At 49.8% G+C, this 142078-nt stretch overlaps 2 protein-coding genes and 1 long non-coding RNA gene across 3 annotated transcripts in view; 2 read left to right on the top strand and 1 right to left on the bottom strand.

Moving 5' to 3' along the window:
* The window catches only part of LOC132573414 (uncharacterized), a 4510-nt gene extending 262 nt beyond the window's left edge, over nucleotides 1-4248 (top strand). The window contains exon 2 of the long non-coding RNA XR_009555544.1: nucleotides 1278-4248. This is a non-coding gene — a long non-coding RNA (uncharacterized LOC132573414). The remainder of the gene's footprint in view (nucleotides 1-1277) is intronic.
* A 1223-nt stretch (nucleotides 4249-5471) lies between these two features.
* On the bottom strand, nucleotides 5472-16265 carry POLR2H (RNA polymerase II, I and III subunit H). Its single transcript, XM_060240914.1, has 5 exons — nucleotides 15915-16265; nucleotides 11998-12081; nucleotides 10651-10744; nucleotides 8625-8708; nucleotides 5472-6427 (listed from the first exon to the last, which is right to left on the bottom strand). Exons 1-5 carry the CDS (start codon nucleotides 15985-15987, stop codon nucleotides 6310-6312), a joined length of 453 nt encoding a protein of 150 aa, XP_060096897.1. The 5' UTR covers nucleotides 15988-16265; the 3' UTR covers nucleotides 5472-6309.
* Nucleotides 16266-21305: 5040 nt separating this feature from the next.
* Nucleotides 21306-65245, top strand: LOC132573412 (major facilitator superfamily domain-containing protein 8-like). Its single transcript, XM_060240913.1, has 13 exons — nucleotides 21306-21488; nucleotides 31576-31761; nucleotides 32763-32825; nucleotides 32945-33064; nucleotides 35382-35461; nucleotides 37305-37632; nucleotides 40094-40167; nucleotides 43359-43442; nucleotides 45714-45843; nucleotides 48008-48130; nucleotides 55211-55341; nucleotides 59559-59713; nucleotides 64781-65245. Exons 1-12 carry the CDS (start codon nucleotides 21413-21415, stop codon nucleotides 59655-59657), a joined length of 1494 nt encoding a protein of 497 aa, XP_060096896.1. The 5' UTR covers nucleotides 21306-21412; the 3' UTR covers nucleotides 59658-59713; nucleotides 64781-65245.
* Nucleotides 65246-142078: the final 76833 nt, after the last annotated feature.

Here is a 142078-nt window from a genome sequence, read left to right as displayed (position 1 = left end):
GGGAACCTCCACATTCTGAGGCAGTCAGCCTCTGAATCCCAGAGCTTGGAGGCAACATCAGGGTCTCTGTGCCCTGGGTCCGGAGGAACTGGTTGGCCACTTTGTGAGTAAGACAGGATGCTGGACTGGATGGAGCACTGGTCTGATTCAGCAGGGCTTGTCTTATTTTCTCATGATGGCCTCAGCCACTATGTCCTGTTGTTGACCCTCCAGTGGAACTGGTTGGCCCCTGTGTGAGACAGGATTCTGTACCAGATAAACTACTGGTCTGATCCAGCAGGGCTCTTCTGATGTTCTTACGAAGGCCTTGACCTCTCTGCCTGTTGTTGGCCCTCCAGAGGAACTGGTTGCCCACTGTGTAAGACAGGATGCTGGACTAGATGGACCACTGGTCTGATCCAGCAGTGCTCTTCTGATGTTCTTATGAAGCCCTCAGCCTTTCTGCCCAGTTTTTGGCCCTCCAGAGGAACTGGTTGGCCACTGTGTGAGACGGGAGGTTGAACCAGAGACCACTGGTCTGATCCAGCAGGGCTCTTCTGATGTTCTTATGAAGGTCACAGCCTCTATCCCCCATCGTTGGCCATCCAGAGGAACTGTTTGGTCACTGTGTGAGACAGGATACTGGACTAGAGAGACCACTGGTCTGATCCAGCAGGGCTCTTCTGATGTTCTTATGAAGGCCTTGGCCTCTCTGCCCTGTTGTTGGCCCTCCAGAGGAACTGGTTGACCACTGTGTGAGACAGGATGCTGGACTAGATGGACCCCTGGTCTGATCCGGCAGGGCTCTTCTGATGTTCTTATGAAGCCCTCAGCCTTTCTGCCCAGTTTTTGGCCCTCCAGAGGAACTGGTTGGCCACTGTGTGAGACGGGAGGTTGAACCAGAGACCACTGGTCTGATCCAGCAGGGCTCTTCTGATGTTCTTATGAAGGTCGCAGCCTCTATCCCCCATCGTTGGCCATCCAAAGGAACTGTTTGGTCACTGTGTGAGACAGGATACTGGACTAGAGAGACCACTGGTCTAATCCAGCAGGGCTTCTCTTTTGCTGTCTTCTTACAAGTTCGGAAATCCCTAGAGGTTAGGGGGCAGGGCCTGGAGAGAGTAGAGTCTGGGGAGGGGAGGGGAGAGAGCTCTGCAGGGCTATGATGCTACAGAGTCCACCCTCCAAAGCATCCAGGTAAATGACCTCTGTAGTCTGGAGATGAAATTCCAGGGGATCTCCAGGTCCCACCTGGAGGCTGGCATCCCAAACAGGTTGTCCCCTTTTCTCCCCTCCAGGAACAAGATGGCAGCCAGCAGCCCAATGGAGCCTCCCAGGACACTCCCGAAAGAAACCCGAGGAGGATCTTCCAGACCTATGCCCAGCTCGTGAGAGGAAAGCTGCGCTTCCTTTTCCAGGACTTGTGGAGAGACCTGTGTGCCGGAGAAGCTGCTGGGGCCGCCTAGCAGCCCACCTATTGGGGCCACAGAAAGCCTCCTCCGACTGCTGGGCTGAGCCACTGAGGGAGACGCAAGCGCTCCTTCTGCTGGCCAGGAGTGGAAGTGCAGGGCAGTCTGAGCCCTGGAAGCAGAACGCGGGGATGAAACCCCAAGAGAGAAGCAGAAGGGAAAAAGAGGACTGGGGTGGTTTGAGAAATAGCAGAAGCTACCCGTTTGTTTTTGGCCACCTGCAAGTGCTTCCGGATGAAGCTGAGCAAATCCGGCTGTGCCCTCGGAAAGACCTTGGGCTTGTAAGGATGCCAACCTCCAGGTGGGACCCGGGAGATCTCATGCTATTACAGTTGATCTCCAGACTACAGAGGTCTGTTCCCCTGGAGAAAATAGCCGTTTTGGAGGGCGGACTCCGTGGCACTTCTGATCAACCCCCCTCCCCGAGCCCTCCCCTCTCCGGGCGGTACCCCCAAAGCTCCAAGAATTTCTCAACTCCGTTGGCAACCCCTATTCACTTGCCAGTTTGGAGTCTTCTCTGGCTGGGGGGCATGGGAGTTTATTATTTAGCTTCAATGCACTCTATGGAGCAGGACGTGGCTGGCTTTTTTGCGGGCAGCTCCCGGGGCAGAGAGGAGAGCTTTCCTTACCAATGGGCCCTGCCAGATCTCGGCGACTCTTCAGACATCAACCTGGGTCAGGAAGGAGGGTCTTGACTTGCTACAGGCTGCCAAAAGGATTTGCAAGGCTGGGCCCCAAACTTTTATTTGGCCCTCTTCCCTTTACCACCAAAGACCCTGCAAGTTGAACATATTTCCCTGGACATTTCTACGGGATCCTCCTCTCTCCCCGAGTCCCATTTTCCTCCTCCTATCCAGGAGCCTGGGCGCATGGGTCGGAACCGTCCAGCCAGAGCTGGATATCAAGATCTAAAAGCCAACATGCTTTAGAGCCTTTTGCTCATTTGCTCTCCTGCAAGATTCTGTTCCCACCAAAGAAGGCACATTAGTCCTGGAATTAAACCGGTGACCGCAAACAAGAGCCAGCTTTTCTCAGCAGGGAATTTTGCAGGGTGCGTCCAGCTGCAGCGGAAACCCCTCTTGTATGCATGTAGTCCCATTATCTCCCACGGTTGGCAGCATGGCTGCCTCGTGGGTTTCTCCACCCTCCAACGCCACAAGATCCCTCCTTGAAAGTAGCTGCAGCTGGCCTAAGAACATAGAATCAGAGAATCACAGAGGGAAGGGGCCATCTAGTCTAACCCCCTGTGTGGGATCAGCCTAGAGCATCCCTGACCAGAGCTTAAAGACTGGCAGTGAGGGGTGGTGGGAGACCCTAAGTAGCTGTTTTCCATTGTTGGACAACTTGGACTGTAAAAAAAAATAATAATAATTATCCAATATAAGAAGAGCAATGCTGGATCAGACCAGTGGTCCATCTAATCCAGCATCCTGTCTCACACAGTGGCCAACCAGTTCCTCTGGAGGGCCAACAACAGGGCAGAGAGGCTGTGGCCTTCATTAGAACATCAGAAGAGCCCTGCTGGATCAGACCAGTGGTCCATCTAGTCCAGCATCCTGTCTCACACAGGGGCCAACCAGTTCCTCTGGAGGGCCAACAACAGGGCATAGAGGCTGAGGCCTTCATTAGAGCATCAGAAGAGCCCTGCTGGATCAGACCAGTGGTCCATCTAGTCCAGCATCCTGTCTCACACAGGGGCCAACCAGTTCCTCTGGAGGGCCAACAACAGGGCATAGAGGCTGAGGCCTTCATAAGAACATCAGAAGAGCCCTGCTGGATCAGACCAGTGGTCCATCTAGTCCAGCCTCCTGTCTCACAGTGGCCAGCCATTTCCTCTAGACGGCCAACAACAGGGCATAGAGACTGAGGCCTTCATAAGAGCATAAGAGGAACCCTATTGAATCGGACGAATACCTTGTCTAACACAAAGGCCAACAGGTTCCTCTGGAGGGCCAACAACAGGGAATAGAGGCCAAGGCCTTCATAAGAACAGAATGGCCCTGCTGGATCAGACCAACAGTCCCTCTAGTCTTTGTTGTTACCCGCTCAGCGCTCACTTGGGAAAGGGCAGGCTATAAATCAAACATAATAAAATAAATAGTCCAGCAGTGGCCAACTTTGGATGGTCAATAAGAGGGCATGGAGGCCAAGGCCTTCCCCTGATGATGTCTCCTGGCTCTGGGATTCAGAGGTTTAGGGCCTCTGAATGTGGAGGTTCCCCTCAGCCACCATGGGTAGTGGCCACTGATAGACATCCTCCACAAATCTAAGCCCAAAGCTGTTTATTCCTACGGCTATCACTTCAGTCTTCTTAGACTGATGGTTTCAGGGCACAGTTCGGAGACACACAGTCCAGCAACACTGCTGAAGAGCAGAGACCAGTCAGGGCTTGGAGGGAAGACCCTCCCCAATGACACAGATTTGAATTCTGTAATGGATGTAAGGCAGGCCTGCAGTGAATAAAAGCCAAAGTGGATTAGAATCCAGGAGACCGGTTTGAATCCCTGCTCAGCCATGACATTTCCTTTGGTGACTCTGGACCAGTCTCTCTCCAGCTACACTGCCTCACAGGATCGTCATGAAAATACAGCGGAGGCATGGAAATCCATGTACACAACCCTGAACTCCTTAGGAAGAGAAGAAAAACGGACAAGACAGAATTCTGGGAGTTCACCGTCTTGACCAGCAGGGGGCAGGAGAGAAACATTATCACACATCAGACGGCACGGAAGCGATTAAAGATAACTTACAATAGGATCCTTTAAAAAATGCAGGCAAAATACACATCAAATTCACACTTACACACACGTGTGTCGCCTTCTTTCGGAATCTGCCCATGCAGCTAGGATTGCCAGCTCGAAATACCTGGAGATTTGAGGGCGGAGCCTGGGAGGGCGTGGTTTAGGAAGGGGAAGGACCTCGGTCGGGTATAATGCCCTACAGCCCGTCTTCCAAAGCAACCACTTTCTCCAGGAGAAGCGGAAGGCCCGATATGAAACAAACGATAAATAAGCTATGTAGCCCGGAGACCAGTTGCCATTCCAGATCTCCAGCCCCACCTGGAGATTGGCAACCCTAGGAGCCCCCTGCCCACCCATTCATTGGCGCTGTAAACCACCAGTTTTTTTGGGTACGGTGGCCAAAAGTCCAAATTTACTTGGTACGATGACCAATGTTCCCTCTAAGCTGTGGAGTCTCGCAGGCGAAAATTCTACTTTGTGAGCTCCTGGCATTAAAGTTATGAGCTCCTGGATCAATTAGTGTGCTCTGGGGTCCTCCTTCCTGAGTTAAGTCAAAAATGTGTGAGCTGCAGGCTAAAAGTCTGTGAGCTAGTTCACGCTTGCTCAGCTCAGAGGGAACGCTGACTGACGATGACCCACTTAAAAAGGAGTACAAATCAATACAAGTGCAGCAACCTGTTTCCTCGTTGCTCAGCCTTCGCGACCCACTTTAGGGTCAGGGCTCCCGAGACAGGAAATGCTGTTGCAAGCGGTGTTCCCTTTAAGCTGAGTGTGTGCCATTGCCGGCCTCTGCGTAGCCATCCTTGGTGGTCTCCCATTCAAGTACCAACCAGGGCTGGCACGACTTAGCTTTTGAGATCTGTAGGGTTTTCAAGGCAAGAGATGAGCAGAGGTGGTTTGCAATCGCTTGCCTCTGCACAGCAACCCCCGGGATTCCTTGGTGGTCTCCCATCCAAGTTCTAACCCGACTGCTCAGCGATTGCATTGAGTGTCCACTAGTTCTCGTGTCGTGAGAAAGGGAGAAAAGGACTTCTTTCTCTACCTTCTCTATCTTCCAGGCATAATCTTGTAAACCTCCATCATGTCACCCCTCAGTCGATGTTTCTCCAAGCCAAAGAGCCTCAAGCGCTTTCTTTAACCTTCCTTCATTGGGAAAGCGTTCCAACCCTTTCATCATTCCAGTTGCCCTTTTCAGGACTTTCCCCAATGCTGTAATATAAGGAACGCGCGAGCGAGGAACGTGCGGAGGCGGGAAAGCCCAAGAACGCAACGGAAGGCCAAATACGAAATGAACGCACACCCCTTTGTTTAATGGCAGTAACGAAGCTACAATTCAGTCTCTAGAAAAGATGCCCCTTCGGCAGCCAACACAAAGCACGGCTCCCTCCTCGTCTTCCTCGATGTGTCGGCAGGGACTGGTGGTTCCTTTGCGGGAATGGATGACGCTTCCGGAGGCCACTTCCGCATTTTCTCCTGCTGCGGAACACCCCTTTGTCCCCCGCTCTGCTCCGACAAACCACCGATGGCTCCTCAAATTTGTTTTTTTTTGGGGGGGGGGGGGGCTGAAGCAGGAGAAGAATTTGGAAAAGTCCTACTCTGTAAAGTCTGTGGATGGATGGATGGATGGATGGATGAAGGCCGGTGGTTTTTTGAGGGGGCTGGGCTTATAGAACAGGGAAATTCTTCATTACCGCTGCTGAGCGGAGGCCACTGAAGGCAGGTTGGCCAGCAAGTCTCCTTCCCGCTTAAATGTTCCAAGGATTGTTTCAGAAAGGCAATTTAAAAAAAAAAAAAAAAGAGGAAGAGCTCTGAAGACCTTGCTGGGGTGCAGGCAAGACTGGGAACGGGGGAGGGGGGTGAAGCTCCTCCCGTTGGAAGAGATTGCTCATTTGCATAGCCCCGCCCATGGAGAAAGTGGGAGGAGCAACCCTTCCCAGAAAGTCCTTTTTTTGTAGCTTGCCCATGCAAGGTTTCTACGGCAAAGAGGGCAGACGGACGGCCCCTGGAGGGTGGGGGAGGCTTTGCACGCGCCTCCTGCCTGCTAGCGACGTTCCGTTTACACGAGAAGTTGCCTTGCCTCCATGAAGGCCGAACGGTCCCCCTCCCTGCCCCGCAGCTGGTTAGAAGGCTAGCTTCTTCATCAGAAGGTACACCCGGGAATCCACTTCGAAGCCGTGCAGGTTGTTGGCGTCTCCCTGGAGTCTCATCAGCAGGCCGCCGTACGACACGTAGGCAGAGCTGGAGGAGAAAGGAGGGCAGAGGTGAGAATGGCCCCAGCCTAGAGAACCTGCCTCGTCCTGAGAAGCCACCAGCAGCAGCTCTCCCTGACGCCTTGGGCGGGGGCTTTCCTCAAGGCCTTCAAGCGGAGAGGCCAAGGGATGGGCCCGGGAGCCTTCTGAAGGTGTAGCTCAGCTCAAAGGTTGTTTTTTTTTTGTACTGGGAACCTTCAGCTTGCAGAAGAACGATCCTGCTTCCCTGAGCTAAGGCAGGCGCCTTGTTTGGAGGTCCTAGCAGGGGAGAGCAGCTATTGTATACCCTCGACCGAAGAACGGTACACTCCTCCTATCTGGGATGGTCGTCCTCTTCCACCGAGGGCGCAGCTTCGGGAGGGACGCACATGGAGTGGGGAGGGAGGGGACACCTGCCTAGCCAGCCAGATCAGCCGAATCAACCCCGGCGATCAATGGGGTAACAGACGTCGCAGCCAGATCGCCCTCAGGACAGGAGCCAAGCACGTGAACGGAACGTCAGTGCTCTCTTTCATCCCCAGGACGCTGACCGCCCCTCGCCCGTCTCTCCCTCCCCATTTCATGGCCCTGCAGCTCACTGCCAGGGTCCCTGCTTTCCTCCCCCCCAATCATCCTTTAAGCTACACTGCCAGAAAAGACACAACAAGCTGCCTTCTACTCAGTCACTCCATCGTGGTCAGTATTGTCCACTCAGACCGGCAGCAGTTCTCCAGGGTCTCAGGCTGAGGTCCTTCACATCACCTCCCAACTGGTCTTTTCAACTGGAGATGCTGAGGATCGAACCTGGGACCTCCTGCAGGTCAAGCAGAGGCTCTTCTACGGAGGACCTTTCCCCCCAGTCTTCTATCCCTTCTGGAATTTTTCAAATATCTCACAGGACACAGAATCTGCCTGTCTTTACCCCTCCTGCCCTCCAACGAGCTCAGGCTGCATCTGCTGTTCTCTTTCCCTAATTTTATCCTTCCCAACGGCCCTGCAAGGGTGGCTGGCTTAAGGTTATCCAGTGAGCTTCCTGGCAGAGGGGAAGTTTTGAATCCAGGACTCCTAAGAAGAAGAAGAAGATATTGGATTTATATCCCGCCCTCCACTCCAAAGAGTCTCAGAGCGGCTCACAATCTCCTTTACCTTCCTCCCCCACAACAAGACACCCTGTGAGGTGGGTGGGGCTGGAGAGGGCTCTCACAGCAGCTGCCCTTTCAAGGACAACTCCTACCAGAGCTATGGCTGACCCAAGGCCATGCTAGCAGGTGCAAGTGGAGGAGTGGGGAATCAAACCCGGCTCTCCCAGATAAGAGTCCGCACACTTAACCACTACACCAAACTGGCTCCTAGACGATCATTCCCCAACTCCGTAACTGCTATGCAGTCTAGTGGCAATTTAAAGGCCAACTAAACTTTCCGGAGTTTCAGCTTCTATGTGCTAAAGTCTGCACTGCCAGGAATTTTTTTATTTTTGCTTGGCTTGGGTTGAAGTTAGCTTCCCTGCCCCCCCCCCCAGAAAAAAAATGATAGTTCTGTAATAGAGTGCACACTTGTTTTCTGTGTGGAATGTTCCAAGTAAGAGCACAAAGAAGCCATGTTGGGTCAGGCCAGTGGCCCATCCAGTCCAACACTCTGTCCAACAGTGGCTAAAACCCAGGGGTCATCTGTAGGTCCACCAGGTGGGCTAGAACTCCAGAAGCCCACCCACTCTTGCCCCCCACCTCCGAAGCACCAAGAATACAGAGCAACACTGCCCCAGACAGAGTGTCCCATCTATAAGAACTTAAGAGAAACCATGTTGGGTCAGGCCAATGGCCCATCCAGTCCAACACTCTGTGTCCCACAATGGCCAAAACCTAGGTGCCATCAGGAGGTCTACCAGCGGAGCCAGAACTCCAGAAGCCCTCCCACTCTTGCCCCCCAAGCACCAAGAATACAGAGCATCACTGCCCCAGAAATTCCTGGCATTATCAATGAAGAGGAGAAACCACTGCTTTTGACCTTGGAGGGGCATTGCCAATTGGTGCAATCTGAACGGCCCAATGGTTTGGCTTGGTATAAGGCAGGTCGGAATGGTAAGCTCAGAGAAAGGACCAACACACCACAGGTAGGACCTGCAAGCGTTGAGAGCTCAATCCAATTCCTGGGATCCCCAGCATACCAGAATGCTACATCTGTGTGAGATACGTAAGCCGAACACTCACAGTCGCGTGGCTGCCTCCGTGGATGTCTCGTCCCCTTCAATCCTGTACACCTTCCCGTACATCACGTACTCAAACTGGTCGGCTCTGTGAGCAAGGAGGAGATTGCAAGAGACGATCGGTGACGGTGGATATGCTGTCGACTCATGTAGAACCCGTGGGGCTTTCACAGAAAGAGACATTCCGACGAGGTTTGCCGTTGCCTACCTCTGCATAGCTAGATTTGCAGCCAGAACTCTCAAAAGCCTTGTCACGCAGCGGGGCCTTCTACTGGCTGCCACCGCTCTGGTAAGGGTCAGTATGGAGGGCCCAGAGCACCCAGCCACCTTTATCTTCTTTATTAAGAAATACCTCCTAATTGTGACCAAGGAGACGTGAGAACCCAGGCAGTAAAGCAACAAAAAGTTTATTAGTGCTAGGGTTGCCAAGTCCAATTCAAGAAATATCTGGGGACTTTGGGGGTGGAGCCAGGAGACATTGGGGCGGAGCCAGGAACAAGGGTGTGACAAGCATAACTGAACTCCAAAGGGAGTTCTGGCCATCACATTTAAAGGGACAGCACACCTTTTAAATGTCTTCCTTCCGTAGAAAATAATGAAGGATAGGGGCACCTTCTTTTGGGGCTCATAGAATTGGACCCCCTGGTCCAATCGTTTTGAAACTTGGGGGGTACTTTGGGGAGAGGCACTAGATACTATACTGGAAATTTGGTGCCTCTACCTCAAAAAACAGCTCCCCCAGAGCCCCCGAAACCTCCAGATCAATTCCCCATTATACCCTATGAGAATCGATCTCCACATAGGGAATAATGAAGTGCTCAGCAGATGTTTCTGGCAACTCTGAAGCAAGGGATTGGCCTCTCTACTCATGAGTTGCTGCCAACTTCTTCAAAGTAACACAAACACCCCATCCCAAGAGAAAGCCTTTCAATCGGAGGCTGAAGCCTCTGGAGGTACAAAGGCACATGGTCCTCCGGGGGCGGGGCTTCCTTCCTGCCAGCCAGCTGACTGGGGGCGGGAAGGAGCCTGGGAAAGCAGAAGAACCCCTGCTGGGACCTGGGGATTGGCAAGCCTAATTAGTGTTCTCAAACAGTAAGTGGGTGACAAAGATTTAGTGCTAAAGTGAATATAAAAACAGTAAAGGTTGGTGCAAAAAAACAGAAGCCCTGACGCGTTTAACTATACTCTAATAACCAATACTCACCCCCTTGGGTAAGGGATCTTTTCCTGCTGCCTTTTCCAGAGAGCCCTCCTTCACTGTCTTCAACCGCTCTAGACAGAGAACCTCCCTGCCTGCAGCTTCTCCAGAAAAGAACACTCCCTGTCTGGGCTTGGCCCTTTTATGCTCTCCTCCCAGGTCCCACCCCCCTCTGGGCTTGTTTCCCTCCAAAACCTTGCCCTTCCAATCAGAGGGACAGAAGGGATCCTGGGAAATGTAGGCTTTAGGAATACTCCGAGGCAGGCTTCTGTGGAGCCTGTAGACCTCACTAGGCCCAGGATCATGACAAGCCTCTAGGCCAGAAATCTGTATCTGAAGAAGTGAGCAGTGACTCATGAAAGCTCAAGCCCCACTATAACTTTCTTTGGTCTCTTGAAGTGCTCCTGGATTCAAATTTAGCTGTTCTGCTGGAGATTGACATGACCGCCCTCTGCAACTACCACTGCGTAGCAACCTTGGACTTCCTGGGTGGTTTCCAATCCAAGTACTAACCAGGGCTGGGTCTGCGCTTCAAGATCTGATGAGATCGGCCTAGCCTGGGCCATCCAAGAGAGGATTGGGGTGGATTGGTTTTTTAAGTATTATTCTTTCTGAAATTGTACATTTGCCCTACGTTACACCTTACGGGGTGTCAAACATGCGTCCCGAGGGCCGGATTAAGCCCCCAGAGGGCACCGTCAGCTTTGCCCGGACCGAGCTTTGAAAATTCGACCCATGTTCCGGATGCGGCAAGGGTCAGGCCACAACTTTGATTTGCGACGCAGCTCCAGCAATGGTTCCTCCCCTCTTGCGGAATCATCCCCGTTATTACCTGGAGGGTCGGTCGTCAGTTGGGTTGTACTCCCCGTCGTCCAAGGTCCCGTCTTCATACAAGGTGCTGGCGATCACGAGGCGGAATTTGTCACCTGCAATGGAGAAGAGAACGAGGAGTCAAAGGTGAGGACTTCAGTTTAGACTGGCTGGCCTCCCGGGGGCTACTGAAGACACAAGCCAGACCAAAGGAGATGGGCTGAGACGGAAAACTAGTGGCTTATGTACTGTAGACTGATAGATTTGGCATGCCTGCCTTATTTATTGATCTACGAGATTTCCATCTAGCTTTTCTACACAATCAGGGCCACTGAGGCAGCTTCCTTTAGGGCTCGAGCCACATTTTGTACCAGAAGTCCCCAATGTGGTGCCTGTTGGTGCCATGGCACCAAAAAACACCCTTCCTTGTGCCTATCAAGTGTTTTTGGAAAATGGGTGTGGCCACGTGGGGCTCCTGCCGAGTCCATGGAAGGTTAGACTGGCTATGCCAGGGATGTGAAACATGCGGCCTGAGGGCCAGATCAGGTTAGGTATTTAGCTTTATTATTTTATCCTCAGCGCTCTTATTGGCATATCACGAACATAAGAAGAGCCCTTCTGGATCAGACCAGTGGTCTAATCCAGAGGCAGTCAGCTTCTGAATCCCAGAGCCAGGGGGCAACATCGGGAGAAGGCCTTGGCCTCTGTGCCCTGTTGTTGGCTATCCAGAGGAACTTGTTGGCCACTGTGTGAGACAAAATGCTGGACTAGATGGACCACTGGTCTGATCCAGCAGGGCTCTCCTTATGAAGGCCTCAGCCTCTCTGTCCTATTGTTGAACCCTCCAGAGGAACTGGCTGGCCACTGTGTGAGACAGGATGCTGGACTAGATGGACCACTGGTCTGATCCAGCAGGGCTCTCCTTATGAAGGCCTCAGCCTCTCTGCCCTATTGTTGGCTGTCCAGAGGAACTGGCTGGCCACTGTGTGAGACAGGATGCTGGACTAGATGGTCCACTGGTCTGATCCAGCAGGGCTCTTCTTATGAAGGCCTCGGCCTCTATGCCCTGTTGTTGACCCCCCCCCAGAGGAATTCGTTGGCCACTGTGGGAGACAGGATGCTGGACTAGATAGTCCACTGGTCTGATCCAGCAGGCCTCTTCTTATGAAGGCCTCAGCTTCTCTGCCCTGTTGTTGGCCCTCCAGAGAAACTGACTGGCCACTGTGTGAGACAGGATGCTAGACTAGAGGGACCACTAGTCTGATCCAGCAGGGCTCTTCTGATGTTCACTGGAAATGTCAGGTGCTGCAGTACCAGGGCCGTTCTTCCAGCTTCAGGTGACATCCCCACCCACACCTCACCCACTTACCCAAGTCGACGGGATAGATCTGTACATTCACATCCAGGATCAGGTCCATCTTAAAGGACTCACTCTCGCAGTGGAGCCGGGAAACTGTGAAAGGATCAAACAGAGTGTCAGTTAGCGGAGGGCAGCGGCCCGGAGAGGCAGGTTATTGGCTGCTGGAACACTTTGCTGGTTCTGACTCAGAGAAAATGGAGAGGAGGAGTTCAGGGCTTTCAAAAACACAAAATGCAAACTGAATCCCTAACACAGAAAGCAGGGGAAGGAGACCTGAAGTTATATGAAGAAAGGTTAAAACGCTTGGGGCTCTTTAGCTTGGAGAAACATCGACTGCGGGGTGACATGATAGAGGTTTACAAGATTATGCATGGGATGGAGAAGGTAGAGAAATAAGTACTTTTCTCCCTTTCTCACAATACAAGAACTCGTGGGCATTCAATGAAATTGCTGAGCAGTCGGGTTAGAACGGATAAAAGGAAGTACTTCTTCACCCAAAGGGTGATTAACATGTGGAATTCACTGCCACAGGAGGTGGTGGCGGCTACAGGCATAGCCAGCTTCAAGAGGGGGTTAGATAAAAATATGGAGCAGAGGTCCATCAGTGGCTATTAGCCACAATGTGTGTGTGTGTATATAAATTATTGGCCACTGTGTGATACAGAGTGTTGGACTGGATGGGCCGTTGGCCTGATCCAACATGGCTTCTCTTATGTTCTTAAGACGGTCCTCTAAAATGAAGAACTGAAGAATTAACAAGAGATGAAGATAAAATGTGCTGCGTCCAACAATGAGCCGAACAAACAAAAAAAGGGTGGGGGGAAATATCAGGTGATAATAAACTGGTTTATTGTTGTAGAAAATCCCTAAATGTTTTGCTTTGCAGGCTTCATTGGGAAGAATCAGCGCATTCCCCAAGTGATGGAACTGCCCACAAGGTGAAATAATTTAATTCCTATGGGACTTTGTACACTAACAATCGTGTAGGGACTATGCATGAGAATAAACCAGTCAACTATCGCCTGGAATTAACAAATGAGTAACAGAGGTGTTTGGGCTTGTGACAGGGTTTTCCCTGAAAAAAAACATGGGGGAAGGGGAGGAGAAAACTTAACCCAAAAGAATGAACTGAGAACCAAGAAGGTTCAATGAAACCAAATTAACAGGCTCAGTATTAAAATAACAATATAGGAATTAGTTATTTATCAAATATACAACCTCCCTTGTACAACCCACTGAGGTCCATCAGCAGCTATTAGCCACAATGTATTGTTGGAACTCTTTATCTGGGGCAGTGATGCTCTGTATTCTTGGTGCTTGGCAGGGGGCCACCGTGGGAGGGCTTCTAGTGTCCTGGCCCCACTGGTGGACCTCCTCATGGCACCTAGGGGGGCTTTGGCCATTGTGTGACACAGTGTTGGCTTGGATGGGCCATTGGCCTTCTTCTTATGGCTTCTCTTATGTTCTTAATTACAAAACGATTTACAAACAATTATAGGTCCCAATATAGCCTCGATCCAGATTAAAATCTTACCTTTATCACAGACAAAGACCATACGCAACTTAGACCAGACGTGTTTCAGCCTTGCGGCCTTCTTCAGTGGTCAAGCATAATTATTATCCATAATCCTTACCCATTACCTCCAGATGTTCCAATAGGATTACAATAATTACTAGGACCAAGTTGGGATTGGTTTCTAGTCAAGATCTGTGACTCAAGGCAGAGATACAATTAAGAGGCCTCAACTGAAATCACCTTTTGTCCTGGACAGGTACATGCATCTGGAGTGGTAATTCTATTGCGTACCGGTCCTCGGAAATTAATTTCAAGTGCAATATGAACATATGAAGCTGCCTTCTACTGAATCAGACCCCCCTCGGTCCATCAAAGTCAGTATTGTCTTCTCAGACTGGCAGCGGCTCTCCAGGGTCTCAAGCTGAGGTTTTTCACACCTATTTGCCTGGACCCTTTTAGTTGGAGATGCCGGGGATCGATCCTGGGACCTTCTGCTTACCAAGCAGATGCTCTGCCACTGAGCCACCGCCCCTCCCTAGCCACCGCCCCTCCCTAGCCACCGCCCCTCCCTAGCCACCGCCCCTCCCTAGCCACCGCCCCTCCCGATGGAGCCAATGTGACTGTGAAGAAAACTGATTCCTTAACATTCCTTGTTGTTACAAAGGCCTGCTTGTGGGTTAATAGTTCCGAAACAGCTTGGCTGAAGCTAGAGCACCCTGACCTTGTGAAGCTGCACATTAAGCTGGACTCAAACTTTGTTCTGCTGCTTCGGCCCAACAAACCTGAATCCTCCTTTGACAGAGTGGGAATTGACTCACAAAAATCTTCTACCCTGGAACAGGGCTGGCCAAACTGTGGCTCAGGAGCCACATGTGGCTGTTTCACACGTATCGAAACCCCCACCACTCCATCAGCCATCTTGAAGAAGACATTCCTTTCTTTAAAGAGAGCCAGTTTGGTGTAGTGGTTGCGTGCAGACTCTTATCTGGGAGAACCGGGTTTGATTCCCCACTCCTCCACTTGCAGCTGCTGTAATGGCCTTGGGTCAGCCGTAGCTCTGGCAGTGTTGTCCTTGAAAGGGCAGCTGTTGTGAGACTCCTCTCAGCCCCACCCACCTCACAAAGTGTCTGTTGTGGGGAAGGAAGGTAAAGGAGATTGTGAGCCGCTCTGAGACTCTGCGATTCGGAGTAGAGGGCGGGATATAAATCCAATATCATCATCATCTTTAAATCAGTTCTCCAAGCCATGTCAGCCAGTGGGTTTGAGACTGGATTTAAAGTTAAAGTTGCTTTCTTTCCACCTCTTACTTCCTCCTCCCATCTATTGGTTTTCCTCCATCCCTCCTGGCTCTCAAACATCTGATGTTCGTTTCTTGTGGCTCCCAAACATCTGATGTTTATTCTTTGTGGCTCTTATGTTAAGCAAGTTTGGCCACCCCTGTGCAATGTTGATGGAACTTCTTAGGATGTGAGTGAACGCAAATCTCGTTCTGGAATCTGCACCTTACAGAACATGCCTACCCACCTGGCATTGACCTACTGCAATCATTTACATGTTTTTTCCTCACAGGAAAAAGTTCAGCTTTGAATGCTATAGAGCAACGATCATGCCATGCCCAACGATGCGTGGACACAACTCGCTCCTTCTACTCTACTTGGCGGGGGAGTTGTGAATACAAAACAAGAGAAAGCTAAGAAACCAAACTAGGGTTGCCAATCTCCAGGTGGGGGCAGGGGATCCCCTGGTTTGGAGACCCTCCCCCCGCTTCAGCACAAAGCGGGGAGGGGGGGAGGGAAATGTCTGCTGGGCACTCTATTATTCCCTATGGAGACTGATTCCCATAGAACATAATGGAGAATTGATCCACGGGTATCTGGAGCTCTGGGAGGGCTGTTTTTTTGATGCAGAGGCACCAAATATTCAGCGCCTCTCTGCAAAACACCCTCCAAGTTTCAAAAGGATTGTACGGGGGGGGGGGAGGTCCCAATTCTATGAGCCCCAAAAGAAAGCACCCTACCCTTCATTACTTCTAGGGGAGGGAAGGCATTTAAAAAATGTGGGGTCCCTTGAAATGTGATGTCCAGAACTCCCTTTGGAGTTCAATCCTGCTTGTCACACCCTTGCTCCTGGCTCCACCCCCAATGTCCCCTGGCTCCACCCCCAAGTCTTCTGGCTCCACCCCCAAAGTCTCCTGGCTCCAGCTCCAATGTCTCCTGGCTCCACCCCCAATGTCTCCTGGCTCCACCCCCAAAGTCCCCAGCTATTTCTTGAATTGGACTTGGGAACCGTAAACTCAATAACGTTTTCAACTTCCGGGAGGGAAGAAGGGAGAAAGTCAGAAGTCAGAACAACGAAATGCAGCGGGGAATAAGAAAGCGCAGGAGAGAGACCTCCTTCCTTCCTCTCTTACCCCTATCGAACTTCTTGCCCTCCGGATCGATGTCCTTCACGTCGAAGATATCCTCGAAGAGAATGCCGGCCATGCTGAAACACGCAAAGAAACTCTGTAGAGCTGGAGCAATAACGCAAAAAAGCCCTCCAGCCCCCCTGCTCGGCTCGCAGCCTCAGCGGAGGATTCCCATGTGCAGCACACACCGGAGTCGAGTCTTCGGCGCGGGCGCTTAAAAATGACGTAACAACTGTGTCGCCAAAACAGCCACGTTGGTATCGGGCACAGACGTTGACTGGGCGGAGGGAGTCGAGCCGGGAAAGGCGCGCTGGGGGAAATGGGTCTTCTCTCGCACATGCGCAGACGGGCGCTGGGAAGTTGGCCCGTAATAGTTGCCGTTAAACGGCCGCTTGAATAGGCAGTTGGGAAGGAGGGATCAGAAGTTAGGGTTGCCAAGTCCAATTCAAGAAATATCCGGGGAGTTTGGGGGTGGAGCCAGGAGACTTTGGGGGTGGAGCCAGGAGCCTGACAAGCACCGTTGAACTCCAAAGGGCGTTCTTCTGGCCATCACGTTTAAAGGGACTGCAACACCTTTTCAGTGCCTTCCCTCCATTGGAAATATTGAAGGATAGGGGCACCTTCTTTGGGGGCTCATAGACCTGGACCCCCAGGTCCAATCTTTTTGAAAATTGGGAGGTGTTTTGAGAAGAGGCACCGGATGCTATGCTGAAAAACTGGTGCCTCTACGTCAAAAAACAGCCAACCCCCAAGAGCCCCAGATACCCGCAGATCAATTCAACATTATACCCTATGGGAATAGGTTTCCCTAGGGAAAAATGGAGTGCCCAGCAGATATTTTCCTCCCCCCTGCTTTCTGATGACTTTGAAACCGGCGGGGGGTGGGGGGGAGGGCCTTCATACCAGGGGATCCCCTGCCCCCACCTGGAGATTGGCAAACTTAAAATGTGGTCAATAGGATGAGACGTCTAATAAGCATTGTACTCGGACCAGGATTGCAAGAAAAACCTCTGAAGTTTAGCATAAGTATTAGCAGGCCTCGGATTCACCGGGAGCTCACAGGAGCAGTGTGAGCTTTCTGAGAGTTCCACCTCCTCCTTCCCACCTTATCCATTGAATAGTAGGTGCAGCTGCATAACAATCCCTGGATGAGCTCCCACCACCTATTTTCTACCAAACGACCCCTGAGTATTAGACATGGTTTGTTAAACAATGCTGCAGGGTTGTGTGTGTGTCCGCACCTGGAAGTCATGGTGACCTCTGGTGTCTGACCCCTACTGGGGGCCTGGAGAATATTCAGGGAAGCGACTGAATAAAGCCTGCCTCCACCTCCAGCCTGGGTATTTCAAGGACAGCTTCCCATTCAAGTACTAACCACAGTCGACCCTGCTTAGCTTCCAAGACTGGGTTTGCCCGGACTATTAAGGTCAGGGCAAAAATGCTGCAGGGTCCCCTCCATGGGACCAGTGCGTCTGCTTGCAAATTTCTACACACAACCTAGGGTTGTCTGCTTCCAGTTGGGAAATATCCAAAGTACTCAGCTGTGGGTGGGCACCAGTTCAGTCCTGACGCTTCCATTCAAGTTAAGGAAGAGTGAGGGTGTGTTGCTCGTTCAGCAAGAAAGGCGAAGCTTTCCCCATCCTTCTACTGGCCTGCCTGGACGAGACTTTTGTGATGCAGATAAGGAAGAAAGCAAAAGCCCAGCCCAAAACATGATGCTTGGGTGTTCCTTGGTATAACTTGGAGAGGGAGGAATTCGTGGGCTGCGTTGGCAGGCAGAAATTCAGCAGGTGAAGCTTGCCTCGTTGTACATACGTGCCTTGAAAAGCTTTGCTCCTCCACAATTGGTCTGCACACTCGCTGCTGAACTAGTCCTGCTGAACTAGCCAGATGTGGTGGGTAAGATCTGCAGTCTCCCGTTCAAATCTTGCCTCTCCTGTGAACTCATTAAACAGGACTAAGAAGAAGACAGCATCGGATTTGTATCGCACCCTCCACTCTGAGTCTCAGAGTGGCTCACAATCTCCTTTACCTTCCTCCCCCACAACAGACCCCCTGTGAGTTAGGTGGGGCTGAGAGAGCTCTCCCAGAAGCTGCCCTTTCAAGGACAGCTCTGCGAGAGCAATGGCTGACCCAAGGCCATTCCAGCAGCTGCAAGTGGAGGAGTGGGGAATCAAACCCGGTTCTCCCAGATAAGAGTCTGTGCACTTAACCACTACACCAAGCTGGCTGTCTTTGAGTTTCCCCTCTCTGCAACATGGGGTTAATTATACTGGTCTACCTTATAGGGCCGCTGTACAGATGACAACGAAATTAGGTCTTTCGAAAAGCCATGAAGACTGCAAGATCTATATAAATGCAAAGTATGCTTTTTTCAGTAGGATCTCAACCTATGTAAATGGGTGTTGGACCGAGCATGGAAAGGCACAAGAGCAGTAACTGTAACAGCCTTATATTGGCTCGTTTGAATGCATACATCTCAAAAAACAAGACATGGGAGAGGGATTGTGGATCAGTGGTATAGAGCACCTGCTTTATATACAGAAGGTCCCAGGTTAGATCCCCTGGCATCTCCAGTTAAAAGGATCAGATAGGAGGTGATGTGAAAGTCCTCTGTCTGAGACACTGGAGGGCCAGTGGTCTGTGTCGGGAGCCCCTTCAATAAATGTTATAAGTGAATGCACATAACTCTTGCATGTACACCTGTTTGAAAGGAAGAACTGTGAACATTCATCTCAGTAGAACTAATCTTGAAGGGCCTAGAATCTAAATAAGTGTGGGGTTTACATCGTGCATTATTTCCTGCACATTTGCAGCATAATGTAAGAATTACTGGATGGGTGTACCAAAGAAAGTTGAGTGTATGCTGTAGAGATGGAATGTGTATTCACTATATCAGTGGGCCTCAACCTTTTTGGCACCAGGGACCGGTTTTGTGAACGACAATTTTTCCAGGGACCGGGGGTGGGGTGGGGATGGAGTGGGATGGTTTCAGGATGATACAATTGTGCAGTTTATTTCTATTAGTTTAGTGTGGTGGTTAAGTGTGTAGACTCTTATCTGGGAGAACCGGGTTTGATTCCCCACTCCTCCAATTGCAGCTGCTGGAATGGCCTTGGGTTAGCCATAGCTCTTGCAGAGTTGTCTTTGAAAGGGCAGCTTCTGGGAGAGCTCTCTCAGCCCCAGCCACCTCACAGGGTGTCTGTTGTGGGGGAGGAAGTTAAAGGAGATTGTGAACCGCTCTGAGACTCTGAAATTCAGAGTGGAGGGCAGGATATAAATCCAAAGTCATCATCGTCTTATTATTATTACTACATTGTAATATACAGGCCTCAGAGTCAGTGGGAGCTCACAGGAGCAGAGCTCCTGCACCTTCCTGAGAGTTCCACCTCCTCCTTCTGAGAGTTCTACCTCCTTGTCCATTGAATAGTACAGGGGTGGCCAAAGGTAGCTCTCCAGATGTTTTTTTGCCTACAACTCCCATCAGCCCCAGCCATTTGCCATGCTGGCAGAGACTGATGGGAGTTGTAGGCAAAAAAAAATCTGGAGAGCTACCGTTGGCCACCCCTGGAATAGTATGTGCAGTTGCATAACAATCCCTGGATGAGCTCCACCACCTATTTTTCTACAAAACGATCCCTGGTAATATATAATGAAATAATTATACAACTCACAACCTGGTTGCTAACAAGTCACGGACCGGTACCGGAATGGCCTTGGGCCAGCCATAGCTCTTGCAGAGTTGTCTTTGAAAGGGCAGCTTCTGGGAGAGCTCTCTCAGCCCCAGCCACCTCACAGGGTGTCTGTTGTGGGGGAGGAAGTTAAAGGAATGCACTATATCATATGAACAGGGCTAAAGTTATTTCATGTCACCCCCTTTATCGAGCCTAGGCTAACCCAGACCAGGCTAACTCTGTCTCACCAGATCTCAGAAACTAAGCAAGCTCAGCCCTGGCTAGTGTTTTGATGGGAGACCTTCAAGGAATACCAGAGTCACTACACAGATGTCAACCACCACTGTCTCTTGCCTTGAAAACTCCAGGAGGTTGTTGTAAGTCAACCGTGACTTGATAGCAAAACAACAAACAAAAGATCCCTTTCCTCTCCCCCCCCCAACCCCCTCCCCCAGACGGCAGGCATTTGAATGGGATCTGATGAAAAGTTGCAGTTGCCAACTCCAACCCATGTAATTCCTGGCAATTTGGAGGCAGAGCCTATGGAAGAGGGAAATTTGGGGAGGGGTTTTTTTCACCTTGAACCCATGGAAGACTTTTAAGCTCTGAAGCTGCCATTTCCTCCCGGCGAACCAATCTCCTGTAGTCTGGAAATCAGTTGTGTGATTCCAGAAGATCTCCAGGCCTCACCTGGAGGTCGGCAAGCCGGGAGGAACTGAAAGCTTGCACACAAATTTGGTTGTCTTTTGTAAAAAGAAAAAAAGGGGTGGGTGGGAAGCCTACCCATGGGCCATGACAATAATAATAATAATAATAATAATAATAATAATAATAATAATAATAATAATAATAATAATAATAATAATAATAATAATAATCAGAGAATTTTTTGGAGCAAGAACGCAAAGGAATACAGGGGGTGTGGCTTTATATGCAAATCATTTCCACTTGTGAAAATAGTGGTGATGTCATTGGGTGTGATCTAATATGCAAATGAGTTTCTGCTGGGCCTTTTCTATAAAAAGTAATAATACTAATATTATTACTACTACTAATGCTTTTTTGAGTGGGAACACAGTTCTGGCTAGCTTGGTGCTGGGGTGTGGCCTAATATGCAAATGAGTTCCTGCTGAGCTTTTTACGTGATGATGATGCTTTTTTGAGCAGGAATGCAGTTCTGGCTAGCTGGGTGCTGGGGTGTGGCCTAATACGCAAATGAGTTCCTGCTGAGCTTTACATAATACTAACCCTAATAATAATAATAATTTGTGAAATTCCTGCATTATGCAGGTAGTTGGACTAGATGACCCAGGAGGTCCCTTCCAACTCTACGATTTTCTTCTAGCGTTGGAAGGGATATGATAATTATATTCTATTCCCTTGTTACATGTTGCACCCTTTGGATTGAGCCTGCCGTGCTTCCGGGGCTCAGGTGCGGCGGCGGCGGCGGCTTGCCCGTCTTCCCGCAGCGCCTGACCGCCGGGGCGGAGATTCTCCTTGTGAAAATAGTGGTGCCTTTTCCCGAGGGGGCGGGGCGCTCTCGGTGTGCGTCGCGCTCTGATTGGCCGCCCGCTTCCCTGCCGCTCCCGGCGCCAGGTTAGCAGCAGCAGGCCAAGGGGCTGGGCGCCTGGAGGGCCGGGATGCGCTCGCCATTGGCCGCCGGCCAGCGCGGCCCCGCCCCCCGGAGAGCCCTTAAAGTCCCCCTGGCTGGCTGGGGCGCAAAGCAGAGCGGGGTCCCCGCCGGGCCTTTGATGTCTCCGGAGCTTTGATCTTCTTCAGCCCCGCCCTCCTCTAGCGGGGGTGGGGGGGGGGCTGAGAAACCGACGCATGGATCACCAGCGGGAGAAGAAACTGACCAACATCACCATCGGGCTCCTGTTCCTAGCTGGGGGCATCGAGTATGGTAGGTTCCCAGCCTCAAGCCGCCATTTTTTGGGTTAACCTGCCCTGCCTCCGGGGCTCAGGTGCGGCGGCTGCTGGGAGAAGCAGAAAGGTGCAGGTGTGAATTTGGGCACGCCTGTATTTCAGGCCTGTTTGCCCCACCTGTGAGCGGTTCACCTGGTTCTCTCCTCTGTTCATCCTTGCTGGCAACAACAACCCTGTGAGGTAGGTTAGCCGCACAGGGGTCATTTTGTAGGGAAAAGAGGTGCAGGAGCTCATATGAACATATGAAGCTGCCTTATACTGAATCAGACCCTCAGGCCATCAAAGTCAGTTAGCGAGAAAGTGTGTTTGTGGCTGGCCCAAGCTGGTGAGCTTCGGTGGCAGGGTGGGGAGATTTGAACTTGCGTCCTCCATATCCTATGATTTGGATGAAGGAATCGAGGGAATGCTTATTAAATTTGCAGATGACACTAAATTGGGAGGGGTTGCAAACACAGAAAGAAGACAAACAGGATACAGGATGACCTTGGCAGGCTGGGAAATTGGGCTAAAACCAATAAAATGAATTTTAACAGGGATAAATGTAAAGCTCTGCATTAAGGTAGGAAAAATCCAATGGATGGTTATAGAATGGGGGAGACTTGTCTTAGCAGTAGTATGTGCGAAAAGGATATAGGGGTCTTAGTGGATCATTCGCTGAACATGAGTCAACAGTGTGATGCGGTGGCTAAAAAGGCAGATGCAATTTTGGGCTGCATCAACGGAAGTACAGTGTCTAGATCATGTGATGTGATGGTATCACTTTACTCTGCTCTGGTAAGACCTCCCCTGGAGTATTGTGTTCAGTTTTGGGCACCATATTTTAAGGATATAGACAAGCTGGAACGAGTCCAGAGGAGGGCGACGAAGATGGTGAGGGGTCTGGAGACCAAGTCCTATGAGGAAAGGTTGAAGGAGCTGTGGATGGTTCAGCCTGGAGAAGCGGCGGCTGAGAGGTGATAGGATCACCATGTTCAAGTACTTGAAGGGCTGTCATCTAGAGGATGGTGTGGAATTGTTTTCTGTGGCCCCGGAAGAGAGGACCAGAACCAATGGGTTGAAATTAAATCAAAACGGTTTCCAGCTCAACATTAGGAAGAACTTCCTGACTGTTAGAGCGGTTCCTCAGTGGGACAGTGCTTCCTCAGGAGGTGGTGGGCTCTCCTTCCTTGGAGGTTTTTCAACAGAGACTAGATGGCCATCTGACAGCAATGAAGATCCTGTGAATTTAGGGGGAGGTGTTTGTGAGTTTTCTGCATTGTGCAGGGGTTGGACTAGATGACCCTAGAGGTCCTTTCCAACTCTATGATTCTAAGAAGGTGCCTGCAGGCTGTAGTGTGGGCCATGGGTGGCGGGGTGGGCACTCAGACGCTGAGATAATTTGCAAGGAGGCCCACAAGTTTTCAAATGCCTAGGGGCCTCCATAGGGTTTAATCTGGCACTGTGCATAGGGCTGTTGCTGAGTTGTTGTGGCTGTGGAAGAGGTCATAGAATCATAGAGTTGGAAGGGACCTCCAGGGTCATCTAGTCCAACCCCCTGCACAATGCAGGAAGCTCACAGATACCTCCCCCTAAATTCACAGGATCTTCATTGCTGTCAGAGGGCCATCCAGCCTCTGTTTAAAAACCTCCAAGGAAGGAGAGCCCAGCACCTCCCGAGGAAGCCTGTTCCACTGAGGAATCGCTCTAACGGTCAGGAAGTTCTTCCTAATGTTGAGCCGGAAACTCTTCTGATTTAATTTCAACCCATTGGTTCTGGTCCTACCTTCCGGGGCCACAGACAACAATTCCACACCATCCTCTATATGACAGGTCCTAGCTAGCTTTGAAGTTTCTCAGTCAAATGGTGGTGGGAAGTGCTCTTGAGTGAAAGCTGCTAGGGTTGCCAGCCTCCAGGTGGGGCTTGGAGACCTTCCACTGTTACAACTGATCTCCAGCTGGCAGAGATCAGCTCCCCTGGAGGGTGGGCTTTATGGCGCTATACCATGCTGAGGCCCCTCCCCAATACCTAACTCCAACACAGACCCTATTATGGTGACCCTGTAGGGCTTTTCTTTTAAGATTTTCATATGTGAGAATAAAACTGGTGGGGGGAATATGGGGGAGAGGGAAAAAAAGCAAAAGGAAAAAAAAAGAATCAGAGGAACATAAACTTAAAGAAGCTACAATTTTTTCTCCACAATAAAGCCAGATACAACCACTTAATGCCAAATTTAAAAGTTAAGCAATACCAAATAGTCTAATAAGCAATGTACCTAATGATATTAAAAACTCTCCTTAATGTTATTTAATCCTTCTGAAATGTTAATTAAATGCTATTTAAAATTCTCCTTACTCATCAAAACCACCTTACTCATCAAAACCACCTTACTCATCAAAACCACCTTACTCCTCAAAACCACCTTGCTCATCAAAACACAGGTTCAATCCCCGGCATCTCCAACTAAAAAGGGTCCAGGCAAATAGGCGTGAAAAACCTCAGCTTGAGACCCTGGAGAGCTACTGCCAGTCTGAGTAGACAATACTGACTTTGATGGACAGTATAAGGCAGCTTCATATGTTCATATGCATTTGTAGCTGGAATTTCTTAGCTTCGTTACAAGTCCACCACATATGATAAAAAATCCTTTAATTTCCAACATTTGTTTGAAGTATTTTTATACATTTTAGCCAATTTATCTGGGGATATGTACCATCGAGACATCATTTTATAAAAAGTGTCTTTAAGCTTAGCGCTGCTTGTAAATTTTGGACCCTTCCGCCAGATTCTTTCCCATTGTTCCATTTGTATATCAAGTCCAATGTTCTTAGCCCATCTTACCATACAATCCTTTTACCTGTTCAGCTTGTTTTGTAGCTGCAGCAAAAATTTACACATTTTAGTAATAACATGGACGTCATTTGTACAGAACTCTCTTTCAAATACAGTCTGACTTTCTTTGAAACCTTAAAGTTGTCTATCTAATTTAAATCTTTCTAATAATTGCGCAAAAAAAAAATTGGCAGTTGTATCCTTCTTTTATCAGATCCAGATGGGAAGCCGTGTTGGTCTGAAGCAGTAGAACAAAGTAGGAGTCAAATATCACCTTTAAGACAAATGAACATTTATTCGGAATGTAAGCTTTCTCGTACATGCACACGAAAGCTTACATTCTGAACAAAAGAGAACAAATTTGAAGTCCAGCAGCCAACTGGACTACTGGTTAAGACCAATCAAGTTTTATTCAGAATGTAAGCTTTCATAAGCTTTTGTATGCTTGCCTACTTCATCAGACGAAGGAACACTTCTGGGAAAATAGTTCTGTTTAACCCCGACTTTAAGAAACCAGAGAGCAATTAACAGTCTGCTTTTATTGCCCTGTAACACTTTCTTCAATTCTGACATGCAGATTGCTATCCAGACCAAATGTTCTTTCAATTTGACCAAATGTCTTTTCTATTTGTTAATTTCACTGTTTTGCTTTTGGATTATAACTCTGTACCATTTTGCATGCTTAACCACTGCCCACCAGCTATATGTAACTCTGCTCACTGTACACCATTCCTTCGTCTGATGAAGTATGCATGCCTACGAAAGCTTGCATTCTGAAAAAAAACCTTGGTTCGTCTTAAAGGTGCTACTGGACTCCTGCCTTGTTCTATTCTGAATAAACGTCTGTTGGTCTTAAAGGTGATACTTGACTCCTGCTTCTTTTATCAGCTTGTCCCTTGATTTCATCTTGCATTCACCTTGAGTAAAAACTGACAAATCACAATAGGTCAGAGCTTTTTTTGAGTAGGAATGCCCAGGAACGCTGTTCCAGCTGACTTGGTGTCAGGGGGTGTGGCCTAATATGCAAATGAGTCCCTGCTGGGTTTTTTCTACCAAAAAAGCCCTATGTGAAACAATGGTAATGTTGGGATGTGGCCTAATACGCAAATGAGTTCCTGCTGGGCTTTTTCTATCCAAAAAGCCCTGCAATAGGTTAACCATTCATGTTTACTCATCACTTCTTGCTTGTAAAATGCTTCTTCGGTTGGGAGGCACAATGGTGTTTTTGGACATAACCTAGATTTATATTTATTCTGTTGCCTCAACAGCGCATGTCTAACTAATGGTTTTTAAAGTATACATTAACCTTTGTTTATTTATACTAGCGGTAGCCATGCCACTCATATCTCAGGTGATCCCTTCCAACTCTAATAACCTTCTGTTTCTCATTGATAACCATTCTTTCAACTAGGGTTGCCAGGTACAATTCAAGAAATATCTGGGGACTTTGGGGGTGGAGCCAGGAGACACGGGGGGTGGAGCCAGGAGCAAGGTTGTGACAAGCATAATTGAACTCCAAAAGGAGTTCTGGCCATCAAATTTAAGGCACCGCTCACCTTTCAAATGCCTTTCCTCCACTGGAAATAGTGAAGGAAAGGGGCACCTTCTTTTGGGACTCATAGAATTAGACCCCCTGATCCAATCTTTTTGAAACTTGGTGGGTGTTTTGAGGAGAGGCACCGGATGCTATGCTGCAAATTTGGTGCCTCTACCTCAAAAAACAGCCCCCCCCACAGAGCCCCAGATATCTGTGGATCAATCCATTATACCCTATGGGAATTGGGCTCCATAGGGAATAACAGTGCCGAGCAGACATTGCCCTCCCCCCACCACTTTCTGATGACCCTGAAGTGGGAGGGAGGGCCTCCAAACCGGGGGATCCCCTGCCCGCCCCCCCCCCGAGGATTAGCAACCCTACTTTCAACCAAACCGGACAACAGGCAACAAAATATAATTTCAAATCAGGTAAACCCAGTCCTACTCTTTCCTTAGCATCCTGCAAAATCTTATATTTAATATGTGGGGTTTTTTTCCTTTGCCAAACAGACTTGGATATATCTTTTTGCCATTGTTGAAATGGTAATCAGATGTCTGGAACAGAGATATCGCCCTTAGTTAAACATTTATTTTGATCACAGATATTCTTGCTGCAAGTGGCCACTCGGCAGGGGAAGCTGGGGAGTTTTAACATCATTATTTTGAATATTTTATTTTGAAATAACATACCATTCATATTTGTCCACGTAATATCCAAATATTTTACTTTTTTTCAACTTTAAAACCAGTTTTGTTCATCAAATCTGTTTGCTTTTTGACTTTTCACATCCTTAGTCAACATCGTTGTTTTCTTTTTGTTTTAATATTTTTTCCCCTGGTGGTACATCATGATCTCTACACAAATTGGAATAATAATTAAAATAATTTTTTGTATAGCAACGTGCTCCATGTATAGGGTTGCCAAGTTAATTTCAAGAAATATCTGGGGACTTTGGCGGTGGAGCCAGGAGATATTGGGGGGTGGAGCCAGCAACAAGGTTGGGACAAGCATAATTGCACTCCAAAGGGAGTTCTGGCCATCGCATTTAAATGCACACATTTTAAATGCCTACCCTCCATTGGAAATAATGACGGATAGGGGCACCTTCTTTGGGGGCTCATAGAATTGGGACCCCCTGGTCCAATCCTTTCAAAACTTGGAGGGTGCTTTGAGGAGAGTCACCAGATGCTATGCTGACGATTTGGTGCCTCTACCTCAAAAAACAGCCCCTCCCCAAGCCCCAGGTACCCGTGGATCAATTCTGCATTATTTCCTATGGGAATGTCTCCATAGGGAATAATGGAATGCCCAGCACCAGCAGACACTTCTCTCCCTCCTCCCCTGCTTTCTGATGACCCTGAAGCGGGGGGAGGGCCTCCAAACCGGGGGATCTCCTGCCCCCGCCTGGGGATTGGCATCCCTAGCCATGTATAATTTATCATCATCTTGTAGTTTTCATATCATTTCCCCCCCTCAACGTATAAGCCAACCATTTACCTGACTTTTTTGTACATTCTAAATTTATCTGTTTTACAAAATTCAGTTTTACTTCCATTGGCCTTATCAGCATAGAAAGCTGTTGTTGTAAATGGCCATCTCAAGCAGGGAAGGATTCAGTTTCATTTCCCCCATATTTGCCTCATTCTACGTATTTGCAGCATTTATAAGAACATAAGAGAAGCCATGTTGGATCAGGCCAATGGCCCATCCAGTCCAACACTCTGTGTAAGGTTGCCAAGTCCAATTCAAGAAATATCTGGGGACTTTGGGGGTGGAGCCAGGAGACTTTGGGGGCAGAGCCAGGAGCAAGGGTGTGACGAGCATAATTGAACTCCAAGGGAGTTCTGGCCATCACATTTAAAGGGACAGCACACCTTTTTAAATGCCTTCCTTCCAAAGGAAATAATGAAGGATAGGGGCACCTTCTTTTGGGGCTCATAGAATTGGACCCCCTGGTCCAATCATTTTGAATCTTGGGGGGTATTTTGGAGAGAGGCATTAGATGCGATACTGAAAATGTGCTGCCTCTACCTCAAAGAATAGCCCCCCCGAGCCCCTAATACCTCCAGATCAATTCCCCATTATACCCTATGAGAATCGATCTCCACATAGGGAATAATGAAGTGCCCAGCAGACATTTCCCTCCCCCCCTGCCCCGTTTTTGGCGACTCTGAAGTGAGGGATTGGCCTCTCTACTCACAAGTAGCTGCCAGTTTCTTCCAAGTAACATAGACACACCATCCCAAGAGGAAGCCTTTCCAATAGGTGTCTGAAGCTTCCGGAGATGGAAAGTCACATGGTGGCTGTGGGGGCGGAGCCTCCCCCCGCTGGTCAGCTGACAGGGCGGGAAGGAGCCTGGGAAAGCGGGAGAACCCCCGCTGGGACCTGGGGATTGGCAAGCTTAACTCTGTGTCACACAGTGGCCAAATCCCTGGTGCCCTCAGGAGGTCCACCAGCGGGGCCAGAACTCCAGAAGCCCTCCCACCATGCTCCCCCCCACCCCACAGCACCAATGGGCGATAGGCAGTGCAAGACTCTGTACAGCTCCAGATTGTGTTTAATGGGGCTTCCTGTGTTAATGAGGCCTCCTGCGGGAACCAGGGCTGGGGGAAGGGGTGAGGGGCTGAACATGCCTTCACAAAACTGGCCAAACGTTGCTAAAGCGCTTCTGGCGCTGCATCGGTTCACATGCTGAGCACGTGAAAGGCAAGTGAAAAAGATGTCGTGATGGAAGATGGAAATACAGCCACAAATATTGGGGTGTTTGTGTGTGTCTGTGCTCGTTCTGGTTTGGAATCTTAGGAAGCGCTTCAGGGCCAGGAAGGGAAGTGGGCAAAGGACAGGATGGCGGATAGGGTTGCCAACTCAGGGCCGGAAGATTCCTGGAGATTTGGTGGTGGAGGCTGCTTGCCCTATTGCAGTGTCTGCCATTCTTGGTAATAACTCCAGGAAGTCAGGCGTGGCTCGGGTTGCAATAAGTGAAGATTTAGGCTAGCCTTAGGTTGCATCAGTGCCAGCTTTGGTGTCCCGATGCCAATGTCAACATTGAGGAAGAAGCAGGGCCTTTTTTTTTTTTTTAATAAAACAAGCCCAGCAGGAGCTCATTTGCACATTAGGCCATGCCCCCTGAAGCCAAGCCAGCCGGAACTGCATCCCTGTTTGGAGGGAGGAGCGGGGGGGAGGAGAGGGAAATGCCTGCTGGGAACTCCATTATTCCCTATGGAGATTTATTCCCATAGAAAATAATGGAGGATTGATCTGCAGGTATCTGGGGCTCTGGGAGGGGGCTGTTTTTTGAGGTAGAGGCACCATATTTTCAGTATAGCATCCAGTGCCTCTTCTCAAAATACCTCCCAATTTTCAAAACGATTGGACCAGGGGGTCCAATGGTATGAGCCCCCAAAGAAGGTGCCGCTATCCATTATTTCCTACAGAAGAAAGGCATTGAAAAGGTGTGCGGTCCCTTTAAATGTGATGGCCAGAACTCCCTTTGGAGTTCACTGATGCTTGTCACACCCTTGCTCCTGGCTCCACCCCCATTGTCTCCTGGCTCCACCCCCAAACTCCCCAGATATTTCTTGAATTGGACTTGGCCACCCTACAGCAGCTTCATATGTTTGGCGAGGGTGGCTTTTGGAGGGGGATTCTGTGCACCTGTGAGCACTGCGGGGAGGGGGCATCCAATTTGCACCCCAAAGATTGATGTTGCCTCTTATTGGGGGCCCTCATTGCAGCTTGGAGTGCCCCATGCCCTTGAACTCCTGGCAAACTCAAGTCTTATCTGGAGCGTTGCTCGCTTGGCACTCTCCCTCCCGGGTTTCATAGATCGCCCGCTTTAATATTTTACACGCTGCGAGCGGCATCTGTAACCAATCCTTCCGGGGAAGGGTCAGGAGAGAAGACTTTGCTTGTTGAGCTCCGGGCTAAGGAGCGAAGGAGGAGTTGTATAGCGAGCCAAAGGGCACAGGCTGGGTTGCTTCATGCCAGCACACAACATGCTGCCTGCGAAGGAGCTCCTGAATGTTGTAGCAGGGTTACCAGCCCTCCAGGTGGGGCCTGGAGATCTCCCGCTTTGACAACTGATCTCCAGCTGGCAGAGATCAGCTCCCCTGGAGGAAAATGGCTGCTTTGGAGGGTGGACTCTAGGGCAGGGGTGTCAAGCTCAGGGGGGCCGAATCTGACATAAATAAGACCTTGTCGGGCTGAGCCATGTCGGGTTGGGCTGGGCCACATGTGTACCTATTTATGATTGGGTAGTAGAGATACAAACTTTATAAAGGACACAGACAAAGATAATTTAAAAGAAACCCCCTTAAAACATCCTTAAAGACATTAGCTCGCGTTGGTCTTAAGGGTGCTTTCTTTGTATTTCTCTCATGGGGCCCAAGGAACTGGGCAAAGGAAGCTCTGGCTCTTTCCTTCGTTTCCTAGGGAACCAGGAGGGAGAGGAGCCTCAGCCAGCAGAAGGGAGAGAGGCTTGGCTCAGTAGCTCTGCCGTGCCTTCCCGAGGGAGGAGCCTCAGCCAGTGGAGAAAATACAGGTTTTGATCTTTAACTGCTGTGCTGTTGAGCAAGCCTGGCAAAGCAAGCTGTGATGCAGAAGGAAGCAGATGGCAGCCAGTTGCTCAGGGGTCTGATAGGAGCTTGGGGATTGGCGACTCTAGGAATAGTAGACTACCTAGGAGGACTTTTAGCTTTAAAAGAAAAGCTCACGGCCAGACATTACAAGCCAGGTGCTTTCCCTCCACTAACTCCTTTGCATCCTGCCTGGACTTTTTAATTACTTTATTTATTTAATTTATACCCCCCCACCCTTTGCCCACAGGAGACTCGGGGCTGTTTACAATTTTAAAAAATGCAGTGTAACTCAGGGATGTCGAACTCATTTGTTATGAGGGCCGGATCTGACATAAATGAGACCTCGTTAGGCCGAGCCATGTTAGGCCGGCCATGTGTGTACCTATTTAAAATTAGGTAGCTGAGATATAAACTTTATAAAGGACACAGACAAACATGACTAAAGATTTAAGTTTAAGTTTTTTAATAAATATTTATTAATAAGTGTTTATTAAAAAAAACCTAAACCGTGCTTAAAATGTTCGCACTTGTTGGTCTTAGAGGTGCTTTCTTTGTATTTCTCGTACGGGATCCAGGGAATGGGGCAAAGGAAGCTGTGACTCTTTCCTTCCTTCCCCAGAGGTCTGGAGGGGGGGGGAGGAGCCTCAGCCAATAGAACGAAGAGAGACTTGGCTCAGTAGCTGTGCTGTGCGATTGAGAAAGCCTGGCAAAGCAAGCTCTGCCTTCCCCCCTTCCTCCTCAAGGGAGGGCCCTCAGCCAATGGAGAAAATAGAGACTTTGCTCTGTTGCTCCTGTGCGATTGAGCGAGCCTTGCAGAGCAAGCTGTTATGCAGAAGGAAGCGAGAGAGAGGGAGAAGGAAGCAGATGGCAGCCAGTTGCTCGGGGGCCTGGTAGGAGCTCTCCAGAGGCCCGATTTGGCCCCCAAACTGCATGTTTGACACCCCTGGCTTAGAGGAAATGTTGATCAGGACCTCTGTGGATGGGGGGGGGGTCATGGGGAAGGGACTTTTTTTGGGGGGGGGAGCGTGCATCAGTCTCTGACAAAAGCAGGCGGCTATGCTATCATAAGGGTATTGTTCTTGACTATCACCTTTCTTTGGGTGACCTTTTTTCCTTTCCCCCCTCCCTTCCTCCCCTCCAGCCGTGATCCTACCCACCATTTGGGCCTACCTGCAGATGCTTGACGCCGAGCCCTACTTCCTGGGGCTGGCCATCTCCGCCTTCAGCTTCTCCGGGCTGCTCACGGGGCCGCTCTTCGGTTACTGGTCGGACCGCACCCGCCAGACAAAGGCCATCATCCTCTTTGCCAACTTATTTCAGATCGCTGGTAAGCCCGACAGCACTCGTAGGGGACAGGGGCTGGGCATGGGGCAGGAGAGGGCAGGGAGTAGTGTTAAGTCCAATTCAAGAAATAATTGGGGCCTTTGGGGGTGGAGCCTATATATGTAATTTCTGTACTGATGTGGATACTTATTCCTGCTTCAGTTCTTCCTGGCGATTCTGGACTTCTGAAACCCTAAAGTACACACAAAGCTGCCTTAGACTTAGACCCAGGACTTTTGTTTTTTGTTAGAAAAAGCCCAGCAGGAACTCATTTGCATATTAGTCCACACCCGTACACCATTGTTTTGTGCAGAGCCTTGCAGAACAAGCCCAGCAAGGATTCATTTGCATATTAGGCCGCACCCCTTGTCACCAAGGCAGTCGGAACTGCGTTCCTGTGCATTCCTGCTCATAAAAAACCCTTCTTAGGCCATTGGTCCATCAAGGTCAGTACCGTCTACTTAACACTGGCAGCAACTCCCCAGGGCCTCAGGCACAGAAGAAGAAGAATTGGAGATTTATACCCTGCCCTTCTCTCTGAATCAGAGCGGCTTACAATCTCCTTTATCATCTTCCCCCACAACAGACACCCTGTGAGGTGGGTGGGGCTGGAGAGGGCTCTCACAGCAGCTGCCCTTTCAAGGACAACCTCTGTCAGAGCTATGGCTGACCCAAGGCCATGCTAGCAGGTGCAAGTGGAGGAGTGGGGAATCCAACCCGGTTCTCCCAGGTAAGAGTCCGCACGCTTCACCACTACACCAAAGTGGCTCTCTTTCCCATCACCTCCTTTTAACTGGAGATGCCAGGGATTGAACCTGGGACCTTCTGTGTGTTAAGCAAATTCTCCACCACTGAGCCACAGCCCTTCCCTACGCTTTGGGTATCGGATGTCCCCTTTTTGGTGGTTGTGCAGTCTCCCTTTGCGGAATCTGCCTTCAACCCCTGTGAGAAAGGTGAACTATAAATAACGTAAATAAATGAGCATCTCTGTGCCTTCTCGTGCAGGGAACTTCATGTACTTTGTCGACGGCTCCAAATGGATGATACTCAGCAGCCGGCTCGTAGCAGGTAAGAGCCGGTCTCGGCTTCTTAGGCGTATTTTGCAGGTGTGGGATGGGGCAGGAAGGGGCAGTCGCTGGGGATGTGGGCGCCATCTGTTCCCGTCTTCTCTGTGCTTGGATGGACAGGTGTGGGGACAGGAGCGGGGGCGTCCATTTTCGGCTACCTGACGCGATCCACCACGTCGCAGGAGCGCGCCACGGTGTTTGCGGCGGTCATGGCTTGCCGGCAGGTCGGACTGCTTATCGGTAAGCTGGTTTCTTTCCTCTCTTCCCCATAATAGTAATAATAATGAGCTGCCAAATGGCAACCGATTTCCAGCAACTCCTTAGGGAGGTTTTCAAGGCCAGAGATGAACAGAGGTGGTTTGGCGTTGGCTGCCTCCGTGTAGCAATGCTGGGTGTTCTCAGGGAGTCTCCCCTCCAAGGACGAACAATGGCTGACCCTGCTAACTTCCCGAATTAAGATTAATTAATTATCATATGGAACCGTGTCTGTAGGATAGCCAGGAGATCCTAAGACTGGCTGGCAGCCAGAAGCAAGTGATTGCATGCAGGCTGTTAACATAACAACATCAGAGAAGCCCTCCCACTGTCTCCCCCCCCAGCACCAAGAATACAGAGCATCACTTGCCCCAGACATAAGAATATAGAAGCCGTGTTGGATAAGGCCAATGGCCCATCCAGTCCAACACTGTGTGTCACATAAGAACTTAAGGGCAGCCATGTTGGATCAGGCCAATGGCCCATCCAGTCCAACACTCTGTGTCACATAAGAACAAGAGAAGCCATGTTGGATCAGCCCAATGGCCCATCCAGTCCAACACTCTGTGTCACACAGTGGCCAGGAAACCAAGTGCCATCAAGAGATTCACCAGTGGGGCTAGAAGCCCTTCCACTTCTCCCCCCCCTCCAAGCACTAGAATACAGAGCATCACTGTCTCAGACAGAGTTCCAACAGTACGCTGTGGCTAATAGTCACTGATGGACCTCTGCTCCATATGCTTATCCATTCCCCTCTTGAAGCTGTCTATGGCATTAAACAGGATCCTTCAGTGCCCTTCCGGGCACACTTATTGCAATAAAAAAGGCCAACGCCGTGCTGGGAATTATTAGGAAGGGAATTGAAAACAAATCAGCCAGTATCATAATGCCCCTGTATAAATCGATGGTGCGGTCTCATTTGGAGTACTGTGTGCAGTTCTGGTCGCTGCACCTCAAAAAGGACATTATAGCATTGGAAAAAGTGCAGAAAAGGGCAACTAGAATGATTAAAGGGTTGGAACATTTTCCCTATGAAGAAAGGTTAAAACGCTTGGGGCTCTTTAGCTTGGAGAAACGTCGACTGCGGGGTGACATGATAGAGGTTTACAAGATTATGCATGGGATGGAGAAGGTAGAGAAAGAAGTACTTTTCTCCCTTTCTCACAATACAAGACCTTGTGGGCATTAATTAAAATCCTGAGCAGTCGGGTTAGAACGGATAAAAGGAAGTACTTCTTCACCCATAGGGTGATTAACGTGTGGAATTCACTGCCACAGGAGGTGGTGGCGGCTACAAGCGTAGCCAGCTTCAAGAGGGGTTTGGATAAAAATATGGAGCAGAGGTCCATCAGTGGCTATTAGCCACAGGATATTATTGGAACTGTCTGGGGTAGTGATGCTCTGTATTCTTGGTGCTGGGGGGGCGGGGGGCAAAGTGGAAGGGCTTCTAGCACCAATTGTGAACCTCCTTTTTTTTGGCCACTGTGTGACACAGAGGTTTGGACTGGATGGGCCATTGGCCTGATCCACCATGGCTTCTCTTACGTTCTTATGTTCTTATTGGGCAATAGATATGCATGTCGTGGGCTTCAAGCAGTTGCCAATTGTGAACCTCTTTGTTGGAGAGGGGGAACTGGGAAGACCTCTGTCCATGATGGAGCTTCCTATCGGTTGCTTGAACTTGGGATTCTTTGTGCTGTCTGTTGGCGCTTTCACTCACAGTAAATAGTGCACTTTCAACTCACTCTCAATGCACTTTGCAACTGGATTTTATTGTGTGGGATGGCAAGATCCGCTTGCAAACAATCACTGAAGAAGATGATGATGATTTTGGCTTTATATCCCACCCTCCACTCCGAATCTTAAAGTCTCAGAGCGGCTCACAATCCCCTTTACCTTCCTTTCAAGGACAACCTCTGCCACAGCTATGGCTGACGCAAGGCCATTCCAGCAGAGCAGGTGCAGGTGGAGGAGTGGGGAATCAAACCCGGCTCTCCCAGCTAAGAGTCTGCACGCTTCACCACCACACCAAACTGGCTCTCTGAAGTGGATTGAAACTGAAGTGGATGGAAACTGCATTATTTAGCATGTGTGAAAATTAGTCATGTCAGTTGGGCTGTCAGGGAAACTTTCCTTGATGTACGTCCAGGATTTGGGCCATTACTTACTTGGGGCATTACTTACTTACTTACTTGGGCCATTACTTACTTCAGTTTTAAAAATTAGAACTATTTATTCCTCCCCTTTCCCTGGGGGCCTTGCTTTCTGTCCGTGGGCGTCTGACTTGACATGTTTGTTCCAGGGCCGGCCTGCAACCTCTTCCTGTGTCTCTTTGACTTCCAGCTGGGACCCTTCATGGTCAACAAGTACACCTCGCCTGGGGTGAGTAGTGGCACTTGAGGATTGTCTAACTCAAGGGTGGCCGAACTGTGGTTCGGGAGCCACGTGTGGCTGTTTCACGCATGTTGTGTGGCTCTCATCACCCCATCAGCAAGCCTGTAGAAGGCATTTGTCTCTTTCAATCACTTCTCCAAGCCAAGCCAGCCAGAGTCTTGGTAAATGCATTTAAAGTTAAAAGTTGCTTTCTTTCAACCCCTCCCTCCCCCGTTTGCTTTTTTCCCCTTCCTCCCCTCTCTCCCCTTCCCTCCCCTTTCTTCCTGTCTTGTGGCTCTCAAACATCTGATGTTCATGTCTTGTGGCTCTCAAGCATCTGACGTTTATTCTGCGTGGCTCTAACATTAAGCAACTTTGGCCAACCCTGGTCTAACTGAACACAACCCAGCATGTTTGCCCGGCAGGTCTTGTTGCGTTTTATACATTACAGCAAAGCTTTCAGCTGTGTGGATCGTGAAAAGCTGTGGCTGGTTATCAAGGCAGTGGGAGTTGCACAGCATCTGATTGTTTTGATGTGCAACCTGAACTCCAGACAAAAGGCCACTGTTAGGGCAGAATCTGGAGGAACAGAATGGAACAGCACTTAACACACACAGCTATGCAAGGGTGGAGAACGTAAGAGAAGCCATGTTGGATCAGTCCAGTGGCCCATCCAGTCCAACACTCTGGGTCACATAAGAACCTAAGAGAAGCCATGTTGGATCAGTCCAGTGGCCCATCCAGTCCAACACTCTGGGTCACATAAGAACCTAAAAGAAGCCATGTTGGATCAGTCCAGTGGCCCATCCAGTCCAACACTCAGTGTCACATAAGAACATAAGAGAAGCCCTGTTGGATCAGGCCAGTGGCCCATTCAGTCCAACACTGTGTCACACAGGGGCCAAAACCCAGGGGCCATCAGGAGGTCCACCAGAACTCCAGAAGCCCTCCCTCTGCAGCCCCCCAAGCAAAAAATACTGAGCATCACTGCCCAGACAGTAGCAGTGTTCGCACTAAGCTGAGTTAGCATGAGCTAGCTCAGTTTCTTAGCCTCTGGCTTACCCATTTTGTCTCAGCTCAGGAAAAATGGCCCCAGAGCAAACCAAATTAATGCAGTAGCTCACAACTTTAATGCCAGTAGCTCACAAACTAGAATTTTTGTTCACAAGACTCCACAAGTTAGAGGGAGTATTCCGCCTATACCTTGTGGCTCGTAGCCACCTGTGGACCTTTGCTTCATATGTTTATCCGAACCCATCTTGAAGCGGTCTGTGTTTGTAGCCGCCACCACTTCTTCCTCTTTCCCCTTTGTTCCCCCCCCCCATCTTGTTGTCTTTGAACTACTGAAGGATACCAAAGAGCACTGAACGCCATCAGAAAGTATACGATTCTAGCACCAAAATTGTTCTAATTGTTTTAACTGTTTAAATTGTTGAATTGATGATTTGTTTTAAATGCTTATATGAACCTATGAAGCTGCCTTCTACTGAATCAGACCCTCGGTCCATCAAAGTCAGTCTTGTCTACTCAGACTGGCAGCGGCTCTCCAGTTTCTCAAGCTGAGGTTTTTCACATCTATTTGCTTGGACCCTTTTGAGTTGGAGATGCCGGGGATTGAACCTGGGACCTTCTGCTTACCAAGCAGATGCTCTACCACTGAGCCACCGTCCCTCCCAGCTTAATTAATGTTTGATTGAACTGGATTCTTCATTACGATGTATTGTATTGTTGTTGTGAGTCGCCCTGAGCCTCCTTCGGCGGGAAGGGCGGGATATAAATCTAATAAATCAAATCAAACGATACGGAAGTGCTCAGATCTCTCCCTCTCTGTTCTCTTCTCGTATGTCCCCAGCTCTTCATGTGTCTGGTGTGGCTCATTCTTCAGTTCATTGTGATGGCCCTGTATCACGACCTCCCGCTTTTGCCGCCCCCTCGCTCGGAGCGGGTCGTGCCCGCGTCGTCAGACGTGTTAGCGGAGGAGGAGGAAGAGCCCCTGATGCAGCATGAGGGGGGCCAGGAGGAGGCAGCGGAGACGAGTAGCTACGGGAGCACCTGCGCAGAGCCCCGGGGGCCTGTCGTGGGGGATGACTGCCGTTACGTGCCGAATGGCCACTTGGCGGATGAGGAGGCGGCTGGTGTGAGAGAGAAGAACCCCTTTGGTGACTTCAGCGCCTGGAGAGGTGAGTAGCGTGCTGTGCAGCCAAAGGGCAGAGTTAGGCAAGTCTTGGGTCTTGCCTGGCAAGAAGAAGACGAAGATGATGATATTGGATTTATATCCCGCCCGCCACTCCAAAGAGTCTCAGAGTGGCTCACAATCTCCTTTACCTCCCTCCCCCACAACAGGCACCCTGTGAGGTAGTTGATATTGGATGTATATCCCGCCCTCCACTCCAAAGAGTCTCAGAGTGGCTCACAATCTCCTTTACCTCCCTCCCTCACAACAGACACCCTGTGAGGTAGATGAAGATATTGGATTTATATCCCGCCCTCCACTCCGAAGAGTCTCAGAGCGGCTCACAATCTCCTTTATCTTCCTCCCCCACAACAGACACCCTGTGAGGTGGGTGAGGCTGAGAGGGCTCTCACAGCAGCTGCCCTTTCAAGGACAAGTCTGCCAGAGCTATGGCTGACCCAAGGCCATTCCAGCAGGTGCAAGTGGAGGAGTGGGGAATCAAACCTGGTTCTCCCAGATTAGAATCCGCACACTTAACCACTACACCAAACTGGCAAACTTGAGGGGAGGGGCTCAATGGAAGAGCATCTCCTTAGCAAGCGGAAGGTCCCAAGTTCGATCCCCGTCATCTCCAGCTCCAGAAGTAGCCTTGACTGAGATAGCCCAGGCAAGCCCGGTCTCGTCAGGTCGTGGATGCTAAGCATGGTCGATTCTAGCAAGTTCTTGGATGGGAGATGTCCTTGGAATACCAGAGCTGGGAGGCAGCGGCAGGCTTCATTCATCCTCCTCCCAGGATGCCCTCCAGGCTCCCAGTAGGGGTCAGTCAGAGGGCGCCATGACTTCCAGGTGCGCGCGCACACACACACACATGCCCATAAAAATACAAAAATAATCCCCCTGAAAAAGGAAGTGGTAGGTTATGTGGAAGACCTCTGCCTGAGGTATGGTTGCCAGCCTCCAGGTGGTACTGATAAACACAACCCCTGACATAATGGGAGCTCAATGAGTCCCCGAATATCACACAAACATTTTACACACTTTTTAATCTATACCACGTATTAACAATGTCTATTTGGCCATTATTCACATCCATGCAATAACAGAACACAGTCCCATGAGAAATTCTCTTTTCGAAAAAAGTGAAAAGAGGGACGGTCCCTTCTCTCTTATTCTCCGCGTTGGAGCTTTTAGCACCCGCTCTTTCTTGCTCCCACGGTGAACTTTTTCGAGCAATCAAACGGCTCCATAGGAACTGATAATATTCAACAGGTAAGTCACTCCCACCGGCACAGATGAAGACTGAAATCGACAGCAAACAAACGGACATGCCTTCTCAGCGTTTTACAATGACTGGAATCCTTATTCGGAGCCACAGAAATAAGTTTTACGGAGATCTACGCTTTGTCTTGCTATCTGTTTCTTCTTTCCCGTCCGAAAGGCCCTTCAGTCTTCATCTGTTCCTGCGGAAGTGGCTTTTTGCCTGGCCACAGGATCCACAAAATTCTCCTCCAGCACTGCATTTCGAAGGAATCTGCTTTCTTCCTGCCAGCCTTTTTTACTGTCTTGAGTTTCACACCTGTACATGGGAACAGGCAAGGCTTTTTGTGTCGCAGGAACTCCTTTGCATATTAGGCCACACCCCCTATTGTAGCCAATCCTCCTGGAGCTTACAGGAGGCCCTGTACGAAGAGCCCTGTAAGCTCCAGGAGGATTAGCTACATCAAGGGGTGTGGCCTAATATGCAAAGGAGTTCCTGCTACAAAAAAAATCCCCTGGTAACAGGGAATCATCTGGCCTGAATTATCTTGACCTTGGTTTTAAGAATCTTTTTCTCCCTCTTTCATGGCTGTCCTTCCCCGTCTCAATCTCTTTCTGGCTTCTTGGTTCCCGTCTCCCTTTTGGTTGAGTGGGGCAGGTGGGGTCAGCCATTTTGTCCTCTGCTTCAGTGTCCCAGGAGGGCTGAGGAGTAGGGTTACCAATCCCCAGGTGGGATCCCCTGGTTTGGAGGCCCTCCCCCCGCTTCAGGGTAATCAGAAAGCGGGGGGAGGGGAGGGAAATGTCTGCTGGGTACTCATGATTTCCTATGGAGACTTATTCCCATAGAAAATAATGAAGAATTGATATGTGGGTATCTGGGGCTCTGAGGGCCGCTTTTTGAAGTAGAGGCACCAAATTTTCAGTATAGCATCCAGTGGCTCTCCCCAAAATACTCCCTAAGTTTCAAAAAGATTGGACCTGGGGATCCAATTCTGTGAGCCCCCAAAGAAGGTGCCCCTATTCTTCATCGTATCCTATGGAAGGAAGGCATTTAAAAGGTGCGTGGTCCCTTGAAATGTGACGGCCAGAACTCCTTTTGGAGTTCAGTTATGTTTGTCACACCCTTGCTCCTGGCTCCACCCCAAAGTCCCCAGATATTTCTTGAATTGGACTTGGCAACCCTACTGAGGAGCCGTCTTCTGTCATTCCAGAGTATTTGAGGGAGGAAGTGGTGGTTCTGCTCACGGCCCAGTTCATCACCCTCTTCAACCAAACAGCTCTGGAGGTAAGTGTCTGTCTGCATGTGGAACTCCAGCTCATCCCAAGCAAGAATGCCTTTTTAACATGTTCTTAATCTGGTTCATTGGATCTGACTTTGTCCTTGTTAGCCTCCTTGGCGAAGGAAATGCAGGATATAAATATTTCAAGTGCCCAATGCTGGTATACATTACTTCGAGCAATGCCACACTATGACGTACAGTTTGACATAACTTCCTGTCTGTACCTGGAAGTGACATCCCAGCACTCTAGGAATAAACTCATCTGTTTGTATTTGCTAGCTTAGTTATGGCAGCCAGTGGGAGCTTTTTTGGGGGGGGGGGATGGGTTGCTTGGAGCAATGTTATGCCGTGATGTACAACTTGATATGACTTCCTGTCTGTACCTGGAAGTGACATCGCAGCACTCTAGGACTTCACTCATCTGTTTTTGTCATAGAGATGTATACATTCCTGGAGTGTCATGACAGTACTTCCAGGCACAAACCAGAAACAACTTTATGACATCACTTCTCTTCCATGCATCTACTGGAGTGAAAAGGCCCAGGGCAGTGGGAGCTTGCCCACTGGGACAGCTAGCAACCCTATTGCCATACCTGAATGTGTCATAATGCTGAGGATGTAGCTGGAATTTCAAACATCTGTCTCTCTCCCCCCGCCCTTCCCCCAAGGGTCCATACACCGTAGGCTTGCCAATCCCCAGGTCCCATTGGGGGTTCTTCCACTTTCCCAGACTCCTTCCCACCCCCAGTCAGCTGGCTGGCGGGGAGAAGCCCTACCCCCAGAGGACCATGTGCCTTTGGAGGCTTCAGTCTCCGATTGAAAGGCTTCCTCTTGGGATGGGGTGTCTGTGTTACTTTGAAGAAGTTGGCAGCAACTTGTGAGTAGAGACGCCAATCCCTCACTTCAGAGTTGCCAGAAACGGGGTGGCGGGGGAGAGAAATGTCTGCTGAGCACTTCATTATTCCCTATGTGGAGATCCATTCTCATAGAGTATAATGGGGAATTGATCTGGAAGTTTCGGGGGCTCTGAGGGAGCTGTTTTTTGAGGTAGAGGCACCAAATTTTCAGTATAGTATCTAGTGCCTCGCCCCAAAGTACCCCCCAAGTTTCAAAACGATTGGACCAGGGGGTCCAATTCTATGAGCCCCAAAAGAAGGTGCCCCTATCCATTATTTCCTATGGAAGGAAGGCGTTTAAAAAGGTGTGCTGTCCCTTTAAATGTGATGGCCAGAACTCCCTTGGAATTCGATTATGCTCGTCACACCCTTGCTCCTGGCTCCACCCCCAATGTCTCCTGGCTCCACCCCCAAAGTCCCCAGATATTTCTTGAATTGGACTATGCAACCTTACTGAGGATTTAGCTGGAATTTCAAACATCTGTCTGTCTCTCCCCCCCCCCTTCCCCCAAGGGTCCATACACAGAGCTGCTTTTCCCTATTTTATCCTCACAACAGTCCTGTGAGGTGGAATAGACTAATTACAAGTTATGTCTTCCTCTGGGATACCTCTGGGTTGGGTTAAGAAACTTTACACAATTATGTATGGGATACAGAAGGCAGAGTAAGAAGTACTTTTCATCCTTTCTTACAATGCAAGAACTTAGGGGCACTCCATGACATTGATGAACAGTAGGCTTAGAACAGAAAAAGGAAGTCCTTTTTCACCAAAGAAAAGAAGGAAGTCCTCCTTTCCAGACAGAATTCACCGGCACAGGAAGTGGTGGTGGTTACAAGCATAGGCAGCTTCAAGATGGGATTAGGTAAACATCTGGAGCAGAGTTCCCACAGTGGCTTTTAGCCGCAAGGTATAGAGGAAACACACTGTCTGGGGCAGTGTTGCCCTGTATTCTTGGTGCTCGGGAGGCAAGAGTGGGAGGGCTTCTGGAGTTCTGGCCCTGCTGGTGGACCTCCTGAGGGCGCTTGGATTTTGGCCACTGTGGGACACAGCATGTTGGGCTGGATGGGCCACTGGCACGATCCAAGGTGGCTTCTCTTTTGGTCTTAAGAGAAATTTCCCCTGGAGTCCCATGCTTCTCATTCATCCAGCGGTCCAGTTCAGACTGGGACTGTGGGGAGAGGGGCTTAGGATCCGCCCCCACCATGCTGCTCTTTTGATCTGAAGTAATCCAAGAAACCACTTCTTGCTCTATTGGGGCTCCACAGGAATGGAAGGGTCCTTGTGGGGCAAACAGGACCATTTCAGATTGGGAAAACAGCACAGGGGGGCAGGTCTGAGTCCCTTCTCCCCATGTTCTATGGCCCTATTCTGATCTGGGCTCACACTCCCTCACACCTCTCAACCTGTGGATGTCCTGGGGGAGGGGGAGGAGGAGGAATGGTAACTTTCAGATCTTTTTTTGTAGCAGGAACTTCTTTGCATATTAGGCCACACCCCTTGATGTAGCCAATCCTCCAAGAGCTTACAGGGCTCTTCTTACAGGGCCTACTCCAGGAGGATTGGCTACATCAGGGGTGTCAAGATCGCTATTTCTATGCTGCAGATCAATACAGCTATTGAAATCCTGTTTCTCTGCTAGCCCCAATAAAACTCCTCTCTACTGTCCTTGCATTTCAAAAGCTTGCTTCTCCCTCCCGTTTTGTCACCTTCCTCCACTTTCCCACATTGGCTTAGTAATGTAGAAAATGTAGTAACTTTGATGACAGAAACTAAGAAACGCCTCCCACGGCCACTTCCCATTCAAATCACTTATCAACCAGAGTTGGAATGTATGGGAAACAGGGACGATGTAACCACTGTAGCAATTCACATGTGTATGTTATGTCTTGAAGCTATCTTTCCCTGTGCCTTTGAAGTAATCCGTAAAACACTATGCTGTGTGAAACCTTGCATCACTCTCAAGGTATCGTACCTTGAAGCAATACCGGATTATCAATAAAATGAGTATTTGTATCAAAGCTTAGCTCGTTCGTTTGAAATACCGATGCTTGACAAGGGGTGTGTGGCCTCATATGCAAAGGAGTTCCTGCTACAAAAAAAGCCCTGGCAGAAATCAGGGGGAGAGGAGCGTGGTAGCATTGGCTCCCTCTGTGCCCCCTTCCCTCGTGCAGAATGGATCTTGTGCTCTTGTTTTTGAGTGGGCATGTGCCACACAGTAGTTCAACTGCCTTTTGTGTTCTCATCGCCCTGGGGTTTCCTCGCATTGTGGCAAACCCTCTTGTGTTGTTTTTCTCTTTAGACCATGGTGACGCCCATCACTCAGCGGTACCTGAACTTTGGGGAGTTGGAGAACAGCCTCATGTACTTCCTGTGCGGTGTGGAGGTAAGGACCTGGTCGCATACACGACCCTCTGGCTTGCCCTTGAGGACCAGAGCAATGAGTCTAGGCAGTAGATTTCAAGTCACCTTCAAGGCATTGATTTCACAGAATCCTAAGAGCTGGAAGGGACCTCCAGGGTCATCTAGTCCCAACCCCCTGCAGAATGCAGGAAGCTCACAAATAGCTGTCCCCACTCTCCCAGTGACCCCTGCTCCATGCCTAGAAGATGGCCAAAAAACCCTCCAGGATCCAAACTGGCCTGGACAAAAGTTGCAGCCTGATTTCAAAGCACCGATCAGCATTTCCCTGGGTGTGTAAGAAAGGGCCAAGAGAACTAAGCACTGTTCCAGCGTTCTCTCTAAGCTGAGTTAGTGTGAGCTAGCTCAGTTTTCTAGCCTTCAGCTCACACATTTTTTGTCTTAGCTCAGGAAAAATGGCCCCAGAGCAAACTAATTTGTGCAGCAACTCACGACTTTAATGCCAGGAGCTCACAAAGTAGAAGTTTTGCTTGCAAAGCTCCACGGCTTAGAGGAGGGAACACTGGACGCAACCCTTCCTGCCCTCCTTCTCACGATCTGCCCAAGTTCACAGAATCAGCATTGCTGTCAGATGGCCATCTAGCCTCCAAAAACTCCGAAGAAGGAAGAAGATGATGATATTGGATTTATATCCCACCCTGTACTCTGAATCTCAGAGTCTCAGAGGAGAAGAGGATATTGGATTTATATCCCACCTTACACTCTGTGAGCCGCTCTGAGGTGCTGAGATTCAATCTTCTTTACCTTCCTCCCCCACAACAGACACCCTGTGAGGTGGGTGGGGCTGAGAGAGCTCTCCCAGAAGCTGCCCTTTCAAGGACAGAGTCTCAGAGTTGCCTACAATCTCCCCTCCCTCCCTCCCCCGCAACAGATACCCTGTGAGGTAGGTGGGGCTGAGAGAGCTCTGACAGAAGCTGCCCTTTTGAGGACAACTCCTGCGAGAGCTATGGCTGACCCAAGGCCATTCCAGCAGCTGCAAGTGCCAGGGATTATATTTAGATTTGCCTTTAAAAACCACAGGAAAGGAGGGATTAAGCAGGGAAGTAACATTAGAGACAAGGTTGTCATAGGAGGAAATAACTTCCGTGGGGTTCATACAAGACATAAGGGGGAGGCGTAAATTCTCAAGTGCTTGCTCGTTGATTATTAGCTGGGTTCTCACAGCATGGTTGTGTGACCAAATAAGTCTGGGGAGAGACCCAGCTGCAAGTGGAGGAGTGGGGAATCAAACCCGGTTCTCCCAGATAAGAATCCACGCACTTAACCACTACACCAAACTGGCAGCTAACAACCCAATCTAATATAATTTCTGGTAAATTATATTTATAATTTCTAACAGGGAAGCAAACTCGGAAGCCACTTGATAACACTTGACACACACACACACACCTGACGAATAGAGCTCTGACCCTCAACTTGCTTGATTTGTAGCCGCTAAGTTTAAACTGTCTTTGCGCCCTAAATTGAGGTGCGCTTGTAGTTGCCATCGCAAGGGTATATGATCAGTGCACAGCGGCTGTATGCCAGTTTCAACGCTGACTACATGTTAGTGTCCCTGTATCCTGTCTTACAATAAATGCTTATCCAAACACACGGAGAGTCATAATGATTGAAGGAAAACCGGGACTTGACAGTTTGCCCTTGGCTGCCTCTGTGTAGCATCCCTGGACTTCCTTGGTTGGCTTCCATCCAAGAACTGACCTGGGGCAGCCAAACGTGCTTAATGTCAGAGCCACATAGAATAAATGTCAGATGTTTCAGAGCGGCAAAAAAGGCAAATAGAGGTGGGAGACGGAGGGAGAGGTAGAAAGAAAGCAACTTTAACTTTAAATGCATTCTCCAAGCTGCTGACTGTCTTGGCTTGGAGAAGTGACTTAAGGAGACAGATTCCTTCTCCAAGCCAGCCAGTAGGGTGGTGGGGGTTTCGAGAGCCACACGGTACGTGTAAAAGAGCCACATGTGGCTCCCGAGCCACAGTTTGGCCTCCCCTGAGCTAACCAGAAGCTTAGCTTCTGAGATCTGCTGAGCTAGCCTGGGCCATCCAAGTCAGGGCAAGTAGTCTGTATCCTTTATTTACAAATTCTGCTTTCCCAAATTCTTCCACCTGTGTAAATTTTGCAGAGCGAACTTTGCAAAGCGAACTTTGCAAAACGGGCAACTCCATGTATTCTGAGTCTGTCTCTCGCGGGTTTGCACGGCGTGGCTGAACCCTCGTCTTTCTCCGGTTTTCCTTCAGGTCATTTGTGGCTTCTTCCTGGTCCGCTGCCTCAGCTCCCGCTTGAAGGATCGTGTCCTCCTGGTGGTTGGCCTGGTCATCTGCAACGTGGCCTGCGTCTGGTGCTTGCTTTTTCTGGCCCGGCCCCGAGGTAACCAGGCAGCGTGGGGGGCCGTCTCTCGCCCTGCTGCTCGGTTCCCCCTCTCTGAGCAGACTGACTCTCGATGCTGCACTTGCTATGCAGTTGCTGGGTCCCAAGACCCAGCCTGCCCTCAGGAAATCTTGCTGGGCGGAATTAATGCTGAGAATGTAAAAACTGCCCTTGCTGGTAAGAAGCTTGCCAGCCTCCAGCTGGTGGCTGGAGATCTCCTGTAATTACGGCTCTCCAGGGGACAGATCAGGGGACAGGGCTGCTTTGGAAGGTGGACTCTAGGGCAGGGGTGTCAGACTCATTTGTTATGAGGGCCAGATCTGACATAAATGAGACCTTGAAGGGCCGGGCCATGTTGGGCCAGGCCATGTGTGTACCTATTTAAGATTAGGTAGCAGAGAGATAAACTTTATAAAGAGTACAGACAAACACAAATAGATGTATTTTTTAAAAAATTAAAACATGCTTAAAATGTTAGCTCTCATTGGTCTTAAAGATGCTTTCTTTGCATCTCTGCCCTGGGATCCAGGGAACTGGGCAAAGGAAGCTTGGGCTCTTTCCTTCCCCAGGGGCCCAGGAGGGGGGAGGAACCTCAGCCAATGGAGAAAATAGAGGCTTTGGCCTGTAGCTCCTGTGCAATTGAGCAAGCCTGGCAAAGCAAGCTGTGATGCAGAAGGAAGCAAGAGAGAGGGAGAAGGAAGCAGATGACAGCCAGTTGCTCGGGGGCCTGAGAAGTGCTTTCCGGGGGCCTGATTTGGCCTCCGAACTGCATGTTTGACACCCCTGGTCTAGCCTGTTTGGCTTGAGCTCCTGCTGAATGTCAAACGCCACAAGCTTGCCACGTTGCACGTATTGTTGGTCACTTTTTCCTGCGGGCTGGTTAATAATTTGGGTGCTGAACTGAAAGTGCAGTCAGAGGTCGCCCATCCGCACAGATCTTTTCCACTGCTGCTGTGAGCACTGAGCGTTCCTCTGCCAGGTGGCCTCCAGGAATGTCTTCTCCATCCCTCCTCTCTTCCTGGTTCTCTACCTGAGACCCTAGGGCAGGGGTGTCAAACATGTGGCCAGGGGCTGAATCAAGCCCTTGGAGGGCTCTATCGGTGCGTGCGTGTGCAGAGTGAGGAATAGGGAACTGTACAAGGGTAAACTCCGGAAAGAAGGTGAGCCAAACACCAGTACCTAGTATCAAAGCAGTGTATTTACAAGATATATACAAAGTAACTAGTGCGGTGATAATCATAGATCTGAGCAACAAAGTGCTCCGCCAGCATCCACCTCTCGAGTGAGAGAACTACAGATTGGTCCTGCAATCCTTATATACATAAGTCAGCCAATCAAGGCAGTCCATATACTTGCTGATCTCAGCAGGTGCTTTCCTTAGTCATAGTCCAGCCAGAACCGGCTTGCTGACAAGGTTACTCTGACCTGACCTGTCAGATAGATCCACCTGCTTCCTTGTTGCTCCTGTCATGCTATGGAAGGAGGACTCAATACACTGAAAGGCTCCTCTCAGGCCCCCGAGCAACTGGCTCTTCATTTGCTTCCTTCTCCCTCTCTCTTGCTTCCTTCTGCATCACAGCTTGCTTTGCCAGGCTTGCTCAATTGCACAGGAACTACAGAGCAGAGCCTCTATTTTCTCTGTTGGCTGAGGTTCCTCCCCCTCCTGGACCCCTGGGGAAGGAAGGAAAGAGCCAGAGCTTCCTTCGCCCAGTTCCCTGGATCCCATGGGAGAGATACAAAGAAAGCAGCTTTAAGACCAACGAGTGCTAACATTTTAAGCATGCTTGCTTTGCCAGCTTGCTCCAATCCAATCTGCTTTATTGGCAATTGAAAGAGCCTGGCTTGCACAGGAGAGATGCAAAGAAAGCACCTCCAAGACCAACAAGATCTAATGTTTTAAGCATGTTTTATTTTTAAGGGTTTTTTTTTTTTAAAGAAATCATTGCGTTTGTCGGTGTCCTTTATAGTGTTTAAAATCTCCGCTACCCGGCATTACGTTTTATGACGCACACGGCCCGGCTTGACAAGGTCTCATGTCAGATTTAGCCCTCATAACAAACGAGTTTGACACCGCTGCCCTAGAGAGCTGATGCCAGTCTGAGCGGACAAGACTGACCTCAATGCACCAGGGCTTGAGTGTTCGTGTGCTCCTCGTCCCCCGCAGGCAGCTTTGCTTTCCTCCTCACGGAGCTGGTGGTGGGCATCTTCCTGCAAGTCCTGGGCCTGCCCTTCGTCGCCGTCTCCCAGGTGTCGCTCTTCTCCAAGGTCACGGCAGAGAGGACACAAGGTAAAGCCCGCGGGCAGTGCCTCCCCGTCCCGTCAGCTCTTAGCTCGACTTCTTCATTCCCCTTTGTTGAGCGCTTCCTCCGGCTTTGGGTACCTCCTACCGTGCGGGTCTTGACTGAGGGGCGACGTGAGAGAGGTTGACAAGGTGATGCGTGGGATGGAGAAGGTAGAGAAAGAAGGCCTTTTCTCCCTTTCTCACGATACGAGAACTCGCGGGCGCTCAATGAAATTGCTGAGCAGTCGGGTTAGAGCGGAGAAAAGGAAGTACTCCTTCACCCAAAGGGTGATTAACACGTGGAAGTCACTGCCACAGGAGGTGGCGGCGGCTACAAGCATAGCCAGTTTCAAGAGGGGATTGGTAAGCATATGGAGCAGAGGTCCATCAGTGGTTATTAGCCACAGCATATTGATGGAACTCTGTCTGGGGCAGTGATGCTCTTTATTCTTGGTGCTTGGGGGAGGGCAACTGTGGGAGGGCTTCTGGTGTCCTGGCCCCACTGACAGACCTCCTGATGGCGTCTGGTTTTTTTGGCCACTTTGTGACACAGAGTGTTGGACTGGATGGGCCATTGGCCTGATCCAACATGGCTTCTCTTATGTTCTTATGTGACACAGAGTGTTGGACTGGATGGGCCATTGGCCTGATCCAACAGGGCTTCTCTTATGTTCTTATGTGACTCATAGTGTTGGACTGGATGGGCCACTGGCCTGATCCAACATGGCTTCTCTTATGTTCTTATGTGACACAGAGTGTTGGACTGGATGGGCCATTGGCCTGATCCAACATGGCTTCTCTTATGTTCTTCTGTGACACAGAGTGTTGGACTGGATGGGCCACTGGCCTGATCCAACAGGGCTTCTCTTATGTTCTTATGTGACACAGAGTGTTGGACTGGAGGGGCCACTGGCCTGATCCAACATGGCTTCTCTTATGTTCTTATGTGACAGAGTGTTGGACTGGATGGGCCACTGGCCTGATCCAACATGGCTTCTCTTATGTTCTTCTGTGACGCAGAGTGTTGGAGTGGATGGGCCATTGGCCTGATCCAACAGGGCTTCTTTTATGTTCTTATGTTCCCTTGGTAAACTTGCCAGCACCATGCTTGAATTCCTGAGATGGATGCCTTCTTCCTTTCAGTCTTAGGGTTGCCAGGTTTCCTCCAGCCGCTGGCAGGGATGGAGGGGTAGGGTTGCCAGATCCAGATTGGGAAACTCATGGAGATTTGGGGGGTGGGTGGAGCCTGGGAGGACAGGGATCTCAATGGACAGGGATCTCTGGAATCAACTTCCAGAGATGATGCGAGCCCTGCGGGACCTGAATCAGTTCCGCAGGGCTTGCAAAACCTTTCTCTTTCAGCTTGCCTTTAAGACAGAACCTGGCTAAATTGAAATTGACCTGTAGCCATCTAGCCATCTCAGGTATGATTGTGACCAATAGCACCTTATAGCACCTGTTTATCTATTTTAATTAATTTATATAATTGAATTGTATTTTAAACTCTTGTTTTCATTGTATTTTATTCTAATCATGGTGTTCCATGTCTGTGAGCCGCCCTGAGCCCGCCTTTGGCGGGGGAGGGGCGGGATATAAAAATAAATTTACTTTACTTTACAATGGGCTCTAGTGGCATTGAGTCCCACCCTCCAAAACATCCATTTTCTCCAGGGGAACTGATCTCTGTGGTCTGGAGGTCACCTATAATTCCTGGCGGGGGTGGAGGATGCCCAGGTCCCACCTTGAGGTTGGCATCCCTATCTACATAGGCAGCAGGCAAAGAAGCTATAGGGTAAAATGGATTAGACCCAGGGCTTTTTTTAAGCTGGAACTCCTTTGCATATTAGGCCACACCCCTGATGTAATCCTTCTGGAGCTTACAGGGCTCTTTGTACAGGGCCTGCTGTAAGCTCCAGGAGGATTGGCTACATAAGAGGGGTGTGGCCTAATACGGAAAGGAGATGGTCGAGCACCATCCAGGAAGTGCCAAGGAGGGAGGAGCCATGCGCCTTTTTCAGCCATGGTCTGTTTGACCTGCAGCGGTTTGGCCCAGCGTGGAATGAGCTCAGCGTGGATTTCCCACTGATCAGGTGATGGTGGGGGGGAAAGGGCTTTGCACAGGATGAAACTGACCTGCCTGCGGTGGGGAAGGGTGGGAGAAGGAGGTGCAGAGGCGCGAAACCTGGGGAAGAGAGGCGCCATGCGGGGGAAGACGGGGGGAGAGGCGGCCAGGGGACTGGAGGCCATGTGGCCCGGCGTCGAGGGCTCCGCGGCCCAGTGCCAGGTCACGACCCTGCCTTTGGGGAACGCCGCTCTAAGCTGTGGAGTCTTGTGAGCAAAAATTCTACTTTGTGGGCTACTGGCGTTAAAATTGTGAGCTGCTGCATCAGTTACTTTGCTCCGGGGCCATTTTTTCTGGAGCTGAGACAAAAACATGTGAGCCAGAGGCTAAATACCATGAGCCATCTCACACTAACTCAGTTTAGAGGGAACGCTGCTTCCGGTTCTATGATTTATTATTTATTTCTTCGTCTTTATATCCCGCCCTCCCCGACAAGAAGGCTCAGGCGGCTAACAGCAATCAAACACCAACAATAAAAACAGTAAGCAAAACAGTTCAGTTAAACATCGATTACCGGTTAAACAATTAAAAACCGTTTAAACCAGTTTAAAATAATTAAAAACAATTTTTGGCGCTAGAGTTGGTACAATACATTCAGCGATGCTGGGCATCTGCTTATACTGTAGTTTGGCTAAAGGCCAGTCGAAATAGAGTCGTCTTGCAGGCCTTGCAGAACCGGGCAAGGTCCCGCAAGGCCCTTACATCTTCTGGGAGTTGGTTCCACCAGTGGGGGGGCAGCAATCGAGAAGGCTCGTTCTCTGGTAGCCTTCAGTCCCGCCTCCCTCAGCCTGGGGATTGACAGTAAATTCTGCGATCCAGATCTCAGTACCCTCTGAGGAACATGTGGAGAGAGATGGTCCCTATGTAGACACGTCCTCGGCCATATAGGGCTTTAAAGGTGATAACCAGCACCTTGTAGCGAATCCGGAATACTATTGGCAGCCAGTGCAGTTGCCGCAGCCCTGGCTGTATGTGCTCCCGTATAGGGAGAGATTCTAAGATCGGAGGTCCTTTCCACTGGAGGAAGTGGACCTTCTGCATTTCAAGCTGCTCTAACACTGACCCACAGCTGTTCCCTGATAGGACAAAAGTCTGTTGCTGCAGAGAATCTGCTGTTTGGGGCAAGGCCTAGGTCACGTTTGGTAAACACAATTTTTTTATTTAGTAATATGTGGTAACAAATTATATTTCTTGCATCATTAATAACTTCTTTTATCTAACCCATATATTACTTTTCACCCACCCCTCCCCCCGTTACTTGTTATTTACTTAAAATACTTATATTTAAAGGTACCCTTAACTAACAAAAACAAAAATTAATATTCTTCTTTTTTCTAAAACTTAAATCATTATCAAAAATTGTCCAATGTCCTTTTATTTTCCACTCTTTTTCTACATATCTTCTGAACTTTTTTCCACCCATCTTAAAAACTTTTAAATCATAGTCTCTTAAAGTTCTTGTTAATTTGTCCATTTCACTCCATGTCATAACTTTACAATCCAATCCCATTTCTCTGGTATTTTTTCTTGCTTCCACAACTGCGCATATAATGTCCTAGCAGCTGAAAGCAAGTACCAAATTATAGTTCTATCTTCTTTTGGAAATTTTTCCATTTGTAATCTCAACAGAAAAGTCTCTGCAATTTTCTTAAATTCATATCCCAAGATCTTAGAAATTTCTTGTTGAATCATCTGCCAATACTTTTTTGCTCTTTCACAAGTCCACCACATATGGTAGAAAGAACCTTCACGTTTTTTACATTTCCAACATCTATCTGGCATCTTGTTGTTCATCTTTGCCAATTTTTTAGGAGTCATATACCATCTATACATCATTTTAAAACAGTTTTCTTTAATACTATGACATGTCGAAAGCTTCATAGAGTTCTTCCACAAGTATTCCCAAGTTTCCATCTGTATTTCTTTATTTACATTAATTGCCCATTTAATCATTTGGGATTTCACTACTTCATCCTCCGTAGACCATTTTAAAAGTAATTTATACATTTTTGAAATTAATTTTTCATTGTCTCCAAGCAGAACTTTTTCCATTTCTGTTTATTCTTTTCTTATTCCTTCAGTTTTGATATCGTTATCACGTTTGGATCCACCCGAGACGAGTTCTGCCTTGCTGCATGTCAAAACAAAACCAACCTAGCAGCACTTGGGTTCCTTCCTTTCCCCTGGTAGCGGTTACTGCAGGGAACAGTGTCTTATTTCCATCCAGATTTCTGTGTCTCGGGTCAGCGTGTTCTCTTCTCGACCTGGCTGTACTCCCCTGGGTCCGGTTACTGCCGGGCGTCACTGAATGCGCAGCTTGGCTTTCCAGCAGTGTTGGATTGCTCAGTGGCCTGATCTCCCGCGTCTGCGTTTTACGGCTTCGGAGAGGCAAAAGACTGCGGCGTGGTCCCTTCTTGGGAGGCCAGAATGACGGCACGAATCAGACTGTATTAGCAGAAGGTGGCAGGACGATAGGATTGTTGAGAGGGACAGCGGCTTGGGCTGCCCTAGAGCAGGGCTTTCCAAGATGGTGCCCATGCTTATGGATGTGGCAAATAGCTACTGATGGATCTCTGCTTCATAGGGCTATCCAATCCCCTTTTGAAGCTATCTGTGCTTGCAGCCACCCCACTTTCTGTGGCAGTGAATTCCACATGTTAACAAGAGCCAGTTTGGTGTAGTGGTTAGGTGCGCGGACTCCTCTCTGGGAGAACTGGGTTTGATTCCTGACTCCTCCACACGCAGCTGCTGGAATGGGCTTGGGTCAGCCGTAGTTCTCACAGAGCTGCCCTTTCAAGGCAGCTCCCTCTTCTGGGAGAGCTCCCTCTTCTGGGAGAGCTCCCTCTTCTGGGAGAGCTCGCTCAGCCCCACCCACCTCACAGGGTGTCTGTTGTTGGGGAGGAAGGTAAAGGAGATTGTAGGCAGCTCTGAGGCTCTGTCCTTGAAAGGGCAGCTTCTGGGAGAGCTCTCTCAGCCACACCCACCTCACAGGGTGTCTGTTGTTGGGGAGGAAGGTAAAGGAGATTGTAGGCAGCTCTGAGACTCTGTCCTTGAAAGGGCAGCTTCTGGGAGAGCTCTCTCAGCCACACCCACCTCACAGGGTGTCTGTTGTTGGGGAGGAAGGTAAAGGAGATTGTAGGCAGCTCTGAGACTCTGTCCTTGAAAGGGCAGCTTCTGGGAGAGCTCTCTCAGCCACACCCACCTCACAGGGTGTCTTTTGTGGGGGAGGAAGGTAAAGGAGATTGTAGGCAGCTCTGAGACTCTGTCCTTGAAAGGGCAGCTTCTGGGAGAGCTCTCTCAGCCACACCCACCTCACAGGGTGTCTTTTGTGGGGGAGGAAGGTAAAGGAGATTGTAGGCAGCTCTGAGACTCTGTCCTTGAAAGGGCAGCTTCTGGGAGAGCTCTCTCAGCCACACCCACCTCAGAGGGTGTCTGTTGTGGGGGAGGAAGGTAAAGGGGATTGTAGGCAGATCTGAGACTCTGTCCTTGAAAGGGCAGCTTCTGGGAGAGCTCTCTCAGCCCCACCCACCTCACAGGGTGTCTGTTGTGGGGGAGGAAAGTAAAGGAGATTGTAGGCAGCTCTGAGACTCTGTCCTTGAAAGGGCAGCTTCTGGGAGTGCTCTCTCAGCCCCACCCACCTCACAGGGTGTCTGTTGTGGGGGAGGAAGGTAAAGGAGATTGTAGGCAGCTCTGAGACTCTGTCCTTGAAAGGGCAGCTTCTGGGAGAGCTCTCTCAGCCACACCCACCTCACAGGGTGTCTTTTGTGGGGGAGGAAGATAAAGGAAATTGTAGGCAGCTCTGAGACGCTGTCCTTGAAAGGGCAGCTTCTGGGAGAGCTCTCTCAGCCCCACCCACTTCACAGGGTGTCTGTTGTGGGGGAGGAAGGGAAAGGAGATTGAATCTCAGCACCTCAGAGCGGCTCACAGAGTGTAAGGCAGGATATAAATCCAATATCCTCTTCTCTTCTAAAGGAGATTGTGAGCCGCTCGGAGACTCTGAGATTCAGATTTGAGGGCAGGATATAAATCCAATATCAACATCTTCTCTTTGGGTCCCTTGAGCTGTTCTAAACCTACTGCTCATCATAGAATTGGAAGGTACCTCCAAGGTCATCTTGTCCAAACCCCTGCACAATGCAGGGAATTCACAAATACCTCCCCCTCCACACACAGACACATATCCCCAATGACCCCTGCTTCATGCCCAGAAGATGTCAAAAAACCTCCAAGATCCTATGCGTAACTGGATGGGAGAAAAATTGCTGCCTGACCCCAAAGCGGTATTCAGCATTTCCCTGGGCCGGATAAGAAAGGGCCACGAGAACGAAGCACTGATGCGACCCTTCCTGCCCTCCTTCTCAGGATCTGCCGAATTCCACAGAATCAGCATTGCTGTCAGGTGGCCATCTGAAAGGAAAGGTCCCCTGCGCCAGCACCAGTCGTTTCCGACTCTGGGGTGACGTCGCTTTCACAATGTTTTCATGGCAGACTTTTTACGGGGTGGTTTGCCATTGCTTTCCCCAGTCGTCTACGCTTCCCCCCCCCAGCAAGCTGGGGACTCATTTGACCGACCTCGGAAGGATGGAAGGCTGAGTCAACCTTGGGCCGGTTACCTGAACCAGCTTCCGCTGGGATCGAACTCCGGTCGTGAGCAGAGAGTTGAGATCACAGTACTGCAGTACCGCTGCTTTACCACTCTGCGCCACGGGGCCACTGATGGCCCTTCTAGCCGAGGAAGGAGGTTTCATTCATCAGTTTCTTTGCGTGCCCTCGAGTTCTTGTATTGCAAGAAAGGGAGCAAAGGACTTCTTTCTCGGCCTTCTCTACCTCATGCGTGGTTTTGTAAGCCTACTGTCACCGCAGAGAATTGTTCCATGGGATTGAGAGACCAGCCCCGTGGGAGAAACCTGACTGCCCCATGGGGAAAGATCCTTGTAACGCTTTCGCACTCCTTTCCCCTGCAGGGTTCAGCCAAGGCCTCCGCCGCTCTGTGGGGGGCGTCGCAACAATCCTGGGGCCGCTGTGGGCCGGCAGCTTGACGGATAACTTGTACATCATGCTAGGAGCCATGATGGTGCTGCTGACTTTATTGACGGTGAGTTGCCGGTGGCGGGAGGAGTCTTTTTGCCAAAGATGAGTGACAAAGCAGAAGGGAAGAGGCCTCGAAGAGTGAGAATATAAGAGAATCCATGTTGGATCAGGCCAGTGGCCCATCCAGTCCAACACTCTGTGTCACACAGTGGCCAAAAATTTATTTATATATATACACACACACACACTGTGGCTAATAGCCACTGATGGACCTCTGCTCCATATTTTTATCTAACTCCCTCTTGAAGGTGGCCACGCTTGTAGCCACCACCACCTCCTGTGGCAGTGAATTCCGCATGTTAATCACCCTTTGGGTGAAGAAGGACTTCCTTTTATCCGTTCTAACCCGACTGCTCAGCAATTTCATTGAATGCCCACGAGTTCTTGTATTGTGAGAAAGGGAGAAAAGTGCTTCTTTCTCTACTTTCTCCATCCCATGCATCATCTTGTAAACCTCTCTCATGTCACCCCGCAGTCGACGTTTCTCCAAGCTAAAGAGCCCCAAGCGTTTCAACCTTTCTTCATCGGGAAAGTGTTCCAGCCCTTGAATCATTCTAGTTGCCCTTTTCTGCACATTTTCCAATGCTATAATATCCTTTTTGAGGTGCGGTGACCAGAATTGTACACAGTATTCCAAATGAGACCGCACCATCGGTTTATACAGGGGCATCATGATACTAGCAGGACATGTGTGGCTTATAGCTCCTGGTCACGTCCAGACTCCAGAGTGGCTTCATCTTCCCACTCTTAACTTGTGTCTGCACCGTTCTCAGAAAGGAGACTCGTGTCATAGGCATGTCGCTGGCTCTACTCCTGGCTTCAGGGATCTTTTTAAAGCTGGGATTTTGCAGATTCGAATGAGATGGGGAGGTGAAGAGACAGGCACTGAACCGGTTCTGTCTTCCTTGATCCTATCAGAATTGCAGAATAGAAGTGGAGAAATACGGGGGAGAAAAAGGCAGGTTCAGAAATGTTGCACAAGGTATGGCAGTTCTTGCAAGCGACGCTTCCTCTAAGCCAGGGGCGGCCAACGGCCGTTCTACAGATGTTTTTTTGCCTACAACTCCCATCAGCCCCGGCCAGCAAGGCCAAAGGCTGGGGCTGATGGGAGTTGTAGGCAAAAAACATCTGGAGAGCTGCCGTTGGCCACCTCTGCTCTAAGCTGTGGAGTCTTGTGAGCAAAAATTCTACTTTGCTGAGCTACTGGCGTTGAAGTTGTGAGCGACTGCGTAAATTAGTGTGCTTTGGGGACATCCTTCCTGAGCGAAGGCCAAAAAAGGTATGAGCCGGAGACTGAAAATCTGTGAGCTAGCCAGGCCTTGAATTCAGCCGGAGCTCACGGGAGCGCAGCTCCTGAACCTTTCTGATGGTTTCCCCTCCTCCTACCTACCTTGTCCTTTGAATAGCAGGTGCAGCTGCATATCAATCCCTGCGTGAGCTCCACCAACTGTTTTTCTACAAAACGACCCCCGGATCAGACCAGTAGTCCCATCTAGTCGAGCATGATGCAGTGGCTGTCCAGTTCCTCTGCACAACCAACGACAGGACATTAGAGGCTGAGGCAGAGGTGGCTCGCACTAACTCGGCTTAGAGGGAGCATTGCTTGCGAGGATGGTGCTCACCAATGCGACAGCAAGCCGGTTATTCAAGTACAACGAGGCATTTATTCAAAAACAGTAGCAGTTGTCAGTCATTAGTTCCTAGTGTTCTGTTACGTGAGAGTTCACCCAAAGATGTCAACATGTATGCTCAGCGGTCCTTTTGTAGAAAAAGAGGTGGTGGAGCTCATCCAGGGATTGTTATGCAGCTGCACCTACTATTCAATGGACAAGGGGGTGGAACTCTCAGGAGGAGGAGGAGGAACTCTGCAGAGAAGGAGGTGGAACTCTCAGAAAGGTTCAGAAGCTGCGCTCCTGTGAGCTCCCACTGAATCCGAGGCCTGCGTATGCTAGAGATAAGTCCAGGAGCATTTTAGAGGACCACCACAATTCTGGGGGTATAAGCTTTCAAACATCCCTTTATCAGATACCACTGAGCTTTGGCTCTTGAAAGCTGATACCTGCCCAAAATCTTGTTGGTCTCTAAGATGCTGCTGGACTTCAGATCTTAGGGATGCCACATAAGAGCCCTGCTGGATCAGACCAGTAGTCCCATCTAGTCCAGCATGATGCAGTGGCCGTCCAGTTCCTCTGCACAACCAACAACAGGACATTAGAGGCTGGTGCAGGGGGGGCCGAACTGTGGCTTGGGAGTCGCATGTGCCTCTTCGCACATATTGCGTGGCTCTTGAAGGCCCAGTGAGCCAGTTTGGAGAAGGCATTTAAAGTTAAAGTTGCTTTCTTTCCACCTCTCCCTCCCTTTCCTCCATCTATTTCCTTTCCCCCTCCTTTCCCCCCTCCTTTCCCCCCTCCTTTCCCCCCTCCTTTCCCCCCTCCTTTCCCCCCTCCTTTCCCCCCTCCTTTCCCCCCCTCCTTTCCCCCCCTCCCTTTCCCCCCCTCCCTTTCCCCCCCTCCCTTTCCCCCCCTCCCTTTCCCCCCTCCCTTTCCGGTTTGGTGTAGTGGTTAAGCGTGCGGACTCTTATCTGGGAGAACTGGGTTTGATTCCCCACTCCTCCACTTGCACCTGCTGGAATGGCCTTGGGTCAGCCATAGCTCTGGCAGAGGTTGTCCTTGAAAGGGCAGCTGCTGTGAGAGCCCTCTCCAGCCCCACCCACCTCACAGGGTGACTGTTGTGGGGGAGGAAGGTAAAGGAGATTGTGAGCCGCTCTGAGACTCTTCGGAGTGGAGGGTGGGATATAAATCCAATATCTTCCTCTTCTTCCCCCTCCTTTCCTCTCTCCTCTTCCCTTCCTCTGATGTGGCTCACAAATATATGGCTCTTACGTGAAGGAAGTTTGGCAACCTTGTAGTGCCAGGGGTAAGTTTTAAATTAAGTTAAGTTTCCCAGGATATCTCCCTTTCTGCTGTAACTTCAGGGTGGAGCCACCAGCTGCAGGCTATTAGGTCCTGCTGGTGGGTTAGAAAAAGAGTTTACCTCTTCCTTTTGGCCTTTGTCTGCTTGCTGAGGCAAGGAGTGGCGGTGACTTAAGGGTCAGCAAGGATACTTTGGAACCCTGGTGGACTGGGCCAGACCATCCCAGAAGAGAGTACCTGAGGGACTCTGGATTGTTTTGGCTTCCTACAATCGACCTGAGGGTTGAGGTATTAACTAGCTTTGAAGCTTTTGTTATTTTTCAATGGCATCGTGTTGGGAGATTATAAAACTTTGTTTAAACCTTTTGTTGTGTCAGTGGCTTGCGAGGCACCAGTGCCAATCGGCCCTACTTAAGAGAAGGCGAACGTGCTAACCAGCTTTGGGTTAGCTGGAGACTGTCAACCCCTTAAGGGAAGCTAGGGCGAATCGGGCCCTCTAGAACAAGCCAGTCTGGTGGCAGCAACCTGGGGCGGGGGGGAAGGCGGAAGAGCGTGGCCTCCAACGTTCCCTCTAAGCTGCAGAGTTTTGTGAGCAAAAATGCGACGTTGTGAGCTACTGGCTTTCAAGTTGTGAGCGACTGCATCGATTAGTGCGCTCTGGGGGTCGTCTTTCCTGAGCGAAGACAAAAACGTGCGAGCTGGAGGCTAACAATCTGAGTTGGCTCACCCTACCTCAGCTTGGAGGGAATGCTGGTGGCCTCCCCCCCCTGTTATTAGACATAGGTGCCCTGGCAGGAAGTCCTTAGGGAGCTGGGAGGTGGCTAGAAGGGACCCTTGGGCATCACACATCCCTCAACGGAGGCAGGATCTTAGGCAGGAGGCATAAGGAGAAAGGAGGGGGGGGGGGGGAGAAAGTGTGTTCCATTCAGTTAAATGTGCTTTGGATTTGTTTCAATAGGGTGGAAGGGTGGAGGGTTCCTACAAAGGGCTTCCTGGAAGAGGTAGAATTTGGAGACTCCTGACTGACAGGACCCCATGTGGGTCTTCTGGAATGAGGCTTCATCATCACTCTAGTTCAGGGGTGGCCAACGGCAGCTCTCCGGGTGTTCTTTTTTTTTTGCCTACAACTCCCATCAGCCCCAGCCATTGGCCATGCTGGCTGGGGCTGATGGGAGTTGTAGGCAAAAAAAAAACACATCTGGAGAGCTACCGTTGGCCACCCCTGCTGTAGTTTGCTGGCTTTGCCTCAGTGAGAAAAATAGGTTCTGGGACTGAATTCTGGCCTCTGTTCTTCTTCCTGCTCCTACAGATCATGGTGGGGCTCTCCTACGGTTATCTGGTCGAGCCGGCAGGAGGCTACATGCCTGTGGATGCAGCAGCAGCAGCCCAAGACGAATGCAGCTCGTGAGAGTACCGTCGATTGGAGGTGCATTGGAAGGGATGGAATAGCTCGCACTTGCCCAGGTAAGAGCAGTCCTGAGGCCACGTCACGTGGCTTTGGAGCCCTAGAAGCCCTGTAGTAACCAGTTGCTGGTCAGAGGATCCGGGATTGCGCCAGGCTCCGGAGAGCTGGACTGCGCTTTGTGGTCATTTTTGATTCTTGAACGATTTCACGTGCTGCTGCAGTGTCTTGTTCTTGGTATCTTGTAGACCAGGGTGTCAAAACATGTGGCCTGAGGACCGGACCAGGCCCCTGGAGGGCTTCTATGAGGCCTGCAAGCAACTCACGGTCCTCTGCTTCTTTCTCTCTCTCTTGCTTCTTTTGGAATCACAGCTTGCTTTGCCAGGCTTGCTCAATCACACGGGAACTACAGAGCAAAACTTCTGTTTTCTCCATTGGTAGAGGCTCCTCCCTCTCCTGGTCCCCTGGGGAGGGAGGGAGGGAGGAAAAGAGCCAGAGCTTCCTTTGCCCAGTTCCCTGGATCCCAGGGAAGAAATACAAAGAAAGCACCTTTCAGACCAACGAGTGCTAAGGTTTTAAGTGTGTTTTATTTTAAGTTTAAAAAAAAAAAAAAAATCTTTAGTTGTTTTTGTGTCCTTTAAAAAGTTTCTATCTCTGCTACTTAATCTTAAATGGGTACACACGCGGCCTGGCCTGACCCAAGAAAGTCTCCTTTAAGCTCACATCTGGCCCTCGCAATGAATGAGTTTTGACACCCTTGAACAGATCAAGTCACGTTAGTCTGTCCGCAGCAGTGGAAAAGAGCCGCGAGTCCAGGAGCAGCTGAAAGACTCCCAAAAGCAGTGGCAGGGGAAGTGTTTTCGTGAAGGAGTGGGCGGTGGCTCGCGAAAGCTCCTCTCCTGCCTCAAATTCGGTTGTCTTTAAGGTGCCGCTGGACCCTTGCTGTTTCCTGTTGGCACCTTGTAGGACAACAGAGGACAGGGGTGCCTTTGTGGTGTATAACTCTTCAGTCTGGATCAGGTGTCTACATAATCTTAGCCAAGAAGATCTTATCAGAATAACTTTCCTGGCTCTCTTTCCTCCCCCCTCACATCTGGATTTGTAAGCTTCTCCTATTTCCAGAGAGCCAGTTTGGTGCAGCGGTTAAGTGCGCAGACTCTTATCTGGGAGAACCGGGTTTGATTCCCCGCTCCTCCACTTGCAGCTGCTGGAAAGGCCTTGGGTCAGCCATAGCTCTTGCAGAGCCGTCTTTGAAAGGGCAGCTTCTGGGAGAGCTCTCTCAGCCACACTCACCTCACAGGGTGTCTGTTGTGGGGGAGGAAGGTAAAGGAGATTGTAGACAGCTCTGAGACTCTGTCCTTGAAAGGGCAGCTTCTGGGAGAGCTCTCTCAGCCCCACCCACCTCACAGGGTGTCTGTTGTGGGGGAGGAAGGTAAAGGAGATTGTAGGCAGCTCTGAGACTCTGTCCTTGAAAGGGCAGCTTCTGGAAGAGCTCTCTCAGCCCCACCCACCTCACAGGGTGTCTGTTGCGGGGGAGGAAGGGAAAGGAGATTGTGAGCCGCTCTGAGGTGCTGAGATTCAGAGAGTAAGGCAGGATATAAATCCAATATCCTCTTCTCCTTCTGGTTGGCCTCATGGGAGGTTGGAAAACTGCCACGGCCATCCCAAAGTCCCTTCTTAGCATCACTGCCCCTTCCGCTTGCTCCCCCGGAGGGCTGCAGACACGAAGCCACTTTTTGCTGAATCAGACTCTTGGTACACTGAGGTCGGTATTGAGTGAGTATTGTCTACTCAGACTGGCAGCTGCTCTCCAAGATCTCAGGCTGAGGTCTTTCATATCCCCTACCGCTTGGCTGTTTTTAATTGGAGGTGCCGGGGATCGAACCTGGGACCTTCTGCATTCAAGGCAGATGCTCTTCCATGGAGCCACAGCCCCTCCCAGAAACACACTGGTATCCACCTATTGCTACCAGTGACCCTCCGAGTATCTCCTGCTGAACAGAGTTGTACTCTAGGATGTTCTAGGCCAGGGGTGGCCAAACTTGCTTAATGTAAGAGCCGCATAAAATAAACGTCAGGTGACTGAGAGCTGCAAGACGGGTCAGATGTTTGAGAGCAGGAAGGAGGGAAAGAGGAGGGAGAGGTGGAAAGAAAGCAACTTTAAAAGCATTCTCCAAGCCACCGGCTGGCTTAGCTTGGACCAATGATTTAAAGGGATAAATGCCTTTTTCCAAACCAGCCAACATGGCGATGGGAGCTTTGAGAGCCACACAATTTGTGTGAAAGAGCCAAACGTGGCTGCAGTTTGGCCACCCCTGCTCGAGGCTGATCCTGCCTTGAGCAGGGGGTTGGGCTAGATGGCCTCTATGGCCCTTTCCGTCTCTTGTGTGACTCTCTGATTCTGCTCTGAACCTGCACTTTTGCTTAAAGCTTCCCTGTAGTTCCTACCCGTGTCTGCTTTGCTCTGGGGTGCCTGTGGGTACTCGGGTTTCGGTCTGGTTTTTATAGCTGAGGAAAGGGATTCTTGATCCTGGATAAAGATTTTTCCCTAACCGGAAGAGGCAGTTCCACCTCATCTAGCTTTTCTGGGGAGCATCAAGGCAAGCTTGTATAGTGAGGCGAAAATCTCTGTTCTGTGTACGAGCAAGCAGAACCAAGCCCCAACGTCATTATCCTTCTTAAAGCATCAGTCAAAACTATAGCAAGAATCATTCAGTCTTTCCACCATAAAGCAGCCCCAATGTCAATGGCTAAAAGCCGCTTTGAGCCCTGATACGAGAGGTTACCGGGGAAGAATTCTGATGAACTGCTGCAGGCACGTCTTATTTCGGCTGAGAAATTTGGCCTGTTCGCTCCCTACTCTTTAAAGAAGACTAACCGGTGTCATTCCCGGGTGTGGAGTGATGGCCCCGGAAATCAGTTTCTTTTGTTCTGGTGCCCGGGGCGCAGGGTGATTTCATCCGTCTTGACCTTTATGGAGTCCACTTCTCGCGTTGCGAGGCTCTGAACAGCAGCTGTGGACTTGTGAAGATCCGACCTGTGGTCTCGTGGTTGGCAAGACCTATTTCAGGAATGGCCAAACTTACTTAACATAACAGCCACATACAATAAATGTTGGATGTTTGAGGGCCACAAGACATAAACAAATATTACATGCTCATCTTTATTAAAACTCTTAATACTTTCTTTGCACTGAAAGTTCAAATACATGTGTATGCGCTTTACAACATGGTCATTCTAAAAGGATGACTTTAAAAAAAAAAAGCCGGGAATAACAGTCCTCATAAGGCCAGCAAAGGGAAAGGTTAGGGAATTATTTTTTAAGCACCAGTGGGAGAAGGAAACACACATTTATCATATCACTGACCACAATTTGCATCATTATGCATCTCTCTTTGCCTTGGTGGGTAATATTTGTTCATGTCTTGTGGCTCTCAAACATATTCTGTTTGGCTCTTACGTGTGCAGAGCTCCCTTCGCTAGGTCCTGAGAACAGAGCCAGACGGCCACCGGATACAGCAGCCTGATTCAGATTGGCTGCTCTTCCATCGCATTTTCATCCTGCCTTTCTCTCAAATAGCTCTCGGCAGGGGTGATGATGTTCTCTTCTTCCATATTATCCATACCCCACACCCTTGTGGGAGAGGCTGGGGGACTGGCCCAAGTTCACCCCGTGAGCTTCATGCCTGCGTGGAGATTTGAACCTGGCTTTCCTTTGCTGTAATAGGATCCCCTCAGCACTACTGCACACTTGGCTGTCATGTGCCGAGGGTGGTGGTGGAGAGTGCTGTAAGTTGCAGCTGACCTACGGTGATCCCACTGGGTTTTCAGGCCAAGAGATGGAATTTCATAAGAACATAAGAGAAGCCATGTTGGATCAGGCCAATGGCCCATCCAGTCCAACACTCCATGTCACATAAGAACATAAGAGAAGCCATGTTGGACCAGGCCAGTGGCCCCTCCAGTCCAACTCTCTGTGTCACATAAGAACATAAGAGAAGCCATGTTGGATCAGGCCAATGGCCCCTCCAGTCCAACACTCTGTGTCACATAAGAGAAGCCATGTTGGATCAGGTCAATGGCCCATCCAGTTCCAACACTCTGTGTCACACAGTGGCAAAAACACACACACACTCTCTCTCTGTCTGTCTATCTGTCTCTGTCTGTCTCTGTCTCTCTGTATCTCTGTCTCTGGCTCATAGCCACTGATGGACCTCTGCTCCATATTTTTATCCAATCCCTTCTTGAAGCCGACTATGCTTATAGCCTCCACCACCTCCTGTGGCAGTGAATTCCACATGTTAATCACCCTTTGGGTGAAGAAGTACTTCCTTTTATCCGTTCTAACCTGACTGCTCAGCAATTTCATCGAATGCCCACGAGTTCTTGTATTGTGAGAAAGGGAGAAAAGTACTTCTTTCTCTACTTTCTCCATCCCGTGCATCATCTTGTAAACCTCTCTCATGTCACCCCGCAGTCGACGTTTCTCCAAGCTAAAGAGCCCCAGGCGTTTCAACCTTTCTTTGTAGGGAAAGTGTTCCTCTCTCTGCATAGCAACCCTGGACTTCCTGGGTGGTCCTCCACCCAAATGCTGACCAGGGCCAACTCTTGCTTAGATTTGTGATCTGATGATGATGATGATGATGTTGGATTTATATCCCGCCGTATACTCTGAATCTCAGAGCGGCTCACCATCTCCTTTCCCTTCCTCCCCCACAACAGCCACCCTGTGAGGTGGGCGGGGCTGAGAGGGCTCTCACGACAGCTGCCCTTTCAAGGACAGCTCCTGCCAGAGCTATGGCTGACCCAAGGCCACTCCAGCAGCTGAAGGTGGAGGAGGGGGGAATCAAACCCAGTTCTTCCAGATAAGAGTCAGTGGACTTCACCACCACCCCAAACTGGCTCTCAGGGTTAGCCTGGGCTGCCCAGGTCAGGGCAAGAGATCAACAGGGGGTGGTTTGCCCTTGCCTGCCTCTGCGTAGCAACCCTGGACTGCCTGGGTGGTCTCCCATCCCGAGATCTGTAGGGTTTTTCCAAGGCAAAGGGACGTTTGGAGCAGCAAGACAAGAGCCTTCCATCTCCGAGAAGCCTGATCTGATTCTTCTCCCGCTTCCGTCCTCTTCCCATAGGTGTCCTCCTGGCTGGATCCTGGTTCCACGCTGTCGCTCTTCTTGCGGGACGAGAAGCGGGAGAGAGCTTGCGTCCTTCCGGAGAGTGGCGCCCAATGCAGCTGATGGCTGGACTTCTTTTCCTCTCCCTTTTTTCACATCCGGATGCCGCCTCCTCTGGCCGCACCTGCCTCGGTGGCCCAGGCCTGGGTTTAATGCTGCTGTACGTGGAACGGCATACCCTTCTGCGTTCACGCCGGCACCCTCTTTCTGGGCTGCCCTGGGTACTGGCGAGCTGTTGGCTCTGGTCGCAGCAGCCTCAGGATGGGGAGCGCCCTTGTTTCTCTCTGAGTGGAGCACCCGTGCCCCCCCCCACCTCCCGTAGTCCCTCTCTGTGATTCGGTCGCAGCAGCAGTTGCCGCTATGCTGTCACATGGCGGTAGGAGCACGGCGGGGCCTCGAGGTAATAAAGGGCTGCGAATGAAAGGAGTTGGCCTGCTTAAGATCTTTCCCTCACGGGCTCCTCTTGGAAGCAGGCAAGCGGGAGCGGTACGGACGCAAGGACAGCCACGTTGAGCTGTCTCTGAAAAATGCGCACAGGGGTGGAGAGCCGCACTTGCGCCCAACTCCCCCCCCCCCCCCCCCTTGCATGTCGTATGTCACGAGCGCTGTGTCGGAACATGGAAACTGTGTGGTCCTGTGTTCCGAAACATCCTTTCCTTGCTGAAAGCTGAGTTAGTAGCCTAGGGCAAATCTGTTGGCTCAGGGGAGATGCCTCGTCGTGCCCAGAGTCCGGCCTGGCATACGGAAGGGAATGCTAATTTCCTTTTAATTGAAGAAGAAGAAGATATTTGATTTATACCCCGCCCTCCACTCCAAAGAGTCTCAGAGCGGCTCACAATCTCCTTTACCTTCCTCCCCCACAACAAACACCCTGTGAGGTGGGTGGGGCTGAGAGGGCTCTCACAGCAGCTGCCCTTTCAAGGACAACCTCTGCCAGAGCTATGGCTGACCCAAGGCCATTCCAGCAGCTGCAAGTGGAGGAGTGGGGAATCAAACCCGGTTCTTCCAGATAAGAGTCCACGCACTTAACTATTACACCAAACTGGCTCTCCTGGTTGTTTCGAGCTTTCCCCTGCCCTCATTCCCAGCGGACTTGAGGTGGGTAAAAACAGCTCCAGAAGAGGAAATGCAGACTGTCCCCCCTCCCTTCCCTCCCAGTATTTATATCCTGCATCCCGAATCGAGCCTGGTGCTCGTGCTTGGGTGTGGACGGGGCTGACCCTAGACTGTCCGGCACCCTAGGCGAGGCTAACCTCCGGGGCTCCCCCCTGCACTGATAACGTCACATGAGGGGTGCCCCCAGAAGGCCAGCAACCTAGGCAGTCACCTAGTTCGCCAACCGGCAGGGCTGGCCCTGGGTGTGAATGTCTGCTGTTGCTAGAACCGCAACCTCTTTCCTGGTGGGTAGAAGCCAGCCGTGCAGCGAGCTCTGGAGGCACTTCTGAGACCTGCTTTTGGGACCTGGTGTCTCTCCACTACACCAGCTAAGAGCATTAAGCGGGGGGGGGGGGGAGGCGTCCTTGGTCAGCCGTTTTTGGTAGCTCCCCCCCTTTCTCAAAGAAGCAGAATTCTCCCGCAGGTTCTGACCTTATTCCACCCTCAAAGCGGGTCATGTTTTGAAGTCGGTGGACCTCCTGCCAACCTAGAAGCTTCGCCAATGCCAGCTTTTGCCTTCATCAGGAGAGCAAGTTTGGTGTAGTGGTTAAGTGTGTGGACTCTTATCTGGGAGAACCGGGTTTGATTCCCCACTCCTCCACTTGCACCTGCTGGAATGGCCTTGGGTCAGCCATAGCTCTGGCAGAGGTTGTCCTTGAAAGGGCAGCTGCTGTGAGAGCCCTCTCCAGCCCCACCCACCTCACAGGGTGTCTGTTGTGGGGGAGGAAGATAAAGGAGATTGTGAGCCACTCTGAGACTCTTCGGAGTGGAGGGCGGGATATAAATCCAATATCTTCATCTACCTCACAGGGTGTCTGTTGTGGGGGAGGAAGATAAAGGAGATTGTGAGCCACTCTGAGATTCTTCGGAGTGGAGGGCGGGATATAAATCCAATATCTTCTTCTTCTTCTTCTTGGTCTTGGGGGTGTACCAAGGCCAGGAGTTCCGATGACGTGGGATGGGTTCTGAGGAGCTCTCTCTACGGCCTCCTGCTCCGACGCATGCCTAGGAATCGGGGCTTTTTTTTTTTTTGGTAGCAGGAACTCCTTTGCATATTAGGCCGCACCCGGGGGTCTTTTTGTAGAAAAATAGGTGCTGGGGCTCATCCAGGGATTGTGACGCAGCTGCGCCTACTATTCAATGGACAAGGTAGGCAGAGAGGAGGAAAGGTTCAGGAGCTGTGCTCCTATGAGCGCCTGTTGAATTCGAGGCCTGGCCGCACACCCCTGATGTAGCCAATCCTCCTAGAGCTTCCAGGGCTCTTCTTACAGGGCCTACGGTAAGCTCCAGGAGGATTGGCTACATCAGGGGGGCATGGCCTAATATGCAAAGGAGTTCCTGCTACAAAAAAAAGCCTTGCTGAGGATACTCGCCTCCAGCCTGTTTAAGCTTAAAGTCTGGCAATGGAAATGGTGGCACGGGGCCTCTGGAAACTTGCGGGGTGTGGCTTTACAGTAAGGGAGCGATGCCCCACGTTGCCCCACGTTGCCCCAGTGTAGATATGGGCCCATTGGGGGTGGCTTGGAACACATGGCTGCAGAGGCAATGGCTCAAGGGAAGCTGGGAAATTAGCACCAGTGTTATGGGCTCAAGGCCATGTGACCCATGCAGGGGCGAGGTTTGTGTCAAGAGGATGTGGCTTCTACGGAAAAGCAAAATACCGGCCAGCGGTTTACGCGTGCCGAAAAGCATCAGGGAGCCTCGAACCCTTCTCTTGCTGGCGGCTTCCGCTCAGGGCCAGCCCCTAGACTGTCTGGCACCCGTGGGGGCCACCCAGTTTGGTGCCCCAGAAGGCCGGCGCCCTAGGCAGTTGTCTAGCGGCAGGGCGGGTCCTGCTTCCAGCCTGCTTTCTACCTCGCAGCCTCTTTTTGCGTCCTGCCCCGGGGGGAGGAGCCAAGGGAGGGGGATTGCCGCTTCTCCAGTCGAAATCACGAATTATCGGGATCGCAGAATTAGCTGAAAGACGCGACCCAGCTCTCTGTGTATGAAGTTACTGAAGTGTATATATTATAGAAGAAGGAAGAAGGCATTTCCATCCACCAATCTTGATATCCAGCTCTGCAAAACACCCTACAGACTATAAATTGCAGAAATTCACAGAACAGCCAGTACATTCTACAGAACAATCAGCACAGTCAACAACCATCTTCCTTATCTTCACACCCCTTCCAACCCTCCCAGCAATTAACACAAAACAATGGTCACATTCAACAGCCAGTTTCCTTATCACTACCCTTCCAGGAAGCCCCACCAAACAATGGGCAAATCCGCAAACCTATTGCCCTTTCACCACACCCCCTCCAGCCTAGAAATAGCAGCTCTCCAGCAGCCCTGGCCTCACTCAATGCACAGCAGCCAAGAAGGTCAGAGCGCTTGCTCTGGCTGCAATGCCACTGAGGATGTTCTCCGCAGCCGAGAACGAAACGTCTGGAAGGAAAACTTTCTCCAGTAGAACACGGCACTTGAGCCCGAAAGATTCTACAAACCCTAATAATATAAGCACGTCTAAACAATTGCCACATGAAACGAGAAGTCCAAATCAAATACGATCTTCTTGTAAGTGTTAGATGGTATTCGATTTGGACGTTTCGTTGCAGGCGGACCGTAGCTGCGTTGTGTATAGCAGATGGGCTTATTCACGGTCGGGCCTCGAATTCAGCAGGAGCTCACAGGAGCACAGCTCCTGAACCTTTCTGAGGTTTCCCCCTTCTCCTTGTCCATTGAATAGGAGGTGCAGCTGCATAACAATCCCTGGATTAGGAGAGCGGGCAGCCAGGAGCAAGGTTGTGATGACAAGAAGAATTGAACTCCGAAGGGAGTTCTGGCCATCACATTGAAAGGGTCCGCACACCTTTTAAATGCCTTCCCTCCATTGGAAAGAATGAAGGGTAGGGGTACCTTCTTCTGGGACTCATAGAGTTGGACCCCCTGGACCAATCTTTTTAAAACTTGGAGGGTCTTTTGAGGAGAGGCCGTGGCTGCTATGCTGCAAATTTGGTGCTGCTACCTCAAAAAACAGCCCCTCCCACCCCGAGCCCCAGATACCAGTGGATCGATTCTCCGTTATACCCTGTGGGAATTGGTCTCCATAGGGAATAATGGAGTGCCCAGCAGACATTTCCCTTCCCCCCACCGCTTTCTGATGACCTCCAAACCAGGGGGACCCCTGTTCCCACCTGGGGATTGGCAGCCTTACTGATGTAGCCAATCCTCCAAGAGCTTACTGGGCTCTTCTTACAGGGACTACTGTAAGCTCTTGGAGGATTGGCTACATCAGGGGGGCGTGGCCTCATGTGCAAAGGAGCTCCTTCCGTTACAAAACCAAAAGCTCTGGTTTTAGCCCTTTCACCGCAGACACTTCCCTGTTCAGAACTGGCTTTCCCAAAGTTCCTCACTCCCCGTAAAACAGCAGTGCCGCCATCTCGAAAGAGGTAAGTTTTCATGGAAGGCTCAAGTCCAGGGGCTGCTGGCCCTTGACCTAAAATAGGCTGCATCGTTTTGGCAGCTCTGACTATTCCAACACAAGTAGCCGAACTGCCTTCAGATCGCACGATGGGGCAGCTGCTTTCCCACAGATCGGTGGGGCTGGACGAAGATTGCTCCCTGCAGATAGAGGTGTACGAATACGATCTTCTGGGATGTTTGCTCTGGATTCCATTCAAGCAGACGCTCCATCCCGCTGCCCCCTGCGCCAATTTTATTTCCTTTTATCTGTCAGGAGAAGATGGGTCATTTCTCCGGTAGGGTTTGGTGTCTGTCAGTACAACTGCAATAAATTCATGTGTCCTACTGAAGTTGGTGTGAGCCTTATTGGGTGTATATGTGCGGCTGAGCGTAAGCAAAATCGCAAAGCCCTGATAAATGCTGGGCATCTGCCGCCTGTATTGGTTTGTCAGTCGTTTTTGGAAGGTGCCAAGAGAATAGCGATACCGAGCACAGTCCAGCAGGGGGTGCTGTGGCACTGTAGATGCCAATATTGGGAAGAGCAAATCTTACCTGGGAAGAGGAAAGTTGGAGTCCTTTAAGACTAACACAGTTTAATTCTGGGTATAAGCTTTTTGAGTGCATGCACACGTCTTCAGAAAGCTTATGTTCTTCGTTGTAGATAACGCACTGAAAATGTCAAGACAGTGTGCGATTGCAATAAAAAAGGCCAACACCATGCTGGGAATTATTAGGAAGGGAATTGAAAACAAATCAGCCGGTATCATAATGCCCCTGTATAAATCGATGGTGCGGTCTCATTTGGAATACTGTGTGCAATTCTGGTCACCGCACCTCAAAAAGGATATTATAGCATTGGAAAAAGTCCAGAAAAGGGCAACTAGAATGATTAGGTAGAGAAAGAAGTACTTTTCTCCCTTTCTCACAATACAAGAACTTGTGGGCATTCAATGAAATTGCTGAGCAGTCGGGTTAGAACGGATAAAAGAAAGTACTACTTCACCCAAAGGGTGATTAACATGTGGAATTCACTGCCACAGGATGTGGTGGCAGCTATAAGCATAGCCAGCTTCAAGAGGGGATTGGATAAAAATATGGAGCAGAGGTCCATCAGTGGCTATTAGCCACAGTGTGTGTGTGTGTGTATGTGTGTGTGTGTGTGTGTGTATATATATATATATATATATATATATACGCCATTCTGTGATACAGAGTGTTGGACTGGATGGGCCATTGGCCTGATCCAACATGGCTTCTCTTATGTTATGCTACCTACCTGAATTTATCTGGAAAGATTTGGGTGGGCAGCTGGGGTCTGAACTGGCAGAGACTGACCAAGAGAGAGATCTTGGAGTCATGGCAGATAACTCACTGAAAGTGTTGAGACAAGTGTGGGATTGCAATAAAAAAAAGGCCAAGGCTCTGCTGGGAATTATTAGGAAAGGAACTGAAAACAAATCTGCCAGTATCATAATGCCCCTGTATAAATCGAAGGTGCGGCCTCATCTGGTCTGGTCCAATTCTGGTCACCGCACTTCAAAAAGCATAGCATTGGAAAAAGTGCAGAAAAGGGCAACTAGAATGATTAAAAGGTTGGAACACTTTCCCTATGAAGAATGGTTGAAACGCTTGGGGCTCTTTAGCTTGGAGAAACATCAACTCAGGGGTGACATGATAGAGGTTTACAAGATTATGCATGGGATACAGAAGGTAGAGAAAGCAGTCCTTTTCTCCCTTTCTCACAATACAAGAACTTGTGGGCACTCGATGAAATTGCTGAGCAGTCGGGTTAGAATGAGCCTGGTAGGGGAGGGCGGGATATAAATGCAATGAGTAAATTAAAAGGAAGTACTCCTTCATCCAAAGGGTGATTAACAGCTGGAATTCACTACCACAGGTGGTGGTGGCAGCTACATGCCTAGGTGGCTTCAGGAGGGGATAAGATCGACATCTGGAACAGAGGTCTATCAGTGGCTATTAGCCACAAGGGTATAGATGGAACTCTGTCTGGGGCAGTGAAGCTCTGTGTTCTTGGTGCTTGGAGGGGGGGGCAACAGTAGGAGGGCTTCTAGAGTTCTGGCCCCGCCGATGGACCTCCTGATGGCACTTTTTTTTTTTAACCAATGTGTGACAGAGTTTTGGACAGGACGGACCATTGGCCTGATCCAACGTGGCTTCTCTTCTGTTCTTATGTCTGAAGCAGCAGAGCTAGGTTTGAGCCCAGTGACATCTTTAAGACCAACAAAGGTTTTTTCCCCCCAAGGTATAAAGCTTCTATATGAAAGTATATGCCTGGGGGGAAAAAAAGCTGTCGGTCTTAAAGGTGCCGCAGGTCTCCAGCTTTTATCTGGAAAGGATGAGTGGTTCCTGGGATGGTCACTTGGAATTTCTGGGGGCCAATGAAGCCAAAGTGTGGGGATGGGTGGAGGAACAGGGAACCTACCGGGGTGCCAATGTGTAGCAGCCGGGGGGAGATGGTTGGGATCATGCTCGCAAAGGATTGTAGGGCTGCCAACCCCCCCGGTCCAGGCGGGGAATCCCCCACCCAGCAGGTTCACAACCCGCTGGCCCACATTGGACCGGTGGAGGGAATCTCCCCCTGCATCGCTGGCACGATGACGTCACCTGGAAGTGACGTCATTAAAATGGTGGCGTGCACGCGGGCTGCTCTAGGCGTTTCTGGGGAAACTCCATGGTTTTCCCCGGACGCTCTAGCCATTTGGGAGGTAAAAACTCGATGGTGCAATAGGTACCATAGAGCAGGGGTGGCCAACGATAGCTCTCCAGATGTTTTTTGCCTGCAGCTCCCATCAACCCCTGCCAGTATAGCCAATGGCTGGGGCTGATGGGAGTTGTAGGCAAAAAACATCTGGAGAGCTACCGTTGGTCACCCCTGCCATAGAGTTTTAACCTCCCAAATAGCTAGAGCGTCTGGGAAAACCATAGTTTCCCCAGGAATGCCTAGAGCGGCCCACATGTGCGCTGCCATTTTGATGACGTCACTTCCGGGTGATGGCATTTTGTTGCGCGCGCTCAAAGCGCACACGCAAAAGTCCCCTACCGGGACTTGAAGAGGACTTGGGAACCTTAAATGATAAACATGCTGTGCCAAAACAAATCTGCACAAATCAAATTGAGCTCACAGTTGTGGTTGTGACAGGAAAGTACCCAAGCCTTTTTTTTTGTAGCAGGAACTCCTTTGCATATTAGGCCACATCCGCTTCCGATGTAGCCAATCCTCCAAGAGCTTGCCAGGTCTCTCAGTACAGGGCCTACTGTAAGCTTCAGCAGGATTGGCTACATCTGGAGTGTGTGGCCTAATATGCAAAGGAGTTGGGAGGCCCTACTTACGATGCCAATTCCAGACTGGCCAATTCCCTTAGATGCCACCCAGGTCAGCTGGGCCTCAATTAACAGAACAAGTCAAAGCATTGACATAGATTCCCCTCTCCTGGGCTGCTCCGTTGCCGGCCCAGTCTCTTGAATTCTCAGACATCACAAACTGTTGCAACCAGAAACAGAATGCTATTAGGTGGTGCAGTGATGTTATGAGGGGCCAAATGTAGAATAAAGCAAGGGTCCCGTCTGCTAAATAATGTCACAGAGGCAGACTATAATAGGGTTGCCAGGTCTGCCTCAAGAAATATCTGGGGACTTTAGGGGTGGAGCCAGGAGACTTTGGGGATGGAGCCAGGAGGAAGGGTGTGACAAGCATGACTGGGCTCCAAAGAGAGTTCTGGTCATCATATTTAAAGGGACTGCACCCCTTTTAAATGCTTTCCCTCCATTTGGAAATAATGAACGATAGGGGCACCTTCTTTTGGGGCTCACAGAATTGGACTGCTCAGTCCAATCTTTTTGAAACTTGGGAAGTATTTTGAGGAGAGGCACTGGATGCAATGCTGAAAATTTAGGGCCTCTACCTCAAAAAATAGCCCCCCCTAGAGTCCCAGATACCCATAGATCAATTCTCCATTATACCCTTTGGGAATCAGGCTCTATAGGGGAGTGCCCAGCAGACATTTCCCCCCCCCCTTCCCCTGCTTTCTGATGACCCTGAAGTGGGGGGATGACCTCCAAACCAGGGGATCCCCTGCCCCCACCTGGGGATTAGCAAACAGTGATTCTCCTGTTTTAGGTTTTATTCCCACCTGGGTATTGGCAACACTAGAATATAATGTGTTGGGTAATAGGGAAAGAACAAGAAGAAGATATTGGATTTATATCCTGCCCTCTACTCCAAATTTCAGAGTCTCTGAGCGGCTCACAATCTCCTTTATCTTCTTCCCCCACAACAGACACCATGTGAGGAGGGTGGGGCTGAGAGGGCTTTCCCAGCAGCTGCCCTTTCAAGGACAACCTCTGCGAGAGCTACGGCTAACCCAAGGCTATTCCAGCAGTTGCGAGTGGAGGAGTGGGGAATCAAACCCGGTTCTCTCAGATAAGAGTGTGCACACTTAACCACTCACCAAACTGGCTTTTCGGTTAGACAAGAGGCAACTAAGGACTGAAGGGACATGGTAGAACTTTATAAAATTATGCTCTGGGTGAAGAGTGTTGACAAAGAGAACTCCCCCCCCCTTCTCCCCAAATACTAGAACTCGAGGGCATCCAAGGAAGAAGATGGGCAGTAAATTCAAAACAGACAAAAGGAAATACTTATTTTCACAAGTGATTCGAATGTGGAATTCGCTGGCAGAAGATCTAGTAATGGCTGCAGACACAGACAGCTTTAAAAGGGGGCTAGATTCATGGAAGAAAAGGTCTATTGATGGCTGCCAGTCATGGCGACTAAAGGGAATCTCCATGTTCTAATTTGTGATCTAATTTGTATAAATCCTTCTATTGCTGGAAGAAGCGAAGAACCACACGGGGCACCGAAGCCCCACCTCGGACCTCTCAACATCCAATGAGCTTTAATAATTGCAAGACTTCCATCCATGTGTTTCCCAGCTGATCCACAAGCATAAAGGCTAGAAACTTGCGAAGGGAATGAAAAGAAGTCTTTTTCACTCGTCATGGGGGGCTTTTCTCATGCTCCTACGAGATTGCAGCGTGCCTACAGCCCTAGGAGGAGGAGGGGAAAGGCGCACCCCCCAATCCCTCCCTCCAGCCCTCTTGATTAATCTCCCTCTCTGTTTCCTTGCTTATTTGTTCAATTAGACAGGGGAGTTTGCTTTTCATATTTATATAATTGCCCAAACAGACTAGCATGCCATTAGAATGCGTATGAAGAACGCATAGGCTGCCAAGCTGCTCAGCTCTGTTCCCAGGGAAAGAAACGCTTACCTGTCTCTTTCGTCCACAGCGCTTGAATAAAATCCTCTTCTCAGAAGAGACGGGAAACGCAGCCTCATTGTTCCCCCGGGCAGTGCCCCCAAAGAGACTCCCCATGAGACTAGCTCTGCGGTTTCCCAGGTCAGGAGGATTATGGACAGTGGAGGCAATGCTTAGAGCAGAGGTGTCAAATCTGACATAAAGAAGAAGAAGAAGAAGAAGATATTGGATTTCTATCCTGCCCTCCACTCCGAAGAGTCTCAGAGCGGCTCACAATCTCCTTTACCTTCCTCCCCCACAACAGACGCCCTGTGAGGTAGATGAAGATATTGGATTTCTATCCCGCCCTCCACTCCGAAGAGTCTCAGAGCGGCTCACAATCTCCTTTACCTTCCTCCCCCACAACAGACACCCTGTGAGGTGGGTCGGGCTGGAGAGGGCTCTCACAGCAGCTGCCCTTTCAAGGACAACCTCTGCCAGAGCTATGGCGGACTCAAGGCCATGCTAGCAGGTGCAAGTGGAGGAGTGGGGAATCAAACCCGGTTCTCCCAGATAAGAGTCCGCACACTTAACCATTACACCAAACTGGTGTAAATGAAACCTCGTCGGGCCAGGCCGTGTGTGTCATACGATATAACGCCAGGTAGCAGAGATATAAACTTTATAACTGACACAGACAAACATAATTAATTTTTTTTTAAAAAAAAAAAACCTTAAAACATCCCCAAAACATTAGCATTTGTTGGTCTTAAAGGTGCTTTCTTTGTATCTCTCCCGTGGGATCCAGAGAACTGGGAAAAGGAAGCTCTGGCTCTTTCCTTCCTTCCCCCGGCGGACCAGGAGGGGGAGGAGCCTCAGCCAACAGAAGGAAGAGAGGTTTCGCTCAATAGCTCTGCTGTGCGATTGAGAGAGCCTGGCAAAGCAAGCTCTCCTTCCCCCGCTTCCTCCCCGTGGAAGGAATCTCAGCCAATGGAGAAAACAGAGGCTTTGCTCTGTTGCTCCTGTGCAATTGAGCAAGCCTGGAAAAGCAAGCTGCAGAAGGAAGCAAGAGAGAGGGAGCTGGAAGGAGACAACAGCCAGTTGCTTGGGGGCCTGATAGGAGCCTTTCACGGGCATGATTTGGCCCCCGGGCTGCATGTTTGACACCCCTAACTTACAGCTAAATGCTTGTCTCTTTTGCCAAAATGTCCAGGACGGTGGTGCAGGACGGTTCAGCAGGGTCTGTTCAGTGGGCTTGTAGGTAGGGATGCCAGTCTCCCAGTGGGATCCTCCAGAATAACAGCTCCTCTCCCTGTTACAGAGATCAGTTCCCCTGGAGAAAATGGCTGCTTTGGAGGTGGGACTCTCTGGCACTGTGCTTGACCGAGGCTCCTGTTCTCCCAGGCGTCCTCCGCAAACCTCCAAGAGTTTCTCAGCCAGGATTGGGCAACCCTACTCCCCCATCCCCTGCTGGTGGTGGGGAGGGGGAACCTGGCAGCCCTGCCCAATGGAGGATAGTGGAAGTCCATTGCAAAGCAAGTATTCGCTGAAAGGTAAAGGTAAATGCGCAAGCACCAGTTGTTTCCGACCCATGGGGTGACGTCGCATCGCAACGTTTTCACGGCAGACTTTTTACGGGGTGGTTTGCCATTGCCTTCCCCGGTCCTCTACACTTTCCCCCCAGCAAGCTGGGAACTCATTTTACCAACCTGGGAAGGATGGAAGCCAACTACCTGAGCCCAGCTTCCGCCAGGATCGAACTCAGGTCATGAGCAGAGCTTGGACTGCAGTACTGCAGCTTTACCACTCTGCACCACCTAGAAAGCTCGCATTTCAGAGTCCGTACTTCTTGTTAGATATGCTGTACAAACTGAGCTCTGACATTTTCCCTCCGCGATCCCTCAAAATCTATGCATTTGCTAGCAGCGTTCTCAAATCCCACCCCAAGTTAATAAAGCTGATTATAGCGTGTACAGATACAAATTCTTCATACAATTCCTGCCTTACCGATGCCTACTGGGAGGTTCTGCCGTTTGCCCAGGAGAACTTTTCCAGTTAATAGTTAATTATTTGATGTATCAAAGTAAGTTTTTATATTTATCGTTGATAGGATTTCAAGCGCTGTTACGTTACGGCAAAGCCCTCTGGGTGAGCAGCGGCTTTAAAAAAAAATCTAATTTTTCTTAAAAGGTATACAGAAGCCATTGCTATGGCTCATGACAGTATGTGCGTGAGTGAGAGTCACAGAAAGGGGCTTTATGGGGTTTCCTGTGGATGGGCCCACCTTTAAGGATCTCCCACCCCACTGTAGGGTTGCCAGTCTTCAAGTGGTAGCATAATACAAAAAGGGAGATTCAAGTAAAAGGCTGCAACACTTAGGGCTGCCAAGTTCAACTCAAGAAAGATCTAGCGATTTTGGGGGTGGAGCCAAGAGACTTTGGTGGTGGAGCCAAAAGGAATTCTGGCTATCACATTTAAAGGGACCGTGCTCCTTTTAAGTGCCTTCCTTCCATAGGAAATAATAGAGGACAGGGACACCTTCTTTGGGGGCTCATAGACTTGGACCCCCTGGTCCAATCTTTTTGGAACCTGGGAAGTATTTTGAGGAGAGGCACTGGATGGTATCTGAAGCTTTGGCGCTTCTACCTCAAGTTACGGCAAAGCCCTCTGTGTGAACGGTGACTTAAAAAAAATATCGAATGTTTCTTAAAAGGTATACAGAAGCCATTGATATGGTTCAGCCCCTCTGGAGCCCTAGATATCCACAGATCATTTCTCCATTATACCCTATGGGAATCGGTCTCCATGGAGTGCCCAGGAGACATTATCCCTCCCCCCCCCCATTTTCTGCAAGCCAGGGGATCCCCTCCCCCAACTGGGGATCGGCAACCCTAGCAACACTACCAAAAAAATGTCGTGAATGTATAACGAACCCAAAATTCTGTCACAATGTGAATCTGTTCTCAAAAACGTATATAAATCTGTTTTCAAATCATAATAGTGTCCTATAGAATAACATCATACATAATACACCACACTGATGTACGTAATCAAATCTCCAAACATGCTCCGCATATTCATTCCTATGTAATTTTTTTATGTCCACACCCCGCAGTCAATGCCGAAGTTAAAGGTACATACGGTCCAGAGATGAATCTGACCCCACTGGTGGACCTTCTGATGGCACCTGGGTTTTTTGGCCACCGTGTGACACAGAGTGTTGGACTGGATGGGCCATTGGCCTGATCTAACATGGCTTCTCTTATATTCTTATGTGACACAGAGTGTTGGACTGGATGGGCCACTGGCCTGATCCAACAGGGCTTCTCTTATGTTCTTATGTGACACAGAGTGTTGGACTGGAGGGGCCACTGGCCTGATCCAACATGGCTTCTTATGTTCTTATGTGACACAAAGTGTTGGACTGGATGGGCCACTGGCCTGATCCAACATGGCTCCTCTTATGTTCTTTTGTGACACAGAGTGTTGGACTGGATGGGCCATTGGCCTGATCCAACATGGCTTCTCTTATGTTCTTATGAATTTTCAAAATCCTAAAGTGCTAGTGCACTTTAATACAACTACCAATAAAACATGTACCCCCAGGCTCCCTATGTGTGTACAGGTAGATGCAGGGTTTTTTTTTTCTTTCAGGAACTCCTTTGCATATTAGGCCACACTCTCTGATATAGCTTACAGGGCTCATAGTACAGGGCTTACTGTAAGCTTTGGAGGATTGGCTACATCAGAGATGTGTGGCCTAATATGCAAAGGAGCTCCTGCTACAAAAAAAAAAAAGCCCTGAGAGGAGGCGGGCAGACGAGATTAGTGCCAGATGAAGACACAGAAAGGCTCCTGATTGGCCACAGGAGATTTGATTGGCTGTGCAGATTTTTCAAGACAAGGATCTTCACTGTGTGGCTGCAGCAGCCATGTTATGGCTGGCTCTGCCTTTTGTGGAAGCCATTTTGGGCCTGCTCCCTCCACGCTGTGTCATAATTCCAAAGGTGCCTGCAAGCTCAAAAAGTTTGGGGACCCCTGGCCTACAGGTAGAGCCTGACCAGCAAGTGGCATTCGGTCCTGGTTCATTTATTGCCCCAGAGAAAAGCCTCTTCATGCAAATACCTGAGCTAGGCAGCCTGGAGGCCCCAACTGTGGATTTCACAGCTGCTCCCTGGAGAAGGAATCAGGGAAGGGAAAGGAGGCAATTGAGGATGACGGGCATTATCCTGGCCAGCTGCGAGGGATGAGAGGGTTAGAGGTTAGGGGGCCTCTTGGTCTCCCATCCGGAACCTTCCAGTAACATGAGTCTTCCACAGTGATAGGCAGTGTGCTGGCTTCCAGTTTGCGCATATGCTAAACATAACTCCCATTTGTGGCGGGGGGCGCATTGGGGGAAGGCAGAATTGCCCAGGCGACTCACCCACTGCCCTGCCAATGAACCGGAATGTTCTCTCATCCCTGCCAGGCAAGGGCGGGAATGGGGTGTGCTTGTGGAGGCGACGGGGCTGACAAAGTGGGTTATGGAAACACTGCGGGAAACTGGGGCAATGCCACAAGGCGCCACGGCACTTGGCATCTGCTCTGGGACCTAGAAACATGGGGTCAAAAGTTCAACCTGGGCGCTTTGCTCCTCCCCCGGAATGGAGCGGTGGCGGCAGCAAATCTCGTTCTCCTTGCCGATTTGTGAGGGAACTTTGCCAGATTCCAAAGGTCTCCATTGTGATTCTGACCGTTATATCCGTGATGAAAGAAAAGACAATGGGAATAAAGGTCTCCCAAACCTGTGAAGAGTATAGTGGGGTCTAGGACCAACTCAAGGGCTAAGGATGGCCATCAAGGATTAAGGAGACCCAGTTTGGTGTAGTGGTTAAGTGTGTGGACTCTTATCTGGGAGAACCGGGTTTGATTCCACCACTCCTCACTTGCAGCTGCTGGAATGGCCTTGGGTCAGCCATAGCTCTCGCAGAGTTGTTCTTGAAAGAGCAGCTTCTGGGAGAGCTCTCTCAGCCCCACCTACCTCACAGGGTGGCTGTTGTGGGGGAAGGAGATAAAGGAGATTGTGAGCCCCTCTGAGACTCTGAGATTCTGGTATAAATCCAATATCCTCATCCGCATCAATCCTCCTCCTTCTTCTTCCAGGCCCAATGGCTGGACGTCCTAAGGGCACCTGCTTTTTGAGCACTGTGGGACACAGAGTGTTGGACTGGATAGGCTGTTGGCCTGATCCAACATGGCTTCTCTTATGTTCTAAGAACTGCTCTGGGTGACCCTAGCCTTGTGGCTTATCCTAAGATAATTCTGCCCAACTAAGCTGAACGCAACCTCTATTTGGAGGCCCACCAGACACTTTGACAATTGTGCTTCCTTCCTCTATCCGTTGTGGCAGTCCTGGGATGGCAAGAAATATGGGATCCTCATTTAGCCCTGGATGGGTCTTCAAGGGATGCCAGCCTCCAGGTGGAACCAGGGGATCCCCCAGAATTACACCTCGCCTCTGTACTACAGAGATTATTTCTCCCAGAGAAAATGGATGCTTTGGAGAGTGGGTTCCATGGCACTGTACTCCACTGAGGTCCCTCTCCTTCACAGGCTCCATCCTCAAATCTCCAGGAGTTTCCCAACCTGGATCTGGCAACTCTCCCCCTTGCATCCCCCGCCAGTGGCTAGGGGGGACCTGACAACCCTACTCAGCCATATTTTGCAGCTTTTGTTTGTCTTGTGCTTGGTCACAATTGTTGTGCTGCAGGGGGACACAACAGCTGGCCAAATGGAACCCTGAAAGCAGTGGTGATGTCCTTCCTTCCTTCCTTCCTTCCTTCCTTCCTTCCTTCCTTCCTTCCTTCCTTCCTTCCTTCCTTCCCTCCCCTCCCCTCCCCTCCCCTCCCCTCCCCTCCCCTCCCCTCCCCTTCATATCCCACCTTTCCCGCCAAAGCAGGCTCAGGGCAGCGAACAAGGCCAAAGATGCCTGACAGAATGGCAGTGTTGGTGCATGATGGGAGAATCTGCCCAACTTTATTCTGATAAAACAGCCCCAGTCCCTGCGGCTGTTGCTGAGTAGCCTGTAGTGGTGGGACGGGTGTTGCTGAGTAGCCTGTAGTGGTGGGACGGGTGTTGCTGAGTAGCCTGTAGTGGTGGGACGGGTTGTGGCTCCGTGGCAGAGTGCCACTGAGTGCCAGGTTCAGTCTCCTGCACCTTACTTCACAGATAATGTGGAAGAGTTCTGGCAGAATTCCTCAATAGTCACTGCCAGCCAGAGCAGAGCTTGATAGGACAGTGTTCTGGGCTCGGTATAAAAGCAGCTTCATGGATTGCCCCATAGGAGCTCTTCTTCAACAGGCATCCTGTTGGTCATGTTATGTCTGCTGCCCTATTGCTGTCTGCCTTTCTCTATGCCAGGGGTGGCCAAACTCGATTTATATAAGAGTCACATAGAATAAATGTCAGATGTTCGAGAGCTGCAAGACATGAACGTCAGATGTTTCGAGAGCTGCAAGATGGATGGGAGGCAGGCAGGCAGGCAAATTGATGGGGAGGGAGAAGGGAGGGAGAGTTGGAAAGAAAGCAATTTTAACTTTAAATGCATCTCCAAGCCTCTGACTGGCTTGACTTGGAGAAGTGATTTAAAGAAGAAGAAGATGAAGATATTGGATTTATATCCCGCCCTCCACTCCGAAGAGTCTCAGAGCGGCTCACAATCTCCTTTACCTTCCTCCCCCACAACAGACACCCTGTGAGGTGGGTGGGGCTGGAGAGGGCTCTCACAGCAGCTGCCCTTTCAAGGACAACCCCTGCCAGAGCTATGGCTGACCCAAGGCCATGCCAGCAGGTGCAAGTTGAGGAGTGGGGAATCAAACCTGGTTCTCCCAGATAAGAGTCCGCACACTTAACCACTACACCAAACTGGCTTTCCAGAGCCAGATGCCTTCTCCAAGCTGGCCAATAGGTTGGTGGGGGCTTCAAAAGTCACTCAATAATAAGAGCCACATGTGGCTCTCAAGTCGCACTTTGGCCACCCCGCCAATAGTGGGAATAGCCTGTCTCATCTGCTTGTTTTCCTTACCACATTGTGGATGTGTAGCATCACAAGACGACGGAAGCCATCTTTCACAAGTCACCGTTCATGTACAAACAATCATTGTATAGCATACCCTTGGTTATTTTCCCTATATAGACGTATGGAGTATTTCTCATGTTACATTCTGTGCATCAACAGCTGAATGTGTGATTCAACCCCCCAACATTTATCCAGGTACTGGTCCCCAGTTTCATTTGTAAAGCAAACACATGTTGGCTCTTCCATACAAACAAAAGCATGTACAGGAGGTGTGCACACAGGGTTGGCTCGCCCACTAGGCAAACTAGGCAGTTGCCTAGGGTGCCAGGAGGGTGGGGGTGCCAAATTGGGCTCCCCCCCCTCCCAGTGCCCCTGGCAAGTGCCTAGTTATAGATGCACGCCATGTCGCGGCTCGTAGGCCCCAGGCGCAGTGCACTCTGATCATGGGGGGGTGGTGAAGGGGAGGAAGGGGCCAGTGGGTGCAGCACGTCAGTGCCGTGCCCTGGGGGGGGGGTGATGGAGCATGGCGCTGCGGGGGGCGATGATGGGGACAGCTGCCTGGGGTGCCACACGTGGTTGGGCTGGGGCTATGTGCACGTACAATGGAACATGTGCATGGGGCTTCTGTTGTCCCACCTTGGAAATGCGGGTGACGATGAGAGATAAGAACAGTCCGCTTGTAGATAGATGGCGGTAGGAAGACATCTGTGCATGAAAGATGCCCAGGAAATGGAGCTTTAGGATTATGGGGTGGGGGATTTGGGTTCATGGAACATAAAAGGGTTTCGAGTTCAAGGCAAGGGCAGGGGGGACATCTGGTCTCACAGCTAATGTGAGTTTGGGTTCATTGCAAGGTCACAATCATGCGGCTTTGCCTTGCCAATGGTGGGATTGGTCGGCCTGGCTTAAAGCCCCTCTGTGCTTAATCCATTTGGACATGAACACTCATCTCTGCTCATTTAAATCACCTTTTTACAGCAATCTCACCCTCTTGATTCCCTCCTACACCCTCCTAGCCAGATAGAAGCCTATCGAGATTCGGTGTACTCCAGGGGTTCTGGGGCACCTCCATCTGGGGTCTTATCATTTGGAAAGGTTTTGAACTCCCTTGTGGGGGGTGGGGAACTGGATATTGACAGAACAGTCTAACTTGGCTGCTGATTTCTTCCCTCGCCCTTGCTTCTCAGTCCTGCAAATCCATGCAGGTTTGGTCCATCGAGATGTGCAACACAAGGCCATTTGGGAAGAAGAGTCTTCTTGGAAAGAAAAGTGAGGACCAGTTTCCACCACCATGCCAACCTGGTGAAGCCACCTCATGGGGTTGACTTGATCTGGCATGGCAAACGGTCTTATGAACCACTCTAGAACATTTCCACGCTGTAGCTCACCACCTCTTGGAGAACCTTTGAAGTAGGAACGCCAGCCCCCCAGGATCCCCTGGAATTACAACTCACCTCCAGATTACAGAGATGAAATCCCCTGGAGAAAATGGGTGTTTTGGACAGCCAGTTTGGTGTAGTGGTTAAGTGCGCAGACTCTTATCAGGGAGAACTGGGTTTGATTCCGAACTCTTCACATGCACCTGCTGATGTGACCTTAGATCAGCCACCAAGTTCTCGCAAGGCTGTTCTGCTCAAGAGCAGTTCTGGAAGAGCTCTCTCAGACCCACCAACCTCACAGGGTATCTGTTGTAGGGAGGGGAAGGGAAAAGAGATTTGTATTTCTATGGTATTGTACCCCACCGAAGTCCCTGTGCTCCTCAGGAGGAGAAGAGCTTTTCATTGTCAACATGTGGCCTAAATACCGCTTCTGTTGAATTCTCCCTAAACCTGCATTTGGATAGAAATTTGGGAGTCTATTAATTGGGAACCCCAAATGAGTAGAACAGTAGATAGAAGTCTGAATGAAATTTGCTTTTGTGTGTGTGTGGATATGACATATTTGTGTGTGTGTGTAAAAGCACTAGGCAATTAGTGTTTTTGAGCATTATCCTATGTGGAAATTATTAATTGGTAATGACAGGTGGTCATTTCTCCAGCAAATACTTTCCTGAGATCACCTTCTTTAGGGGGCTGTAACTTGGACTCTGTAAATCCAGTATTCCCCAAACTTGGAGGCAGGTAAAAGAGAGTCAGCTGGAGACCACCACCACCTCTCGTGACTTTGGCATCTCTAACTTAGACAGGATTCATTCTATTCACTCCCAAACCTCCTGAAACTGCACCTGTCAAAATCACCACCAACAGTCATTTTGGCAGGCACAGGAGTGTACAGAACGGATCCTGTGTAAGTCAGTGACATCAAAGTCTAAGTGGACCTCCCCTGAATATGCTTCTACATGGCCCCCAAGTTGTTGCTTTGAAGTAATATAAACATTTTGATTGAGTGGAGACAGTCTGTCTGGAAAAGTCTCCATTCAGGAGCCTACGTGAACCTCCATGAATAGCTCAAAAGCTTGTGGAAAGTTTGTGCTGGTGGACCTGCCATGAATTTGACATCATGAACCACAAATTGACCAACATTTGTCACAAACTTTAATTTGTGAGCTGGTTTATGCCTTTCCCTAGTGGGTGCAGAAGAGAGCAACAAGGATGATCAGTGGCCTGCAAAACAAAGCCCTAAGATGAAAGGCTGGGAATGTTCAGTCTGGAGAAGAGGAGGGTTTTTTTTTTGTGTGTGTGGGGTCATGATTGCTCTCTTGAAGTATATGAAAGGCTGTTGCTTAGAGGAGGACAGGAGGCTGTTCCTGTTGGCAGCAGAGTATAGGATACACAAGAATGAGTTTAAATCACGAGTGGAAAGATACTGATGGATATTAGGAAACATTTTTTTACAGTAAGAGTAGTTCAGCAGTGGAATTGGCTGCCGAGGGAGGCAGTGGGTTCCTCCTTCCTGACAGTCTTTAAACAGTGGCTGGATGAACTCTTGTCAGGGATGTTTTAGTCTGATTCTTCACTAAGCAGGGGGTTGGACTAGATGGCCTCTATGACCCCTTCCACCTCTAGAATTCTATGATTCAATCAAGACTTGAGAAACTCCTTTAAAAAAGAGAGAAAGGTGAGTGGACCCATGCTGTTTCCTAAGGCCTATGATGGCTGAGGGTTGAGACCTTCACTCGTGGAACTGAAGGTCTCTCGCTGCGACTTTGAAGAGTTTACTGACACCCAATGCACTGAGAAGGATGAAGACAGAGCTGAGAAACGCTCATCTCTTCCTCTCACCCCCAACCCTGTGGCGCCCTCTAATTCACCCAGAAAACATCTCTTTCTTGGCAAGAACAGGAAGGCCGTGACCCGCCTCGGGCTTTGTGTTACACTGTGTTCAGCCATCACCCTGTTGATAGCTTTGGAGAAGCCCGTCTGGAATGATCAACATCCATAGCCCCTCCTGGGCAGACATGATTGTGCCTCAGCTGGGTCAGTGGGAGGATGGGGCAGCGGGGGGTGGGGTGAGGTGGGGTTCAGGCTGCCACTTAGTAGGCACTGAGCCAGGATAGCCTCTTCCCCCAGTTCTAGCACTGCTGAAGATAACAAGGACTTTGCTAATTAGGACAGGGTCACACCATGCAAAGGGAATAGGGCTGCCGGTCCCTCCTGGCTACCACTGGAGGATGGGGATTAGGGTTGCCAGACCCAAGTTGGGGAAATCCTGTAGATTTGGGGATGGAGACTGTGGTGGACATGTACTTCATTGGGTTACAATGCCATAGAGTCCACCCTCCAAAGCATCCATTCTCTTCAGGGGGACTAATCTTGTAGTATGGAGATGAGCTGTAATGCTGGGGGATCCCCAGGCCCCACTTGGAGGCTGGCGTCCCTAGAAGGGAGTACTCAATGCTATTTGCGATTCCATTCCCATATGTTGTGCTGCAATCAGTCCCTCCAGATCCAGCCTTGCAGATAGGAAAAAAGAAATGTGGAAAGGGCTCTTGGAGTCCGATGGCCATGTTGATGAAAAGGGGGAGGGGGAGGGCGTGGAGACAAAGAGAGGAAGAGAAGATAAAACGGAGGCGAGGAGAATGATGTAATGGGTCTCTATTGGGGGAGAAAGGTGGAGTATAAATGAAATAAAGATGAAAGGAAATAGATGAATTTCTGGTTCTCAGCCTGTTCAGACCCCTCACATTTGTTGAGATTATGTTAACTTTGGCCTCAGGTTGTTGGGATTCTCTTCCTCACCTTCATTGTAGTGAGGGCCACCATATGTCAGGGTACAGCCCAGTTTAGGGTTGCCAGCCTCCAGGTGTGATCTGGAGATATCCAGGAATTACTACTGAGGAAAAAGGTGATATCCCCTGGAGAAAATAACTGCTTTGGAGGGTGGACTCTTTGAGATTGTACCTTGGTCCTCCTCTCTTAAAATCCCATCCTATTTCTGGATCTATACTTACTTCCTACACCAGGGGTTTGGGAATTTGGTGGGGGGAGGGGCTGTGGAGGGTTAAATGAAAGAAGGGGCTGCTCTGAGTGGTTGTGGTAGATGGTCTTCATTCTAGGGTTGCCAGTTCTGTGTTGGTTCTTCGACAGATCATAATGTCACAGACTCCACCTTCTAAAGCTGCCGTTTCCTCCAGAGAAACCGATCTCTTCAGTCTGGCAATCAACTGTAGTTCCAAGAGAGCTCCAGGCCCCTCTTGGAGGTTGGCAACTTCTTCATTTCACATCTAATCCATGTGGGGTGGAGGAAGCCTGGGGTTGTCCCAGCAGAGCTGGCCTTCGCTCTTAAGGACAGGGGTTCTAAAAGAAGTAGGGTTGCTAGGTTCTTCTGCTATAGGGTTCCCAACTTCAGGTTCGGAAATTCCTGGATATTTGGGGATGGAGCCAGGGAGGGAAGGGACCTCAGTGGAGTACTATGCCATAGAGCAGGGGTGTCGAACTCATTTGTTATGGGGGCAGGATCTGACATAAATGAGACCTTGTTGGGCCAGGCCATGTCAGGTTGGGCCAGGACCACGTCAGGCCAGGCCATGTGTGTACCTATTTAACATTAGGTAGTAGAGATAAGCTTAATAAAGTATACAGACAAACATATATGCAAATATATTAAAAATGTAAAACATGCTTAAAACTTTAGCACTCAGTCTTAAAGGTGCTTTCTTTGTATTTCTCCCATGGGATCCAAAGAATGGGGCAAAGGAAGCTCTGGCCCTTTCCTTCCTTCCCCAAGGCACTCAGCCAACAGAAGGAAAAGAGACTTGGCTCAGTAGCTCTGCAGTGCGATTGAGAAAGCCCGGCAAAGCAAGCTCTGCCTCCTCCTCCTTCCTCCCCAAAGGAGGAGCCTCAGCCAATGGAGAAAATTAGAGGCTTTGCTCTGTAGCTCCTGCGCAATTGAGCAAGCCTGGCAAAGCAAGCTGTGACTCGGAAGGAAGCAAGAGACGGAGAAGGAAGCAGGACGACAGCCAGTTGCTCAGGGGCCTGCTAAAGCAACCCTCCAAGGCAACAGTTTTTCTCCAGGTGAACTGATCTCTGTCAACTGAAAATGATCTGTAATACTGGGGGATCTCCAGGTCCAACCAGGAGGCTGGCAACCCTATCTGGAAGGCCTGGGCTGTTCCATTTACATTGTTAAGCGAGCCCCTCTGCCTTCCTCGCTTTGCTTCGTGGACACCAGGAATTTGAGGAGGCTGGCCTTGATGTGAAGGTGTCCTTGGCTTCCAGCAAAAGGTCACCTGGTGGGTGGCCCATTTGGTCCTCCCGTCTGCCTTAATTGCAGCTGCGAGGTTCAGAGACCCACCTAGTGGGGTTATTATAGCAGCAACAAAACATCCCAGTGAGGCTAAAGGGCTTGTGCTGCTGTGTGATCATGTAAACACATCGCCCTCCTGGGCTCCGCGAGATGTCAGCTGCCTGCTTGCCCTGGGATTTTCAGCTTGGCTGCCATCGGCGTTCCGTAATCCCGCCCCCTCGTTTGAACACTCCGTCCCGCCCGCATTTGCTCGGATGGAAGAGCTGCAGAAGTCAGAATGAGATGTCCTCCATGGGGCAGCCACTTTCCTGTTACAAGCAGCACAGACTTCACCATCCTTATGCTCAAGCGTGACCAATAAAAAGGTCAAGGGAGTCCCCTGTGTGAGCACCAGTCGTTTCCAACTCTGGGGTGATGTTGCTTTCGCAACGTTTTCACGGCAGACTTTTGACGGGGTGGTTTGCCCAGTCATCTACACCAGGGGTCCCCAGCCTTTTGGCACCAGGGATCGGTTTTGTGGACGTCAGTTTTTGCAAGAACCGGGGGTGGGAGGCGCAATGGTTTCGGAATGACACAATGGTGCACTTTATTTCTATTAGTTTGGGGTAGTGGTGAAGAGCATGGACTCTTATCTGGGGGAACTGGGTTTGATTCCCCACTCCTCCGCTTGCAGCCGCTGGAATGGTCTTGGGCCAGCCATGGCTCTCGCAGACGTTGTCCTTGAAAGGGCAGCTGCTGTAAGAGCTCTCTCAGCCCCACCCATCTCACAGGGTGTCTGTTGTGGGGGAGGAAGGTCAAAGAGATTGTAAGCCACTCTGAGATGCTGAGATTCAGAGTGGAGGGTAGGATATAAATCCAGTTTCTTCTTCTTACTTGTAACATATAATGAAATAATTGTACAACTCACAGCCCGGTTGCTAACAGGCCACGGACTGATACTGATCCATGGACTGGGGGTTGGGGACCTTTGATCTACACTTCCCCCTCCACCGCAGCAAGCTGGGTACTCATTTTATCGATCTCAGAAGGATGGAAGGCTGAGTCAACCTTGAGTTGGCTACCTGAACCCAACTTCCTTCAGGATAGAACTCAGGCTGTGAGCAGAGCTTAGGACTGCAGTACTGCAGCTTTACCACTCTGTGCCACAGGGCTCTTGCATGACCAATACACATGTCTTATTCTATTGCCACATGTCTTATTCTATTGCAATGGAGTCTCTTCCATTGATCTTTTTCAAGAGACCCCTTTTTCAGGATCTGGATGTGTGAATGTTCCTTCTCTGTTGTGGCCCCCACTTTATGGAACTGTCTGCTTGCAGAGGGAAGAAAGACTTCCAGACTCCTGGCATTTCTGCGAACGATGCAAAATTGAATTATTCAAGAAGGCTTTTCTACACAGGCAATAGAGTTGCCTTGTACTAAATCAGGGGTGGCCAAACTGTGGCTCGGGAGCCACATGTGGCTCCTTCACATATCTGGTGTGGCTCTGGAAGCCCCCACTGCCCTGTCAGCTGGCATGGAGAAGGCATTTGTCTCTTTAAATCACTTCTCTGAGCCAAGCCAGCCAGTGGCTTGAAGAATGCATTTAAAGTTGCTTCCTTTCCACCTCTCCTTCCACCTCCCATCGATTTTCCTTCCTTCCTTCCTGGAAGCTCTCAAGCATCTGATGTCCATGTCTTGTGGCTCTCAAGCATCTGACATTTATTATATTTGGCTCTTATGTTAATCAAGTTTGGCCACCCCTGGACTAAACCATTCACAAAATTACTTGGATAAATTATTAGGGACTGCGTTAAACTTGCTGTGAATTGGACCCTACTGTGTAATTTCGGATCATTTCATGTGTCATTTCGGTATATGTGCTTCCTTCTGTTTTTCAGCCTTCGGTTGGTTCTGCAACCCAAATTCTATTTCATTATTTATGGAATGGCCCATCCTGTCGATTGTATGAACTCCTTCGGCATCATCCACGGGGAGCCCAGTGAGAAAGGCAAATTACAAGGAACATAAATAAAATAAAATAAAATAAAATTCAGGAAGCGATTCAATCCTTCCCTCCTGAGTGGACTGACCCATGTGTTAGATCTAGGGTTGCCAGCCGGCCTGGAAAAAAACCTGTTCTGTCCCTTTATAAAGCAGGGGTGGCCAAACTGTGGCTCTTTCACATCACACATATTGTGTGGCTCTTGAAGCCTTCACCACCCTGCAGGATGGCTCAGAGAAGGCATTTCTCTCTTTAAATCACTTACCCAAGCCAAGCCAGCCAGCAGCTTGGAGAATGCATTTAAAGTTGCTTTCTTATCTCTCCCTCCCCCCATCTATTTTCCTGCCTTCCTTCCAGCTCTCAAACATCTGACATTCATGTCTTGTGGCTCTCAAACATGTGATGATCACATCTTAAGGTTCTCAAACATCTGATGCTTATTCTGTGTGGCTCTTATGTTAAGCAAGTGGCCACCCCTGGTTTAAAGGGATGTTATTGATTAGGGCAGGTAGCTCTCCGGATGTTTTTCGCCTACAACTCCCATCAGCCCCAGTCAGCATGGCCAATGGCTGGGGCTGATGGGAGTTGTAGGCAAAAAAACATCTGGAGAGCTACCGTTGACCACCCCTGGATTAGGGGATGTATTCTCCTTTGTGGCATGAAATGCTTGATTGCCCATTTCCACACATTAAGCCTGTGTTAAAAGAGCAATTTTTTTTTCTCCAGGCCTGTTGGCACCCCTAGAGATCTCTCGACTGCTACTTCTAGCATTTATCTCAAGGATGCCAGTCCCCAGAAAAAAGAAAACGAATAGAAATATTGGAATTCATAATTACATCATCACATTTATTCCTGTTCCCTTCCTCCATGCATGCATGGAGTGGAACATGCCATAAATGACAGTATTTTCTCAAAAGAAGATGGTGCCATCATCTTATATTTGAATACATGCTACAGTTATGTCCAAGAATAAAATTGTAGTGTGCGTATAACATTTTTTTTTTGTAACCAAACTTTTTATTTTGCAATATATTGAAATAAATTCATAAATTCAAATTCAAATATACTTCTCCAATACATTACATATTTTCCTCCCCCCCCTCCTATTCATGACCTCCGCCGGTACATAAAACAAATTAAAAGCATATTAAAGGTAAATTCACAATTATAAAATCTTCAGAAAGAAAAAATTATCATTCACTAACCTTTTCTCTAATAATCACTTAGTACTTATTAAACACAAAGCTCATAATTATTAAATCAGTTCCAGAGTTCCACCTATCTTAGTCTTATCTTAACTCTCATATATATATTTACCAAATAACTATGTTCTACTAATGCTTTTATCACAATTCCTCTTTATCATTTAAAGTTCAATTAATATTGTAACACACTACTAAATATCTTTTCACCATTATAAAATTTTTACACAAAGAGTTATCTTTCATTAACCTTTTCCTCTAACATTCATTTAGTACTTATTAAACACAAAACTCATAGTTATAAAATCATCTCCGGAATTCCAGCTGTCTTAATCTTATCTTAACTCATATATGTATAATTACCATGTAACTATATTACCATGAACAGGCAGAGACTGACCAAGAGAGAGATCTTGGGGTCGTGGTAGATAACTCACTGAAAATGTCAAGACAGTGTGCGTTTGCAATAAAAAAGGCCAACGCCATGCTGGGAATTATTAGGAAGGGGATTGAAAACAAATCAGCCAGTATCATAATGCCCCTGTATAAATCGATGGTGCGGTCTCATTTGGAGTACTGTGTGCAGTTCTGGTCGCCGCACCTCAAAAAGGATATTATAGCATTGGAGAAAGTCCAGAAAAGGGCAACTAGAATGATTAATGGGCTGGAGCACTTTCCCTATGAAGAAAGGTTGAAACGCTTGGGACTCTTTAGCTTGGAGAAACGTCGACTGCGGGGTGACATGATAGAGGTTTACAAGATAATGCATGGGATGGAGAAAGTAGAGAAAGAAGTACTTTTCTCCCTTTCTCACAATACAAGAACTCGTGGGCATTCGATGAAATTGCTGAGCAGACAGGTTAAAACGGATAAAAGGAAGTACTTCTTCACCCAAAGGGTGATTAATATGTGGAATTCACTGCCACAGGAGGTAGTGGCGACCACAAGTATAGCCACCTTCAAGAGGGGTTTAGATAAAAATATGGAGCACAGGTCCATCAGTGGCTATTAGCCACAGTGTGTGTGTATATATAAAATTTTTTGCCACTGTGTGACACAGAGTGTTGGACTGGATGGGCCATTGGCCTGATCCAACATGGCTTCTCTTATGTTCTTATCCTACTAACTCAACAATCACGATTCTTCTTTATCATTTAAAGTTCAATTAATGTTGTCATAAACTACTAAATGTCTCTTCACCCTCCACATAACTTTGGAATTTACTCCAGTTTTCTTTAAACTTCTCCAAATTATTGTCTTTTAAGATTTTAGTAAGTTTGTCCATTTCACTCCAGTTAAGAACCTTTAAGTCCCAGTCCCATTTTTCAGTTATTCTGTCTTGCTTCCACATTTGCACATACAATGTTCTCGCAGCTGAAAGCAAATACCACAACAATGTTCTGTCTTGCTTCGGAAAGCTTTCTATTTGTAATCCCACCAGAAAGACATCTGGTGCTCTCCTAATATTATAACCCAAGATTTTCGAGATCTCTTGAGATCTCTTGTTGAAGCATTGTCCAAAATTGTTTCGCCTTTTCACAAGTCCACCACGTGTGGTAGAAAGAACCTTCATTTTTTTTACATTTCCAACACCTATCTGAAGCTTGATTACTCATTTTCGTTAGGTTTTTAGGTGTCATGTACCATCTGTACAGCATTTTGAAACAGTTCTTTTACGTTATACCACGTTGATATTTTCATTGAATTCTTCCATAGGTGTTCCCACGTCTCCATCTGTATTTTTTTATTAAAGTTAATCGCCCATTTAATCATTTGAGGCTTCACCACCTCCTCTTCTGTAGACCATTTCAATAACAGCTTATACATCCCTGAGATCAATTTTTCATTCTCGCCCAGCAGCATTTTCTCCATTTCTGTTTTCTCTCGTCTTATACCTGTACTCTTAATGTCTTTCTCTATCAAGCTTTTAATTTGTAGCAGCTGAAACCAATCAAATTTGTCCTGCAGCTCTTCAACCGATTTCATTTCAACTTTGCCCCCCTTGAACTTTAGCAGTTGTTCGTATGATACCCATTTCCCTTCCCTTACACTTTGCGGCATACTTATTACTTCTGTTGGCACAATCCAAAGTGGTTTCCTCTCATCTCCATACTTACTATATTTTTTCCAAGTATTCAGCAAACTCCTCCTTATATAGTGATGTGAAAAAAACCCCCATCCATCTTCTCTTTCCCGTAATACATATATGCATGCCAGCCAAAGATATTTCCATGTCCTTCTAACACCAATAATTTTTTGTTGATCAAAGTCATCCATTCCTTAATCCATACCAAACAAACTGCATCATGATATAGCATTAAATCAGGTAATTGGAAGCCGCCTCTTTCTTTTGCAGCTGCTAAGATTTTTATTTTGATTCTTGGTTTCTTACCCGCCCAAATAAACTCTGAAATCTTTCTTTGCCACAGGTTAAATTGTTTCTTATCTTTCACTATTGGGATAGTTTGAAATAAAAACATCATCCTTGGTAGAACATTCATTTTAATTGCAGATATCCTCCCCAGCATAGATATGTTTAGTTTATTCCATTTTAACATATCACCTTCTATTTTATGCCAGAGCTTTTCATAATTGTTCTTATATAAGTCAATGTTTTTCATCGTCATTTCCACACCTAAATATTTTACTTTGCGTATAACATTTTTTAAAGGGTTAACTTATATCCGGGATTGTTTTCCTTTCAAATAAATGCAGCGCTTCCCTACCGTTGACATAACAACGGTTTTTTTTTTTATCATTTCATAACTTTTTCAAATTAAGAACAAAGTTTGAGTCCATTGGCAACTTTAAGACCAACAAAAGTTTTATTCAAGAACATAAGACCATAAGAACATAAGAGAAGCCATGTTGGATCAGGCCAATGTCCATCCAGTCCAACACTCTGTGTCACACAGTGGCCAAAAAACCCAAGTGTCATCAGGAGGTCCGCCAGCAGAGCCAGAACTCCAGAAGCCTTCCCATTGTTGCCCCCCAAGCATCAAGAATACAGAGCATCATTGTCCCAGACAGAGTGTTCCATGTAAGAGAAGCCATGTTGGATCAGGCCAATGGCCCATCCAGTCCAACACTCTGTGTTACACAGTGGCCAAAAACCCCCAAGTGCCATCAAGAGGTCCACCAGTGGGACCAGGACACTAGAAGCTATCCCACTGTTGCCCGCCCCCCCCAAGCACCAAGAATACAGAGCATCGCTTGCCCCAGACAGAGAGTTCCATAAGGACATAAGAGAAGCCCTGTTGGATCAGGCCAATGGCCCATCCAGTCCAACACTCTGTGTCACACAGTGGCCAAAAAACCCCAGGTGCCATCAGGAGGTCCACCAGTGGGGCCAGGACACTAGAAGCTATCCCACTGTTGCCCCCCCCCCCCAAGCACCAAGAATACAGAGCATCACTTGCCCCAGATAGAGAGTTCCATAAGGACATAAGAGAAGCCATGTTGGATCAGGCCAATGGCCCATCCAGTCCAACACTCTGTGTCACACAGTGGCCAAAAAACTCAAAACAAAACAGGTGTCATCAGGAGGTCCATCAGTGGGGCCAGGACACTTGAAGCCCTCCCACTGTTGCCTTCCCCCCCAAGCACCAAGAGTACAGAACATCACTGCCCCAGACAGAGAGTTCCAACAACGTATGAGCTTTCGTGTCCACACACACACGTCTTCAGATACATTGAAATAGAAGTTACCAGTCTCCATAGATAGGTAGAATGTGAGCAGCAAATTAGCAACCGGCATAATAAAAGGTGTGTAACAGATGCAAGGACCAAACTGGAATAACAAGCTGAATTTATATTTGGTCCTTGCATCTGTCGAGCAACTTTATTATGCTGGATCAGGGCTTTTTTTGTAGCGAGAACTCCTTTGCATATTAGGCTGCACCGCCCTAATGTTAGCCAATCCTCCAAGAGCTTACAAAAAAAGAGCCTCGTATGTTCTTGGAGGATTGGCTACATCAGGGTGTGTGTGGCCTAATATGCAAAGGAGCTCCTGCTAGAATCCCACCCCTGATGGGATTACAACTGATCTCCAGTCAACAGAGGTCAGTTCCCCTGGAGAAAATGGCTGCTTTGGAAGGTGGACTCTAGGGCTTTATCCCTCATTGAAGTCCTTCCCCTCCACAAACCCCGCCTTCTTCAGGCTCCACCCCCAAATCTCCAAGAATATCCCAATATGGAGCTGGCAACCATTGTCACGACTAATGACAGGGTCAGTGTCGGCATTCTTGAAGGCAGGGGAGCTGCCTGGGCCCAGGGCTTTTGGCTGAGCCCACTGCCAGAGTCGCCAGGGTTGCCAAGTCCAATTCAAGAAATATCCGGGGACTTTGGGGGCGGAGCCAGGAGACATTGGGGGTGGAGCCAGGGGCAAAGTTGTGACAAGCATAATTGAATGCCAAAGCGAGTTCTGGCCCTCACTTTTCAAGGGGCCACTTTTCAAGGTATCAACAGAAGTATGGTGTCCAGATCATGTGATGTGATGGTATCGCTTTACTCTGCTCTGGTAAGACCTCACCCGGAGTATTGTGTTCAGTTTTGGGCACCACAATTTAAGAAGGATATAGAGGAGGGCGACGAAGATGGTGAGGGGTCTGGAGACCAAGTCCTATGAGGAAAGGTTGAAGGAGCTGGGGATGTTTAGCCTGGAGAGGAGGTGGCTGAGGGGTGATATGATCACCATCTTCAAGTCCTTGAAGGGCTGTCATCTAGAGGATGGTGTGGAATTGTTTTCTGTGGCCCCGGAAGGTAGGACCAGAACCAATGGGTTGAAATTAAATCCAAAGAGTTTTGGGATCAACATTAGGAAGAACTTCCTGACCATTAGAGCGATTCCTCAGTGGAACAGGCTTCCTCTGGAGGTGGTGGGCTCTCCTTCCTTGGAGGTTTTGAAACAGAGGCTAGATGGCCATCTGACAGCAATGAAGATCCTGTGAATTTAGGGGGAGGTGTTTGTGAGTTTCCTGCATTGTGCAGGGGGTTGGACTAGATGACCCTAGAGGTCCCTTCCAACTCTATGATTCTGTGATTCTAAATGCCTCACCTCCATTGGAAATAATGAAGGATAGGGGCACCTCATTTGGGGGCTCATAGAACTGAACCCCCGGTCCGATCTTTTTGAAACCTGGAGAGTGTTTTGAGGAGTGATACTAGATGCTATGCGCCTCTATCTAAAAAAAAACCCAGACCTGCCCAAGCCCCAGATACTCATGGATCAATTCTCCATTATATCCTATGGGAATAAGTGGGGGCAGGGGATGCCTTAGTTTGGAGTGCAGAGTTTTAGAAAGCAGGGGAGAGGAGGGAAATGTCTGCTGGGCATTATTCCCTATGGAGACCGATTCCAATACAGCAGGGGTGTCAAACTTATTTGTTATGAGGGATGGGTCTGACATAAATGAGACCTTGTTGGGCTGGGTCATGTCAGATTTGGCTGGGTCATTTTGGGCCAGGCCTCGTGTGTGCTTATTTAGATATAAACTTTGGTGTAGTGGTTAAGTGTGCGGACTCTTATCTGGGAGGTTTGATTCCCCACTCCTCCACTTGCACCTGCTGGAATGGCCTTGGGTCAGCCATAGCTCTGGCAGAGGTTGTCCTTGAAAGGGCAGCTGCTGTGAGAGCCCTCTCAGCTCCACCCACCTCACAGGGTGTCTGTTGTGGGGGAGGAAGGGAAAGGAGATTGTGAGCTGCTCTGAGACTCTTCGGAGTGGAGGGCGGGATATAAATCCCATATCTTCATCTACCTCACAGGGTGTCTGTTGTGGGGGAGGAAGGTAAAGGAGATTGTGAGCCACTCTGAGACTCTTTGGAGTGGAGGGCGGGATATAAATCCAATATCATCATCATCATCATCATCATCATCATCATCATCATCATCAAGGACACAGACAAACACAATTAAATATATTTTTAAAGACTTAAAATATGCTTTAAACGTTAGCACTCGTTGGTCTTAAAGGTACTTTCTTTGTATTTCTCCCATGGGATCCAAAGAACTGGGCAAAGGAAGCTCTGGCTCTTTCCTTCCTTCCCCAGGGGACCAGGCTGGGGGAGGAGCCTCAGCCAATAGAAGGAAGAGAGGCTTGGCTTAGTCGCTCTGCTGTGTGATTCAGATAGCCTGGCAAAGCAAGCTCTGCCTCCCTTCCTTTCCTCCTGAAGGGAGGAATCTCAGCCAATGGAGAAAATAGAGGTTTTGCTCTGTAGCTCTGCTGTGTGATTGAGCAAGCCTGGCAAAGCAAGCTGGGATGCAGAAGGAAGCAAGAGAGAGGGAGAAGGAAGCAGATGACAGCCAGTTGCTTGGGGTCCTGATTTGACACCCCTGCCATAGAGTATAATGAAAAATTGGTCTTTGGGTATCTAGGGCTATTGGGGGGGGGCTGTTTTTTGAAGCAGAGACACCAAATTTGCTGCATAGTATCTCATGCCTGTCCTCAAAACACCTCCCAAGTTTCAAAGACCAGGAGGGTCCAATTCTATTTCCCTATCCTTCATTAAGAACATAAGAGAAGCCATGTTGGATCAGGCCAACGGCCCATCAAGTCCAACACTCTGTGTCACACAGTGGCAAAAAATTTTATATACACACACACACACTGTGGCTAATAGCCACTGATGGACCTGTGCTCCATATTTTTTCTAAACCCCTCTTGAAGGTGGCTATGCTTGTGGCCGCCACCACCTCCTGTGGCAGTGAATTCCACATGTTAATCACCCTTTGGGTGAAGAAGTACTTCCTTTTATCCGTTTTAACCTGTCTGCTCAGCAATTTCATCGAATGCCCACGAGTTCTTGTTCATTATTCATTATTCCAAATGGAAAGAGAACATTTCAAAGGCTTGCGGTCCCTTTCAATGTGATGGCCAGAACTCCCTTCCCAATCCAATGATGCTCGTCACACCCTTGCTCCTGGCTCCACTCCCCCAAAGTCTCCTGGCTCCACCCCCCAAAGTCCCCAGATATTTCTCAAGTCAAACTCGGCCACCCTAGCCAGCCAGGAGGTGACACAGATGAGCGGAATGAAAAAGGACTGTTCTCTGCTTATTAAACAATTGTAGCTGATTAACCTCCTGCCTTTTAAGCGACGGAGCCATTACATATTAATAAATTTGCTTAGCGCCAGGTGCTCTGCTTCCGTGCCGTTTTTGGATACCAGAGGAAATGCGACAAAAAAGGCTGTCTCTTATACAAAAGCTAGGGGAAACAAAGAGCCCTCTCCGTTTGCAAAACAGTTTCTATATACAACATACCTTTCAACAATTCCCAGTTACAATACAACACGACAGTTCAGTGAAACAAAGCCATCCCACGCCCACCGCATGACTACTGTCACAAAATTAATTTCTCAATAAAGTCGATGATAAAAGGGCCGGTTTAATTTAGTTTCGGATCTGAAAAATCCTTCTAGCGACCGTCTTTTCCGCTCGTCGGTTCAGTAGTTTTTGTTGTTGTGGTTCAGTCGCACAGTCAAGTCTGACTCTTTGCGACCCCATGGACAAAGTCACACCAGGCCCTCCTGTCTTCCACCATCCTCCGAAGTCTGCTCAAATTCATGTCAGTTACATCAGTAAGGCTGTCCAGCCATCTCATCTTTTGCCGTCTCCTTCTTCTTTTGCTTTCTGTCTTTCCCAGCATCAGGATCTCCAGGGAATGCTCCCTTCTCATTGGTGGCCAAAGTATTTGAGCTTCAGTTTCAGCATCTGATCTTCCTCCATTCTATAAATCACTGTGTTCCTGGCTTCCTCTAATTTTGGTTTGTTGAATTGTGGAACGCCAATGTCCTTTCTGTCAGCATTAAATTGCAAACGGAGAGGGTTCTTTGTTTTCCCTAGTTACTGAACCTCCGGGGTCCCGGTAACTATTGACGTCCTATACAAAAGCAACTGCATATTACTAGAAAGAATAATTTATTTTCTTCTTTCTTGTTATTGAGCAACATCGTTATGTCTAATGCTGAAAACAGGTCCAGATGGACTTCGGCCACTCCGATCTATAGAATGCCTGGGGTGGAATTCCAGCAGGAGCTCCTTTGCATATTAGGCCACACCCCTTGATGCAGCCAATCCTCCAAGAGCTTACAAAAAAGAGCCTTGTAAGCTCTTGGAGGATTGGCTACATCAGGGGTGTGTGGCCTAATATGCAAAGGAGCTCCTGCTAGAATTCCACCCTTAAGAATGCCTTTGATTAAGACAAACGCAATTGACACAAAACGCTGTGCTCACCAGAACTCTTCACCTGGCTAGAAGCTGTTTGGTTTTTCCCAAGGGTGGAATTCTAGCAGGAGCTCCTTTGCATATTAGACCACACCCCCTGATGTCACCAATCCGCCAAGAGCTTACAAGGCTCTTTTTTGTAGGCTGTGGGGGGGATTGGCGACATCAGGGTGTGTGGTCTAATATGCAAAGGAGCTCCTGCTAGAATTCCACCCCTGGTTTTTGCCATCCAGTTACAACTGGCTTACGGTGACCCCGCGGGGTTTTCAAAGCTGGAAGTGGCCTGCCATTGCCTGCCTCTGCATCACGGACCTGATATTCTTTGGTAGTTTCCGATCCACATACTAGCCAGGGCCGACCGTGCTTAGCTCCTGGGATTTGATGAAACCGGGCTAGCCTGGGCCTGATGTTACAAAATATAAAACGAGAGACCTTTCAGGCCACGATATTCAGGTCTGCTCTTGCATGCTTCCTATGAGGGACGCAAGCAGGCAATTCACTCTTTCTTTGCTGGCGCAGAGTCACTTGACAGTTCATTCGCTGGCGAGCTGAAATCAGTCCACGTTGCCCCCTTTTTCTCTTCTTGCAAAGGAGTACGGAAACCACCCCAAATTGCCCTATCGCACCTGTGATACCCACCGTTTAAAAGTCCCTAGATCAATTCGACTCCAGCGGTGGCACGTTTTCCTGCCAGTCTCCAGGAAGTGCATGGATAAAGCTCTCAGGGTTCGTCTTCGCAATGGCAGCGAGTGAATGTGTTGAAACATACATGGAAGGTGTGCCTAGGGTTGCCAATCCCCAGGTGGGGGCAGGGGATCCCCCGGTTTGGAGACCCTCCCCCCCGCTTCAGGGTCGTCAGAAAGCGGGGGGAGGGGAGGGAAATGTCTGCTGGGAACTCTATTATTTCCTATGGAGGTTAATTCCCATAGAAAATCACGGAGAATTGATCTGTGGGTATCTGGGGCTCTGGGGGGGGCTGTTTTTTGGGGTAGAGGCACCAAATTTTCCGTGTAGCATCTAGTGTCTCTCTCCAAAATACCCCCCAAGTTTCAAAAAGATTGGACCAGGAGGTCCAATTCTATGAGCCCCAAAAGAAGGTGCCCCTACCCTTCATTATTTCCTATGGAAGGAAGGAATTGAAAAGGTGTGCCGTCCCTTTAAATGTGATGGCCAGAACTCCCTTCGGAGTTCAATTATGCTTGTCACAGCCTTGATCTTTGCCCCACCCCTAATGTCTCCTGGCTCCACCCCCAAAGTCTCCTGGCTCCACCCCCAAAGTCCCCAGATATTTCTTGAATTGGACTTGGCAACCCTAGGTGTGCCTCTGGGGCTGCCATTCCCCAGGTGGGCAAAAAAAAAAAAATCAAAGGTACAGAACCCACCGTGAAAACCAGCTTCTATTATTAAATTATACAAAGTCAACAGAGATAGACATACTCATATACAAATCCCACCATCATAAATTACAACTAGTATGTCTATCTCTGTTGACTTTGTATAATTTAATAATAGAAGCTGGTTTTCACGGTGGGTTCTGTACCTTTGATTTTTTTGTCCTTTTGTCGTGTTACTCTCTGTGTGTTGTATTCCCCAGGTGGGGGCAGGGGATCCCCCGGTTTGGAGGACCACCCCCCTGCTTCAGGGTCATCAGAAAGCAAGGGGGGGGGGAAATATCTGCTGGGCACTCCATTATTCCCTGTGGAGACTGTCGGAGCGGGAGTAGCAGAGTGAGGGAGATGACTTGCCCGACACAGGGCTTCAGGAAAGAAAATCAGGCAGACACGTGCAACTAGTGCCAAAAGGTGTATTAACATATATACACAACAAGTGCTCTCTTGTGCAGTCTATACAATATCACCTCCACGGACAAAGTGCTTCGCCTAACCACCATCTCACAGGGAGAGACCTGTGTGATGCACACACAGATCATATATAGTCCAAGCAGCCAATCCTGGCCATGCTGACTCAGCAGATTGCATCACTTGGCTTCTGCCGGCTCAAGCCGGTCTGCTGATCAGGTCACTGTGACCTAGCCTGGCAGCTAGATCGCCAGCTGTCATACTGTGGCTGTCAGACTGGGTTTATGTAGATTCTTGCTCCAACACACCTCCTAATCTATTTAAACCCAGTATACCCAAAACACTTTACACAGTTTACATACATGTCCACCAGCAACATTACAGTTCATATTTACGTAGCTCGGAACCCTTTCCGGAATTCGTTCAGGAACTCATCATGATGGTAAAACACATCATCGTGTTCCTGTTCAGCCAGCTCTTTCAGACGCTTGGCTTCAGCCTCCTTCTCCCTTGCCTCGCACTCTGCCACCCAGGCTTTCCATTTCTTAGCCTTTTCTTTTAACATTTCCTCTAATCCGGGTGGGTCTGGATTGACAGTCAGAGTGACATAGGGACACTTGTACCTAGCGGGACGTTGGCCTTTGGTGGACCTGGCAGACACCCGTGGCCCTGTGCTTGGACCAGCTTTGTCTTCTTCGGGTTGCTCTGTTCCCACCTCCTGGGCTGGTTGCTCTGCCCCTGTAATTGGGTGTTGAACCTCCTGACTCTCACACTTTACCTCCAGTTCCTGCATTTGAGGCTCTGCCTCCTGACTCTGCTCGTCAGGCTCTGTGCCAGCATTCGGCTCACCTTCTCCAGCCCCACTGGGTGCCACCTCCTGGGCTGGAGTTCTGGGCTGCGCTCCAACATCGTTATCGCTACTTGGCAGCAGGACAAATTGTTTCTGCAAGGAGTGCAACCTTGGCCAGCTGCTTTCTTCATTGAACTGGGCACTCTTATTAAGTGTTATCTTGCTTTTGCTATTGCAGAAACGATAACACCTGGCCCTTGGCTTGTAGCCCAGAAAAATTAGGCTCTCTGCCCGGACATCCCCCTCCCCGCTACTCGTGGAGTGGATGCCAACCCGAGCCCGTGACCCAAAGACTTTTAAAGAACTCAAATCTGGGGTCTTGTTCAACAGTAACCTGTAAGGCACATTTTTCACAGTATTACACCAAACCCTATTTTGCAAAAAAACAGCTGCATGTATGGTTTCTGCCCAATAGGTCATTGGCAGTTGTGCATCCTCTAACATGCAATACATCACATTCTGCAATACAGCCCCATGCCCATTTTCTCGGGGCGTTGCCGGGTTCGTCAGACGGTGGGCGATGCCCTTGTTCTCCAGCCAACGTTTCATCTGGTTAGATAAGAATTCCCCCCCTCTGTCGGTTTGTACAGCTAGGAGATTAACCCCTAATTGTCTCTCCACTGCTTTGACCCACTTGGTGAATGTCTTATACACCTCAGACTTATGCACCATGGTGAAAACCCACGCGTACCTCGTGTGGTCGTCGGTGGCCACCAAGCAGTATCTCCTCCCCGACAGACTCTTTGGCAATGGGCCAATAACGTCTAAATGGACTAGTTCCAGGGCTCGTGTGCTTTCCCTTGAGCTTTCTTTAGCAACAGCACACGCCTTGCTTTTGGTCTTCTTGCAGACCTGGCAATCCAAGTAACATTTGCAAGGATTTACTTTCAAACTAGGCACAAGCTCCAGGGTTTTCTTTAACGCCCTAAATCCGCAGTGCCCAAGTCTCCTATGGAGCAAATGTATACAATTATTGTGCACAGGCTCATTCGACACCTGAGCCACCTGGGCACAATCACTCTGGACCACATACAGTTTACCTTCCCTCTTTCCTGTCACAAGCAACTTTCCCCCACCTCCCAGGATTTTGCAGCAGGTTTTCTCAAATCTCACCTGGTATCCCTGGTCAAACAGTGTGCTAACACTCAACAGGTTAGACTGCAGTGAGGGTACATACAACACATTTTGCAACATACATTTCAGTGCAGGAAATTCCACATTGCCTGAGCAAACAGAATTGGCAGTGGTCCCATCAGCCAATCTCACATACTTATGCTCAGGACTGTCAATGTTTTTCAACAACTCCTTCTCGCAGCAGAGATGGCTCGTTGCCCCGGAGTCTAAAATCCAAGCAGACCCTGTGCTCTCTACTGCAGACGTGACCAGCCGGGTTGCTTCCTCACACGGGCTGGCGGTCCTCCGCTCTCGCCGCACACGCCCCCGCCTCTTCTCCCTCTCAGGGCAAGCTCGGAGCAGGTGCTGCGACGACCCGCATCCATAGCAGCGACGGACTGCAAACGCAGTCGGCTCCACTTCCTCCACCTTCGGACGCCTGCCAGCAGCAAAAGCTGGCTCATTCTTGGCTGTCTTCCCGGACACACCGATAACAGCACGCTGCCCGGCCGACACCCCCGGACAGCTCACGGCCGCAATTCTCTCTTGGAAGTCAAGCAGGTGGGCACAGACGTAGTCCATGGTCAGGGTCGCTACGTCCACCGTCTCCAGAGAAGTTATCAGGGGAGTGTACTCAGGTGGCAACGACGACAGCAAAATGTACACTCTGTCGTCTGGAGCTACAGTCTTGCCTCTTGCCTCCAGCTCAACGAAACAGTCCCTTAGCCGTTTGATGTGATCTTTCACACACCCTCCAGCCGGCATAACGGTGCGGAACATCCTCCTTGTCAAGGCCATGAGGGAACCAGCAGTGGTGCTAACATGCACCGCACTCAACGCGTCCCAGGCAGCCTTGGGAGTGTCCTTCCCTCGCACATAAACCAGCTGGTCATCTCCTATAGATAGCACTATGTTGGCCAGTGCCTTATCCGATAACACAGTCTCGGCAGGAGATAAGTCAGCAGGGGGGTTACTCACGAACAGCCATTGCCCTTCACGCTTGAGGTAGTGTTGCATTCTCAGGCTCCACACCGCGTAGTTGGCTGAGGTGAGCTTCTCAACGGCTACTCCAAGCTGTTGCTGAGCCATCGTGCCGACTCCTCCTCACGGCTGGCTGCCGACGTCCCTCTGGCTCTCAAACAGAGAACGGTGGTGCTTCTGTGTCCTTCACCGGCGTTCCTCGCCTCCGGCTCTTTCCAAACTCACAGTCAGCTCAACTCTCAACTCTCTCCTCCGCGCAGCGGAAGCGTGCTGGGCCCATAACCCTGTCGGAGCGGGAGTAGCAGAGTGAGGGAGATGACTTGCCCGACACAGGGCTTCAGGAAAGAAAATCAGGCAGACACGTGCAACTAGTGCCAAAAGGTGTATTAACATATATACACAACAAGTGCTCTCTTGTGCAGTCTATACAATATCACCTCCACGGACAAAGTGCTTCGCCTAACCACCATCTCACAGGGAGAGACCTGTGTGATGCACACACAGATCATATATAGTCCAAGCAGCCAATCCTGGCCATGCTGACTCAGCAGATTGCATCACTTGGCTTCTGCCGGCTCAAGCCGGTCTGCTGATCAGGTCACTGTGACCTAGCCTGGCAGCTAGATCGCCAGCTGTCATACTGTGGCTGTCAGACTGGGTTTATGTAGATTCTTGCTCCAACAGAGACCTGATTTCCATAGGGTATAATGGAAAATTGATCCATAGGTATCTGGGGCACTGGAGGGGGAGGGCTTGTTTTTAGAGGTAATGGCACCAAATTTTCAGCATAGCATCTGGTGCCTCTCCTCAAAATACCTCCCAAGTTTCAAAAGGATTGGGCCAGAGAGTCCAATTCTATGAGCCCCAAAAGAAGGTGCCCCTATCCTTCATTATTTCCAACGGAGGGAAGGCATTTAAAAGGTGTGCAGCCCCTTTCAATGTGATGGCTGGAACTCCCTTTGGAGTTCAATCATACTTGCCACACCCTTTCTCCTGGCTCCACCCCCCAAAGTCTCCTGGCTCCACCCCCCAAAGTACCCAGATATTTCTCGAGTCGGACTTGGCAACCCTATGTGCCTCCGGTGGTCTTATGGGGGGGGGGCAGTGACAGAAATCGCTGCTCTTGTAGTTCAGAACTTTTCCAGCAGGTGGCAGTGTTGCACTGAGAATGATGGGTAATTCTGCTAGGCCCGCCTTCTGTCTTTCAAAGATTCAACACCCACAGCCTTCCGCATGTGTCAGTCCAGTAGGATAGAGCGCTCTGTTCCTCCCTTCACCAATAGCATCGGATACAGATGGACGCAATTCTCACAGGGTTCGTCCTTCCACATTTGAGCAAGGATGTGTTCGAAGTCTGCAGCCTAGTTCAATCCCTGCCTTCTATTCAGGTATGCACAGTACCCACAGATAGGGTCGCCAGATCCAATTCAAGAAATATCTGGGGTCATTGAAGGTGGAGCTGGGAGGCTTTGGGGGTGGAGCCAGGAGACATACAAGGTGGGGCCAGGAGCAAGGGTGTGACAAGCATAATTGAACGCCAAAGGAAGTTCTGGCCATCACATTTAAAGGGACTGCACATCCTTTAAATGCTTTCCCTTCATTGGAAATCATGAAGGATAGGGGCACCATCTTTGGGGGCTCATAGAATTGAACCCCCTGGTCCAATCTTTTTGAAACTTGGAGGGTATTTTGGGGAGAGGCCCTGGATGCTACGCTGAAAATTTGGTGCCTCTACCTAAAAAAAAAAACAGCCCCCCCCTCCCCAGAGCCCCAGATACCTGTTGATCAATTTTCCATTATACCCTGAGGGAATCGGTCTCCATGGGGAATAATGGCATGCCCAGGAGATATTTCCCTCCCTCTCCTGCTTTCTGATGACCCTGAAGCAAGGGGAGGGTCTCCAAACCAGGCAATCCCCTGCCCCCACCTGGGGATTTACACTCCTACCCACGGAACTCAGGCTCCCCCACCTTATTTGAAGATGTCTACCCCCCCACACACTGTTGTTACCTTCACCCTCACCAAGGATCTGGAGGAGATAACCTTCCAAACCCATTCCCTGACTCTGCCTTCTTGGAAAATAGCACAGTAAGCCCTACTGTGTACCCCATTGTGCAGGGGGTTGGACTAGATGACCCTGGAGGTCCCTTCCAACTCTATGATTCTAATGGCCTTCTGGATGTGTGCAAAATGGCTTCATCTCACTAGAGTTCAGCTACCATTTTGGCTGCCTCAGGAGCACTTGATTGGAAACCGTGGCTAAATTCTCACAAAAAGCAGGAATCTTGTGAAATTTCAGGTTCTGGGCAAGTTGTGCAAAATGACGCCAGTTTGGTGTAGTGGTTAAGTGTGCGGACTCTTATCTGGGAGAACCGGGTTTGATTCCCCACTCCTCCACTTGCACCTGCTAGCATGGCCTTGGGTCAGCCATAGCTCTGGCAGAGGTTGTCCTTGAAAGGGCAGCTGCTGTGAGAGCCCTCTCAGCCCCACCCACCTCACAGGGTGTCTGTTGTGGGGGAGGAAGGTAAAGGAGATTGTGAGCCGCTCTGAGACTCTTTGGAGTGGAGGGCGGGATATAAATCCAATATCTTCTTCTTCTTCTTCTTACAAGAGTCCGGCCATCATTCGGGTTGTCTTGGCAACAGCCAATCAGAAATGGTGGCCGAATTCTCACAAGAAGGAGGAGTCTTGTGAGAATTTGAGTACAAGGCAGGTTGTGCAAAATGATGCCTTCTCACAAGAGTTCAGCCACCATTTTGGTTGTCTCGGGAACAGAAGTCTGGAAATGGCGGACGGATTCTCACACCAAGCCGGAATCTTGCCAGAGCCTGGGGACTGCAGAACGTGCCTCTCAGTACTTTTAAAGAGGTCTGTGGGCGTGAGGGGGTAAGGAGGATGATCTACCAGGTGGGGATGGAAGGCGAGTCGATGGGTGACAGGCAAGTGGGAGAACATCTGGCTGGCTGGAGACAGAAGGGTGGGAACTGACCACTTGGCCAGATGTGGTACCTGAAACGATGGCCCCTGGTCACCGCCTTATAAAGCTGGCCCTCGCAACAGGGTTATAAGCTAAGAACCTTTTTATTGTTTTGGATTCCTGCAGGCCCTGTTCTGTTTAATTGTTTAGAGGACCTCCCGTCCTGACGGTTGAGTCATTTCCAACTGATAACGACCCTTTGAGGAAAGGCTGAGGGACTTGGGAAGGTTCAGTCTGGAGAAGAGGAGGTTGAGGGGGGACAGGATGGCTCTCCTGAAATCTTTGAAGGGCTGCCGCTTAGAGGAGGGCAGTCAGCCGTTCCTGTTGGCGGCAGAGGAGAGGACTCGCAAGAATGGCTTTAAATTACGCGTGGGAAGGTACTGCCTGGATATCAGGAAGACCTTTTTACAGTAAAGCGGCCGCGTGGCGCAGAGTGGTAAAGCAGCAGTACTGCAGTCCTGTGGTCTGAACTCTCTGCTCACGATCTGAGTTCGATTCCGGCGGAAGCTGGATTCAGGTAGCCGGCTCGAGGTTGACTCAGCCTTCCATCCTTCCGAGGTCGATAAAATGAGTCCCCAGCTTGCTGGGGGGAAAGCGTAGATGACTGGGGAAGGCAATGGCAAACCACCCCGTAAAAAGTCTGCCGTGAAATGTTGTGAAAGCGATGTCACCCCAGAGTTGGAAACGACTGGTGCTTGCACAGGGGACCTTTCCTGTCCCCCCCCCCCCCCCCCCCTTTACAGTAAGAGTTGTTCAGGAGTGGAATCAGCGTCCTGGGGAGGTGGTGAGCTCCCCCTTTCTGGAAGTCTTTAAGCAGCCACTAGACAAACACTTGTCAGGTATGACCTAGGCCAGGGGTGTCAAACATGAGGCCCAGGGGCCAGATCAGGCCTCTGGAGGGCTCCTATCAGGCCCGCAAGCAACTCGCTATTCCCTGACTCTTTCTCCCTCTCTTGCGTCCTTCTGCATCACAGCTTGCTTTGCCAGGTTTGCTTAATCACACAGGAGCTACAAAGCACAGCCTCTCTTTTCTCCATTGGCTGACCAGCACACGAAGCAACTTCCATACAAAAGCTTGCAATGCCCAGCCATTTTATGACACACATGGGGTTGCCAATCCCCAGGTGGGGGCAGGGGATACCCCGGTTTGGAGACCCTCCCCCCGCTTCAGGGTCGTCAGAAAGTGGGGGGAGGGGAGGGAAGTGTCTGCTGGGAACTCTATTATTCCCTAGGGAGATTATTCCCATAGAAAATCATGGAGAATTGATCCGCGGGTATCTGGGGCTCTGGGGGGGGGCTGTTTTTTGAGGTAGAGGTACCAAATTTTCAATACAGCATCTAGTACTTCTCCCCAAAATACCCCCCAAGTTTCAAAACTATTGGACCGGGGGGTCCAATTCTATGAGCCCCAAAAGAAGGTGCCCCTATCCTTCATTATTTCCTATGGAAGGAAGGCATTGAAAAGGTGTGCTGTCCCTTTAAATGCGATGGCCAGAACTCCCTTCGGAGTTCAATTATGCTTGTCACAGCCTTGACCTTGGCTCCACCCCTAATGTCTCCTGGCTCCACCCCCAAAGTCTCCTGGCTCCACCCCTAAAGTCCCCAGATATTTCTTAAATTGGACTTGGCAACCCTACACATGGCCCAATCCGGGAGCGTCTCATTTATGTGAGATCTGGCCTTCATAACAAACGAATTCGACACCCCTGCTCTAGGCTGACCCTGCACTGAGCAGGGGGGTGGGGCTAGATGGCCTGTATGGTCCATTCCAATGTTGTTGTTCTGTGATTCTAGGACCTCCAGAATGTCCTGTCATCAACAGCCTTGCCCAGCTCTTGCAACCTGAGGACTATTACAGAGCGGCAGAGCCATGCCCTCTCACGCTGGGTCTGCCACTTTTCCTGCTGCCTTCAACTTTTCCTAGACCCAGAAGGGAGGACCAGAACCAAGGGGTTGAAATTAAATCAAAAGAGTTTCCGGCTCAACATGAGGAAGAACTTCCTGACCATTAGAGCGGTTCCTCAGTGGAAGAGGCTTCCTCGGGAGGTGGTGGGCTCTCCTTCCTTGGAGGTTTTTAAACAGAGGCTAGAAGCCCATCTGACAGCAATGAGGATCCTGTGAATTTAGGGGGAGGTGTTTGTGAGTTTCCTGCATTGTGCAGGGGGTTGGACTTGATGACCCTGGAGGTCCCTTCCAACTCTATGACTCTATGGTGTAGTGGTTAAAAGCAGCGGACTGTAATTTGGGGAACCAGGTTTGAGTCCCCTCTCCTCCTCCACGTGCAGCCGGGTGGGTGAGCTTGGGTCAGTCACAGTTCTCTCAGAGCTGTTCTCTCATGAGCAGTTCTCTTAGAGTTCTCTCAGTCCCACCTACCTCGTAAGGTGCCTGTTTTGGGGAAAGGGAAGGGAAGGTGATTGTAGGCCGCTCAGAGACTCCTTTGGGTAGTGAAGGGAAGGGTTCTTCTTCTTAGAATCATAGAGTTGGAAGGGATCTCCAGGGTCTTCTAGTCCAACCCTCTGCACAATGCAGGAAACTCAAAAATACCTCCCTTCTTCTTCTTCTCCTTCCTTCTCCTTCTCTTTCTCCTCCTCCTCCTCTTCCTTCTTCTTCACAACAACAACAACAACCTCAGTTTAGTCATTTTCACTTCTAGGGAGAGGCCAGGCTGGATATAATCTAGGACTTAGTTATTTGTTTTTATTGGACCCCGGAATTCATAAAATTCTCCTCCAACCCTGCCTTTCAAATGCATTGACTTACGCTGTGTAATCTGCCTTCAGTCTTGGGGAGAAAGAAGGCGTATAAATAATATTAAAATGTTATTTTGTTATATGCGTTTTAATTTGTGTGCTGTCCCGGCGGCCCTTGCGAAGGCAGAAAGGCAGGACACGCACTCTATAAAAAAGCAAAACAAAACTAAAATATTATCATTAATCATTATTAATTTAATTTATTAACAGCGGCGGCGGCAGCAACAATTTATAGTCCGTTTTTGCTGGGACTCGAGGAGGGCGACATGTACGATACAAACTATTTGGTTGATCAGCAAGCAAATGACAAAATATGATTCAATCTGTCAGAATCGAACAACAAACCCTCCTGGTGAAATAGCAAAATGGAGTTGGGTGGGACGGATTACAGGGACGAGGAAGATTGCTCAGTCAATCAGAAAGCACCGTCCAAAGTATGATGGAACAATTCCATCTAACAGCAAAGATTCCTAATGAAGCTAAATAATGCAGCGGGAACGGGATTGGAAAAACAGCGCAAGCAAACAAGCCGGTGAAACAATCAATATAGAAATTACTCCCTCATATATTATAAAGCTATTCAATCTAACAGAAGAATAAGAATTGTTTTTTTTTCTATGCCCTGCCCTTCACTACCTGAAGGAGTCTCAGAGCGGCTACCCATCTCCTTCCCTGCCTTTCCCTTCAACAGTTACCCTGTGAGGTAGGTGGTGCTGAGAGAGCTCAGAAAGAACTGCTCTGGAGAGAACAGCTGTGAGAGAACCGTGACTGGCCCAAGGGCACCCAGCAGCTGCATGTGGAGGAGGAGAGGGGAATCAAACCTGGTCTTCCAGATTAGAGTCCGCTGCTCTTAACCACTACACCGCACTGTCTTTCAAAGATGCTTAATAAAACAAACAAACAAACAAACAAACAAACAAACAAAAAAGCCCTAAACACACAGGACTGGGAATTGATGAACGGTTGTCTGAGGCAATCAAAGAATCATACGACAGGCTTATGAAGAAGATATTGATGAAGTTGGATTTATATCTTCACTTTGAATCTCAGAGCGGCTCACAATCTCCTTCTGATGGGGAATACACGTTAAATTCAGAGGCTTGGAGTGGCAATAATTGGAGTTGAGGCTTAAGCTTATCAAAAGAAATAAAGTTTACTAGAAAACATCAGGATAGGGTACTTGGGATAAAAAAGAAAAACAATTTAGCATGCCAGCTAGTCTAACTATGTCTGTCCTCTACATGGCTACATTATAACAACCCCTTTATCTAACAGTTCTTCTTCCCAAAGAGCATTTCACCAGGTAGAAGAGCAATTCAGCTTGCATACAAGATCAAAGCATTTCACACCTAACATCCTTTCTGACCAATGTTGTGTTTACATCTTTCGTGGGTAAAATTGGGTTTAGGTTACAATACATCACTTCCTCTTTCAGGTAAACAAACAGTTAACTATAACGGCTGGAATGTACATAGCTTGTATTCCAACACCTTTATCTTCCTCCCCCCACACAACAAACACCCTGTGAGGTGGGTGGGGCTGAGAGAGCTTTCCCAGAAGCTGTCCTTTCAAGGACAGAGGCTCAGAGCAGCCTACAATCTCCTTTCCCTTCCTCCCTTACAACAGACACCCTGTGAGGTGGGTGGGGCTGGAGAGGGCTCTCACAGCAGTTGCCCTTTCAAGGACAGAGGTTCAGAGCAGCCTACAATCTCCTTTCCCTTCCTCCCCCACAACAGACACCCTGTGAGGTGGGTGGGACTGGCAAGGGCTCTCACAGCAGCTGCCCTTTCAAGGACAACTCTTGCAATAGCCATGGCTGACCCAAGGGCATCCCAGCAGCTGCAAGTGGAGGAGTGGGGAATCAAACCTGGTTCTCCCAGGTAAGAGTCCATGCACTTAACCACTACACCAAACTGAAGGTATCCCCAGATTAAAAACCAGTGGGATTCCAACCACAGGAGTAGGGTTGCCAAATCCCTTGGAGGCTCTGGCGGGGGACTTACCTCGTGCGCACAAAGCACGATGACATCGCCTGCTAGATGTTCTGACGGGAGGCCTGATCCAAAATGGCTTCTCTTATGTTCTTCTGTGACACAGAGTGTTGGACTGGAGGGGCCACTGGCCTGATCCAACAGGGCTTCTCTTATGTTCTTCTGTGACACAGAGTGTTGGACTGGATGGGCCATTGGCCTGATCCAAAATGGCTTCTCTTATGTTCTTCTGTGACACAGAGTGTTGGACTGGATGGGCCATGGGCCTGATCCAACAGGGCTTCTCTTATGTTCTTCTGTGACACAGAGTGTTGGACTGGATGGGCCATGGGCCTGATCCAACAGGGCTTCTCTTATGTTCTTCTGTGACACAGAGTGTTGGACTGGAGGGGCCACTGGCCTGATCCAACAGGGCTTCTCTTATGTTCTTCTGTGACACAGAGTGTTGGACTGGATGGGCCATTGGCCTGATCCAACAGGGCTTCTCTTATGTTCTTCTGTGACACAGAGTGTTGGACTGGATGGGCCATTGGCCTGATCCAACATGGCTTCTCTTATGTTCTTCTGTGACACAGAGTGTTGGACTGGAGGGGCCATTGGCCTGATCCAACATGGCTTCTCTTATGTTCTTCTGTGACACAGAGTGTTGGACTGGATGGGCCACTGGCCTGATCCAACATGGCTTCTCTTATGTTCTTATGTGACACAGAGTGTTGGACTGGATGGGCCATTGGCCTGATCCAACAGGGCTTCTCTTATGTTCTTCTGTGACAGAGTGTTGGACTGGATGGACCATTGGCCTGATCCAACAGGGCTTCTCTTATGTTCTTCTGTGACACAGAGTGTTGGACTGGAGGGGCCATTGGCCTGATCCAACATGGCTTCTCTTATGTTCTTCTGTGACACAGAGTGTTGGACTGGATGGGCCACTGGCCTGATCCAACATGGCTTCTCTTATGTTCTTATGTGACACAGAGTGTTGGACTGGATGGGCCATTGGCCTGATCCAACAGGGCTTCTCTTATGTTCTTCTGTGACAGAGTGTTGGACTGGATGGACCATTGGCCTGATCCAACAGGGCTTCTCTTATGTTCTTCTGTGACACAGAGTGTTGGACTGGAGGGGCCATTGGCCTGATCCAACATGGCTTCTCTTATGTTCTTCTGTGACACAGAGTGTTGGACTGGATGGGCCACTGGCCTGATCCAACATGGCTTCTCTTATGTTCTTATGTGACACAGAGTGTTGGACTGGATGGGCCATTGGCCTGATCCAACAGGGCTTCTCTTATGTTCTTCTGTGACACAGAGTGTTGGACTGGATGGGCCACTGGCCTGATCCAACATGGCTTCTCTTATGTTCTTATGTGACACAGAGTGTTGGACTGGATGGGCCATTGGCCTGATCCAACAGGGCTTCTCTTATGTTCTTCTGTGACACAGAGTGTTGGACTGGAGGGGCCATTGGCCTGATCCAACATGGCTTCTCTTATGTTCTTCTGTGACACAGAGTGTTGGACTGGATGGGCCACTGGCCTGATCCAACATGGCTTCTCTTATGTTCTTATGTGACACAGAGTGTTGGACTGGATGGGCCATTGGCCTGATCCAACAGGGCTTCTCTTATGTTCTTCTGTGACACAGAGTGTTGGACTGGAGGGGCCATTGGCCTGATCCAACATGGCTTCTCTTATGTTCTTCTGTGACACAGAGTGTTGGACTGGATGGGCCACTGGCCTGATCCAACATGGCTTCTCTTATGTTCTTATGTGACACAGAGTGTTGGACTGGATGGGCCATTGGCCTGATCCAACAGGGCTTCTCTTATGTTCTTCTGTGACACAGAGTGTTGGACTGGATGGGCCACTGGCCTGATCCAACATGGCTTCTCTTATGTTCTTATGTTAACTCTTCAGATTCGACAAACTTTCTAATATTTTCCCCCACAAAAAAATGGGGAAACAAACAAAACATCTAAAGCAGACAGATGGAAATCTTCCTCCTGCCACTGGGACCACATTGGAGAGAGTCATTTAAAAAGTATGACCATCACGGGAGTCAGGTTTTATTATGACAATTCTAAATCAAGAAGCATTTGAAGGTAGATCCTGAGCGGCTAGAATTTAGTGCCCCTTCCGGTTATGTCAGGGGTTGTGGCACATGCAAATGAGTGGTGCTAATGAGCTCCGGCGCCTCTTTTACAAAATGACTCCTGCCCATCCCCAATCTGGCTACTCTACCTCCTCCCCACCCCACCCCAGTGGCCAGGGAGACCTTTAAAGCCTAATTTCCCATGACTGTCAGATCTGATCCTAGAACGGTTGCCAACTCTAGTTTGCCAAATTCCTGGAAATCTGGGGTAGGGCCACAGGAGTGCAGGTACTGGGGAAGAGAGCTGGGTGTGATGCCCTAGAGCTAGGGTTGCCGAGTCCAATTCAAAAAAATATCTGGGGTCTTTGGGGGTGGAGCCAGGAGACATTGGGGGTGGAGCCAGGAGACATTGGGGGTGCAGCCAGGAAGGATCAAGGTAGGGACAAGCATAATTGAACTCCAAAGGGAGTTCTGGCCATCATGTATAAAGGGACCACACACCTTTTAAATGCCTTCCCTCCATTGGAAATAATGAAGGATAGGGTCACCTTCTTTGGGGGCTCATAGAACGGACCCCCTGGTCCAATCCTTTTGAAACTTGGAGGGTCTTTTGAAGAGATGCACTGGATGATATGCTGAAAATCTGATGTCTCTACCTCATAAAACAGCCCCCCCCCCCAGCTCCGGGTACCCGCAGATCAATTCACCATTACACCCTATGGAATTGGTCTCCATAGGGAAGAATGGAGTGCCCGGCAGACATATTTTTCTCCCCCTCTGGTTTCTGATGAGCCTGAAACAGGGGGAGGGCCTCCAAACTGAGGGATCACCTGCCCCCACCTGGGGATTGGCAACCCTACTTAGAGCCCACCCACCCGAGCTGACATTTTGTCCAGGGGAAGTGATCTCTGTCGTCTAGAGACTAGCTGTAATTCCAGATCTCCAGGCCCCACCTGGAGGAGAGCAGCCCTAGATCCTAGGCAGGCAATTCTTCAGGGCTGGGGAGGGAATGCGTATGCTCCCCCCATCTCTGATCATGAAGGCTTCTTTATTGGCCCAGGAAATAGCTGCGCTGTTCGGAGAAGAGGGTGGAAGCAGCTGGCCACCTCCTTGCCCTTGGAGAGCTCTCCGGGAGTTATGAAGTGCCTCTCTGATATTTGAGATCCCCACAGCTCCACCGGAACGAGTTGGGAAGATGCCAGTTTTATGGCTGAAATGGATGGTGTCAGGCCAAAACAAACAAGAGGGCCGAGACTGGGGCAGGAGAGTTCAAGTCAGGCTGTGTGGGAATAGATGGCGGAGGGAACACACCCCTGGACTGCGTGTCGTTCACAAGGATGGCTCGGGGCCCTTTGTTTTGAGCCTTGCTCTCCTCTGGCGAGACCCCGGTGCCATCTTAGCCTCCAAACAACCCTGCGAGGTAGGCAAGGCTGAGGGAGAGAGAGTAGGGTTGCCAATCTCCAGGTAGGGACAGAGGCTCTCCCGGTTTGGAGGCCCTCCCCCCGCTTCACGGTCATCAGAAAGTGGGGGAGGGGAGGGAAATGTCTGCTGGGCACTCCATTATTCTCTATGGAGACCCATTCCCATAGGGTATAATGGAGAATTGATCCACGGTTATCTGGGCCTCTGGAGGGTGTTTTTTGAGGTAGAAGCACCAAATTGTCAGCATAGCATCTGGTGCCTTGCCTCAAAACACCCTTCAAGTTTCAAAAGGATTGGACCAAGGGGTCCAATTCTATGAGCCCCCAAAGAAGGTGCCCATATCATTCGTTATTTCCAATGGAGGGAAGGCATTTAAAAGGTGTGCGGTCCCTTTATACATGATGGCCAGAACTCCCTTTGGAGTTAATTATGCTTGTCCCTATCTTGATCCTTTCTCCCCCCCCCCCCCGAAGTCTCCTGGTGCCCCTATCCTTCGTTATTTCCAATGGAGGGAAGGCATTTAAAAGGTGCGCAGTCCCTTTAAGTGTGATGGCCAGAACTTTCTTTGGAGTTCAATAATGCTTGTCACATCCTGGCTCCCGGCTCCACCCCCAAAGTCTCCCGGCTCCACCCCCAAAGTCACCTGATATTTCTTGAATTGGACTCCCTCACAGAGAGAGAATGCCTTGCGTGAGGGGCCACCAAGCAGTCCTCAGAGGGGAACGGAGATCTGAACAGGTGTTTCCATACTCGAAAGCCAACCCTCTGGGAAAGACAACAGCAGCTATCAAACTGGCCACTGACTAGGGTTGCTAATCCCCATGTGGGGGCAGGGGATCCCCAGTTTGAAGGCCTTCCCCCCAGTTCAGGGTTCACAGAAAGCGGGGGGCAGATGCCTGCTGGCACTCCATTATTCCCCATGGAGACTGATCTCCATAGGGTATAATGGAGACTTAATCTGTGGGGCTCTGGGGGGGGGGGAGTGTTTCTTAAGGTAGAGGCACCAAATGTTCAGTGTAGGATCTAGTGCCCCTCCTAAAACCCCCCACCAAATTTCAAAAAGATGGGAGGCAGGAGGGACTTAACAGGAGCGGGAGGAAGGTCTAGGCCGTGTCGCTGGTGACATGGCGACGTCACTTCCAGGCTGCTCAGGAAGTGATGTCATTGCATTGCCCGACATTGCGGCAAAGCTTTGGTATTTGGGCAGACGTTCTATGGCAAAAATGGTTTCTACCATAGCATTTCTGCTCCAATAACAAAGCACTGTTGTGATGTCAGCAGCATGCTGACATCACTTCTGGTACCAGCCAGAAGTGATTTTGGTGCATTGCTGGTGACAGTGATGAAGAAGAAGGAGGAGGAGGAGGAGAAAGAGGAGTAAGAGAAGGAGTAAGAGGAGGAGAAGATTGGATTTATATCCCATCCTTCAGTACCCAAAGGAGTCTCAGAGTGGCTTACAATCTCCTCGGCTTCCCCTCTCCACAAGAGACCGTGCTCCTTTTAAATGCCTTCCCTTCATTGGAAATAATAGAGGATGGGGGCACCTTCTTTTGGGGCCTATAGAATTGGACCCTCTGGTCCAATCTTTTTGAAACTTGGAGAGTGTTTTGAGGAGAGACACCAGCTACTATGCTGAAAATTTGGTGCCTCTACCTCAAAAATCAGCCCCCTCCAAAGTCTCAGACACTCATGAATCAATTCTCCATTATACCCTATGGGGACCAGTCTTCACAGGGTATAGTGGAGTGCCCAGCAGGCAATCAACCTGCCCCTCACCGCTTTTTGCTAACCCTGAAGTGGGGGGAGGGCCTCCAAACCAGGGGATCCCCTGCCCCCCAACCGGAGACTGGCAGCTCTATCACAATGTGCACATCTGTCTGATCCTATTAGCTGTGAACCTTTGCTGTTTTCTGAGCTGTACCTAGCGGGAAATTGGGGCCAGCTGCCCAAAGCACACCCTCCACTACTGCAGTTCCTGTTAACATTTTGCATATGGAAACAGGGATATGCTTGTCGCCAGGGCTTTTTTTGTAGCAGGAACTACTTTGCATATTAGGCCACACACCCCTGGTGTAGCCAATCCTCCTGGAGCTTACAGGGCTCTTAGTACAGGGCCTACTGTAAGCTCCAGGAGGATTGGCTACATCAGGGGTGTGTGGCCTAATATGCAAAGGAGCTCTTGCTAGAATTCCACCCCATGCTTTTGCATATTTTGCATTCCAATGTTCCTACCACCCGGGATCCCTTTGGTGGCTGATTCGCTGCCTGCCCTTACATATAGCAGAACAGGGTCACCGACACCAGCTTCCATGTGGGGCCGTTTAATTCTCACAACAACCCTGCATGGTAGGTGATGCCGAGAGCATGTGACTGGCTCAAAGCCACCCAGTGAGCTTCCAGTGTAGAGTGGGGTTTCGAACCTGGGTCTTCCAGATCCTCTGACCACTGCCCCATATTTTGAGACTGTATGCAAATGTTACGGGGGGGCTAGGTGCTGAGGGCCCCGTCAGATCCTTGGGCGGGCCTGCCCATGTTCAACCTGTCCCCTGTGATCTCCTTGCCATAGACAAACTCTCTGTGGGGATTATAGTTTCGTGCAATCATTGACACGCCTGCTCTCTCCCAGGGTCCTGCTGATGTTCCTAGGGCGAGCCCTGGTCCCCAACCCCCGGTCCGTAAACCGGTACTGGTCCGTGGCCTGTTAGCAACCAGGTTGTGAGTTGTATAATTATTTCATTATATATTGCAAAGTAGTAGTAGTAGTAGTAGTAATAATAATAATAGTAATAATAATAATGAAGAAGAAGACGACGACATAGGATTAATATCCTGCCCTTAGGGTTGCCAAGTCCAATTCATGAAATATCTGGGGACTTTGGGGGTGGAGCCAGGAGACTTTGGGGGGTGGAGCCAGGAGCAAGGGTGTGACAAGCATAGTTGAACTCCAAAGGAAGTTCTGGTCATCACATTGAAAGGGACTGCACACCTTTTAAATGCCTTCCTTCCATAGGAAATAATGAAGGATAGGGGTACCTTCTTTGGGGGCTCATAGAATTGGACCCCCTGGTCCAATCTTTTTGAAACTTAGAGAGTATATTGGGGAGAGATACTGGACACTATACTGAAAATCTGGTGCCTCTACCTCAAAAAACAGGGCCCCCAGAGCCCCAGATACCTGCTGATCAATTCTCCATTATTTTCTATGGGAATAAGTCTCCTTAGGGAATCATGAGTTCCCAGCAGACATTTCACACCCCCCCCCGCGCTTTCTGATTACCCTGAAGCGGGGGGAGGGCCTCCAAACTGGGGGGTCCCCTGCCTCCACCTGGGGATTGGGAACCCTACCTGCCCTCCACTCCGAATTTCAGAGTCTCAGAGTGGCTCACTGTCTCCTTTACCTTCCTCCCCCACAACAGACACCCTCTGAAGTGGGGTGTGTGTGTGTGTGTGGCTGAGAGAGCTCTCCCAGAAGCTGCCCTTTCAAGGACAACTTTGCCAGAGCTGCGGGTGACCCAAGGCCATTCCAGCAGCTGCAAGTGGAGGAGTGGGGAATCCAACCCGATTCTGCCAGATAAGAGTCTGGACGCGTCACCAACACACCAAACGAATAGAAATAAAGTGTACAGTTGTGTTATCTCGAAACCATCGCCCCCCTCCCCACCAGCCCGTGGAAAAATTGTCTTCCACAGAACCAGTCCCTGGTGCCAAAAAGGTTGGGGACCGCTGCCGTAGTCTGTCTGGCACCCTAAGCAAGGCTAACTTCTGGGAGGGACGGTGGCTCAGTGGCAGAGCATCTGCTTGGGAAGCGGAAGGTCCCAGGTTCAATCCCCGGCATCTCCAAAAAAGGGTCCAGGCAAAATAGGTGTGGAAAACCTCAGCTTGAGACCCTGGAGAGCCGCTGCCAGTCTGAGAAGACAAGACTGACTTTGATGGACTGAGGGTCTGATTCAGTATAAGGCAGCTTCATATGTTCATATGTTCTGGAGCCCCGCCTGCACTGATAATGTCACCAAGTCACTTGGGGGGCACCCCCGAAGGCCAGCGCCCTAGGCAACCCCCTAGATTGTGTAGTGGCAGGGCTGGCCCTGGATGTCCTCCGCCGCTGACATGCACGCTTGGCCCCTTCTCCGCTCTCAGCCTCGCCACTGGGGCTCTGATGCGCCAAGGCTTTGATCCCTGCCCATACGTCTCTGCCCTTCCCAGAGGCACGGCGCCAGAAGGGCCGCTTTCGCCTGGTGGTGCTTTAATGAGCTGCTCAAATCACCCTGACAGCTGCGGGCTCAGGAGCCAAGCTGGCCGGCCCATCCGTCAGCTGGGGCCGGGCGGACGTGAAGGGGAGCCAGGCACGGCTGGCAGAAGTTCACGGTACCCTTCATCGCTATGCTGGGAGGATTTACGGGCACTTCTCTCTTCTGAGACCCAGCCAGGAAGACGGAATCGGAGGACTCGTTTGGGCAAAAGGCGAGGCATAAACCCCCCTTGCTCAAATCTCATTTTAGTTGCTAGACCTCCCCCCCCCACTCCCAGTGAAAGAAGGGGTCCCCGAGGGCCAGACCATACCTCCCCACCACCCATCAACTGGGCAGCACTGGGAACTTGTTGGGTCTAGTCTGGGCTTTTTTTTTGTAGCAGGAATTCCTTTGCATATTAGGCCACACCTCCCTAATGTAGCCAATCCTCCTGGAGCTTACAGTAGGCCCTGTAGTAAGAGCCCTGTAAGCTCTTGGAGGATTGGCTACATCAGGGGGTGTGGCGTAATATGCAAAGGAGTTCCTGCTACAAAACAAGAAAGCTCTGCGTCTGGTTTTGGATGGCTGGACTGTTCAGGCAGCCGTCCTTACCTGCACTTAGCAGTGTGGCCTAGTCCAATGGTTACCACATTCTCTCACAAACTGCACAGAGAGCCTTGCTTTTAAGTTAAGAAATCAACACAGGTGGATTTATTTAAAAGAAAGGTAATGTTGTGGAGAGAAAGAGTATCTAAAACTATTCTAGCTAACTGGATGGGTATGGATTGTAGTAGGCCATCTGCTTAGTTCACAGCAGGAGGAGAGACACCATGGTGTTCCTCCTGATGCATGCTGGGAAGAAGAAGAAAGAGGAGGAGAAGGAAGTTCCCTGAGATGACATTCTACTGGTTACGGAGAGGGTGAGTGAAAGTAGAGTGGACAGGAAGGAGGCTGATATTTTCCCAGCTATCTAGCTTGCTCTATGGCAGTGGCCCCTTTTTGGCACCAGGGACCCGTTTTGTGGAAGACAGTTTTTCCATGGACTGGTGGGTGGGCGGCACTGGAGTTTTTGCCACCCCAGGCTCTCCGCCCATGCCACATCGCTGTCCCCCATGGGGGTCTTTAAATGGGGGGGAGGAGATTGAGGCTGTTTCTGCCTCCCCCTTCCATTTACAGAATCTATAAATATGGGGAAGGCTAAGGTCACAACAGCGCTGCCCCTTCTACGGGTCTGGGTCCCTGCAAGGGGAGGCAGCCTTGGAGTGAGGCCATGCTGCCTCTTGAGTCTGGGGCTGCTCTGCCTCACTCCGTGGCCCGGTTGCTAGCAGGCCACGGACCAGTACTGGTCCATGGCCCAGTAGTTGGGGACCCCTGCTCTATGGTGTTCATAGTCTTGGAGGACTGAGCAAAAGACATCGTCAGTCTGTTCTTCTAGCAAATCTAATCCCCCTCAAAAAGGAAAATCCTCCCACAGGCAGCTATGTGTCTATGTCACTGCCCACATGACCCAGAAGCGACGCTATCACTTCTGGAACTTCAGTTGTGATGCTCTGGTATTTGGGCAAAAACTCTATGGTAGAAGCCAAATTGACCGTAGAGTTTTTTTTAATCCAAATACCAGAGCATCGCCCTGGTGTTCCAGAAGTGATAGCGTCGCTTCCAGGTCAAGGGGGCAGTGATGTAGGTTTGTCCCTGTATTTGGATGGGCCTCCCTGCTGCTGCCGGTCCTCTCTCTATCCCCTACCAATTGCCGGGAAGGACTTGGCAACCCTTATCTGAAGCTGCCTTCTACAGAGTCAGAGAGCATTGGTCTCTCCAGACAGGATAGCCAGCTTGGCAATCTCCTGAAATCACAGCTGTAAAAACCCTACCCCCAGGACCCGCCCCCTGCCGCCAATCAACTGGTCAGTATGGGACTTACCAACAATGGGGAAAGTCTAGGCTGGCATCACAGCAACATCGCCGGTAACATGGCAACAGAAGTGATATTATTGTGTTGCCAGCGATGTGGAATGTTCTGGTATTTGGGCAGAAACTCTATGGCTTCTACCATAGAGTGTTTGTTCAAATAGCAGAATGTCCTGGGTTGCTGGCAACATGATGACATCACATGGTGGCAGCATCGCTGGTGATGTCACTGCGATGCCGGCCAAGGTGTCTCCTCAATGCCAATATGTCCCCACATCCTCCAACCCCCACTGGTTTTCCAGGGAGACCTGGAAACCAAACTGCAGGAATCAGTTCACCTGGAGAAAATGGCTGCTTTGGACAGGGGTGGCCAAACTGCGGCTCGAGAATAGGGTTGCCAAGTCCAATTTAAGAAATATCTGGGGACTTTGGGGGTGGAGCCAGGAGACTTTGGGGGTGGAGCCAAGATCAAGGCTGTGACAAGCATAATTGAACTCCAAAGGGAGTTCTGGCCATCACATTTAATGCCTTCCTTCCATAGGAAATAATGAAGGATAGGGGCATCTTCTTTTGGGGCTCATAGAATTGGACCCCCTGGTCCAATAGTTTTGAAACTTGGGGGATATTTTGGGGCGAGGCACTAGATGCTGTACTGAAGACTTGGTGCCTCTACCTCAAAAAACAGCCCCCCCCCAGAGCCCCAGATACCCACAGATCAATTCTCCATGATTTTCTATGGGAATAAATCTCCATAGGGAATAATAGAGTTCCCAGCAGACATTTCCCTCCCCTCCCCCCGTTTTCTGACGATCCTGAAGCGGGGGAGGGCCTCCAAACCAGGGGATCCCCTGCCCCCACCTGGGGATTGGCAACCCTACTCGAGAGCCACATGCGACTCTTTCACACATATTGTGTGACTCTCGAAGCCGCCCCCCCGCACCCTGTGGGGCTGCTTAGAGAAGGCATTTGTCTCTTTCGATCATTCCTCCAAGCCAGCCAGAGCCTTGGTGAATGCATTTAAAGTTAAAAATTGATCTTTCCACCTCTACCTCCATCCTCTATCTCCACCCCCACCTCCATCTATTTGCTTTCTTTCCACCTTTCTTTCCTTCCTTCCTTCCTTCCTTCCTTCCTTCCTTCCTTCCTTCCTTCCTTCCTTCCTTCCTTCCTTCCTTCCTTCCTTCCTTCCCTCCTTCCTTCCTTCCTTCCTTCCTTCCTTCCTTCCTTCCTTCCTTCCTTCCTTCCTTCCTTCCTTCCCTCCTTCCCTCCTTCCCTCCTTCCCTCCTTCCTTCCTTCCTTCCTTCCTTCCTTCCTTCCTTCCTTCCTTCCTTCCTTCCTTCCTTCCTTCCTTCCCTCCTTCCTTCCTTCCTTCCTTCCCTCCCTCCCTCCCTCCCTCCCTCCTTCCTTCCTTCCTTCCTTCCTTCCTTCCTTCCTTCCTTCCCTCCTTCCCTCCCTCCCTCCTTCCTTCCTTCCTTCCTTCCTTCCTTCCTTCCTTCCTTCCTTCCTTCCTGTCTTGTGGCTCTCAAACATCTGACGTTCACGTACTGTGGCTCTCGAACATCTGATGTTTATTCTATGTGACTCTTACATCAAGCAGGTTTGGCCGCCCCTGCTCTGGAGCCAGCGCCTGAAGTGTCTATTCCTGCTTTGGCTTGTTTGCTCTTCTGTTTGTGCCACCGTTAGCCCCGTTTCGGTAATATCTGGCATAGATTACTGCAACTCACAGGGCTGCCCTTGGAGACCGTTCCGTTAAATTGCTACCTCTGACTTATCCTCCGCAGGTTAGAGGGAACCCTCTCCAAAAGGGTCACATTGCCCAAGATTCCCCAAAACTGACGCTCAGGCTTGCAAAATGGCGGCAGCAGTGGGGGAATTCGGGCAGGCCCCCGAAGGCCTCGCTTTCCCGTCCTCTCATTCTGACCCCGTTCACCCCATCTCATCTCTGCTGACAGCTTTGGAATCTCCATCGGAATCCTGGCTCAGCGCCGGCTTCTATCCGGGAGGCAGACAATAGCCCTACAGATCTCTGCAGGCAGCCCTTTGAACTCAGGTGAGGATGCCAAGCCTCAATGGGTCGTTCTCTCTCTCTCCTGCACTCTCGTCTGCAGGTGCTGGAGCCCTGCCCGGTCCACACAGCCCTCGCCTCCTCCTACTCCCGGACCGGTGCATCAACCCTTCCGAAAGAGGCCTTGCTTTGTCTAGGAGGACGAGGAGGCGAACCTGTGCTGTGACCAAGGAATGACCCCAGGTCCGGGGCAAGGAGAGGTGCAGGTGCCAGGGCTTCCCGTGAATTCCTGGAGGTAGTCGGAAGCGACAGGCTCCCTCCGGGTGAGGCGCTCGGCTGAGACGAGCGACGCATGCCCTTTGGAATTCCTTCGCCCTCTTTGCCTTTTCTGTCGGACAAAGGAAAACAGAGATACTAGTCTGATCTTTGGCGAACAAGGGATTCACAGTGCAAGGGTGAGCAAGCTGAATGGCAGGGCGCCCTCTCTTTGTATGGGGCATGGCGACAGAGCCTGAGCCAAGAATGTTGGAACTGTTCACTGTAAAATACATACAGCATCCGCCATTGGCGGAGATGGGTGGGCAGGCAGACAATGCCGACCGATTAAACGACACCAGTTCCCCGAAACGGACTAGCAACATTTTTTGCTAGTTGCAAACCTCAGCTGCAAAACTCGGGCTTCTCTTCCTCCTTTGCCAGCTCACATTTGACCCAACTTTTCTTCAGAAAGCCAGTTTGGTGGAGCGGTTAAGGTTGTGGACTCTTATCTGGGAGAAGTGGGTTTGATTCCCCACTCTGCCACTTGCAGCTGCTGGAATGGCCTTGGGTCAGCCATAGCTCTCCTAGGAGTTGCCCTTGAAACGGCAGCTGCTGTGAGAGCCCTTTCAGCCCCACCCACCTCACAGGGTGTCTGTTGTGGGGGAAGAAGATGCAGGAGATTGTAAACTGCTCTGGTTCAGAGAGAAGGCGGAGTATTAATCTGCAGTCTTCTTCCCCTCTCCTTTCCAGTTTGGTGAGGCAGCTTGGTGTAGTGGTTAAGTGTGTGGACTCTTATCTATGAGAACCGGGTTTGATTCCCCACTCCTCCACCTGTAGCTGCTGGAATGGCCTTGGGTCAGCCACAAGTTCTCTCAGAGCTGTTCTGCCCAAGAGCAGTTCTGGGAGAGCTCTCTCAGCCCCACAGGGTGTCAGTTGTGGGGAGAGGAAGGGAAGGAGATTGTAAGCCGCTCTGAGACTCCTTTGGGTAGTGAAGGACGGGGTATAAATCCAATCTCTTCTTCTTCTCTCTTTCCAGCGCTCAGCCAAACAGGTGAGATGTGACTGGTGTCTAGTAACCATCAGCCCATCAAAGGCAATCGATGCCCATTTCAGCGAGCCTTGTCTAGCCATCAGTGCCCATTAAGGAAATGGCCTTTACTATCACACTAAACACAGTCCTTGCGGAAAGAAGTCATTCCCTCGCAGGGCATGGTCATCCCAGAGTAATGCGAACGAGCTAAGCGTGACGATGTGCTCAGGCTGAAATACTCCAATTGCCAAACAAGTTTTGTTAATATGCCCACCACCTCGCGGCTGGCAGTAAAGGGATGCTCTTCTGCTCACTTGGTGATATGTGTTCAGGCCTTCCGTCGCAGCCCTGAAATTCTACACCGGAAATGTCGAATTGTGTGGTCTCAGTAGGGTTGCCAATCCCCAGGTGGGAGCAGGGGATCCCCCAGTTTGGAGGCCCTCCCCCCGCTTCAGGGTCATCAGAAAGCGGGGGTGGGGGGAATGGCTGCTGGGCACTTCATCATTTCCTATGGAGACTGATTCCCATAGGGTATAATGAAGAATCGATTCGCGGGTATCTGGGGCTCTGGGAAGCCTTCTTTTTTGAGGTAGAGGCACTGAATTTGCAGCATAGCATCCAGTGCCTCTCCCCAAAATACCCTCGATGTTTCAAAAGAAGGTGCCCCTATCCTTAATTATTTCCAATTAGGCTTCCCAACCCTCCCGCCCTGGCGGGGGACCCCAGGATTTCCACCCTCTTCCCCCGCTCCCCAAAAAAATGGAAGCGGGGGGAGAGGGGGGAAACGGCGCCAGGGAGCATGGCGAGCCGCCTGATCCTGGAGCGGGTGAGGCTGCCGCGCCGCACCGCTGCCACCCCCTCCCCGCCCACTGTAGTTGCTCCTCCGAGATGGGCCCAGGCTGAGCCCATCTGGGAGGAGCAGCCAAGAGGCGGCAGCAGTGCAGGGGAGGGCGAGGCAGGCCAGGAGCATGGCGAGCTGCGAATCTGGGCCTTTCTAGGACCCGGACTTGCGGCTCGCCACGCCCCCGGCCCGCCTCCACTCCCCCTCCGCTTCCACCCCAGAGGCGGAGCGGGCGAGGCCGCTGCGCCGCTGCCGCCTCTTCTCTGCTCGCCGTGGCTGCTCCTCCGAGATGGGCTCAGGCTGAGCCCATCTCAGAGGAGCAGCCACAGCAAGTGGAGAAGAGGCCGCCGCGCCGCTGCCGCCTCTTCTCCGCTCACCATGGCTGCTCCTCCGAGATGAGGCGGCAGCTGCGGGGCGGCTCGCCATGCTCCCCGGTGCCGTTTCCCCCCTCCCCCTAGCTCCACCCCAGTGTCTCCTGGCTCCACCCCCACAGTCCCCAGATATTTCTGGGGTTGGACTTGGCAACCCTATTTCCAATAGAGGGAAGGTATTAAAAATGCGCATGTTCGCTTTAAATGTGATGGTCAGAACCTTCTTTGGAGTTCAATTTTGCTTGTCACAACCTTGCTTCTGGCTCCACCCCCAAAGTCTCCTGGCTCCACCCCCAAAGTCTCCAGATATTTCTTGAATTGGACTTGGCAACCCTGGGTCTCAACTCTCAAAGCCACAATTCAGTAATTAGAATGAACAAGAGGGGGACTCAGTGGGGAGAGGAATTCCATCTATACCCCCCATTGCTTAGATACTGCAGGGCATGCAAGGCTGAATTGTTTAGGTTGGCCTTTGGAGTGTAAGCCACCTTTTTGGGTTGTTTTTGTTAGTGGTATAGTGCTAGTAGCCACCAATACCCCCTATAACAGGGATGGCCAAGGGTAGCTCTCCAGATATTTTTTGCCTACAACTCCCATCAGCCCCAGCCATTGGCCATGCTGGCTGGGGCTGATGGGAGTTGTAGGCAAAAAAACATCCGGAGAGCTACCGTTGGCCACCCCTGCCCTATAAGCTATGGAGTGAGCAAAAATTCGCCTTGGTGAACTACTGGCATTCAAGTTGTGAGCCTACCGCATAACTCAGTTTGTTCTTCCTGAGCTAAGACAAAATGTGTGAGCTGGAAGCTTAAAAAACTGAACTAGGTCACGCTAACTCCGCTCAGAGGGAAGACTGGTCGCCACCTATTTTTTAATGGTTTAACATTTTAATGTTCATGTGTGGTTGTTTAAATATGTTGTTTACAAGGCTTTAATGTTATAAGACGCCACGAGGCTCTTTGGGTGAGTGGCAGGTAAAAAACCCTCTAATAAATAAGAAGGCTGCTGTTATGTCGGCTATTTTTAGAGGTTAAAAATGCCAAATTGCTTTCCGGGTTTGTTTGTCTTAACAATGTGGACTAGCACCCCACCATGCACATTTTTTGAGCGTGGCAGCCTTTCTCAACATGACAGCATCTTCCAATAGGTCAGTCATGTGAGCAGGGCTTTTTTTTTTTTTGCAGCAGCTCCTTTGCATATTAGGCCACACACCCCTGATGTAGCCAATCCTCCAAGAGTTTACAGTAGGCCCTGTAAAAAGAGCTCTGTAAGCTCTTGGAGGATTGGCTACATCAGAGGTGTGTGGCCTAATTGGCAAAGGAGTTCCTGCTACAAAAAAAGCCCTGGGCCACACACCCCTGATGTAGCCAATCCTCTTGGAGCTTACATAGCCTTCCCAAGCCTCCCGCCCTGGCGGGAGAATACTGGATTTTCAGCCTCTTTTCCCGCTTTCCATAACTCTGGAAGCGGGGGGGGAGGAGGGGGGAATGGCGCCAAGGAGCATTTGCGTCGTCCGGGGAGGAGGTGCTGAGCCTGGCAAGGGAAATCTTGAGAAGGGAGGCTGGCTCGCCAGCGAGCGGGTGGAGGTGGCTGCCGAACGCAGGCGGGTCTTGACGGACTCCAATGCCCGATGCTTCTCCTCCTCCCTTCCCTTCCCACCCAGCCCCGTTGCAGCAGCCGTTCTTCCTTTTCGCAAGCTGCTTCCCGCGCCCAGTCAGCTGGCTGGGGGGGGGGGGGGGAGGAGAGAAGCCCCGCCTGCAAAGGACCATGTGCCTTTGCACCTCCGGAGGCTTGATTGCAAGGCTCCACTTTGGGATGGTGTGACTGCTGCTGTAAAGAAGCTGGCAGCAACTCGTGAGTAGAAAGGCCAGTCCCTCGCTTCAGTTGCCAGAAAGGGGGGGGGGAGGGAGGAGGAGAGGGAAACGTCTTCATTATTCCCTATGTGGAGATCAATTCTCATAGGGTATAATGGGGAATTAATCTGGAGGTTTTGGGGGCTCTGGGGGAGCTGTTTTTTGAGGTAGAGGCACCAAATTTTCAATATAGTATCTAGTGCCTCTCCCCAAAGTACCCTCCAAGTTTCAAAACGATTGGACCAGGGGGTCCAATTCTATGAGCCCCAAAAGAAGGTGCCCCTATTCTTTGTTATTTCCTATAGAAGGAAGACATTTTAAAAAGTGTGCTGTCCCTTTAAATGTGATGGCCAGAACTCTCTTGGAGTTCAATTATGCTTGTCACACCCTTGTTCTTGGCTCCGCCCCAATGTCTCCTGGCTCCACCCCCAAAGTCTCCTGGCTCCTCCCCCAAAGTCCCCAGATATTTCTTGAATTGGACTTGGCAACCCTAAGCTTACAGTAGGCTCTGTAAAAAGAGCTCTGTAAGTTCTTGGAGGATTGGCTACATCAGAGGTGTGTGGCCTAATAGGCAAAGGAGTTCCTGCTACAAAAAAAGCCCTGGGCCACACACCCCTGATGTAGCCAATCCTTTTGGAGCTTACAGTAGGCCCTGTACTAAGAGCTCTGTAAACTCTTGGAGGATTGGCTACATCAGAGGTGTGTGGCCTAATAGGCAAAGGAGTTCCTGCTACAAAAAAAGCCCTGGGCCACACACCCCTGATGTAGCCACTCCTCTTGGAGCTTACAGTAGGCCCTGTACTAAGAGCCCTGTAAGCTCTTGGAGGATTGGCTCCATCAGGGAGGTGTGGCCTAATATGCAAATGAGTTCCTGCTACAAAAGAAGCCCTGCATGTGAACGAGGGAATCAGTGGGGTGTTGAACCCTCTGCTCAAACACTCTGGTTAATCTCCTCCGTTCTCCCAGCGAAGAAACAAACAGCTTTATCTGGAGAGATGATGGGTTCAGAAGAAGTGACCTCTTTCTCTCCACCCTGTTCTCAACATTCCCCGTTTTTTACTGGCATTCCAGAGACTTGCTGGCCTGGGGCTGTCTGAGCCACATCCCCGCAGCCAGGGGCTGGGTGAGGGCGATTTGAGAGCAGAGCAGTCCGTCAAGAACTCTGAGCTGTGGTTTACAAAAATCTGGGACATTTTAATAATGGAGAAAATCATGGCACAGCTTCCCTTGTCCGACATCGACCCCAAGGTCACAGCTTTGGAAGAAAAATGGCTTCCGTTTCTGGAATATACTGAATCTAAAACATCCTACCTCTTAACACAACTTACTTTCAGTTTCTCTCATTATAATTCTTTCTAACTTATGCTATCCCCTCTTTCTCTTTTTATTTAAGTACTCCCTTTCGTTTGGCTTGGGGTGGAGCAAGGCATTATTCTTAGCTTATTATCCTTAGCTTACTAGTCAAAAATTCGAGCCCAATTATCAGTTAATTTATCCTTAATAAGGTATTTATTTATAGAATCCTGGAATCATAGAGTTGGAAGGGACTTCCAGGGTCATCTAGTCCAACCCCCTGAACAATGCAGGAAACTCACAAATACCTCCCCCTAAATTCACAGGATCTTCCTTGCTGTCAGATGGCCATCTAGCCTCTGTTTAAAAACCTCCAAGGAAGGAGAGCCCACCACCTCCCGAGGAAGCCTCTTCCACTGAGGAATCGCTCTAACGTTCAGGAAGTTCTTCTTAATGTTGAGCCGGAAAGTCTTCTGATTTAATTTCAACCCATTGGTTCTGGTCCTACCTTCTGGGGCCACAGAAAACAATTCCACACCATCCTCTAGATGACAGCCCTTCAAGGACTTGAAGATGGTGATCATATCACCTCTCAGCCGCCTCCTCTCCAGGCTAAACGTCCCCAGCTCCATCAACCTTTTTTCATAGGACTTTGTCTCCAGACCCCTCACCATCTTTGTCGCCCTCCTCTGGACCCGTTCCAGCTTGTCTAGATCCTTCTTAAAATGTGGTGCCCAAAACTGAACACAATACTCCAGGTGAGGGCTTACCAGAGCAGAGTAAAGCGATACCATCACATCACATCGCACATTACATATGCATTCATTTCTTTATCTATCGATTGATTTATCTATAGATTTATAGTACTCTATGCCTAGTAGAATTTTATGTGGAATTAATCTACTTGATACAACTTCATCCAACAAGTTCTGTATAACTTGGAATTTTTAAAATAAGCTTATCATACGTTTTAAAAAAATAGAGAGAGGCACCGTTGGAGCCACCGAAGGAGAGGACTCCCCCTTCCCCCCATTGCCCCAGGTCCTGCCCTCTCCGTGTCAAAATCCTGGGCTGCAATCTGGAGATCTGTGCGATGAAGATGCATTTTTTGCATTTACTTATTTACAAGGTTATATTTATTAATCTGCAAGGCAGGCCAGAAGGGTGGCATCGGCGCTTAGTTCTTTCTTACATGCCCAGGGAAATGCTGATCGTCACTTTGAAGATATCGAAGAAGAAGATATTGGATTTATATCCCGCCCTCCACTCCGAAGAGTCTCAGAGTGGCTCACAATCTCCTTTACCTTCCTCCCCCACAACAGACACCCTGTGAGGTAGATGAAGATATTGGATTTATATCCCGCCCTCCACTCCGAAGAGTCTCAGAGCGGCTCACAATCTCCTTTACCTTCCTCCCCCACAACAGACACTCTGTGAGGTAGATGAAGATATTGGATTAATATCCCGCCCTCCACTCCGAAGAGTCTCAGAGCGGCTCACAATCTCCTTTACCTTCCTCCCCCCACAACAGACACCCTGTGAGGTAGATGAAGATATTGGATTAATATCCCGCCCTCCACTCCGAAGAGTCTCAGAGCGGCTCACAATCTCCTTTATCTTCCTCCCCCACAACAGACACCCTGTGAGGTAGATGAAGATATTGGATTAATATCCCGCCCTCCACTCCGAAGAGTCTCAGAGCGGCTCACAATCTCCTTTATCTTCCTCCCCCACAACAGACACCCTGTGAGGTAGATGAAGATATTGGATTAATATCCCGCCCTCCACTCCGAAGAGTCTCAGAGCAGCTTACAATCTCCTTTATCTTCCTCCCCCACAACAGACACCCTGTGAGGTAGATGAAGATATTGGATTTATATCCCGCCCTCCACTCCGAAGAGTCTCAGAGCAGCTCACAATCTCCTTTCCCTTCCTCCCCCACAACAGACACCCTGTGAGGTGGGTGGGGCTGGAGAGGGCTCTCACAGCAGCTGCCCTTTCAAGGACAACCTCTGCCAGAGCTATGGCTGACCCAAGGCCATGCTAGCAGGTGCAAGTGGAGGAGTGGGGAATCAAACCCGGTTCTCCCAGATAAGACTCCGCACACTTAACCACTACACCAAACTGGCTCTCCTACTTTGGGGTAGGGCGGCAGTTTTTCTCCAGGCCGGTTTGGCCGGGGATCCTGGATGGGTGTTTTTTTGGGGGGCGGGCATCTTCTTGGTGTGGTGGTTAAGTGTGTGGACTCTTATGTGGGAGAACCGGATTTGATTCCCCACTGCAGCTGCTGGAATGGCCTTGGGTCAGCCATAGCTCTGGCAGAGGATGTCCTTGAAAGAGCCCTCTCAGTCCCACCCACCTCACAGAGTGTCTGTTGTGGGCGGAGAAGATATAGGAGATCGTAAGCTGCTCTGAGTCTCTGATTCAGAGAGATGGGCGGAGTATAAATCTGCAATTCTTCTTCTTTTGGGCGTGGAGCAGGGGGTCACTGGGTGTGTTTGCCTGTGTAGGGGGGAGCAAGCCTCATTTTGGGCAGGAGCTCACAGGAGCAGTTGATGTGATGCACACCAGAAGTGACATCACCACGTCAAGGCGACGTAGCCTTGGCCTTCCCCCCTCTCCTGGTAAGTCCCTCCATGGACCAGCTGTTTGGCAGCGGACCCCTGCCTCCACTGGGGGGATTGTTTGCTGAATGTTTGAAGCTTTACTCTCTTGGGAAAATTATATTATGCGTTTAGAAGTTTGTAGAAGCTTTGGGTGAAACAGGGAATCGTGTACAGCCCAGTCGCGTTCTCTATCTGCCTTGCTACAATTTACCACTCCACCTGTCTTCTTGGAAGGAATTAGAGCATTGGGCTCTGTTTGGGAACTGACCTTTTACCACAGCCTGGACTGGCAATTTGAAATTCTCTGCACTGAGTGCAGGCTCAAGACTTTGGGTGCGGGCGTGGTTAGCCGGTTTGGTGTAGTGGTTAAGTGTGCGGACTCTTATCTGGGAGAACCGGGTTTGATTCCCCACTCCTCCACTTGCACCTGCTGGAACGGCCTTGGGCCAGCCATAGCTCTGGCAGAAGTTGTCCTTGAAAGGGCAGCTGCTGGGAGAGCCCTCTCCAGCCCCACCCACCTCACAGGGTGTCTGTTGTGGGGGAGGAAGGGAAAGGAGATTGTGAGCTGCTCTGAGACTCTTCGGAGTGGAGGGCGGGATATAAATCCAATATCTTCATCTACCTCACAGGGTGTCTGTTGTGGGGGAGGAAGGTAAAGGAGATTGTGAGCCGCTCTGAGACTCTTCGGAGTGGAGGGCGGGATAGAAATCCAGTATCTTCATCTACCTCACAAGGTGTCTGTTGTGGGGGAGGAAGGTAAAGGAGATTGTGAGCCGCTCTGAGACTCTTCGGAGTGGAGGGCGGGATATAAATCCAATATCTTCTTCTTCTTCTTCTTAGTGTTTTATCACTTAAAACTCAACGTGATTGACTTCACTCTTCTTGAAGAATACAGTTCTATTTTCCGTTAGTCCGTTTCAGTGTTGTTGCGTTCCGAGGCTGGTTTTCGCGAAGGTCTTGTACCTTTTCCCCGCTCCATTTTCTCCGCTTCTCTGTGGGAATTGGCAACCCTAGCCTTACTGCTGAGTAAATCTGCGAAGGGCCACAGCCTAAGCCGTATTCGGTTGTCATCTGTCACAGGGGAGGACTTCATGCCTAACTATCTCCAAAGGGATGGATGGATACCAGCACTCGCTGTTTTGCTCTGCTTCTGTTCCAGATCACTGCCTCCTTCCCCTGGCTGGCACCCTCTGCCCACCCCCCGCATCCCAATGCCATCGCTATTCCGGTACAGACGTCTGCCCAGCTGGTACGGGACAAAAGCTCCCCGGCTGGTGCGTGATTTGTGGCGGCGCCCTGACCCTATCATGAATTAGCCGACCATCTGCTTAATAGTTGGCAGGGCTGCTCCTTGCCAGATGGGGCTCCACGAAATGGCACAATGTTCTACACGGGCTCTTCTCACCCCTGGCACTGTGCCACTGCCCTCCCAGTCGCTTTCCCTGGGCCCTCTGGCGTCAACCCAAAGAAGGAGAAGCCGTACGTTCTCTTTCAAAACTGGGGAGGCCCAGTGAGAAACACAGGAAGACGACTCTTGACAATGCTGAAGGACACTGTTCTGACTGGACCAGACTTTGCTTCTCCACTGCTCACTATCGTATTTATTTATCCTCTGTCAATATAATTTCCTAGGTAAAGGAAGATTGTATTCTGCAAACCGAGATATATCCTGCTGGCAGAATCCCACATCCTAGATTCAAGAAGAACTTCAACAGAAGAGACAGTGTGGTGGAGTGGTTAGAAGTGTCAGACTCGGATCTGAGAGCCCCAGGTTCCAATCCGAACTCGTGTCATGGGAGCTTGCTGGCTGACCCCGGCCAGTCACACTCTCAGCCTCACCTACCTCACAGGGTTGTTGCGAGGAGAAAATGGTTGAGAAGAGAATGATGCAAACCACTCCAAACCCCCTAAACACCTTGCCAGCCCCTCTGTAAACCCCCTTGCCCCCTCTACTCCCCTAGCAATTGCTGGTTTCAGTGAAGTGAAAAACCCAGACGTTTGAAATTCCACACTGCAAAGTTCTCCACCAGAATATTCGCGCTGCTGAATAGACTTTCACAGATCTCAAAGATGTTTTATTTACCAAGAAGCATCGTTGCTGTGATGTCAGGCGGTGCAGTTTCCAAGAGCAAGCTGAAAATCTCTGGGCTCCACTTCTAGAGAAGGCCGCAATAAGTAAGGGCAAGAGGAATGCAGGCAGGTCTTTGTAGGAGCTGGTGAATATTTGAGTTACCACCAAAACGTTGCACAAATCCAGATTCGGAGCAAATTGAGGAAGGATTTCCCCACCAGCAAAAATCTGCAGGAAGCCCAAAGATAATCACAATTTCTCACCAAATGTTTACACCCCTACGTGATTTTTTAAAACACTGTTGGGTGTTCGAATCTGTGTTATCCAGCTGATTTCATGTGTGCAAATTTTCTGGTAGCTTTGTGGGAGCTGCAGTTTCTCTCCCCTATCATTTAATTCTCAGTGTGGCGTAGTGGTTAAGAGTGGTGGACTGTAATCTGGAGAACATGGGTTTGTTCCCCCACACAAAGCCAGCTGGGTGACCTTGGGCCAGTTAGACCTTTCCAGACTCTCTCAGCCCCACCTACCTCACAAGGCACCTGTTGTGGGGATTGGAAGAGAAGGCGATTGTAAACTGCTTTGAGACTTCTGAAGATGGAGAAAGGCAGGGAATAAAAACCTGGGCTTTTTCTGAGCAGGAACGCAGTTCTGAGTGGCTTGGCATCAGGGTGTGTGGCCTAATATGCAAATGAGTTCCTGCTGGACTTTTTCTATTAAAAAAGCCCTGATAAAAATCAACTCTTCTCTTTCTTCCCTGACCCAACCAAGCATGCCCATATGGCAGAAGTAGGGCTTTTTTTTAAAAAAAGCAGAAACTCCTTTGCATATTAGGCCACACACTCCTGATGTAGCCAACCCTTCAAGAGCTTACAGTAGGCCCTGGAATAATAGCCCTGTAAGCTCTTGGGAGGATTGGCTACGTCAGGGGTGTATGGCCTAATATGCAAAGGAGTTCCTGCTACAAAAAAAGCCCTGGGCAGAAGCAATGTCATCTACCATGCAGATGTCAAAGCCCCCATGAGGCCACTATACTCCAAGGAAACAAACTCCACCACCCTAGCTGCTGTACAGCCACAGAGCCGTTTGATCCAGATGAGCGGCGAGCCAAACTTAATCCAAATGTTCCAAATGTTGTAAATAATATTTATCTTGGCTAGGTGACTTTCATCCTTTCCCTGGACCCTACATGGGGCCTTAACTCCCTTTTTCGGAAAATTCCTGGCCGTGCGCCTGCATCACCAGACTCTTGTGCAAGTATCTTGTCCGTGTCACCCGCTCTTGACCCCGGTTTCAAGTGCTCAGATAACGTCGATGGCATGTTCCTGTTCTCATGAGCCGCATGTCGAAAGGTACGAGCCCGCTTTACCCACAGCGTCGTCGATGGTTATCAGACAGCAAACACTCGTCTCCTTTTCAAAACCTTCTGGCGAGTTTCTGCAGCGCGAGGGAGTATTTACCAATTCCAAGCTGGGGCAAGGCAAGCCTTGGGAGGAAACTCCCTAGTAACAGGATATTTCAAGAGAGTTTGTGATACAGATGTTCTTAAGGGCCGGCCAAGAGCCCCGGAGGGCATTTTGAATCTATCGAGGGGTTCGGCCCATGCCCCGGCTCGACCCGCACTGAAACCGTCACTCAGTTTTTTACGGGGCCAACACCCTGTCCGGGCTGCCCAGCCATTTGTCAGGGGACTGATAAATCCAGTAAAACGGAGGCCTCGCATTGCCCAAGAAACGACTGGATGCTTTCAGAAAGTGGACATTTTTTCCACGTGAAGTCATGGCTTGGACAACCTGCTTATCATGCTTTTGCATCCTAGCCAAATGATCTAGTATGTCATGTATGTTGAAATGCTAGAAAACAGGCAACTTTGCTTTGGGTTGCTTTTTAGAAAAAGGAAAGGAAAGGAAAGGTCCCCTGTGCAAGCACCAGTCGTTTCTGACTCTGGGGTGACGTTGCTTTCACAACGTTTTCACGGCAATGGGATGGTTTGCCATTGCCTTCCCCAGTCATCTACACTTCCCCCCCCAGCAAGCTGGGTACCCAGTTTACAACATTTTCACAGCAGACTTTTTACGGGGTGGTTTGTCATTGCCTTCCCCAGTCATCTACACTCCCCCCACCCCCAGCAAACTGGGTACCCCATTTACAACGTTTTGACGGCAGACTTTTTACCGGGTGGTTTGCCATTGCCTTCCCCAGTCATCTACACTTTCCCCCCCAACAAGCTGGGTACCCAGTTTACAACGTTTTCACGGCAGACTTTTTACGGGTGGTTTGTCATTGCCTTCCCCAGTCATCTACACTTCCCCCCCCCAACAAGCTGGGTACCCCATTTACAACGTTTTGACGGCAGACTTTTTACCGGGTGGTTTGCCATTGCCTTCCCCAGTCATCTACACTTCCCCCCCAACAGGCTGGGTACCCAGTTTACAACGTTTTCACGGCAGACTTTTTACGGGTGGTTTGCCATTGCCTTCCCCAGTAATCTCCGCTTTCCCCCCAGCAAGCTGGGGACTCATTCGACCGACCTCAGAAGGATCACAACGTTTTCATGACAGATTTTTTTCAGGGTGATTTGCCATTGCCTTCCGCAGTCATTTTCCCCCAGCAAGCTGGGTCCTCATTTGACCGACCTCGGAAGGATGGAAGGCTGAGTCAACCTGGAGCCAGCTACCTGAATCGGAATCGAACTCAGGTTGTGAGCAGAGAGTTCAGACCACAGTACTGCAGTACTGCTGCTTTACCACTCTGCGCCACGGGACCCTTAATAACTTGCATCTCTTCCTGCAGAAGCATGCATCGCAAAACAAGGAAGGGGGTCCTCGTGGGGCATGCGTGTGGACGGCAGGTGCTGGACCCCTTCTCTTTCTGCAGATTGTCTTCTCTCTTCCCCCCCTTCAAGTAACAGCCAACTTAAGGTAACACTTGTAGGGCAGGGGTGTCAAACATGCGACCCGGGGGTCAAATCAGACCCTGGGAGGGCTTCTATCAGGCCTGCGAGCAACTCACTGTCATCTGCTTCCTTTTCCCTCTCTTGCTTCCTTCTGCATCATGACTTGCCTTCCTCGGCTTGCTCAATCGCACAGGAGCTACAGAGCAAAGCTCCTCCCTTGGGACAGAAGTGGGGGAAGGAGAGCTAACTTTGCCAGGGTCTCTCAATTGCACAGCAGAGCTACTGAGCCCAGCCTTTCTTCCTTCTGTTGGCTGAGGCTCAGCAAGCCAGGGAGGTGGATTAGGCTGAGTGCATGTGTCTGTGTCCGTAATAAAGTTTATATCTCCCAGACCTGGCATTACATTTTATGACACACATGGCCCGGCCTGAAAAGGTCAAGATCCGGCCCTCATAGCAAATGCGTTTGACACCCTTGCTTAGGGTTTTCAAAGCAAGGGACAAACAGAGGTAGTTTGCCATTGCCTGCCTGTGTGTGGCAACCTTGGACTTCCTTGGAGGTATCCCATCCAAATACTATCCAGGGCTGACCCTGCTTAGCTTCTAGGGCAGGGGTGGCCAAACTGTGGCTCGGGAGCCACAGGTGGCTCTTTCACACATACTGTGAGGCTCTTGAAGCCCTCACCACCCATCGGCCAGCTTGGAGAAGGCATTCCTTGTTAAATCGCTTCTCCAAGCCAAGCCACTGAGCAGCTTGGAGAGTGCATTTAAAGTGGAAGCTGCTTTCTTTTTACCTCCCCTTCCCATCTTCCTTCCTCCCATCTACCCATCTTGCAGCTCTCAAACATCTGACATTCGCATCTTGCGGCTCTCCGACATTTGACATTTATTCTACGCGGCTCTTATCTTAAGCAAGTTTGCCCTCCCCTGTTCTAGGGTCTGACAATCAGGTCTTTTTTTGAGCAGGAATGCAGTTCCAGTTGGATTGGCATCAGGGGGTGTGGCCTAATATGTAAATGATTTCCTGATGGGCTTTTTCTACCCCCGCCCCCCAAAAGCCCTGCTGGCAAGGTCAGGCTATCAAAGTCAAGGCAGGTTGTTCTCTACAAGGCCTTTTAAGCTCATCTTTCCCTGCCCTCTTAAAAAGCAAAAATGGCGATGTCACTGGGTGTGGCCTAATATGCAAATGATACCTTGTGGGCTTTTTCTACCCCCCCCCCCCAAAAAAAAGCCCTGCTGGCAAGGTCAGGCTATCAAAGTCAAGACAGATTGTTCTCTACAAGGCCTTTTAAGCTCATCTTTCCCTGCCCTCTTAAAGCAGACGTAAGACTGGCTGTGGGGTGGGGAGTGCCATGGAGGGGAGGGTATGTGTACGATTTTCCATTTTTCAGGGGAGAATCAATGGGTATGGGAAGGGTTAAGCACTTCTATGCCCCTGGTTTCCTTCACAAATACCCTCATCCCTCCACCGTCCTTCCACATTACGTGGACTCACGCGGGTTTCAGAACACATCTGAGGAGATTTTCTGTGGTTCCATCCTGAGGGAACTTGATCTTCCCCCTCCTCCCTCTGCCTCTTCCCTCCGTCACGCCTTTGGCCGTGTCCTTCCTATTCCTGGAGTTTGAGTCACCAAGTTGGAAGGACCTCAAAAGCCTCCTTGCCCAACCCTGGCAGTGGGTCAGCCAGCCAGCCACCCCTTGGTCGATGAGACGGAGACCACAGAAGTCACAGATTTTCCAGCTTGGACCAGCAACGTGGCAGGCTGAAGTTGAGACCCTGCCGGGAGAGTGACGGGAATAGCAGTGAGCAGCAAGGGATTCTGGGATTGGTAGCCATCGCACAGCAGGGTTCTGCAAAAGGCATTTCGTTTGGTTCGTTTTTGGTTCGGCAATCTTCTAAACATTCAATTGATTATAATTATTATGCTGTTCCAGATTCCGCCTCCCCTCCTCAATGGGAACCACATTTCCAGCCGTTACATTCTTTTGGTTTCCCACCAAAACTGGGACAAAATTGTTCAAGGCTGTGGCCCTCCTTTGAGGGAGACTCCTCCCTGCCAAATCTTGCAGAGATAGAAGAAAGGGCCATGGCTCAGTGGTAGAACATCCCCTTGGCATGCAGAAGGTCTCAGGTTCTATCCCTGGCATTTCCAGTCAAAAGGGGCAGGCAGGAGGTGATGTGAAAGACTTCAGCTTGAGACCTTGGAGATCCACTACTGGTCTTACTAGACAATACTCTTTTAGGACCAATGGTCTGATTCAGCTTCATGTGATTGTTCCATTCAGGGGAGGGGCTGTGGCTCAGTGGCAGAGCATCTGCTTGGTGTTCAAAAGGTCCCGGGTTCAATCCCCGGCATCCTCAGTTAAAAGCACCAAGCAGCAGGTGATATGAAAGACCTCTGCCTTTGACCCTGCAGAGCTGCTGCCAGTCTGAGTAGACAAGACCCTTGATGGCTTAATCATTTGATTCAGTATAAGCAGGGGTGGAATTCTAGCAGGAGCTCCTTTGCATGTTAGGCCACACACCCCTGAGGCAGCCAATCCTCCAAGAGCTTACAAGGCTCTTTTTTGTAAGCTCTTGGAAGATAGGCTATATCAGGGGGTGTGGCCTAATATGCAAAGGAGCTCCTGCTAGAATTCTGCCCCTGTGTATAAGGTAGCTTCAAAGAGTCTCTGAATATTCAGAGGCAGTAGTTTTCCATCTGGGCTAAGAGCAGCCAGAAGGTGGGGTGAAAGTCCAGCTTTTTAATATGAAATTAAAGACACTGGAGGATCTCAGACCCTGAATCTTTGGTTCTTTCTCTCATGGAGAGATTTGTCTAAGCCAGGGGTGGCCAAACTGTGGCTCAGGAACCACACGAACCTCTTTCACAAATCGTCTGGCTCTCAAAGCCCCACCACCCCACTGGCTGGCTTGGAGAAGGCATTTGTCTCTTTAAATCACTGCTCCAAGCCAAGCCAGCTGGCAGCTTGGAGAATGCATGTAAAGTTAGAGTTGCTTTCTTTCCACCTCTCCATCCCCATCTATTTTCCTTCCTTCCTTCCTTCCTTCCTTCCTTCCTTCCTTCCTTCCTTCCTTCCTTCCTTCCTTCCTTCCTTCCTTCCTTCCATCCATCCATCCATCTGGGAGAACTGGGTTTGATTCCCCACTCCTCCACTTGCACCTGCTGGAATGGCCTTGGGTCAGCCATAGCTGTTGCAGGAGTTGTCCTTGAAAGGGTGGCTGCAGTGAGAGCCCTCTCAGCCCCACCCACCTCACAGGGTGTCTGTTGTGGGGGAGGAAGGTGAAGGAGATTGTGAGCCACTCTGAGACTCTTCGGAGTGGAGGGCGGGATAGAAATCCAATATCTTCATCTACCTCACAGGGTGTCTGTTGTGAGGGAGGAAGATAAAGGAGATTGTGAGCCGCTCTGAGACTCTTCGGAGTGGAGGGCGGGATATAAATCCAATATCTTCATCTTCTTCTTCTTTAAATCACTTCTCCAAGTCAAGCCAGTCAGAGGCTTGGAGATTGCATTTAAAGTTAAAATTGCTTTCTTTCCAACTCTCCCTCCCTTCTCCCTCCCCATCTATTTGCCTTCCTTCCTGCCTGCCTGCCTCCCATCCATCTTGCAGCTCTCGAAACATCTGACGTTCATGTCTTGCAGCTCTCGAACATCTGACATTTATTCTATGTGACTCTTATATAAATCGAGTTTGGCCACCCCTGGGATAGAGAAAGGCAGACAGCAATAGAGGATTGTAAGCCACTCTGAGTCTGATTCAGAGAGAAGGCGGGGTATAAATCTGCAATTCTTCTTCTTCGTTAGTGTGTTTTATAGATTCAGCCCTAGCTGCTGAAACATCCTCCCGAGTGAGATTCAGGCCCAGCAGGATCCGATACAGTTGCTCAGGGCCTGAAAAACTGAAATGTTCTGCTAGGCCTGTGGCTGAAAACAATACTGATGGGATGGAAATACGACAAGGCCTATGATTGAAGTTATAACAGTTCAATCTGGACTAGGGTTGCCAGCTTTTATAGCAGATCTCCAGCTGGCAGAGATCAGCTCCCCTGGAGAAAACGGCTGCTCTGAAGGGTGGACTCGACGGCATTGTACTATGCTGAGGCCCCTCCCCTCCCCAAACTCCGCCCTCTCCTGGCTCCACCCCCAAAGTCTCCAACTATTTTCCAACATAGACCTGGCAACCCTAAGATGGCCTGGCCTCCCTCTGTCTTCCTTGGGCCACCTACTCTGCCTTTAACAGCAGCTTATCCCCTGTTGTCACATATGAGAGATAGTTGTTCCTTGGACAAAAGGTATCAAATGTGTGTCATTTGCTTGGTATTAACAATATGCTGGAAATTGCCTTTAAGAGTGAATATAGAGCTAATATATAGTCATTATTATAATTGAAGGAAGAAGAATTGCAGATTTCTACCCCGCCCTTCTCTCTGAATCCGAGTTTCAATGGGGCTCACAATCTCCTTTATCTTTCTCCCCCCACAGCAGACACCCTGTGAGGTGGGCGGGGCTGAGAGGGCTATCACAGCAGCTGCCTTTTCAAGGACAACCTCTGCCAGAGCTCTGGCTGACCCAAGGCCATTCCAGCAGGTGCAAGTGGAGGAGTGGGGAATCAAACCCGGTTCTTCCAGATAAGAGTCCGCACACTTAACCACTACACCAAACTGGCTCTCTTTGCTGTCTTTAATGTTGTTGCTACCCACCTTGAGTCCTGCTGTGCAAGGGAGGGCAGGTTATAAATCTAACAGAATAATAATAAATACATTAACCAGAGCAGCTTCGGGGCCATTTTGTTTGTATGTTTAAATATGGCCTTCTGCTTTGTCCCCCATTGCCTCCCAGCCTCCACCAGCTCTGTTCCTCATCCATCGAGTTGACCTGGCGACGGCCAACCAGGCAGGGGCGTTGTGATGCACAAAGGAATGCCAGCTGGGCTCTTTTTTCTAGCAGTAGCGCCTCCTCATATTAGGCCACGCCCCCTGATGTAGCCAATCCTCCAAGAGCTTAGGGGGCTCTTCGTACAGGGCCTCCTGTAAGCTCCATGATGATTGGCTACATCAGGGGGCGTGGCCTAATATGCGGAGGCGCTCCTGCTAGAAAAAGAGCCCTGATTTATGCCAGCATTTTGAGCAGCAGGGGTTGCTCAAGCCCCACCTGCAGATGCCAAAAGGCCTGGCATGAGTCACGGGTCGGCCATCTTGGCAACACAGACAAAGCCTTTTTTGTTGGCAGTGCGGGCATGGCTTCGCACAGAGGCCCGCCTGTTCAGAGCCGATTAGAGAGATCCACAAAATTCAGACAGAGGCCTCTTCTCTCGCCCCATGCCTGCGTGACACGGCCCCTTCCAGGCCAGCTTTGGAGGTGGCATTCCAGTGTGCCAGCGTTGCCTGGCCCAGCGGAGTGTGAGGAATGCCAGCCGACAGCTTAATGAAGTTAGCGGCGCTTTCTGGGAGGTGCTCCGAGGCGATGCTGTTTACTGCCAACACGGAAAAGCCTATAATTAGGAAGCAGAAGTGAAAAACTAACACAGGCCGGTGACCCCGGAGCGGCAGCTACTAGGGGAAGGGAGGGAGGATTCGGGCAACTTTCCAAGGAAGCTCTGCTAATCTCATGCGGTCCTCCTGCTGTTAGGTTGAGCCAAGCCCGGCACCTCCGAAGCTCTGGCTGTCCGAGGAAGCTTTTGGGGGTCAAAAGAATTGCCCTGGAGAGCCAGTTTGGTGTAGTGGTTAAGTGTGCGGACTCTTATCTGGGAGAACCGGGTTTGATTCCCCACTCCTCCACTCGCAGCTGTTGGAATGGCCTTGGGTTAGCCATAGCTCTGGCAGAGGTTGTCCTTGAAAGGGCAGCTGCTGTGAGAGCCCTCTCCAGCCCCACCCACCTCACAGGGTGACTGTTGTGGGGGAGGAAGGTAAAGGAGATTGTGAG

The sequence above is a fragment of the Heteronotia binoei genome, chromosome 6 (assembly GCF_032191835.1).
Source record: "Heteronotia binoei isolate CCM8104 ecotype False Entrance Well chromosome 6, APGP_CSIRO_Hbin_v1, whole genome shotgun sequence".
In the NCBI taxonomy this organism is placed as follows: Eukaryota; Metazoa; Chordata; class Lepidosauria; order Squamata; family Gekkonidae; genus Heteronotia; species Heteronotia binoei.
This window is presented reverse-complemented; position numbering and strand designations above follow the sequence as displayed.

Bases quoted from the DNA above. Each gene is read 5' to 3' on its own strand.
- POLR2H (XM_060240914.1), bottom strand. From the start codon at position 15,987: ATGGCCGGCATTCTCTTCGAGGATATCTTCGACGTGAAGGACATCGAT. The intron at 8,709-10,650 runs GTAATAACGGGG...CCTTGCTCACAG, and splicing joins ACTGACGACCGACCCTCCAG to AGCCGACCAGTTTGAGTACG. The intron at 6,428-8,624 runs GTGAGTGTTCGG...TTTCTCCTCCAG, and splicing joins ACGGAGGCAGCCACGCGACT to CTCTGCCTACGTGTCGTACG.
- LOC132573412 (XM_060240913.1), top strand. From the start codon at position 21,413: ATGGATCACCAGCGGGAGAAGAAACTGACCAACATCACCATCGGGCTC. The intron at 21,489-31,575 runs GTAGGTTCCCAG...CCTCCCCTCCAG, and splicing joins AGCTGGGGGCATCGAGTATG to CCGTGATCCTACCCACCATT. The intron at 33,065-35,381 runs GTAAGCTGGTTT...TGTTTGTTCCAG, and splicing joins GCAGGTCGGACTGCTTATCG to GGCCGGCCTGCAACCTCTTC.